Below are 112,801 nucleotides of genomic sequence, written 5' to 3'. Positions count from 1 at the left end.
GGCACTCATCACTGAAAGCTGGAAATGTCAACATCAACTTGTGTCCCGTCTATGTGGCCTGAAAAGACAGCTGCCCAGTGGTAGGTTAACAAGCGGCTCCGGTGACAGCGAGAAGAGAGAGCAGGCCCCCCCTTGCAAACTGCTTTCTTTCAGCCTATGGGGACAATGTTTCCCCTTCAGAATCAGAGTCTGCCCCTCGCCTCCAGCAGTGGGTCAGTAACACCTGCCAAGAACACACCCTGGGTTGTATGGTTCCCTTGCCATTCACATCAGTCAGGAATCCAGTGTGCCCTTGCTGAAATTCCTTCACACACCTCCTCTCTGACTCTAACTGATCCACGCTACAGAGATTTGCAGGGGCAGAAATGCCTTGGCATGCTGTAGTTGAGTCTAGATGCTGCACAGACAGTCCTGAAAGCTCCATCTTCATACATGAGAGCACAGGAGCAAGCAACCTAATCCTGGGGACTTCTCTGGGCCAGACCTAGTGCTGGAAGCTGGGGACAGAGAGTCTAGTCTAGCCAGAAAGACCTAGAAACCACTGCAGGCAATTCTGGAGAGAACTGTAAGACAGTTTCTGCGCAAAATGTCTGAGGGGCACAGAATGGGAAGGGAAACCTGCCGGGGGGAGGGGGGTAAAAAAACTATGAAAAGCCACCTGAAAAGCCAAAAATAGGGGATCCAAAAGGTGAGGGCAGTGTTTCCAAAATTTGAACTGAGTGCACACTCAGGAATGCTGCTATATGTCCACATCCCAGCTCTACCAGCATTTACTTAGTATTTTACTTTAAATTGACCAACTCAAAGATTAAATATGTTTCTCTGAAGGGAAGGTTTACACTGTGACATAAAGAGAAGGTAACTCTAAAAATAAACATAAGAAAAGCCAATAAGTGCCATTGAATCCCCACTAGGTCTAGTTAGTTACCTATTCAAAGTTCTGACATTGAGGCCTGGCCCTCTAGTTCTCCATCTCTCTCTCTCTCTCTCCCTGTTAAAAGGGAATCAGCACATATTGAGGAGGTGTTAAAGAAAAGCTAACACCAAGGTGAGATTTTTTACGTCATTAAAAGAATCGCGAGTACTGAAAATGGTAACAACTTGCAGACAGTAATTCAACATCATTTCATGCATATAAAAGTACCACTCCAAATTGCCTTTCCCACACTTTCAAATATACTGGATTAATTTCAATGTTTTTGTTAGGTTAGGTCTAGGGGGCACGGGACAGCTTAACCAGAACAGAAGACTAGACGTGGTGGGAAAAATGTGAAAGGGTAGCCACGGCACCGAGGAAGCTGGGGCAGCTGGGGAGCAGTGTGTACATTTTCCTAATTGCAAAGTGTAATTTGAACAGGACCACCCCCGTTTGATGACTCTCTTCTGGATCTAATAATGCTCAATGAGGTCCATGGTAGAAATAATTTCTATTTTAACTGAAAGTCTTTGATCCTCTCTTCATAGCACTACCGAAGTATAACAAGACTTTTTAAACCCCTTTATGTGGAAGGAAACGAAAGGGAGAATTCTTTGTGGAGAACGCTGCTGTAACACTTACCATATTGCACGGTAATCCGGTGTTTATGTCTGTCTCCCCCACCAGACTGGGATCCTTCCGGGCAGGGGTCTCCCGTTACTTTTCTGTCTCCTGAGTGTTTACTTGGCGGAAGCCTCGGCCGCCTGCAGCGCTCAGCCTCTGCTGTGTGAATCCGCGTCCCCCCCCCCCAGTGGGGGAGGGGAAGAGAAAACCCCAAATACTCTGGTGGTAGGCTTCCGACCAACGTTTCTTAGTGTGAGACATCGTAGCATGGTAATTAATTCGCTTAGACCTGAATTCCTGCCCGTTGAAGTTAATAACGGGGTTGGTGTAAGGATTAGATGAGCTAATAGACGCAAAGCGATTAGAAGAACAGCGCGGGAGCATAGTAAACAATGGACGGTAGCTCTCGTTGTTACTGTTGTAATTCATGAAATGACACCCGCGCACACACGTGAATTGTCACATGCTTGTATAGAGCGGACACTGTGACTTCTAGCTGCCCACAATCCATCTTCCTTTCTTCGAGCAGTACTCCCCTCGTCTTCCTTCGAGGAACCACTTTTCCCCTGCTCCCCGTCCACGTGATTTGGGGGGGCGGGCCTCCCGCCCTGGTGCCACGACTGAGCACGTGACCCACCCACATCTGGCCAATCAGGAGAGCGCAGTCCCCTGGTTACAACCGGCTCTGTGACGGGCACGTGACCTCAACCGAGCCAATGAGATTGGATCTTTGCAGAGATTTTGACACCAGGAGCTCTTACCTGCTGGGCTTGCTAAACTGGCAAAATTTAGCCTCCAGGTGCTGGTGACCGGCCTTTCACCTCAAGTGCAGAGCTTACCTGAGAATGAAGTCCAAAGCGAGGAAAAGCAGAGAGCCAAAAGGTGTAGAGAGAGTCTGAGACTCTGGATCTAGCTGTGCCTGGAGGTGAAGGGATGATTGGGTTTTAGGTTTTGCTTTTTTGCTCGGGTCGGTTTGAGTTGAGTTTCTGTCAGTGGCCACAGAAGAGTCCTAATAAACATAGCTAGTCAGAGAGTATGTGTATCTTCAATCACTTTTTTGCATCAGGCATGTTTAGAGATTGAGTCTCACCAAGTCAGTTCACCGAACAGGCACTGTGAGGTGTGTGGGAGAGCAGGGAACATAAACATTAATAAGATTGTCCCTGCTCTCAAGGTCCACATCTAGAAGGGAATGCAAACTTCACAGCCATACCATAATACATGTTGTAATTGAGAGGCTACATGTGTCATAGAGCAGGAGATAGAGGAAGACCAGTTCTGCCATAGGACCTTCTAGAAGAGAAGGGATGATGGGCCCTTTACCATAAAACAATTTGCAGGCATTTAAGAGTGTTCTCTTGCCTGGGTACTGGAAGCCATTCACAGGATGCCTATTTCAATTAAATTTTAATCACCCACAGCTAGTGTATGCCTTTGACGAGTGCCTGATATTACCATGCAGAATGAAGTGTGCTTTATGCCCACCCTAAATGTGTGCCCACCTGCCTCGACCTACCTAGAAGTCTCCATCTGAGAGCAGTCCAGGTAAGGTGAGGGGGAGGCGTTTGGTGAGGAACTACCAAACAGAAACCCGAACTCTCACATACCTATGGAGGGAGCATAACTCAGGGCTCTGTCCTCTTGTGGTCAGAGAGTATGTGATTTAGCTAGGGGGTAATGAGGTAATAGTATTGTGTTCCCCATTGCTTGCTTTTGAATGTAGCAAAGACATGAAACTCTACCCACCTAAAGCTCTGAAACGTAAAAGGCCTCATATCTTTGCTCCTTAGAGCCCTTCTGTTATTTCTCACCTGCCCAGAATAGTCTAGACCCTTTAAATTGGCATACAAGAAAGGTTCTCCACAAGTGTGACAGGGATTGTTCGAGGTTCTTGGGAGACAAAGATAAATAAAACCTGCTCCTCCTCTCAAGCAAGAGAAACCCCACTGAAACAGATTTACAGGGAATAAAATGTACAGGGGAATAAAATTAAGCTGTATTGACTTATGGAACTGAAAGTAAATTTAGGCATCACTGGATCCAGCTCAGATGATTTTCAGGATTTGGTGTTTTCTTCTCTTCTCAGCTGTATTTCCCTCTATGTTGGCTTCCCTCTTGGGTAGGTTCTCCCGCATTGGAAAGTGGTCTCGATTTTCCCCTGAATGGGGAATCCAAGCAGCTCCAAGTTTACTTCATCCCAAATTAGCGTTCAGGAAAAAAGAGCTTCTTTCTTCTAAACAGTTGCTAAAAAAAAAAAAAAAAAAAAAGGTCCTGGATCTGCTTCTTACTGTCTCCCAAAGTGAATCCCTCCTAAACCAATCATGGATTTGCAATACACGGATTGGCTGAAGTTTGGGTGTCAGGACCACCCTGGAGTAGGGGATGGAATGGGCTCCATGAGAACCATATGCATTGAGTCATGAGTGGGAGAAATTGGGTCTTCAAAGGGAATTCAGAGCACTATTACCCAAGGAAGGATGAATGGATACCAGGCAAACACAAACTACACAAACTAAAATCGACCCTTCATTCAGCTGCTTCATTAAGTCCATTGTCTAGTCATAGTACAGTGCTCTGTATGGGGTCCAGAAAACTGTTGAAGGGCAAGACTTTGTGGGCAAAGACTTTCTTCAACACGGAGAGAATACTCTGATTTTCAGGGTTAGTGCAGCTATCTAGAGAAAAGAACATCTGCTTATCTGAAGACTAGAGAAAGAAAAGGCATAAGGTAACAAGCATTTCTAAGGAAGCTCCAACTCCATCTGCTCAAATTATTTGCTTAACAAGCAACTTTCTTAACTTGATCTCTTGAAAGTTCCCACCTGCCATACTAGGAGAGAGACTGGCACAAATAACCAATAGTTGTCTTTCCAGACATAGATGAATAGTGTGTCATTCCACTGTATGCATCTATTCCTTGTCATTTCCCTGCACTTTCTCCCTTGATGAAAAGATAAAAATCAGATACTTCTAGGGAAGGCTCCACAAGTGGAGATGATGTGTCAGTAATGCAGGCTGAGGCAATCAGCCTCTCTCTTTGCTACATGTTAGCTGCCTCATTGCCCTTTTCAAAGGCAAAATTATAGAAAAAAAAGCAATATTTTCATCCCTACCAATTAGCATCCTGACTTGCTCTAATTTAACAAGTTGGGTTTTTTTTAAGATTTTACTCATTCATTCATTCAAGACACAGAGAGAGAGAGAGAGAGAGGCAGAGACACAGGCAGAGGGAGAAGCAGGCTCCATGCATGGAGCCTGACATGGGACTCGATCCCAGAACTCCAGGATCATGTCCCGGGATGAAGGCAGGTGCCAAACTGCTTAGCCACCCGGGCTGCCCTAACAAGTATTTTTCTAAATAGTTACCACATATTCATGTTGGCTGCCTGTGAAAGGTTAAATTATTTTTGCTTCCAATTTTTCGCCCATCCCTGTATCCTCCTTTTGCCTGGGATTTTTCATTTTCTCTCACTAGGGACAGAATGGACTTCACCCCTTGACTTTGGGGTTGGCCATGTCACTTGCCTTGGCCAGGGGGATGTTGGCAGATGCACCACAGTAGAGATCTCAACCTATATTTGTGCAGTTGACAGTGTCTTCTTGTACAGCTGCCTTAGCCATGAGAAGAACATACTGTGTCTAACATATTGCCCCAAGGGCAATGAGATGCCTGAGGCTGGCCTTCATTCAATTTTATCAATTGAACCAATAATGTTCTCTATGGAATCATGTCTCCTTAGTCTTCTGTAATCTGGAACAGTTTCTTCGCTGTTCTTGGAGTTTAATAACATTGACATTTTAAAAAATACAACCTCGGGATCCCTGGGTGGCGCAGCGGTTTGGCGCCTGCCTTTGGCCCAGGGCACGATCCTGGAGACCCGGGATCGAGTCCCACGTCGGGCTCCCGGTGCATGGAGCCTGCTTCTCCCTCTGCCTGTGTCTCTGCCTCTCTCTCTCCTCTCTGTGTATTCTCATGAATAAATAAATAAAATCTTTAAAAAAAAAAAAAAAAAAAAATACAACCTCTCCCTTCTTTTTTTTATAGAATGTCTTCCTTTTGTGTTTAACTAGTATTTTCTCCTAATTCCTTTCAGGCTACACATCTCTAGTTAGAATACCACAGAAGTGACAGTGTCACAGAATCCTCAGAGGATCCTCAGAGAATCCCATTTGGAGGCATATGATGTCCATGTAATCATTTGGTCAAGGTATTGTGTACTTTTTAACTTCTGTATCATTACTGTTTTTCCACCTGGAATGAATAAGCAATCTGTGGGGAGATATTTTAAGACAATGCAAATATCCAGCTCTTTATCAAAATTTTCTTCAGATAGTTAGCATCCATTGATGGCTTTTGCCTGAACCGATCTTTGCTGTTGTCTTAGCTCAGGCTGCTATAACAGAATACCAGAAACATTTCTTTCTCGTAGTTCTGGAGGCTGGAAGTCTGAGATCAGGTTCTAGCATGGTTGGGTTCCAGTGAAGGCCTGCTTCCTTGTTTGCAGATGGCCATCTTTTCTTTGTATCCTCAGATGTCAGAAACAGAGAAAGAGCTACCTCTCTTCCTCTCTGATAAGGGCACCAACACCATCATAGGGACTCCACTCACATGACCTAATTACCTCCCTACAGTCCTACTTCCAAAGACCATCACATTAGAGCTCTGACATGAATTTGGGGGGAGGGACACATACATTTGGTCCACTGCAACTATTACACTTGAAAAATGATGACTTTCCAGCTCCAGCATTTCCTTCATATTCACCAGTCAGCACTCCACATTCTACTACATGCAAGAGCCGTCTCTGTGTCTCACCTATTTATCTAATTGTTATGTGTATATATATTAGTGGATTTCTATTATCTTCAATGATTTATAACTCATTACTGTCCTTAATTATTTTGGTGCTCAAATTGTCCTAGATTTGGCCAATGACAGCCCCTTCAAACTGGCTCTGGTGTCCTTGTGACACATCTCCATTATTCTTTTTTTGGCACTTTTAATTTTATGGCATAATAAGATGTTTTGAGCTCATTTTGTACTTTCTTCTGTCATGAAATATACCATTTCTACAAGTAGTCCTGCTTCCAGGTAGTGTGGAATGGTATTAGAGCCCAAGATCTGGGTAAGAGACATGCTAATAACTATTTTGCTTCTAGCTATACATGCATACATAATCATGTGCACACATATAAAATTTACTTATATGCATACATATATAAATACATATATGTAAACATATGTGACAGTTAATTTTATGTGTCAATTTGGTCACAGGGTGACCAGATTAAACATTATTTCTGGGGGTATCAGTGAGGGGTTTCTGGATGAGACTAGCATTTGAATCAGTGGACTCTGTAATGTAGATGACCCTCTCCAACATGGGTGGACATCACAAAAATATACTGAAGGCCTCAATAACGCAAAAGGGAGAAGAAGGAGGAATTTGCCCCCTTTACCTCACTGGGACATCTCATCTCATCTTCTCTGACCTACAGACAAGGATTTATACCATTAGCACCCCTATGTCCCAAGCCTTTGGACTTCAACTGAATAATACCACCAGCTTTCCTGAGTCCCCATCTTGCAGACAGTTGATCATGGGACTTCTCAGCCTCCATAATCACATGAGCCAATTCTTCAAAATAATTATATATAGATACAGATATAGACAGATAATCAGATATCAGATATACTGTTTATTTTACTAAAGATAAGCAGATGCCTGTCCTCTTATGTGTCCTCTTTCTATATATGCATTTTGCTTTTCATACTTAATAATGTATGTCAGAAAGCATTCTGTGTCAATTCATAAGATTGTTCTCATTCTTTTTTGTAACTGCAGAGAACCCACTGTATGTTTCACAGTTTTTTTCTACCTATCTCCTATGTGTAGACATTTAGGTCATTTTAAGTATTTTGCAGTTACAAATCATGTGGCAATGAAAAACTTTCTGTGTATGTGTATGTATTTAACTACTCCTGGGAAGACCACTGTGAGTGAGAGTGTTGGGTATAGAGGAAGGGCATACATGATCTTGTTAGACATTGCCATATTCTCTTCTACAGTGGTTGAACTGTTTTGCATTCCCGCCAACAATGTATGAAAGCGCCTGCTTCTATGAGGCCTCACCAACAGTGAATTATCAATATTTTAAATTTTGGTAGAGAAATGGTATCTCAATGTGGTTTTTTATTTTTTATTTTATTTTTTTAAGAAAGTAGATTTACTTTACTTTACTTTACTTTACTTTACTTTACTTTACTTTATTTATTCATAGAGACAGAGAGAGAGAGAGAGAGAGAGAGAGAGAGAGAGAGAGAGAGGCAGAGACACAGGCAGAAGGAGAAGCAGGCTCCATGCAGGGAGCCTGACGTGGGATTGGATCACACCCCTGGCCGCAGGCGGTGCTAAACCGCTGAGCCACTGGGGCTGCCCTCACTGTGGTTTTTTAAACACAGTTTTATCGAGGGTGGCTGGGGGGCTCAGATGGTTGAGTGTCCAGCTGTTTTGTGTGTGGTTGTTTGGTGGGGGGGGGTGTGGGTGTGTGGGGGTGGGGGGGGGGGGGGGGGGGGGGGGGGGGGGGGGTTGGTGGGGGGGGTGTGGTTGGGGGTGTGTTGGGGGGGGGGGGGGGGTTGGGGGGGGGGGGGGGAGGGGGGGGGGGTGGTGGGTGGTGGGGTGGTGGGGGGGGGGGGGGGGGGGTTGGGGGGGGTGTGGAGGAGTGTGTGTTGGTGTGATGGGGGGGGGGGGGGGGGGTGGGGGTGGGGGGGGGGGGGGGGGGGGGGGGGGGGGGGGGGGTGGGGGGGGGGGGGGGGGGGGGGGGAGGGTGGTGTGTGGATTTTTAGGTAGTGAGGTGATTTTGAAGGTTTGGTGAAGAAGGAGAAAGTGTAAAGGAGGAAGAGACGGGAAAAGGGAAGAAGAGAAAGGGAGATATTTGTTTGTAATTATTGGGTGGTTTTTTATGGGGTTGGTGTGTTAATTTATTAAGCTAAAAGGGTAATTCTATGGGTTGTTTTGATGGTAAATTTACTTATTTTTTTTTTTGTTTTTTTTTAAGAGTTTTATTTATTCATCGAGAGACTCAAACAAAAGAGGGAGAGAATAGAGAAGGTGAAGCTGAATAAAAGACTAATGGGTGAATAAGCAGTTTTAAGTATGCCTAAAAGGGAAGATAGCCTGAGTACCAGATAGTTACTATAAACTAAAAGATAATGAAGATAAGATTATAAGATGCGTGTGTAAGAGGATAGATAGATTTGTATATATTGAATTATAAATGTGATTTTATAGATATTGGTTAATTAGAGTAGTAGACTAAATGCAAGTGATCATATGAAGAATCTGAAATGAAAATGGATCAAATAATACCATAGGCAGACAACAATTCAACGAGCACATCCAGGAGCCTACATGCTAAATTTTTTTTACAGCAATATGTACCATAAATGTTTTCTCTTCCTTATAATTTTCTTTTTTTTTTTTAAGTAATTTCTATACCCAATGTGGAGCTCAAACCTACAATCCTGAGATTAAGAGTCACATATTCTACTGACTGAACCAGCCAGGTGCCCCTTCTTATGATTTTTTTAGTAACATTTTCTTTTCCTAATTTTATTGTATGAATACAGTGTGTTATACATATAACATAAAAAATGTGTTAATAGACTGCTTATGTTATCAGTAAAGCTTGTCATTAGTAGGCTATTAGTAGTTAAGGTTTTGGAGAGTCAAGAGTTATAAGTGAATTTTTGACCACACAGGGATCAGTACCTTTAACCCCCATGTTGTTCAAGGGATCAACTGTATATCATAATATTCACTCATGTAAAGTATAGAATTCAATGTTTAATAGTAGCTTTACAGAGTTGTATAATCATCATTATAATCTGACTTCAGAATGTTTTCATCACCCCCCAAAAAGAAAACTCATGTCCATTAGAAGCCAAATCTCTCTTCCCCCAAGCCCTAGGCAACTGCTAATCCACTATCTTTCTCTAGAGATTTGCCTATTCCATACATTTCAAATAATGGAATCATGCATGGGTGGTCTTTTTGACTGACTTCTTTCACATAGGATATCTTAAAGGTTCATTCATGTTGTAGCATATAGCATGTATTTCTTTTTATTGCTGAGTATTGTTCTATTGATATATGGATATATCATATTTTATTTATCCTTTCATCAATTGATGGGCATTTAGATTCTTTCAACTTTAGGTTATTATGAATAAGGCTGCTATGAACATTCATGTACAAGTTTTCATGTAGATTCATGTTCTCAGTTGTCTTGGATATATACCTAGGAGATGAATCGCTGGGTCATATGATAGGTATATATTCAACTTTTTGAGGAACTACCAGAATTTTCCAAAGACATGTACCATTTTGCATTGCCACAACAATGTATGAGGGTTCCAGATTCTCCAGATTCTTTTTTTTTTATTTTTATTTATTTATGATAGGCACACAGTGAGAGAGAGAGAGGCAGAGACACAGGCAGAGGTAGAAGCAGGCTCCATGTACCAGGAGCCCGACGTGGGATTTGATCCCGGGTCTCCAGTATCGCGCCCTGGGCCAAAGGCAGGCACTAAACCGCTGCGCCACCCAGGGATCCCATTCTCCAGATTCTTACCAACACTTGTTCATTGTCTATCTATTTCATTTTAGCCAGTCTAGTAGATGTGAAATGGTGTCTCATTGTGGTTTTGATTTGTATTTCTCTAATAACTAATGATACTGAGTCATTTTGCCTGTGCTATTGTTTACCCATATGTCTTCTTTGGAGAAATTTCTATTCAAATCCTTTGACATTTTAATTGTGTTGTCTTTTTGTTATTGAGTTATAGGATTTATGTATTATTGATATTAAACCTTATCACATACATATTTGCAAATATTTTCTCCCATCTGTGTGTTGTCCTTTCACTTTCTTGAGTGTTGTTTTCAACACAAAGGTTTAAAATTTTGATGAAATCCAATGTATCTATTTTTTTCTTTTATTGTTTGTGCTTTTGCCATTATACTTTAGAAATCACTGTCTAACCCTGGATCATAAAGATTTACCGCTATATTTTCTTCTAAGAGTTTTTGTTGTTGTTGTTTTAGAGATTTTATTTATTTAATCATGAGAGACACAGAGAGAGAGGCAGAGACATTTGCAGAGGGAAAAACAGATTCCCCTCAGAGAACCCAATTCGGGACTCGATCCCAGGACCCCAGGATCATGCCCTGAGCCGAAGGCAGATACTCAACCCCTGAGCCACCCAGGTATCCCTCTTCTAAGAATTTTGTGGTTTTAGCTCTTACATTTAGGTCTGATTCATTTTGAGTTAATTTTTATATATATTGTGAGGCAAGAGTCTGACTTCATTCTTTTGCATGTGGATATTCATTTGTCCTAGAACCACTCATTGAAAAGACTGTTCTTTCCCCATTAAATTATTTTGGTATTTTGGTACCTTTGTGGAAAATCAATTGACCATAAATAAAATGGTTTATTTCTGTTTTTTTTTAAGATTTTATTTATTTATTCATGAGAGCCTCAGAGAGAAAGAGAGGCAGAGACACAGGCAGAGGGAGAAGCAGGCTCCATGCAGGGAGCTCGACGTGGGACTCGATCCCAGGTTTCCAGGATCACACCTCAGGCTGTAGGCAGCGCTAAGCCGCTGTGCTACCGGGGCCGCCCTAAAATGGTTTATTTCTTAACACAGAATTCTTAAGATCATTTTATTTTTTTTTTACTATGAGTTGTTAAACATATTTTCACATGTTTAATGACCATTTTGATATCTTGTGTGTGAGTTGTATAGTCCCGTCTTTTCCAAATTTTCTATAGGGTATCTTTTTGTCTTTTTTCTTCAGATTTTTAGAAGTTTTTTGTGTATTAGAGATATTCATCCTTTATCTGTGATATAAATTACAATATTTTTTCCTTGTTGGTCATTTGTCTTTTAACTTTGCTTATGGTGTTTTTGGTCAAGTAAAGGTTTTTAGGGATCCCTGGGTGGCACAGCAGTTTAGCGCCTGCCTTTGGCCTGAGGCGCGATCCTGGAGACCCGGGATCAAGTCCCACGTCGGGCTCCCGGTGCATGGAGCCTGCTTCTCCCTCTGCCTGTGTCTCCCTCTGCCTCTCTCTCTCTCTCTCTCTCTCTCTCTCTCTGTGTGTGACTATCATAAATAAATAAAAATTTAAAAAAAGTAAAGGTTTTTATTTTTATGTAGTCAGACTAAATGAATTAGTTTTTAAATATTGGATCTTGATTTTAAGACACAGTTTTAAAGCTTTCCCTATATCCAGATTATAGACAAATTCACCCATGTTTTCCTCTAATCCTTATCTGGTCATCTGGTTTCATCTTTTATGTATAGAACTCGGATCCATTTGGAATTTCATCTAATCAGTGGGATTTAAGTATGAATCTAATTTAGGGGCACTTTAGGTGGCTCAGTCAGTAGAGTGTCTGACTTTTTTAAAAAAAATATTTTATTTATTTATTCATGAGAGACACACAGAGAGAGAGAGAGGCAGAGACATAGGCAGAGGGATAAGCAGGCTCCAGGATCAGGCCCTGGACCAAAGGTGGGGCTAAACCGCTGAGCCACCTGGGCTGCCCCTGAGTGTCTGACTCTTGATTTTGACTCAGGTCATGCATGATCTTGGGGTCATGAGATCAAGCTCCACTTGGGGCTCCATGCTGGGTGTGGAACCTGCTTAAGATTTTCTCTCTCCGGGCAGCCCTGATGGTGCAGCGGTTTGGCACTGCCTGCAGCCTGGGGTGTGATCCTGGGGACCCGGGATCGAGTCCCACATCAGGCTCCCTGCATGGAGCCTGCTTCTCCCTCTGCCTGTGTCTCTGCCTCTCTCTCTCCCTGTGTTTATGAATAAATAAATAAAAATCTTTAAAAAAAAAAAAAGATTTTCTCTCTCCTCCCTTTCCCTCTTCTCCCCTACCCCACTCCAAGAAAGAAAGAAAGAAAGAAAGAAAGAAAGAAAGAAAGAAAGAAAAGAAAAGAAAAGAAAAGAAAAAGAAATTTCATTTTATCACTTTTCCCCAACAGTTTTCTGCTTAGCCCAACACTACTTATTTAAAATGCCATCTTTTCAGGGCAAGGGCACCTGGATGCTTGAGTAGGTTAAGCATCCAACTCTTAATCTCAGCTCAGGTCTTTTTTTTTTAAGATTTTATTTATTTATTCATGAGAGACAGAGAGAGAGAGGCAGAAACACAGGCAGAGAGAGAAGCAGGCTCCATGAAGGGAGCCTGATGTGGGACTCGATCCTGGGACTCCAGGATCACGCCCTGGACCGAAGGCAGGCGCTTAACCGCTGAGCTGCCCAGGGATCCCCTCAGCTCAGGTCTTGATCTCAGGGTCATGAGTTCAAGCCTCATGTTGAGCTCCACACAGGTTGTGGCACCTACTTAAGAAAAATTCCATCTTTTCCATATGAAGTATGATGTCAATTTGTCCAGCTCATTACAAAAAAAGTTTGTTTGTATTTGTTGGTGTTTTTACAGGGGACTAGATTAAAGTTATAAATTAATTTGGAGAGAAAGTTGAATCACTCTAATAAAGAATAAGGGATGTTTTTTTGCATTTGCTCAAGTCTACTTTTGTATTCTTCAAGAGTGTTTCAGTTTTCCTCATACGGATTTTGCACTATTCACAAATGTTTTATCTTCTTTGTTATTGTAAATGGTTCTTTTTACTACAATATCCTCTAATTGATTATTGTGTATAGTATAGCTATTAAAGGGCACCTAAGTGGCTCAGTTGGTTAAGTGTCCAACTCTTGGTTATAGCTCAGGTCATGATCTCAGGGTCATGAGATGGACCCCACATCAGGGCTCCTGCTCAGCTTGGAGTCTGCCTAAGATTCTCTTTCCATTTCCCTCTGCCCCAGTCATGCTCACGCTCTCTCCTTCTCTCTCTAAAATAAGTAAATAAACCATAAGTAAAATATTTTAAAAAAAGAAAACTATTAATTTTTTGTGTTAATTTTATATACTATACCTTACAGAATTCTCATATTGTTTGAGATAGTATTATAATTGATTCTCTAGGTTTATTGGGTATACTATCATGTCTTTGGGAAAGAGAAAGTTATATATTTTTTTCCAGTTATGTTGCCTATCTTTACTTCCCTTGTCTAATTGCATTGGCTTACACTCCTAGTACAATCTTAAACAATAGTAGGGTTAGTTGTTATTCTTGCCTTATTCCTGATCTTTAGTATTTTCTCCTCAAATAAGATACTGTCTTTAGGACTAAGGTAATATATTTCATCATGTTAAGGAAGTATTCATCGATTCCTGTTTCCACAGGAGTTTTTGTTTTCAGTTAGTTTATATTTGTTCATTTTTTGGAATGGATGTTGAATTTTGTCAATGTTTTTAAAGCACATATGAGAATAATCACATAATTTTTCTTCTTGGATCTATAAATTTGTTAAATTATATTAATGGATATCCTAATATTGAACCATCCTTGCATTTCTGTTATAAGCCCCATTTAATCATGATTTATTATTTTATTAATGTGGTGTTTGAGTTTGGCAGTATAAATATTTTTTATTTTTTATTTTATAATATATAAATATTTTTTAATTTTTTAATTTTTAATTTATAAAAATAAATATTTTTATTTATCTTTTAAAGATTTTATTTATTCATTCATGAGCAATACAGAGAGAGAGAGAGAGAGAAAGAGAGAGAGAGGCAGAGACACAGGCAGAGGTAGAAGCAGGCTCCATGCAGGGAGCCTAACGTGAAACTCGATCCCAGTTCTCCAGGATCAGGCCCTGGGCTGAAGCCGGCGCTAAACCGCTGAGCCACCCAGGCTGCCCTATTTCAGATTTTTAAAAAGAATATTTGTAAATGATATTGGTCTATAATTTTATCATTTGTAGGGTATCTTTATTAGCTTGAAACATCAGTGCTAAACTACTTCATATAAAGAATTTAGAAGTTTACCTTTTTTTTCTCTACTCTGAACAATTTATGTAGTAACAGGACTATTTTCTAAGATTTCATAGAATTCTTTTGTGAAACTATCTGAGCTTGTATTTTGATGTGGGATAGTTCTTTGATAACATTCTATATTTCAAAAAAAACATTCTATATTTCTTCTTTGAGATTGATTTAACTTTTCATCTTGGGAAGGTCAATTTTGATCAACTATATTTTCCTAAGGTATTACCATTTCATTAGGTTTAAAATTTTTTTTGTATAGGGCTATGTGTATAAAGGACACTTTATGACTTTCTGGCTTCCTCTGTATTAATAATTACTTTCCTCTTGTCATTTCTTATTCTGCACATTTCTGCTTTATCCTCTGCATACACTTCTAAGTAAAATTAGCTAGTGGTTTATCTATTTTATGACCTTATTCAAAGAACCAGAATTTTTATTTATTTTCATCTACTGTTTTCTAGTTCTTTATTCCTGCTTTTTTAATGTATTATGTTCTTTCTTGTGGTTTCTTGCCTTTTTCTAAAGATGTATTTTTTTAAAGATTTTATTTATTTATTTGAGAGAGACAGAGACAGAGAGAGACAACACAAAGCGGGTAGAGGCAGAGGGAGAAGCAGACTCCCTACTGAGCAGGGAGCCTGACTCAGGCCTCAATTCCAGGACTCCAAAATCATGAACTTAACTGGCTAAGCCACCCAGGTATCCCTATTTATTTATTTTGGAGGAGGGTGGGCAGAAGGTGAGGGAGAAAAAAAACTCAAGCATGTTCTGTGCTGAGTGTGGAGCCTGACTCAGGGCTTGATCTCACAGCTGTGAGACCATGACCTGAGCCAAAACCAAGAGTCAGATATTCAACTGATTGTGCTTTAGTAGATGCCCCTTCCTTGTGGTTTCTTTTGTTCTTTCTCTAACTTAAATTGGAAATTTAGTGAATTTTAATTTAATTAAATTTATTGTTTAATTTCATCAACAGGCTTTAGGGATATTAATTTTTCTTGAATTTTTCCTTGAGATATATGTTTTACATATATCTCATAGATTCTTTTTTTTTTAAGATTTTATTTATTTATTCATGAGAGACACACACAGAGAGAGAGAGGCAGAGACACAGGCAGAGGGAGAAGCAGGTGCCATGCAGGGAGCCCGATGCAGGACTCAATCCCGGGTCTCCAGGATCACGCCCTGGGCCAAAGTCGGCACTAAACCACTAAGCAACCTGGGCTGCCCCATAGATTCTGATATGCAGCAATTCTGTAACTTCAGTAATTCCCTTATACCTAATCATTGCTAAATATAAAAGTTTTAAATTTTCAGGTAGGAAATTATGCCAGTTATCACATTATTGTTTCTCAGATCCAAATTCACTCTTCATTGCCTGCTCTGTGAAAATGGATATGGGCCCTTTAAACATTGTACCTTTGTCATTTGGCACATGTTTAAGCTTTGACAGTAGAGGGCACTGGAGAGACATTGCAGGAAGAATTATTCACTTACTCCATAAACTCAGCATGGGGTGGCTTCTCCAGAGCCAGGCCTCTGAGGAATGTGAACCTGTCCCTTATCTAGATCCTGCAGTAAAAAGAGCTTCTCTAATGCACCTCCTTCAGGATACACGGCTGCCCCAATGCCATGCCCCTGAAACTACAGCAGTTTCCCTAAGTCCCCTTGCTCCCATGGTATACAGGAGCTAACAATACCTAGCAAGTAGCAGCCTCCACAGGCACAGACTGTCAGGTAGTTTCATGGCTATAGTGAGATACATCCTATGAACAAACATTCCCAGCACCCTACAGAACAAACTTCTAGCCATTCCTGGAGAGTAGTTTCCAGCAACTTCACTGGTATGGCACAACAATAACCTCTCTACCATTCATAGATCCAGGTCCATGTGCTCCCTAAGAAAGTCTGGCTGTTAACCTTAGAGGGGCCTCTTCCTTAAATACATGATCTCAGCTCTGGGGTGGGAGGGGCATGGCTGCTTCTTAGTTGGCCATTCCTGTGTTCTTTAGAGTTCCTTTCTTCCTTCCATAAAATTAAAATATCTAATACCAAAATTTCATGTGATATATATGTTGCCACATTGTTTTAAAATAAGCCTATAGGGATTCCCGGGTGGCGCAGTGGTTTAGCACCTGCCTTTGGCCCGGGGCGCGATCCTGGAGACCCGGGATTGAATCCCATGTCGGGCTCCCGGTGCATGGAGCTTGCTTCTCCCTCTGCCTATGTCTCTGCCTCTCTCTCTCTCTCTCACTGTGTGACTATCATAAATAAATTTTAAAAAATTAAAATAAAAAAATAAAATAAGCCTATAGCTAGCATCATACTTAATGATGAAGAATGAATGCTTTTTCCCTAAGATAAAGAACAAGTAAGAATGCTTACTCTCACTATTTCCATTGAATATTGTAATTCTACTAACTAGTTAAATTAGGCAAAGAAAAAAATTGGAAAAGAAAAAGCAAAATTATCTTTATTCATAGACAATATAATAATCTATTTAGAAAATCCAATTGAATTTCCAAAAGTACTAGAGCTGACAAATAACTTAGCAAGTCTGTAGGATATAATACCAACATACAAAAATCAATTGTATATCTATGTACTAATAAGCAGTAACTGGAATTATAAAACCAATACTATTTTCAGGGTGTCTGGGTGGCTCAGTTGGTTAAGCGTCTGACTCTTGGTTTCAGCTTGGGTCATGATCTCAAAGGTTGTGAGATCAAGCCCTACATCAGGCTCCACACTCAGCAAGGAGTCAGCTTGAAGATTCTCTTCGTCTGCCCCTCCCTATTCTCTCAAATAAATAAATAAATATTTTAAAAATACTGTTTTCAATACTATCAAAAACTGAATTCCTTAGGGATATATCTGACAAGAGGTATGCCAGACCTGTGCAATTAAAAGTATAAATCAGGGGATCCCTGGGTGGCGCAGCGGTTTGGCGCCTGCCTTTGGCCCAGGGCGCGATCCTGGAGACCCGGGATCGAATCCCACATCGGGCTCCCGGTGCATGGAGCCTCCTTCTCCCTCTGCCTATGTCTCTGCCTCTCTCTCTCTCTCTCTGTGACTATCATAAATAAATAAAAATTAAAAAAATAAAAGTATAAATCATTGCTGAGAGAAATTAAAGATGTATATAAAGAGAGATATACCATGTTCATGGGTTGGAAGATTCAATATTGTTAATATGTCAATCCTCCCCATATTTATCTATATATTCTATGTTAGCTCCATCAAAGTCCCAACAGGTTTTCTTTTTGGTAGAAATTAAAAGGACAATTCTAAGATTCATATGGAAATGCAAAGAGCCTAAAGTAGTCAAAATTACTTTGAAAAGAGAGAATAGGGCAGCCCTAGTGGCTCAGCGGTTTAGTGCCACCTTCAACCCAGGGCATGATCCTGGAGACCCGGGATCAAAGTCCCACGCTGGGCTCCCTGCATGGAGCCTGCTTCTCCCTCTGCCTGTGTCCCTGCCTTTCTCTCTCTGTATCTCTCATGACTAAATAAATAAAATCTTAAAAAAAAATAAAAAAGAAAAGAAAAGAGAGAACAACTTTGGAGGATTAATACAACCTGATAACAAGACTTATTATAGGGGATCACTGTGTGGCTCAGCAGTTTAGCACCGGCCTTTGGCCCAGGGCATGATCCTGGAGTCCCAGGATTGAGTCCCATGTCAGGCTCCTGGCATGGAGCCTCCTTCTCCCTTTGCCTGTGTCTCTGCCTCTCTCTCCCTCTCTCTCTCTCTGTATCATGAATAAATAAATAAGATCTTTAAAAAAAAAGACTTATTATAAAGTTACAGTAATCAAGACAATATGGTATTACCATCAAGAGAGACAAAAAATCAATGAAGCAGGGTAGAAAGTTCAGAAATAGATGTCCACGTGTATATGGACAACTCTCTTTTTTACAAAGATGCAAAAGCAGCTGAGTGGAGAAAGGACATCACTTAACAAATGCTGAAAAGAGGTGCTTAGATGGCTTAGTTGGTTAAGTCTTTGACTCTTGATTTCAGTGCAGGCCATGATCTCAGGGTTGTGAGATGGAGTGCCCCCCCATCAAACTCCACGCTGGGCTTGGGGCCTGCTTAAGATTCTCTCCTTCTGCCCCTCCACCCCACTCTCTTTCTCTAAAACAAAAACAAAAACAAAAACAAAACAAAAAACCTCAGATACACATGAAAACAAATGTTGCTGATTTAATGGAAATCTATATTAAAAAACAAAAAACAAGTTTTGATCCATACCTCACACCATATACAAAAATTAACCAAATGTGGATAATAGACCTAAATGTAAACCTCCAAACCCTAAGTCTTCAGGAAGAAAACCTAGGAGAAGCCTTTCTGACTTTGGTTTAGGCAAAGATTACTTCTATATGATAGCTAAAACAGGATACATAAAAGAACACACTGACAAATTGGACTTTATCAAAAATTTAAAATTCTGCTTTTTCACAAGACACTTTTGAGAGAATAAAAAGATAAGACAATGACTGGGAGTCAGTATCTGCAAGTCATATATCAGATAAAAGAGTTACATCCAGAAAATATAAAGAACTATCAGAACCAATAATAAGAAAACAAATAACCCAATTTACAAATGGGCAAAATATTTGAATTTATATTTTACCAAAGAATATATGCAAATGGCAAATAAGCACATGAAAAAAAAATGTCCCAAATCATCAATCATTAGGGAAATGGAAATTAAAATTACAATGAGAGGGATGCCTGGGTGGCTCAGTGGTTGCCTCTGCCTTTGGCTCAGGGCGTTATCCCAGGGTCCTAGGATTGAGTCCTACATTGGGTTTCCTGCATGGAACCTGCTTCTCCCTCTGCCTATATCTCTGCCTCTTTCTCTGTGTGTCTCTCATGAATAAATAAATACTTTTTTAAAAATAAAAATAAATAAAAATAAAATTACAATGAGATATTCTCTACACATCTATCAGAATGGTTACTATTAAAAACTAACCTAAAACAAGTGTTAGGGGATCCCTGGGTGGCTCGGCGGTTTAGCGCCTGCCTTTGGCCCAGGGCGCGATCCTGGAGTCCCGGGATCGAGTCCCACATCGGGCTCCCGGCATGGAGCCTGCTTCTCCCTCTGCCTATGTCTCTGCGTCTCTCTCTCTCTATCATGAATGAATAAATAAATAAATCTTAAAAAAATAAAAATAAAAAAATAAAACAAGTGTTAGTGAGGATGTGAAGGAGGTAGAGTTTTCGTGTAATACTGGTAGGAATGTAATGTTAAGACCCTTGGAAAATGGTTTGGCATTTTCTTAAAAAAAAAAAAAACAAACGACTACAACAAACTACCATATGTTCCATCCATTCTTCTACTAGGCATTTACCCAGGAGAAAGGAAAATATGTGCCCATATATAGACATGTATATGAATGCTCATAGCAACTTTAAAAAAAAAAAGATTGAATTTATTTATTCATGAGAGACACAGAGACACAGGCAGAAGGAGAAGCAGGCTCCATGCAGGGAGCCGGATTTGGGACTCAATCCCAGGACCCCAGGATCACACCCTGAGCCAAAGGGAGGCATTCAGTCGCTGAGCCACCCAGGCATCCTGTTCATCACAACTTTACCTGTGATTGTGAAAACATTATATATCCACACAAATGACAAACTGGTATATCCATACAATGGAAAACTATTCATTAACTGAAAATAATAAACCTTACAATATGGATGAATCTCAAAATTATTATGCTGAGTGGAAGAAGCCATATTAGGGCACCTGGGTGGCTCAGTTGGTCAAGAGTCTGCCTTTGGCTTAGGTCTTAATCCCAGGATCATTGGAATTGAGTCCCATATTGGGCTCCCTGCTCAGCAGGGAGTCTGCTTCTTCCTCTCCCTCTCCCCCTCATCCCTGCTCCTGCTCTCTGTCTCTGTCTCTCTCTCAAATAAACAAAACCTTTAAAACATAAAAAAATTGGGATGCCTGGGTGGCTCAGTGGTTGAGCACCTCCCTTTGGCCCAGAACATGATCCTGGAGTCCCAGGATCGAGTCCCGCATCGGGCTCCCTGCATGGAGCCTGCTTCTCCTCCCTCTGCCTGTGTCTCTCTGCCTCTCTCTCTGTCTCTCATGAATAAATACATAAAATCTTTAAAAAAAAAACAAACATTAAAGGCATCCCAGGTAGCTCAGCGGTTTAGCGCTGCCTTCAGCCCAGGGCCTGATCCTGGAGACCCACAATCGAGTCCCATGTCAGGCTCCTTGCAAGGAGCCCAATTCTCCTTCTGTCTATGTCTCTGCCTCTCTCTCTCTGTGTGTCTCTCATGAATAAATAGATAAAATCTTAAAAAAAACATTAAAAATTAAAAAAAGAAATTAGCCATACCAAAAGAGTACATACTGTATATATTCATTTACAGAAATTTTTAGAAAATGCAGAATAACCTATAGTGACATAAAGCAGATCAGTGGTTACCTGGGGATAGGTGACTGGGGAGATGCAATAGAGAGGGATTACCAAAGGGCATAAGGAAATTTTTGGAGGAATGGACATATTGATTATGGTAATGGTTTCACAGGTGTATACACATGTCAAACTTATAAAAAGGTACACGTATTAAATATGTGCTGTGTAGTGTATTAAATTTTTAAAAAATCATGCTGACTAGAGAATGTATTGTAAGATGAGGCAGGAAAGGACACAGAAAGACCAGTAGCCAAGGTGAGAGTTGGTGATGGCAATAGAGACAGAAAAAAATTGAGATATATATATAATAATATACATATATATTATTATATATTTTAAGATTTTATTTATTTGAGAAAGAGCATGAACAGTGGGGAGGGGCAGAGGGAGAGGGAAAAGCAGACTCCCTGCTGAGCAGGGAGCCCAACATGGAGCTTGATCCCAGCACAATGGCATCATGAACTGAGTAGAAGGCAGACATGTAACTGACTGAGCCTAGAGACTCAGAGTATATTTAATGGATAGAATGAAAAGGACTTGGTAATGGATAAGGTGTGAGAGATAAAGAAGATGAAGGAATCATCAATAACTCTTAGGTCTGGGACTTGAGCAATTGGATGGATTATGGTGCCATTTGTGGAGGATGAAAAAGACTAAAGAACAGTTTGGCTGAGTGGGGAGAATTGAGTTTTTCAAGTCCATGTGTTCTTTAAAATCCCATCTGTGTTCTAAACTGCATCAGAAAATGCCTGATATGTGAGTTAAAAATGCTGGTTGCCGGACTCCACCCCAGACCAAATCAGAATCTCTGTGAGATCATGATTTAAAAAATCTCCCGAGGTCACTGAAATCCATACTAAAGTTTGACAGCTATTGGACTTCATTTCCCCCCTTTTCTTTTCCCTTCTTTCACACTTCTCCTTTTTCTTTCTCTCTTGCCAATTCCCCTTGAAGAATTAGCTAAGTAAAGAAGGCTCTGGAGGTCTAATAATTATAAACACGTAACACCAAACAACAAAGACCCAAAATACATGAAGGGAAAACTATTAGGACTAAAAAATGAGCTCAGCAAGGTTGTATATTTTGATCAATATACAAAAATCAATTGTACTTCTATACACTTGTAATGAACAACCTGAAAAGGAAGTTAAGACAATAAATCCATTTGTAAATAGCAAATCACAGAATTTACAATAGTATGAAACAATAAAATATTATGAATAAATTTAAGAAGTGCAAGTCTTGTACACTGAAAACTACAAAATGTCACTGAAATGAATTTGAGACATAAATAAGTGGAAAGAGGGGATCCCTGGGTGGCTCAGTGGTTTAGCGTCTGCCTTCGGCCCAGGTTGTGATCCTGGAGTCCCAGGATCAAGTCCCACCCCAAGCTCCCCACAGGGAGTCTGCTTCTCCATCTGTCTGTGTCTCTGCCTCTCTCTCTTTCTCTGTCTTTCATGAATAAATAAATAAAATCTCTAAAAAATAAAAATAAAAAAGATAGATTGACCAAATTGATCTATAGATTCAACACATTTCCCATCAAAATTCCAGCTCCTTTTTTTTTCCAGAAATGGACAAACTGATGAAATTCATATGGAAGTATAAGGGACCCAGAATAGCCAAAACAAACTTAAAAGGGAGAACAAAATCAGGGGACTCATATTTCCTCACTTCAGTGCTTACTATGAAGCTACAATAATCAAGACTATGTGGTACTGGCCTGAGGATAGATATAAAGACCAATGGAATAGGAGCACCAGGCTGGGTCAGTCAGTAGAGCATGTGACTCTTGATCTTAGGGTGGTGAGTTCAAGCCCCAGATTGGCCATAGGACTTACTTAAAAACAAACAAACAAACCTGACTTAAAAAAAAAAAAGACTAAATGGAATAGAATTAAGTCTAGAAATAAACTGATACATTTATGGTTAATTGATTTTTTTTTTGGTTAATTGATTTTCAGTAGGAATGCCAAGACAATTAAAAGGGGGGAAAGAATGGTCTTTTCAACAAATGGTGGAACACTGGAAATCCATATGCAAAAGGATGGAGTTGGACCCCTACCTCACACCATACTAAGATATTAACTCAAAGTGGGTTAAAGACCTAAATGTCAGAGCTAAAATTATAAAACTCTTAGAGAAAAATAGGTGTAGATCTTCATGACTTTAGACAGTGTTTTCTTAGATATGAGTCCCAAAGCATAAGTAACCAGAGAAAAAATCAGAAAAATGAACTTTATGAAAATTGAACTTTCATGCTTCAAAGGACACTATCAAGAAAATTATGGAACTATCAGAGAAAATATTTGCAAATCATGTATCTGCTAAGGGATTTGTAGTCAGAATATAGAAAGAACCCTTACAACCCAATATAAAAAGAGAAATAATACTATTTCAAAACGTGCAAAGTGTCTGAGTAAACATTTTTCCAAAAACTGATCTACAAATGGTCAGTAAGTACATAAAAAGACATTCAACATCATTAGTCATTTGGGAAGTGCAAGTAAAACTACAATGAGATACCCTACGTATCCAAAACAGCTGTACTATTTCACATTTCCTTATAAATTGCTGGTGGGAATATAAATGGTGCAGACATTTTGGAAAATACTTTGCCAGTTCCTCAGAAAGTTAAGCATAGAGTTACCAGAGGCTCAAGCAATTCTACCCTTAGTATATACCCAGAACAATTGAAAACATATGTCCACACAAAAACTTGTGCATAACAGCTTTATTCATAATACCCCCAAAATGGAAACAACCCGAATGCTCATCAACTGATGAATAAACACAACGTGCTATGTCCACACAATAGAAACTTAGTCAGTTATAAATATGAATGAAGTACTGATACATTATACAATATGGATGAACCTTGAAAACATTATACTATATGAAAGAAATCAACCACAAGAGACCAAATATGATTCCATTTATAGGAAATGTCCAGAATAGACAAATATACAGAGACAAAAAAATTCATGAGTGTTGCCTGGGCAGGGTCTGTGAATTGGGAGCAAATGGGGAGTGACTGCTAATAGCTATGGGGTTTCTTTTTGAGGTGATGACAATATTCTAAAATTGATTGTAAATAGACTAAAAACCATTGAATTGTGCACTTTATTTTTTATTATTTTAATCAAGGTATAATTGTCATATAACATTAGTTTCAACATAATGATTCAATATTTGTATATATTGCAAAATAATCACATTACTGTGATTACGTCTAATTAATATCCATCACCATATATGGATGTTAAAATTTTTTTTGTGGTGAGAACTTTCAAGATTCACTCCGTTAGCAACTTTCAAATATGCAATACAGTATTTACTTTAGACATCATGCTTGTATAGACATATATTACATTCCCATGACTTATTTATTTTACTTTATTTTTTAAAGATTTTATTTATTCATGAGAGACAGAAAAGCAGAGATCTAGGCAGAGGGAGACAGGGAGCCTGAAGCAGGACTTGATCCCCAGGACACCAGGATCACAACCTGAGCCAAAAACAGATGCTCAACCACTGAGTCACCCAGGCATCCCAACTTACTTATTTTATAACTGAAAGTTTATTCATTTTGACCCTTTCACTCATTCTTCTGTCACCGCCCCCACCCCTGCTGGCAACCACTAATCTGTCTCTATCTTTGAGCTTGGAGTGGTTTTGTTTTTGTTGTTTTAAATTCCACATATAAGTGAGATCAAAAGGTATTTCTCTTTCTCTGTTTCAATTCCTTCACTTAGCATAACGCCCAGAGTCCACCCTTGCTGTCACAGATGGCAAGATTTCAATCTTTTTCATGGCCAAATAATATTCCTTTGTGTGGATGTTTGTGTGTGTGTGTGTGTGTGTGTATCTCATATTTTCTTTAGCCATTCATCTATTGATGGGCACAAACAAATTAAGTTTGTTTCCATGTCTCGGCTATTGTACATAATGCTGCAATAAACATGGGGGTGTAGACGGCTTTTTGAGTTAGTGTTTTCATTTTCTTCAGATATAAATCCCCAGATCTATAAAAATAGATCAATGCTCTATTTTTAACTTTTTGAGGAACCTCCATACTGTTGTCCATAGTGGCTACACCAATTTGAATCATACACTTTAAACTGGTGAAATATAGGGTATATGAATTATATCTCAATAAACACATTACTAAAAAATAAAGAAGCACATACACACACATATACACAGGATCACAAAGAAGGCACAGTTTCTATACAAGGTCTTAAGTGGATTGAACCGTGCAGTAAGTAGGTGATGCTAGACATGAAGTAGAGGAGAGTTAATAAAGAGCCCCCACAGAGTTTAGAGCATTGTTATTGGCCCAGTTTTACAGGTTAAGGAAATTGAGCTGTATAGAAATTTAAGGTTCTGCAGCTAGCACTGAATGGAAGCCAGATTCCAACCCAGGAAGTTGATAGCGGAGCTGGGGCCCTTAACTGCCACTTTATTCTGTCTCCTGGGAACTTGTGATTCTGCTCTAAGATAAAGGCAAGGTGGAGAACACCCATAACTGAAAATCTCCCAGTGTCATGGCTCTCTTCCTAGGGCAACCCCTCAGTGCTCATCAGAGTCATCTGATCATCTGTTTTAACAGACATTGTGGAAGTCTTGGTTTCTGTAATTTCTAGAGCAAATTTCAGGAGAAAGCAATCTCTTTGAAGATATTCAACATGCAGCTTCTCTCCTTCAGGGAAGTGATGAAGTGATGTCTATCTGCCAATGTGAATACTCAGCTGAGAATGATCAAATAGAAGAGGGCTTTGTGACGCAGTACCTGAATGTCAGAGCAACCTCTGAAAACTCATAAATACGTGGTCACACATAAGCTTTTTTGAATTTTCATGACTACCCAGGACAACAATAATTTGTCAGTATAAATTTAATGTAGCAGATTTCTATTTCTCACAAGACATTTCTGTGCTTTTATAGAAGTATAGGATTTTGTTTGTCAAACCCTCATTATTATATGACTACCAAATAAATACAAGGACGGAAACCTTTCTCTGCATTTTGGACTATTTCTGTTAGATACCCATGTGTGGGATAATCCCAAGTCAAAGGTTACCAACATTTTTAAGGTTCTTGATCCTTGTTTCCAAGTTACTTTGCAAAAAGACTGAACCAATTTACACTCCCACCAGCAGTGTATGAAAATATATTTAAATGCAAATTCCAAGCTGCAGAGAGTCTCTTTCTTAGGTATCTCACTTAAAAAAAAAAAAATTTTTTTTTTTTTAATGCTAAGCAAAAGCCGACCCAGGATGTTAAAAAAAGAAAGTCTGACATAAAAATGGAGTGGATAGTTAAAACAGCTTGGGCAGAAAGAAGCTTTATAAAGGCCCAAGCAGGGTGATAAAAATTTTAAGGCATCCTAGCAGAACACAATTCTGAAGGGACCATTAAGGATTTGGCTTAGGTTAAGATAGCGACCGCCAAGAATGTCGGGCGTGGTCCATGTACCAAATTCCAGTTTAGAAAAAGCAGGGTATTTAATTTTCTTATACTTCATTTTGTTCTAAAGGCGGTTTAAGATGCCTAAAGGGAGGTTCTTGAGAAGTAGCGTTGTGTCTGAATAATCAATCTCGCGAAGATGCAATGAACCCACGCCCTCGGAACTAGGGTCAGCGCTTATCTCTGCTACACCGAATGCCCCGCCTCCGTAATCGGAGTCCAGCTGGCAACCACAATGACCGCCTCTACGTCTAATAATGGGGCACAGTGATTTGGGGGGGGGGCTTGGGAGCGGGGCAAACACGGCGAGCGCAGTCCACCGAATTCTAGAACCCCAAAGGCGCTCTACCGTCAGGCAGGACGCCCCGCCCGCCCCCGCCCCCGCCCGCCGTTCGGGGTGCAGCCCCGTCCTCGTCGGCGACGCTTCTGTTACTACTTCTCTGCGCCCCCTCCGGCCCGCTTCCACTAGAAGGAGAAAGGCTGACGCCCGAGGAGGAGCCAGAAACTCGATCTCACCCCCTCCACTTCTCCTTTCCCACTTTGGTCCCTCCTTTCTGCCTCCTCCCCCTTCCCCCCTTCCTTCTCTTCTCCTCGCCGCCTCTCCCGGCCTCGGCCCCCGGACGGATCCCCGCTTCGCCTCCGCGCCCCCGCCGCCCCAGCCCTGCGCTCGCGGCCCCAGCCCGCAGCCAATCAGCGCGCGGCCTCCCGCGGCCCCGCCCCCCGGTCGTTCCGGGCGGGCCCGCGGAGCCCAGGCCGCGGGTGCGGAGGGCGGCGCCGCGGGGCGGGGGCCGATGGGGCCTGGCGGACGGGCGGCGCCGGCGCGGGGCTCGCCTGGGCGCGGGAGTGCGGGGCCGTGAGCGGGCGAGGCGAGGCGGGCGCTGCGGCCCGCCCGGGATGGGCCAGCCCCGGCCTGGCGGGGCCGAGCCGGAGGCCAGGGCGGCGCGCGGGCCCGGCCTGCCGGGCGGGCGGCCCGGGGGCTGAGGTAGAAGTGGGCGCGGAGGAAGGGGCCGAGCCAAGGCGGTGGGTGGAGCGGCGAGGGGGCGGAGGCTGGGCCGCGGCGGGCGAGCGGAGCGGCGCGCCTGTCCGGGGCTCGGCGGCGGCGGCGGCGGCGGCGGCTGAGGCGGCTGAGGCGGCGGCGGCGGCTGAGGCGGCGGCGGCCGGCCGGACGGGCGCCCGGAGGTGGCGGACGAGGCGCCGGGGGCCCCCATGGGCGGGTGTGTGGGCGCCCAGCACGACTCCTCGGGCAGCCTCAACGAGAACTCGGAGGGCACCGGAGGTAGGTGAGCGCCAGGGGGCAGCCTCGGCCCCCCATTGTTCCCGGCCAGGCCCGGCCACCTGTCCCGGCCCCCGCGGGCCGCGCGGCCGGGGCCCCCGCGCCCCTTTGTCATCCCGCCCTGCGCGTCACGCCCCGCGCTCCGCTTCCGGCCGGCCCGGCGGCCTCGGGGTCGCCCCCTGCCCTCCCGGCCCCTGAGGAAAGTCCTTCGCTCGCCGGGGACGTAGCCCTCGGCCTCTCGACCGCTCCGCCTCGGCTCGGGAAACTCGGGCTGGAAACTGCCTTTCTCGGCCACCCCACTCCCTCTCCACCCCGTTTAATTATTCAGGAGCAGGATGGCGGCGCTGGGGTTGCAGAAAAGCGCACGGGTGGGGGGTGGGGGTGGGGGGCGGGGAGGGGAGGGGAGGGGAGGGGAGGGGGCGGGAGGGGAGCCCTGGGCATTCCCTCCGACGGGCCCCGCCACATCCCTGGTTCGGCGGAGCTGGCTGGTCTCAGCTTTCCTGAGTTTCAGATGACAGCTGCCCTGGTTGGTTCCAGTTTGGCCATTTAAACCCGCAAGTTTCTGGAGCCTGGCTGGGGAAGTCTCGAGTGGCCGCACGCTTTATTTTAGGGAGCGGCGGGGAAACGGTCCGCCCGAGGAAGACGTGGCTGCCCGCTGGGGCGTGCGGGCGTGCGGCCCGGCGGCCGTCGGTGGCTCGTGCGGCTCCCCCCTGCCCTGCCGACGGCAGGATGGGTCGGGCCGAAGTAGGACTAGGGGAGCGCGACCCGGCCCAGGAGGATCGGGGCTCTCAAAGTTTCCTCTAGCGCGGAACGCGCTGGAACGCGCTTCGCCGCGGGGAGCCGCGGAGCCCAGGCGGCCTTGCGGCGCGGCGCGGCGCGGCGGTGTGGTCCCAAAGCTGGCTCTGCCGGCCTCGAGCGGTCTTTGGCCGAGCCCACGCCAGCTTGTGTAGAGGGCAGAACGTTACAATGAACGGAGAAACAGCCAGGAATAGCGAAGATGACGGTGTTGGCTCTGTGCCAGCCTTCTGTTAGATGTCCCAGAATGTGGAGCGTATTTATAACTTCCTAAACTAAGTTGTTTGCGGATGAAAGGGTTTACAGCCTTTTCTTAAACTCGCTTTCGACCAGTTGCTTTCCCTCTCACTTGGGTTCCATCTGTAAACTGAATACACCTAACATTTGGCTGATGGATGTCGTGAGTTACGTGGTGCTGTGGCATGCCACTTCGTTAAAATCCGTGGGTTTCCTGCAGGATTAAATCCTGGGCACACGGTGGGAGAGTTCAGGGCAGTGTGTCTTGAAACCAGCTTGTCCCCGAAAACGCTATTTAGTACTGCATTTACTTGGTGGCACGTTAGCAGTGAGCTCCTCAGTGACCGCAAAGCAGGAGATAGGAAGGGGCATGATTTTCAACCGGCTCTGGGGTAAGGTTAAATTGGGCGTCACCGTGAGTGATTCTTCCTGCAGCGGAGGTGATCACTGATGATACCAAAATGTATTGATGCTAGCTGTAGGCTAGCTGTAGGTAGTGTTTAGTTTCAATTAAAAAAAATTTTTTTGCACTCATTTAAAAATTATAGTAAACATTTTTCTCTTCTTGGTAATGAACTTGAACCAATTTATTTAAGCCTTTTGGTGATGTGACCTATGACCAGCCCTGCATTAGTAGCATGGGCCTTTCAAAGCATGAAGTGTCTTAGCTTTTGGTAATTTATTACTAGTGGTGTCTGGTTAGATAGCCATAGTATCAGTTTCCTTGAGAACTGAGTTCTCCGGACTTTAAACTTCGCTATCTTTCCAAGGTAAAGTTTAGAAAAAAGAACACCAACTACCAAACCTCTTTATTTTCTCCTGAAGAGAAAGTATGGGCCTCTTGTAACTGGGGTCGAGGAAGGAGTTGCATAGGATAAAATGATTATTTCTGGAATTTAATTATGGAGGCCTTTATTCATCATTATTGTCACGATAGTTAAGAGTTGATTGTGGTTTAAAGGAATTAGCTCAGGTGAGTGGTTAACACGTTAAATAGTTTTTGTTTTTTATGGTAGGTTTTTGTTGTGAAGAGAAAAACTAATTTTCCTAAGGGTTTTGACACAGATCATTTGCTTTTCAAACATAATGGTTTATAGTTCCACACTGGACGTTTGGGTTATGAAAAATTCTTTTATCAACGTGAAGTAAAAAGTCTTCTGATGCTTTTCATGACAGTTTTGATTACATTCACAGTGTAATGTTGAAAATCACCATTTTAGATGAGTTTGTTTCGAGTATCAGCTGGCCTTAGTAAAAAATGACTTTTAAAAAAACCTTTTTGGCCATTTGAGATACTGTAGTTTCTCTTTCCCCCTGGATCTAAGCCTTTTGCGTATGAATGCAAGTTAATTTTGCACATGAGAAAAACTTCCTTACTTGTTTGAAGGAATTTGGGAAATTTTTGCAAAAGACGGTAGAATACAGATATTGCTTAATTCACATGATAAGATTTGTGTTCTATGTTATTTTGGAATCATTTGTAGTATCTTCCTTTGGCACACCTTGCCTAGAACTGTTTTTGAGTTTCAGCTAGTTTGACCATTTTTTAAACACTTAATATTACTCATCAAGACAAATATATACATTATAGGAGATTATTTATCCATTCACTCCAAGCTTCCATGATGCTAGAACATTTTTTAGACAACATATTCTGTATGGTTCTCTGCCTTATATTATGATGACATTGTGATGCTGGGGTTGGAACTCAGGACCTCTAGACAAGGCTTTATTTAGTCCATGGCATTAGCTAAGGAATTAAATCTCATGATTTTTAAAAATAAGTACATAGGGAAAAAACAATAAAAGGAAGTTAGTTGAAGACAGCCAACCAGCTTTTCTTATTTTGTTCACCTTTTTAATGAATGTAATGATATAGAAAGTAGGTTCTCACTTTCTGGGTGTATCATTTATTTGAGCCACCCGGGCTGCCCAGAACAGTGGTTTTTAAATTATAACTACCATTTATCCAGTATTTATTATGTAACAAGTGTTTGTGCTAAGTTTTCTCATTTAGTCTTCAACTCTGAGAGGTGAGTAATATGTCTCTAGTTTATGGATAGAGTGAAGCTGGGTGAAATTAACTTGTTTTAACAATCCCATAGCTGGGTAGCCCTGGTGGTGCAGCGGTTTAGCGCCGCCTGCAGCCCCGGGGTGTGATCCTGGAGACCTGGGATCGAGTACCACATCAGGCTTCCTGCATGGAGCCTGCTTCTCCCTCTGCCTGTGTCTCTGCCTCTTTCTCGCTCTCTCTGAATGAATAAATAAATAAATCTTTAAAAAAAAAAAACCCAAAAAACCCATAGCTTACAACTGGCAGTCAGAACTTGAACTCAGGGCCATAATAAAAAAAAGTTAGTTTCTCTTTTTTTCTAGTTTCATTTTTTTAACTTGTGGTAAAATACATATAAAATTTGTGCCATTTTAACCATTTTTATGTGTACAATTCAGTGGCATTAATTACACTCACAGTATGCAACCATCACCACTATGTATTTCCAAAATTTTTCATCTCTCCAGACAAACCCTGGATCCATGAAACAATATCTCTGCTCCTTCTTTCCCAATCCCCGGTAACTTCTAAGTTTACGTTTTGTCTCTATGAATTTATGAAGTCTAGATATTTCATATAAGTGGAATCATACAATGTTTATCCTTTTGTTTATGCTGTATTTCACGTAGCATAACGTCTTCAGGTTAATCCTGTGGTAGCAAGTATCAGTACCTCATTTTTATAGCTGAATACTATTCCATTCTATGTATATACTACATTTTGTTTATTCTTCTACTGATGGACATTTGGGTTCTCACTTTTGGTTATTGTGATTCAGTGGCTAGGAACTTTGGTGTACAAAGAGTTGTTTGAATGTCTATTTTTTATTCTTTTGGATATAACATACCAGGAGTGGAATTGCTAGGTTAATATGGTAATTCTTTTTTTTTTTTTTTTTGGTAATTCTTACTGGGTTATATGGTTTACCTTTTTGAGGAACGTATAAGTGTTTATAAACCATAATATCTTCATTGTTTTACATTCCTGCCAGCAACAAAGGTTTCAGTTTCTCCGTATCTTCACCAACACTTGTTCTCTCCCATTTTAAAAGTTGTAGTCATTGTAGTTGACCTGAAGTGGTATTTCACTGTGGTTTGGGTTTGCATTTCCCTAATGACTGGTAATGTTGAGCATCTTTTAATTAAAGTGCTTTTGAACATTTGTTTATCTTTGGAGAAATGTCTATTTAAGTCCTTTGCCTATTTTTTTTTTATATTTATTTATGATAGTCACAGAGAGAGAGAGAGAGGCGCAGAGACATAGGCAGAGGGAGAAGCAGGCTCCAGGCACCGGGAGCCCGACGTGGGATTCGATCCCGGGTCTCCAGGATTGCGCCCTGGGCCAAAGGCAGGCGCCAAACCGCTGAGCCACCCAGGGATCCCCTTTGCCTATTTTTTAATTGAGTTTTGGGTTTTTGTTGTTCTCCTGTGGGAGGTCTTTATATATTATGTATATTAAACCCTTATCAGATGGATGATTTGCAAATATTTTCTCCCATTTTGGGGTTGTCTTTAAATTTTTTTTCTTTTTAAAGATTTTTTTTTTTTCAGGGACACCTGGGTGACTTAGTTAAGCATCTGACCCTTGATTTCGGCTCAAGTCACGATCTCACGGTTATAAGATCGAGTCCTGCATCAGGCTCAATGCTTGGCACAGAGTCTGCTTATCCCTCCACCTCTTTCTCTTCCCTCTGTGTGCTCGCTCTCTCTCTCTAATAAATAAATAAATAAAATCTTAAAAAAAAAGATTTTAATTTTTTTAGCAATCTCTACACCTAATGTGGGTCTTGAACTTAGCACCCTGAGAGCAAGAGTCATTTTAATGAAGTCCAGTTTATTTTTTCGTTTGCTGTCTGGGCTTCTAGTTTTTGTTTTAAATGTATATGTAATCCTTCACTGATGGAGAAAGAATAAAATCTACAACCAATAATTCACAAGCTTAACTTAACATTTGCTTTCTTAACTATGAATAGAAAGCTGTTTTATTGTCTGTCTTACGTGATGAAAAGGTTGATTAGCAGTGAATGGTTTCTCTAAAGTTGACAAAAGTAATCTATAAACCTGCTTCAGCTCTTAAGAGATGATTGTTATGTTTTCTGCAGAAGCATTTTACAATCAACAGGCATTGAGTACCCACAATATGCCCAACATTGGGTTGGTTACTGTTGTTCCAAAAAAGGAATCATGATCTTATTTCTTGAGTATGTCAAAATCCTTTTTAAGGAAAGGATACTAAAATATGCACACATGAAAAAATTATAAAACATTATGTAAACAGATAAATATACCACAGGATAAACTGTGCAGGCACCGAGGGAATAAAAGAAAGCCGTGATCTGAGCTGCTCAAAGCTTTGCAGTAACCTGGGCTTGCGTGCCTGCGTTAGAAGTACAGAAAATCAGGCCCCACCCGTGACCTAGTAAATCAGAATCTGCATTTTAATAAGAATTTCAAATGGTTCCTATGCATGTTAAAGCTTGAGAAGCACTGGTACAGGATTAATTACAGCAGAGAAGAGACTAAAGGGAGGAACCCATTAGGAAAAAAAATGGCATGAGTTGGTAATTTATTGGATATAGGGATACATAAAAGAAAGTAAAACACATAGTTCCTGACTTATGGCTCAACTTATGATTTCTCGATCTTATAATTTTATGATGGTGCAAAGTGATACATACACATTTAGTAGAAACCGTACTTCAAAGTTTAAATTTAGATGTTTTCTGTAGCTGGTGATAGGTAGTAGGCTACTCTCTTGTGATGCCAAGCTGCAGCTCCCAGTCAGCCATGCAGTCAGGGCATGTGAGGGTAAGCAACAGATACGCTTATCATTCTGTTTAAAATTTATTTTATCCAATAAATTTTATGATATTTGACACTTGATTATAAAATAGGCTTTATGTTAGATGATTTTGACCAACTGTAAGCTAACGTTAAATGTTCTGAGCACATTGAAGGTAGGCTAGGCTAAGCTATGATGTTCTGTAGGGTAGTTGTATTATGCATTTTCAACTTATTCATAGTTTTCAATTTATGATGGGTTTATTGGGATGTAACTCCATCATAAATTGAGGAAAATCTGTAATCCCATATTTGTGAATCTGAGTGACCAGAAATATTGATATGACTTGGTAGGTTTTGGTGACTAAGAACTATCTGGGGCAAGCTCTAGTTTGCCTTTCAGTATGTTAAGGATTAACTGACAGAATTTTTAAGTTGGGACATCACGTAGGTTGGTGCAGAAATTCAGATATAGAACTCCTAGATGTTCATATTATGAATGTGGATTTTGGAGTCAGCTGGGGGAGGTTGACTGAAGGAATAAAAATAAATGATTGCTGTAAGTTAGTGAAAAGGGGAGGAAGGTATTAAGAACTGAGTCATGAAAATTCCAGATGGTGGAGAAATGAGGTGATCACCTCTAATCAGGACCTGACCATAGTAGGTGCTGAGTATACTGAATTTTGTTAAATTACTGGGAAACATGGGAAATCAAGTCTGCCTCTGAAACACAGACCATTCCTAAAATTTCAGAAAATAATTTGGTTTGTTAACTACTCATTCTAGTGTTGTGTTGGAGAAATTCTACCTGTAGTTCGTTACATCCAAACTCAAAGATAGACTTCGGAGCATTCAGCCCTAGAATATACCAATAGCCCTTTTGAGATTGGTGTATGTTAGAACAAACACATTTCTCTCTAGAAACTTTTTCTTTCTTCACCAAGAATATCGTTCATATTTCTTTCTTACATATTTTCAGTGTCCCCTATATTCTTTTTTTTTTTAAGATTTTATTTATTTATTTATTCATAGAGAGAGAGGCAGAGACACAGGCAGAGGGAGAAGCAGGCTCCATGCAGAGAGCCCGACGTGGGACTCGATCCAGGGTCTCCAAGATCACGCCCTGGGCTGCAGAAGGCGCTAAACCGCTGTGCCACCGGGGCTGCCCTGTCCCATATATTTTATACACCATCTGACTAGGTTGTTTTCTGAATTTTCTTATGCTTCGACTCTTAGGGCTGGGTCTGTAATTAAAAATGAAGCAGAATTGAGCATGAGGAGGACTGAAGATTTAGTCTGGGCTTATCCCAAGGGTGACAGTAGAAGTAAAAATTTTTCATATTTCCTGGGTTGGTAGCTCTGAGGCTTTGAAAGTAGGATGTATATAAAATTTTATACCTATTGGAGAGACACATACTGTGAAATAAGAGGCATTTACCTTTAAAAAAAAAAAGATTTATTTGAGAGAGAGAATGGGGAGATCAGTCAGAGGGGGATAGTATCTCCAGCAGACTCCCTTCTAAGCAAGGATCCTGATGCAGAGCTAGATCCCACCACTCTGAGATCATGACCTGAGCTGAAATCAAGAGTCTGATTTTCGACCCACTGAGCCACTCAGGTGCCCCAGGAGGCATTTACTTGATGTAAAGTAGAGGGTGCTTGATTTTAGCAGGAGGAATATAGTTGTGGTGAGAGACCAAAAAGACAATAGGCGGCAAGAAAGTCTAAGTTGGAAATCCAGTGGAACTTTGGATACGTAGGTTATGAGAAATGAATTTAGGTAAAGGATGCTCCAGTAGGAAAATACTGAGATATGGAGACTCCTCTTTGGGAAGAGATTTAAGCACTTGAGTTTATATTAAAAATTGACATGGGATGTTGTAGCCCCTACCTAATAAGCTACCTTCCACTGGGCTAGTCCCATTTTGTTTTCAATTTTCTAGCAAATAAAGGATTGACATTTTTCCCCAGTCAAGATTATCTTGGAATGTATGTTGGAACAGCATTTTAAAATTTCTTTTTAATTTTTTTTTCATTTTTAAAGATTTTTGCTGGCAGCCTGGGTGGCTTAGCGGTTTAGCACTGCCTTCAGCCCAGGGCGTGATCCTTGAGACCTGGGATCGAGTCCCTCGTCAGGCTCCCTGCATGGAGCCTGCTTCTCCCTCTACCTGTGTCTCTGCCTCTCTCTGTCTCTCATGAATAAATAAATAATAGCTTTAAAAAAAAAGATTCTTGCTATGTAGAGTGCCTGGGTGGCTCAGTCGTTTAAGCGTCTACTTTCAGCTCAAGTCATGATCCCAGTGTCCTGGGGTCAAGCCCTGCATTGGGCTCCCTGTCCAGCAGGGAGCAGGCAGGCAGGGATGGGGTCTGCTTCTCTCTCCCTCTGCCCTGCTTGTGTTCTCGATCTCTCTCGCAAATAAATAAATACAATCTTTAAAAAAAAAAAAAAAGATTCTCGCAAAAAAAATAAAAAAATAAAGATTCTTGTTATGGATATAAAATGGGCTGTTTTATTTTTTTTTTTATTTTTATTTATTTATGATAGTCACACAGAGAGAAAGAGGCAGAGACACAGGCAGAGGGAGAAGCAGGCTCCATGCACCGGGAGCCCGACGTGGGATTCGATCCCAGGTCTCCAGGATCACGCCCTGGGCCAAAGGCAGGCGCTAAACCGCTGCGCCACCCAGGGATCACGGGCTGTTTTATTCATCTCATTTTATTTAGGAATCAGTTGCAAGTACTATATACTATGAATAGAATCTATAAGACATTAGAAGTGGGGACGCCTGTGTGCCTCAGTGGTTGAGTGCCTGCCTGAGAATCTTCATTCTTCTGATTTTTGATAGCCCTAGTCTATAACGCCGATGTTTCTTATGTAAAAATTTTAATAGATGGATTTTGTTTTTAAATTTATCTGATTTTTTTTTTTTACTGTAAATGCAAAGCTTTGACAGCACCTTGCTAGTAGTACTATACCCAGGTGAGTCTTCTGATAATAATTATTGAGTGTTAATCACTTGTAATAAGGAACTTTTGCCATTATATTAATAGTTATCTCTCTTGTGTCTCTGGACCAAAACAACATTCTTCTCTTATTGCAAGAAAGCAATAGGTTTATTTCATTAAGCAACATTATCATATTAATTGGGCATAGTGATCAATTTGCTGATTTAGTGATTCTCTCATTTTTCCTTACTGCAGATCAGCTGAATGGTTTATCTTCATTTGGTGGACCATTGCACCTGATTCTTCCCGCCGCCCCTCACCATCCCTACCCAGCTTTCTGCTTCTGCTTATCGGGCATACTAGGCTACCAGCAAGCTCCTCATGATTCACTGGTAGTTCAAGGACCATAGGTTGAGACTTTACTAACACGTATGTACTTAAAGATGGCATGTGTGTTGGTCAAGAACAATCAGCATGTATTCACCTTGCATCGGCTACTTTGACTTGCAGTCAGCAAAAATCAAGTTTGTTTTTGAATATATTCCATATATTGAGTGGAGAGGTTGAATATTGCTGAATATACATTGGATGTTGTAAATGCCATTTTTTGCATGTTTGCAATAAAACTTTTAGGTATTTCCATTATAGCTCTCTTTTCAGAAATGGAATTTCTGTTGAAATTTAGATGTCTAAAGAAAAAGATATTTATATATTAAAACATTTTTTTATTTGATAGGACCAGAGAGCACAAGCCAGGAGGTGGGGGGAGGGCAGAAGGAGAGGGAGAAGCAGGCTCCCCACTAAGCAGGGATCCTGATGTGGAACTCAATCCCAGGACCCCGGGATCATGACCTGAGTCGAAGGCAGACGTTTAACCAACTGAGCCACTCAAGCACCCAGAAAAAAAGAAATCCTAATGTGTAAAAGTCAATTTAAGTGAATTTTACTTGAGTGTGAGGTCTTTTTTTTTTTTTTTAAGATTTTATTTTATTTATTCATGAGAGACAGAGAGAGAAAGAGGCAGAGACACAGGCAGAGGGAGAAGCAGGCTCCATGCCGGGAGCCTGATGTGGGACTCGATCCCGGGTTTCCAGGATCACACCCCGGGATGAAGGTGGCACTAAACTGCTGAGCCACCAGGGCTGCCTGTGAGTGAGGTCTTAATACACATTTCTCTAAGACTTCACTAAGTAAGGAGTCAGTGACTTTTGGACTCTTCTGATTAAGTCCTCACAGGAAACCCTTCAGATAATTTTTTTGTGTTTGAAATTGGCTCCTAGGCATAATAAGCAGGAGCATACTTTGTATCAGTTCAGACGGTTTCCATGCTTGTCGACTATGTGACAAGAGTATCAAAGGGGCACAGTAGCAGTCCAGATCGCTTAGTTTTGCTTTATGATAAACTATCAGTTTTAACTCAGGGCAATACTATTTTTTAGATGGGTTGATGATTGTTCCTGAACTTTTAAAAATAGACAACCTCCATTGTTTCTAACTGCCAGCACTCTAAGCTAAATCATAAGTAGAGATATAAATAAGGCCTCCTTTGTGATATCAAGTAGATTATGATTCTTCCTCTTAGGGAGAAACCATATATTTAATTAGGAAAAGTTTTAAAGGCTTCTATAACATGAAAAAAGTATTATGGAAGTTCAGGGAGTAGTGAGGAGCAGGGTCAGAAAACTTTACTGAAGAGGTGGCATAAGTAGTTGGTCTTGAAAGAGGAGTAGATGGAGAAAAAGCAAAAGGTCATTCTGTATGCAAATTACTTGTATAGAAATATGAAAAAAAACCTGGCATTTTGGGGGGACTGGCAAGAAGTTTGTGACGGGGATAGGTGAAATACGAGGTTATTAAGTGGTGGTGTCAGATTTTTGGAAGGCTTAATTGCCACAATTAATAGACCAAATTGGGAGATAATACATAGGTGATACTATTTAAGTGGGTTTTTTTGTTTTTTGTTTTTTGTGTGTACCTAGCAAACTCGTTCCCATTTAATGTTGCATCTGAGGTTATTTTCTATAAAATTCTGATGTACTAAGTTGTTACGATCTTTAACAGATTTTCATTTGTAATTTTAAAAAGTCATATTGTCACATATTAAGCATAAGAAATGTCTTTAGCTTTTTACATGCACATAGGGCACCTGGCTGGCTCAGTCAGAAGAACATGTAGCTCTTATTCTTGGGGTCGCGAGTTCAAGCCCCACATTGGATATAAAGATTACTTTTTTTTATGAAGATTACTTTTTAAAAAAAAGTCTTTTTTACATGCACATGTATGTATGTGTTTGTCCCAGATCAGTTTTTGTCTCTTGGGTCCTAGTTTTCTGGCGCATGGAAAGAGTTTGTACTAAGATTTTGCAGACCTGCCTGAGTTTTAGTCTCTTCAGAAAAGTCCTGCATTACTTTTTTTTTTTTTTAAGATTTAGTTATTTATTCATGAGAGACACAGAGAGAGAGAGAGGCAGAGACACAGGCAGAGGGAGAAGCAGGCTCCCATGGTGGAGCCCAATGCGGGGCTTGATCCAATGTCTCCAGGATCACACCCCAGGCCGAAGGCACCGCTAAACCACTGGGCCACTGGGGCTGCCCTAGCTCTGGTACTTTGGGCTCAGTTTCTTTCTTTCTTTTTTTTTTTTAAAGATTTTGTTTGTTTATTCATGAGAGACACAGAGAGAGGGAGAAACAGGCCCCTGCGGGGAGCCTGTTGTGGGACTTGAATCCAGGACCCCAGGATCACAACCTGAGCCAAAGACATGCTTAACCACTAAGCCAGCCAGGTGCCCCTAAGGCTCAGTTTCTTACATTGTTGGAAGAAGAGCATGGATTAGATCATCTTTGTCAAGATTATATCTAATTCTTTTTTAAAACATTTTTTAATGACAATTTTCAAGCATATTGAAAATGGAAAGACTAACACAACAGATACTTGAATACACATTAGATTGAACAATGTGTGTATATGTGTGTGCGCGCTTAGCAGAGTACAGATCTGACACTTCAGTATGCAAATACCATTATTACTCCTAAGAATAAGAACTATTCCCTAAGATCTAGTCCATAATCAGAATCCACCAGTTGTCCCAAAAATGTCATTTATAGCTGTTTTTAGGGATCCCTGGGTGGCGCAGCGGTTTGGTGCCTGCCTTTGGCCCAGGGCGCGATCCTGGAGACCCGGGATCGAATCCCACGTCGGGCTCCCGGTGCATGGAGCCTGCTTCTCCCTCTGCCTGTGTCTCTGCCTCTCTCTCTCATTCTGTGTGACTATCATAAATAAATTAAAAAAATTTATAGCTGTTTTTAAATTACTTATTATTTATTTGAGAGAGAGCACAAGGGGGCAGAGGGAGAATGAGAAGCAGGGCTTAGGGCAGCCCGGGTGGCTCAGCGTTTTAGTGCTGCTTTCAGCTCAGGGCCTGATCCTGGAGACCCCAGATCGAGTCCTGCATCGGGCTTCTGCATGGAGCCTGCTTCTCCCTCTGCCTGTGTCTCTGCTTCTCTCTCTCTCTCTCTCTCTCATGAATAAATAAAATCTTAAAAAAAAAAAGAGAAGCAGGGCTTGATCCCAGGACTCTGAGATCATGACCTAAGCAAAAGGCGGATGTTTAACAAACTGAGCCACCCAGGTGCCCCTTTTGTAGCTAATTTTTTCAAATTGGGATCTATTCAGCTCTTAGACATTACATTTTTTGGTGTCTTTTTTAAGTCTAGATAGCTCCTCCTCTTTTCTTCCCTATAACATTGGTACTTTGAAGCGTATTGTGGAATGTACCACATTCTGGATTTGTCTCGATTGTTTCCCTGTGGTGTCATTTAGTATATTTCTCTGGCCTCTTTATTTTCTTTAACCTATTAATTAGGGGGTACCTGGGTGGCTAAGTGGTTGAGCATCTGCCTTTGGCTCAGGTTGTGATCCTGGGTCTAGGCATTGAGCCCCGCATCAGGCTCCCTGTGAGGAGCCTACTTCTCCCTCTGCCTATGTCTCTGCCTCTCTCTCTGTGTCTCTCGTGAATAACTAAATAAAATCTTAAAAAGAAAAAACTGATAATTAGGTAGAAGTCATACTAACAATGTGATTCTTTATTTCCTAGGCTATACTGGATCCAAAATCCAAACTTATCCCAGTTCTTTTCTGATAACTTCTAACAATGGAATAATCTTTCATTACTTAATAAATCTGAACCATTTTTTCATTCCCAACCAGAAATAATCTTGCCATCCTCTGAATTTCCACAGTACTATTCTTACAGTACTTAACTCTCCTTCTGTTTTGGGGGAGGTTTAGTCTCTCTCCCCTCACCCCTTCCCCTGTCATTTTTCCTCTAACTTTATTGGAGAATGAATAATTGACAAATATAATTGTATATATTTATTTCCCCCCATTTATTTATTTCACATATAGTGTATTACTCATTTCAGAGGTAGAGTTCAGTGATTTATCACTTGTATAATGCCCATCACCTGGTTATCCCATCCTCCTACCCTCCTCTCCTCCAGCAACCCTCAGTTTGTTTCCTCTGATAAGAGTCTCTTATGGTTTGTCTCCCTCTCTGATTTCATCTTGTTTTATTATTCCCTCCCTTCCCCAGTGCTCCTCTGTTTTGTTTCTTAAATCCCACATGAGTGAAATCATGTGATAATTTTCTTTCTCTGATTGACTTATTTTGCTTAGCATAACCCCTCTAATTCCATCCATGTCCTTGCAAATGGCAAGGTTTCATTTTTTTATGGCTGAGTAATATTCTGTGTATATATACATATACATGTATATGTGTATATGTATATACCACATCTTCTTTATTCATCATCTGTTGATGGACATCTGAGCTCTTTGTGTAGTTTGACTATTGTGGGTGTTGCTGCTATAAACATTGGGGTGCAGGTTCCCCTTCGGATCACTACATTTGTATCTTTGGGGTAAATACCTAGTAGTGCAATTGCTGGGTCATAGGGTAGCTCTATTTTCTTCTTTGAGGAACCTCCGTACTGATTTCCTGAGTGGTTGTACAGCTTGCATTCCCACCTACAATGTAAGAGGGTTCCCCTTTCTCATCCTTGCTAACATCTGTCGTTTCCTGATTTGTTAATTTTAGCCATTCTGACTGGTGTGATGTATCTCACTGTGGATTTTTTTTTTTTTTAAGATTTTATTTATTCATTCATGGAAACACAGAGAAAGGGAGGCAGAGACACAGGCAGAGGGAGAAGCAAGCTTCCTGCAAGGAGCCCAATGTGGGACTCAATCCCAGATCCCCAGATCATGCTCTGATCCGAAGGCAGACGCTCAACCACTGAGCCACCCAGGCGTCCCTCATTGTGGTTTTGATTTGTATTTCTCTAATGCTGAATGGTTGCGTTTTTTTCATGTATTTGTTGGCCATATGTGTGTCTTCTTTGGAGAAATATTTTTTCATGTCTTCTGCCCATTTCTTTTTGGATTATTTGTTCTTTCGGTGTTGAATTTGATTAGTTCTTTATAGATTTTGGATACTAGTCCTTTATCTGATGTGTCATTTGCAATTATCTTCTCCCGTTTTGAAGGTCATCTTTTAGTTTTGTCAACTGTTTGCTTTGCTCGGCAAAAACTTTTTATCTTGATGTCCTAATAGTTCATTTTTACCTTTGTTTCCCTTACCTTTGGAAATGTGCCTAGTAAGAAGTTGCTGCAGCTGAGGTCAAAGAGGTTGCTGCCTGTGTTCTTCGATAGGATTTTGAGGGATACCTGTCTCACATATAGGTCTTTCATCCATTTTGAGTCTATTTGCAAGAAAATGGTCTAGTTTCATTCTTCTGTACATGGCTGTCTAATTTTCCCAACTCCATTTATTTTTTCATTCACTTCACTTTTTTCCATTGGGTATTCTTTCCTGCTTTGTTCGAAGATTAGTTGATCATAGAGTTTTGAGGGTCCATTTCTGAGTTTTCTATAGTTGTATATGTTTAAACTGTACAAGTGTCATGATTTAATATACATTACGGAACTATTACAAGATCGAGATAGATAATTGACACAGCTATTATCTCACATAGTTAACTTTTGTGGGGAGAGGAGTAAGAAAGCTAAAAGATCTACTCTCAGCAACTTTTTTTTTTTTTTTTTACTCTCAGCAACTTTCAAGTCTATAATGCTCTATTGTTAACTATAGTCACCATGCTGTACATTATTAGATCCTCAGAGCTTATTCTTCTTATAACAAAGTTTGTACCCTTTGTATCTATATCCCTTTCTCCCATTTATACAAAAATCATCTATCATAGTAATTTTTCAACTTTACTTACCTTCTTGGAATGTTAGCTGCATTGTACCTGGTACAGACTTCATAATACTTAAGGCTTCATAATACGTTAGGCTCAATTAACTGTGTAAAATACATCTTTGAGTTTCTAACGGTGTTAGGGACAAAGTAAAACTCCTCTAATTAGAAGCCTTACTTAATTCTAGGACAAGAACTTTGTTAAATAGGACCATACAGTGTAATAAAAATTCTAGTTCCACCTCTGAATCTTTATATCTATAACCTTAAGTAAGTAATTTGACCTGCCCATTTCTTAGTTTTTTTCTTATCTGTAAAATGAGCATGTTGGATGAGATCAGTATACTCAAACTTTTTTTAACAGGTAGATCCTTTTTTAGTTATATCTTACTTTGAACACTAATGTATCAGCCTCAGCATTTCATTTTCTTTTATTTTGATTGTACAGTCACTAAGAAATAAGTAAATTAGAATCTCATAAAGTTCTGTAGGAGATTTTTTTGAAGTTTGAGTCACTATCAACTATACTCAAAACTTAAACACTAAATTATGTCATGCAATATTATAACTTGTATTTTTACTAAGCACTATTGAGTTACTTTTTGTAATGAGACAATATACTGAGCAGGTTCACCTGAGCTTGCCGTGATATTTAATGGAGCCAGACACGTAAGGTACTTTTATTAGTGTGTTCACTGGTAGAGTGTTAAATGAGTGGACATTTATGTGCCTGTATTAACAAAAGGCACTGTGCAGAGCTCTGGTTTTCCCAATAAGTGACATTTTTCAAGAAGTGCCCTAAGTTTCCTATGTGCATAGAGATGGTAAGAGAAGCTTCATTTCAGTGTCTCCATGATCCATTTCATGATGAACATGTTTCATGATGGCTTCTATGTTTGAAATTTAATATTTGATGTGTGGTGCTTATTATTATGGCTCTTAAAAATAACAAATATAGGGTATCTGGGTGGCTCAGTCAGTTAAAACGTCTGATTTCTTGGTTTCAGATCAGGTCATGATCTCAGAGGCCTGCAGTAGAGCTCTGCATCAGGCTCCCCACCCAGTGGGGAATCGGTTTCTCCTCCCTCCGCCCCTCCTGACCTTAGGCTCACAGGCGCGTGTTCTCTCTCTCTCTCTCTCAAATAAATAAACTCTTTAAAAAAATAAAAAAAAATAACAAGTATACATATAATTTGAATTATGTTTGTAGAACTCTGAAGCAGCAGATGTTTTGGTCCCTTGAGTTCTTTTGGACCAGTTTTAAAAATTAGGTGACTAGAGGATCCCTGGGTGGCTCAGCGGTTTGGCCCCTGGCTTCAGCCTAGGGCATGATCCTGGAGTCCTGGGATCAAGTCCCACATCGGGCTCCTTGGAGCCTGCTTCTCCCTCTGCCTGTGTCTCTGCTTCTCTCTCTCTCTCTCTGTGTGTGTCTCTCATGAATAGATAAATAAAATCTTTTTTAAAAATTTTAAAAAATAAAATAAAAAATAAAAATTAGGTGAGTAGGGGCACCTGGGTACCTCAGTGGTTGTCTGCCTTTGGCTCAGGTCATGATCCTGGGGTCCTGGGATCCAGTCCTGCATTGGGCTCCCCACAGCGAGTCTGCTTCTCATTCTGCATAGGTCTCTGCCTCTCTCTGTGTGTCTCTTATGGATAAATAAATAAAATCTTAAAAATAAATAAATTAAAATTAGATAACTAGATCCTAGAAAAAAATCTTTAGCACGTAATTTCAATCAGTTTTTCTCTACTTTCAGAATAGGTATACTGTTGCAGGCATTGTATTAGATTTGTAGTTTCAGGGACACCTGGGTGGCTCAGGGGTTTGGTGCCTGGCTTTGGCCCAGGGCGTGATCCTGGAGACCCAGGATCGAGTCCCACATCAGGCTCCCTACATAGAGCCTGCTTCTCTCTCTCTGCCTGTGTCTCTGCCTCTCTCTGTATCTCTCATGAATAAATAAAAATTAAAAAAATATATTTGTAGTTTCATAAAATTATTGAAAAAATAGAACTATATTAAGAAGTTTACGCAATTTAGAGAAGTAAAATTCTACCCAAATTCATTTTATTTTTATTTTTTTTCTTTATTATTTTTTTTAAGATTTTATTTATTTATTCATGATAGTCACACAGAGAGAGACAGAGAGGCAGAGACACAGGCAGAGGGAGAAGCAGGCTCCATGCAGGGAGCCTGACGTGGGATTCGACCCCCGGTCTCCAGGATCGAGCCCCGGGCCAAAGGCAGGCGCCAAACCGCTGCGCCACCCAGGGATCCCCCCAAATTCATTTTAATGCTAGGAAAAAATTTTTTTAAAGGTTTTAAAATTTATTTATTCATGGCAGAGGGAGGAGCAGGCTCCATGCTGGGAGCCTGATGTGGGACTCATCCCATCCCGGGCCTCCAGGATCACACCCTGGGCTGAAGGGGGTGCTAAACCGCTGAGCCACTGCCCACAGGTGGTCTTTTTGGCTTCATTATGCACTCTGTAAGCGAAGCTGTTTCATTATTTAAGATGCGAACTTTACCTCTCAGCCCATTTGAAGCTGGAAATTCACCTTGGCACTGTTAGGCCTACACCTCTGACACAGCTTCACTTTCCTCCTTTCTCTCTTGGGCATGAAATATTTCAATTTTTTTTTAAAGATTCTATTTATTTATTCATGACAGACACAGAGTGAGAGCGGGTGGGGGGCAGAGACACACAGGCAGAGAGAGAAGCAGGCTCCATGCATGGAGCCCAATGTGGGACTCAATCCCAGGTCTCCAGGATCAGGCCCTGGGCTGAAGCCGGCGCTAAACTGCTGAGCCCCCTGGGCTGCCCAAAATATTTCAGTTTTTTGCCTGCAGTTGGGGCACACTTGTGTTAGGTTTAAACTTTGGAAGTTCAGACAGGAATTGCTTAACGGAAAAGAGATGTTGTGTTTGAAAGATTTGACCATGACTTATGAAGGAAGAACCAGAATCAGATGAGATGCTAGTAGGTGAGGTCTGGTTGTCGGTCTTATTTAGTCTGACTTTTTTGGGCTAGATTGAGATGAAACATAAATGTCAATGAAAGATCTTTGCATCTAGTGAGCAGGGCTTGGCTTCTTTCCTTTTCAAAACTTTTGACCTATTTACTTGGAATGTAAATAAATATTTGCTGTGAAGTGCTTTTTCATAATAGTTCTTAAAAATAGTGTGGCCCCTCCCCATTTTTTTAAATTGCTTTTTGAAATTATTTACTTGTTTATTTCCTGTCTTATCTCACAACATTGTAAGCTATGTGAAGTGGGGCCTTGTCTGATTTCTTCTTCATTGTATCCTTAGAATCTAGTATAATTCATGATATGTGTGTATTAAATAGTTCCTGATTGAACAAATATGTGAGATAATGGGATAGTTGCGGCTGTTTTATCACTTAGAGAATGAAAAGTTTACTACTTGGCTTTAATTATTTAATTTGATTTTTGGATGAAATTATTTTACTAGTTCCTTAGTTACAACTAAAGCCCATTATCTTTAGGGATTCCTCATGATAATTAACCCTGAGAATAGATTCTTATTTGCCCATTTGATGAAAGGAGGCAGTAATCTAATTTGCTTATTAAGGTCTCCCTCCTCATTTTGTGTTTATTTGTGTGTTACTTCTGTCATCCATAGTAAACCTGCTCGTGATTTGAATTGCTTTGCATTTGAAAAGAGTAGTTAATTATATTTATTGCCCAGCCAGCCCAGTAGAATTGTTAGGCTGCTCTTGAGCTGAATCTCTGCTTACATTGAATGCTGCAGAAATCCAGTTTTCACATACAGGTTATAAAGTATTAATAGTAATGAAGAGACAGTTTATGAGTTCTCTGAATTTAGGGGGTTTTGTTTTTTTGTTATGTTGAGTTTTTTTCAGCAGACGTTTTAGCAAATGTTGGAGGAGGGCAAAATCTAGGGACAAGTTGTAGGATGAAACTGATCTTTGAAAATTTTTTTTAAAGATTTTATTATTTATGAGAGACAGAGGCAGAGATATAGGCAGAGGGAGAAGTTGGTGCCCCACGGGGAGCCCAATGCATACTTCAATCCAGGACTCTGGGATCACTACCTGAGCGGAAGGCAGATGCTCAACGACCGAGCCACCCAGCCATCCCGATTTTTGAAGTATTTTACTAAAAACTAATTTCACTTTGGGGATTTAAATTACACTCCCATATAAAAAGTATAAGGAGCTTTGTTTTGGTGGAAATTTATTTAACTGTGCAAGTACAGTGTTATAATGTTTAACTTTTTAACACATGCCTGTGTAACATTTAGTAATGCAGATTTCACACTTTTCATCCTGTTTTTACTTATCAAAATCTCCCTTCCTCACTATGTTATTTGCACAACAAACACATTGAGTATACCTGTGTAACATATTTGAACCTATATGTAAACAGTGGCTTGTAAGTAACAGTTACATAAGAAATACTTGTTGGAAAGCCTGGATAGCTCAGCAGTTGAGCATCTGCCTTCAGCTCAGGGCATGATGCCGGGTCTGGGGATCAAGTCCCACATCCGGCTCCCTGCCGGGAGCCTGCTTCTCCCTCTGTCTATGTCTCTGCTTCTCTCTCTGTCTCTCATGAATAAATAAATAAAATCTTTAAAAAAATACTTGTTGAACAAGAGCTTGAAGTCATTAAAGTAATGGCTTTTCAATCGTTTAAGGTTCACAAATATAATTAACAAATATTTGAGAAGAGCTATAATTATAATACATAATCTTTGTCTTGTAATTTTTTATTTAAAAAAATCTTCACATTTTCTTGATTCTTACAAGGACTCTGACTTTAAGGGAAGATGGTGTTAATGTGTTCACAGGGGAGGAAACTGAGGCACAGAGAAATTTTCATATGAATAAGGAATAAAAAGAGTATCCCAGACTGTAAGCTGTCTTCTGTTTTCTAATTCAGTATTCTTTCCACAGATGATGAGGGGTTTTGGTTGACTTTTCTTTCCTTGCAGAAGTGTGTGTATTTTTCCTTTGTGGCAGTAAACCTAGTTGAGTTGTAGTTAATGGGATGTGTTTCTTAAGAATTCTTGTGTTCACTCTTGTGTCCAAAATGGAGATGGCAGCAGTAAAAAATGAGATGGGTAATTGTCTTTTATCTTAGTCAATAAATTATATTGCTTTTCACAAGATAAAAATTTTGAACTAAGATCTTAATCATCTAAAATTGGATTAAATTTAGGGGAAAAATGTTAATCTTGTTCATCTTTTGTGCCTCTTTATTTTGTGATTTCACTTTTACCTCTACCTTCTAATCCAGAATGAATTTTTTAGCTTAAAACTCAGTTTATTCAAACTTCAGTTGAACTTTGTGGGGAAACAAGTTTCCTTAAAATATAGGAAAAGAAGGATTTGTCTAATCTGAAGAAAGTTTAATAAAGCTTTTCTAGGCCTGTGCTCTGAAATCACCTATAGTATATAGAATATTGGAAAATCTGTCTCAGCTCACTCACCCGAAGGGGTGAGTTGACAGATTGCCTGCACTTTCTTTCTGATTGGTATATCCAGCATTTAAAGGATGGGGATTGGAACCCAGAAGTGAATGAGCATTTGTATTTAAAATGTCAGTATATGAACATTTGGTGTACCACCTTCTGGTTTTATAGTTGGTAAAAGGAACAGAGACCCCCATCTCCTGAATGTGTCTTGCTCAGAAGGGGGAAGGGAAACCTATATTGGTCTCCTAATACAGTTTCATTCTGGTAGCTTATGTTTTTTCTGGCAGTCACCAATATATATCTGCCATGAACTTTCGTTATCCTGGAAATAATTTTAACTTGATTAAAAAGCTTTTAGGCTACCTGGGTGGCTCAGTCCATTAGGTGTCTCTGCCTTCTGCTCAGGGTCATGATCCCAGGGTCCTGGGATGGAGCCCTGCATCCTGCATCAGGCTCCCTGCTCATTAGGGAGTCTGCTTCTCACTCTCCCTCTGTGCTTGCGCTCTCTCTCTCTCTCTCTCTCAATAAATACATACAGACTTACATAAAATCTTAAAAAAAAAAAAAAACAATTGGGCCTATAATCACTGTTGTATTGCCAAAAATTAACACACATGGACCTATTGAACACACCCTTCTGTGAATTTAGATTTTGCTGCTCTGAGTTTGTGATGTTTGCATCATGTTGTTGATACCTCTCTCTTATTAAATGACTCAAAGTAGTTTATACATCCTTTAAAGTCTCATAATTGGGCAGCCCGGGTGGCTCAGCAGTTTAGCCCCTGCCTTCAGCCCAGGGCGTGATCCTGGAATCCCGGGATTGAGTCCCACATCGGGCTCCCTGCATGGAGCCTGCTTCTCTCTCTGCCTGTGTCTGTCTCTCTCTCTCGGTCTCTCATGAATAAATAAAATCTTTTAAAAAATAAAATAAAGTCTCATAATTTTGAAGTGAAAAATTGAATGTGTTTACTACATATATGTAGGATATAATGAAAAGGAACTTGAGAAACAATGAAATGATACCCAGTACTTCTGGAATGAACAGTGAATAAGACACTTCAGCTGTAATGAGCTCTCAGAATGGGCAAAATTATTTATCTGTTGTTGAATGAAATGTAATACCCTTGGAAGCAAGAAGACTGTTTTTTTGTGTGGGATGTGTCATGGGATAGAAAATAGGTTCTTGTGTTTGCATTTTTGTTCTCTATTTACCTATACTAAGTATACTGACTAGAAATTACAATGTAACTACATAGGGCACACAAATGACTGAAAAGCATTTAACTTTTTCTTTTTTTTCTGTAACAATTGATCCTTAAGCATTTTAAGCCAAGAATAATAAACAGGGACAGAACAACACTTCAGTGGTAAAGATAGGTTTTTCAGTTTGGAGTAAGGATGAATACTAAAAGTCTAAGTACTAATAAAAGAATGAGAAATTCCACCATTATTAAAAAAGGAGGAAAAAGGAGTTTTCAGATGAAACATTGAAGGAGATTAGAGAAAATTAAGATGTAGAATATTTTAGTATATATGCTACTGAAGTGAGCACTAAGATTTAGAATAAAATTCAGGGATCCCTGGGTGGCTCAGCGGTTTAGCGCCTGCCTTTGGCCCAGGGCGCGATCCTGGAGTCCCCGGATCGAATCCCACATTGGGCTCCCTGCATGGAGCCTGCTTCTCCCTCCTCCTGTGTCTCTGCCTCTCTCTCTCTCTGTCTATCATAAATGAATAAATAAATCTTTTTAAAAAAAAGATTTAGAATAAAATTCAGCTTCCATTGAGAAATAATTCTGCTTTAATAATAGTATAAAACATTGGCAGGTTATTTTGTCCTGAAGTCTTGGGGGAAAATGCCATACAATTTAATGAGTAGGAAAGTATTGACTAATAATATCTTTACATTTATTCCTGATACAGTCTAAAAGCTACTTACAACATTGCTAAACTAAATCACCCTGGTCAGAAGTTCAGACTGGAGCATTTTTTTTTGTTGTTGTTTGCTTGTTTTGTTTTTTTAGACTGGAGCATTTGTAAGATTACTTTGCCTTCTACATGAGAAAGGAGAATAATTGAAGCTTTTGATTCTTATGTGTGTGTGGATACAAATGTGTTCATTATATATAATTTATATATAAATATATACATAAAACATATTATTTTTGTATATTCATTTTTATACAGTCTCTTGTTTTATATGAGAATTGTAGGTCTAATCTTTTCTTACTGTATATGTTTGTGGTCATTTAACAAACTTTAACTTTATTAAACATTTTTAAAAGTTAAAAAGCATGTATAAGAAAAGTAAATCACATTTATGCTACCACATAACAAACATTCTTGTGTACATTCTTTCATGCTCAGGTTGCATGCTGTATGTATAAAAGAAACAGCAAAAATTATGTTCAGAGTGGGGCACCTGGGTGGCTCAGTGTTTGAGCGTCTGTCTGCCTTTGGCTCAGGTCACCATCCCAGCATCCTGGGATCAAGTCCTGCATCAGGCTCCCCATAGGGAGCATGGTTTCCCTATGCCTGTGTCTCGCCTCTTTCTCTCTCATGCATAAATCTTTTTTAAAAAATTATATGTTCAGGGGATGCCTGGGTGGCTCAGCGGTTAAGCATCTGCCTTCTGCTCAGGGCGTGATCCTGGGGTTCTGGGATCAAGTCCCACATCAGGCTCCCTGCATGGAGCCTGCTTCTCCCTCTGCCTGTGTCTCTACCTCTCTCTCTGTGTCTCGCATGAATAAATAAAAAATCTAAAAAAAAAAAATTGTATGTTCAGAGAAATGTGAAGTGCTTTTTGGAGTCATTGTAGCTATACTTCTAGAGCAGTTATGGCTTATAGAGTTTGACTTTACTGATGTTCTGGGATATGATGGAAATATCATAGTTAGCTTTTCATTTTGGGAGGGGTTATCATATTTTTTTTGAAATTGACCTGGCTGTGTGTTTTGAAATTTAAGAATTAGTAGAGTCACCACAGTGAAGTGAGAAACACACATTCCAGGACTTAATCTGAGGAAATGCAATGTAAACCAGAGCTAAAGGAGATACCCTGGTATAATTGGGCAAGTTTCCCACCGTATTTATGTGAGCAGTTTGTAAGAATGTAGTATTCCTTATGATCTTGTTCTTCTGCATTGTGCAGTTAAATAAGCCAAAAGTAAATCTTGGAGTTTTATAATGGTAATAGCCATAGATGGAATTTTAAAAATTTATTTATTTATTTATTTTGGAATTTTAAAAATTTAAATGACATCCAAGATCTGTCCCTTGGGACACCTGGGTGGCTCAATGGTTGAGCGTCTGCCTTCGGCTTGGGTTGTGGTCCCAGGGTCCTGGGAACGAGTCCTGCATCAGGTTTTCCACAGTTATACTTTTGTATAAGTTGGTGGAGCGAGAGAATTTGATGACTGAGTCCTAGTTCTGCCTTACAGATTTTGTGGCAAAATCTTGAACAAGCCAAAATACCATTGTGTTCTATAGTTCCAACGAACATACTCTTTGATTCTGACCTGTTCTTTTTTTCTTTTTCTGACCTGTTCTTAAAGGTAAGAGGGCTGTGATTGCATTTAGAAACCCATTAAAAGAAAAGGACTTGGCAAATGAGTATAATTCAAGTAACCATATTTACCCACATTTTTGCCAATTTTTCAAGCAAAGGAAACTTCAGGTTGAAAATGGAGACCCTCCTTGAATAGAGTCTTATGGATCACTGATGTCTTAGGAAACTGTATTTTTCTTGACAGTGCCTTGGTACAGGCATCAGCATGCTTTTGGTAACTGGTGTATGCTGTCTGGAAAATAGCAGGTAGTTGGGCATTTAAGATCCATGCCAACTTGCTGTGCCATCCTAAGTACTTGTTCACACCTTTAACCTTATAGATCCCTGCGACCTAACAGATAGATTATCATGTAGGTTCCCTTTGAGAGGGTAGGTGAAAGTTGAACATTTAACCCAGTATGTCTTTTTTTTTTTTTTAAGATTTATTTATTTATTCAGAGAGAGAGAGGCAGAGACACAGACAAAGGGAGAAGCAGGCTCCATGCAGGAAGCCTGACGTGGGACGGTCTCCAGGATCACACCCTAGGCTGCGTGTGGCGCTAAACCGCTGCGCCACCGCCACCGGGGCTGTCCTAACCCAGTAAGTCTTAAAGCCGTGATGCAGGGCAGCCTGGGTGGCTCAGCGGTTTAGCGCCACCTTCAGCCCAGGGCATGATCCTGGAGACCCGGGATTGAGTCCCATGTTGAGCTCCCTGCATGGAGCCTGCTTCTCCCTCTGCCTGTGTTTCTGCCTCTCTCTCTGTGTCTCTCATGAATAAATAAATAAAATCTTTAATTAAAAAAAAACAACAACCATGATTCAGTATAGGCTTAGTGGCTAAGAATATGAAACTTGGAGTCCATCAATCTGGGTTTGAATCTCAGCTGTATCAGCTAGCTTTATGATCTTTGGGAGGTTTTTTATTTTTATTAATTTAACAAACATTTAAGTATTTTTTTGTATGCTAGAAAATGGTCTAAATTTGTGAGGAATATTGCCTCATTAAATCTTTGTAACAATCCAATTAGACTTATTATTGTCATTTCCCTTATTGTCTTCCCTACCTAAGTATTGTACCTTTTGTTTCCTCATTTTAAGATGGAGATTATACTGGAGTTGAGCATTCTGTAGGACAGTATATAGATAGATAGCACTCTACACAGTAGCTGGGCTGTAGTTATTCTCTGTTGATTTACTGTTTCCGAGAAAAGCAACATTTTGTGACAAACTGTTAACTTCTATACCCATGATGGTATAATTAGAGTGACAGAGTTCATTCCCTGAAGGTCTTCTAAATGCTTACAGGAACATTCCTGCAAATTCCTGAAGAATTTTGAGTTGGTTGAGGAAAGTCTCAAAAAAAAAAAAAAATCTCACTCCATCTAGACACAGTCCACACCTTTACAGTGTTCTGCGTCTTTGGGCTTAGTGAGATCTAGGTTAATGTCATTGTTGCTCTCTGAAATCCAAATCTGTATCCAAGGAATTATCAAAGGGCCACAGGTCTTTTTTGTTTGTTTTACTTTATTTTAAAATAATATCAGACCTAAAGGTGCAAAAATGGTAGGAAGAAGTTTTGTATACCCTTCATTCAGGTTTCCTCAAATGTTACATTTTATCACATCTGCTTTATAATCCTAATTTATATATTTACATACGTGTAAATACTTATATCTTGAACCATCTGGTAAGTTGCAGAAAGGAAACCTATTTACCCCAAATGCTTAAGTGTGTATTTCCTTTTTTCTTTTTTTTAAGATTTTTTATTTATTCATTTGAGAGAGACAGAACAAGAGCACAAGCAGTGGGGAGAACCAGAAGGAGAGGGAGAAGCAGACTCTCTGCTAAGTAGGGAGCCTGACACGGGGCACAGTCCCAGGAACTGGGAATCCTGACCTGAGCCGAAGGCAGATGCTTAACCAACTGAGCCACTCAGGCGCGCCCCCCTTAAGTGTATTTCGGAAGAGCAAGGACATTCTTTTATATAACCACGATACAGTTACCAAAATCAGGGCATTAATATTGAGATAATGCTAATACTTGCTCTGTTGATTTTATTTAGTTTCATCATTGTCTTCACTGATATTCAAAGAAAATCTCCCAGGATCGTGCATTTAGTTGTCATATCTCTTTAGTCCATTTTAATCTGGAGCAATTCTGGAGATTTTTTAATGACCTTGTTATTTTGAAATGTACAGGCCAGCTATTTTGCAGAGAGTTTATTATTTGAATTTGTCTGATGTTCCATTATGCTTGAATTCCTCATGATTGTATAGTTCAGGCTAGAATACCGCAGAGATTGTGTCCTTCCCAGTGCATAATGTCAGGAGTCACATAATGTCTGTTTTTCCATTATTGGTGATGTTAATTTTGATCACTTACGGTGCCAGCCATGTTTTTTCATGTAACTTTTTCCCTGTGCAAATAAGTATCTAGTAAGAGGATTGAGTTTATGTAAATATTTTGTTTCTTATCAAACAGGTACTAGCTTTATCCATTGATAATCCCTTTTTTAAGGTTTTATTTATTTATTCATGAGAGAGAGAGAGAGAGAGAGAGAGAGAGAGAGAGGCAGAGACACAGGCAGAGGAGAAGCAGGCTCCATGCAGGGAGCCTGACGTGGGACTCGATCCTGGCTCTCCAGGATCATGCCCTGGGCCAAAGGTGGTGCTAAACTGCTGAGCACCCAAGCTGCCCTATCCATTGATAATTCTTGCCTCAAATAATTTTTGGTGTTTGTCACATGGTGATTTTTTAAAATTTCATGACTTTTATGATTATTAATAATTATGTGTATTTTTAAAGATATTATTTATTTGAGCAGGGGCAGAAGGAGAAGCAGACTCCACTGGTGAGCAGAGAGCCTGATGGGGGCTCAATCCCAGGACCCTGGGATCATCACCTGAGGTGAAGGCAGGCGCTTAACAAAATGAGCCACCCAGCTGCCCCAATAATTTCATAATTATTAAATTTAATGTAAGAAAACCCTTTTGTCTTCCTCATTCATTTACTTAGAGTTAGTATGGACTTCACTTTTCTGTTTTATTCCGAGCTATATTCTTTTACTGTTGTTATTTATTTTGATGCTTAAATTGTGCCATATTGGCCAGTGGGAGCTCCTCCAAGCTGGCCACTGTGTTCTTTTGACATGCCTTCATTAGTTGTTGAGCACTTCTTTGTTTTTTGGCATAACAAGATATTTCAGGCTCATCTTGTATTTTTACTTGTCAGAGCCCTGAAATCAGCCAGGGATCCCTGGTTCCTTTCAGTGGAGAATGATATTTGGAAGCCAGGATCTATATTCCAGGTGTATTTGGTGCTATTGGAGTGTCACTGCCTCTAGGTTGTCTCAGTGAAAAGAGCTAGGATAGATACAGATACATAGATGTATAGTTAAAGATACAGATACATAGATATATAGTTAAAGATACAGATAAATCTCTAGCATGTATAGGATATATATACAATGTATAGGGCATATGCATATCCTATGTATATATTAAGGGGGAAATATAGATAGATATAGACATGTGTCTATCTCTTTATGTATAAAACATATATCTCTTTATGTATTAAAAACAATGAGTTCTGGACACCTGGGTGGCTCCTTGGTGAGCATCTGACGCCTTTGGCTCAGGTCATGATCCCAGGGTCCTGGGATCAAGTCCTCTAAATCTGGCTCCTGACATGGAGCCTGCTTCTCCCTCTACATATGTCTCTGCCTCTCTCTCTCTGTGTCTCTTATGAATGAATAAATAAAATCTTTAACAACAACAACAATAGTGAGTTCATAGTGATATCTGGCATTCCCTTGCCTATATTTATAATTGTCTCTCTGTGAAAAAACTTGACTCTCAGTTTCCACAATATATTTACTTATTTACTCAGTCTGAGAATACACATGATATAGTTCTGGAATTGTTAATTCATTTTATTGTGAAAAGCAAAGCTACCAACTGGAGTTGTTTACAATTTTTTGTCTTTAGCTTAAGGGTAAAATCACTAACAAAATTCTGAAGTTTAGATTAGGTATACATCCTTTAATATAATTAAGCTAATTACTTGAAATACAGTTAGATTCATTTGTTTCTTTTTGTGTTCCATTTGTAGTTTTCTTCCTTCCTTGTTGATTTTATTTAGAGTATGTGTAATATTAACAGTTTTAAAAGTTAGATTGGACAAAAAGATATACTCAGGGAAGCATTACCTTTCCCATTTTTACCTCTTATCCATCCTCCCCGCCCCCCCTTTAATATTTATTTATTCATTCATGAGACACACAGAGGGAGGCAGAGACATATGGAGAAGCAGGCTCCCCGAGGAGCAGGGAGCCTGATGTGGAAATTAATCCCAAGACCCCAGGATCATGACCCAAGCAGAAGGCAGACACTTAACTGACTGAGCCACTCAGGTGCTGCCCCCTCCCCCCCTTATTTCTTTTCTTGTTTCCACCCACCCTGGTAAGTAACCAGTATTATTGGTTTCTGGTTTATCCTTCTGTTTCTTTTTGTATAAATGAACTATTACATATTTGGTTTCTTTCTTCCTTTTCTTTCCTTTTTCTTTCTTTTTCTTTTTTCATTATAGGACTTCTTTTGAATAGTGAATATTTGGTTCTCCCAACAGAGGTATTATACCTACCCTTCTGGTCTTTTTTTTTTCCCCCCAATATTTCTTGTCCTTAAGATGACTCATCAACTTCACCTGCTCAGTATAGAGCTATGTAAATACATAGTGATTAAATGTAACTAGTTTTACATTTGACATTTTGTATACAGTATTACTACTTTATAAATTATACCAGCATGCATACTGGTATATATGCTCTGAGATTTGGAATATCTCATAAAACTCGTTTGAAGTGAGGTTAGTTTCTTTCCATTGCATGTAGTGCCTTTCTACATCAATGCAGATATTGCATAAATACAGATATTTAATGTTTTTATATATTCTTTTATGTAGTTCAAACATGTCTGAACTAAAAAGTTTTGAGTTCCCAAAGAGTAGATACTGTGTGTGTGTGTGTGTGTGTGTGTGTGAGAGAGAGAGAGAGAGAGAGAGAGAGAGAGATTGCAGCTCACAGGTACTTAGAATGTACATTTTTGTTATTGAATACTTTTTAAAAAAATATTTTTATAATTTATTTATTTGACAGAGTGAGAAAGCAAGCACAAGCAGGGGGAGCAGCAAAGGAGAGGGAGAAGCTGGCTTCCCACGGAGTAGGGAGCCTGACCTGGGGCTTAATCCTAGGATGCTAGAATCACAACCTGAGGACCTGAGTCGAAAGCAGACTCAACTGACTGAGCCACACAGGAGCCGCTAGTTATTGCATGTTACTGCTATAGGATCTCTCTCCCTCCCTGCTCTGTTTAAACAAGAATAAGAGTTTAATTCTTTCTTTGTCATTTTCTTGATCTTAGAGGGAAAGCTTTCAGTGTTTCTTCATTGAGTGTGATATTAACTGTGGGTTTTTTATTTTTACTTTTTAAGATTTTATTTATTTATTCATGAGAGACACAGAGAGAGAGAGAGAGGCAGAGACACAGGCGGAGGGAGAAGCAGGCTCCATGTGGGGAGCCTGACGTGGGACTCAATCCCGGGTCTCCAGGATCATGCCCTGGGCTGCAGGCAGCGCTAAACCGCTGAGCCACCCGGGCTGCCCTGTGAGGGTTTTTATGAAGACCCTTTACCGTTTTGTGGAAGTATCATTTTGTGGAAGTGCCCTAATCTTCCTAGCTTTATGAGGGCTTTTATCATGAAAGAATATTAAGTTTTATCTAGTGCTTTTTTTTTTTTGCATTCATAGAGGTGATCGCATGTTTTTTTCTTCCTTAATTCTATTAACATGGCATATTAATTCCATTGATTTTCTTATATTGAACCAGTCTTGCATTACTGGGACAAAGTCTACTTGGTCATGGTATTATATTCTGTTTATTATGCTGTTGAATTTGGTTTGCTAGTATTATGTTGAGAATTTTTGTATTTACCTTCTTATAGGATCTTGGTCTAATGTTTTCTTTCGGTGGGGTGGGGGGGTTGTTTGTAGTCCTCTTTGTCTGGCTTTGGTTAGGGTAATGCTAGCCTCATAGAATGAGTTAGGAAGTATTCTCTACTCTTCTATTTTTTTGGAAGCATTTGAAAATGATTGCTGTTAATTCCTTAAATGTTTAGTAGAATTCACCAGCGAAGTCATCCTGTTCTGGGCTTTTCTTCTTGGGGAGGTCTTTGATTATTGATTCAATCTCTTGTTATAGGTCTGTTGTTGTTCTTCCTCTTCCTTCTTCTCCTTCAATTTTTTTTCAGTAATCTCTACACCCAGCGTGGAACTCAGACTCCTAACCCTAAGATCAAGAGTTGTATACTCCACTGATTGAGCCAGCCAGGCGCCCCTCTTTCTTCTTAAGTCAATTTTGATCATTTGTTTCTCGGAACTTGTCCATTTCATCTAGATCATTTAATTTGCTGGTGTACAACTAATTGTTCACAGTATTCTAGTTTTATAATCCTTTTTTATTTCTGTAAGGTCAGTAATATAATAATTGCACTTTTCTGATTTTAGTTATTTATGGCTTCTCTTATTCTTAATTGAGCTAAAAGTTTGACAATTTTGTTTTTTTTTAAAATATTTTATTTATTTATTCATAGAGACAGACAGAGAGGCAGAGACACAGGCAGAGGGAGAAGCAGGCATCATACAGAGAGCCTGACATGGGACTTGATCCAGGGTCTCCAGGATCACGCCCCGGGCTGCAGGCGGCGCTAAACCGCTGCGCCACTGGGGCTGCCTGAGTTTGACAATTTTGTTGATCTTTTCAAAGCACTAACTTTTGGCTTTATTGACTGTTTATCTCAGCTCTAATCTTTATTATTACCTTCCTTCTGCTAGCTTTGGATTTACTTTGCTCATTTTTTTAGTTCCTTAAGGTGTATAGTTAGGTTATTGAGTTCTTTCCCTCTGAGCATTGCTTTTCTATATCCCATAAGTTTTTGTATTTTGTGTTTCTGTTTTCATTTGTCTTTTCTCATTTCCTTGTGATTTTTTTATTTGATCCATTGGATATGAAGGTATTGTTTAATTTCCATATATTTGTGACTTTTCCAGTTTTCCTTCTTCATTCCGTTATGGTCAGAGAATATACGTTGTATGATTTGAGTCTTAATTTCATTGAGACTTGTTTTGTTACCTAACTTACTAGTCTATCCTGGAGAATTTCAATGTGCACTTAAGAAGACTATGTATTTTGCTCTTGTTGGGTGGAATGTTCTATATATCTGTTAGATTTAGTTGAATTATAGTATTTTTTTTAATTTTTATTTATTTATGATAGTCACACACACAGAGAGAGAGAGAGGCAGAGACACAGGCAGAGGGAGAAGCAGGCTCCATGCACTGGGAACCCGATGTGGGATTCGATCCCGGGTCTCCAGGATCGCGCCCTGGGCCAAAGGCAGGCGCCAAACTGCTGCGCCACCCAGGGATCCCTGAATTATAGTATTATTCAAGTCGTCTGTTTCTTTATTTATGTTTTGTCTAGATAGTCTATCCATCATTGAAAATGGAGATCCTGATTTCTAACTATGGTAGAATTTTCTCTCCAGTTCTGTCAGTATTTCCTTCATATGTTCTGGGACTCTGTTAAGGGCATATATGTTTATAAGTGCTATATCTAATTAATTGATCTATTATAAAATATCCTTCTGTGTCTCTAATAAAATGTGTTATATAGTCTATTTTCTCTAACCACTCCAGCTCTCTTTTGGTGACTACTTGCCCAGTATATCTTTTTCCATTTTTTGCTTTCAACTTAAGTATGTTTTTCAATCTAAAGTGTCTCTTATGGGGTGCTTGGGTGACTCAGTGGTTGAGCATTTGCCTTTGCCTTAGGTCATGATCCTGGGGTCCTCAGATGAATCCCGTATCAGGCTCCCTGCAGGCAGTCTGCTTGCTTCTCCCTCTGCCTGTGTCTCTGCCTCTGTCTCTCATGAATAAGTAAATAAAATCTTAAAAAAAATAAAACTAAAATATTCCTTATAGACAGCATATAGTTCGATGATGGTTTTTTTGTCCGTTCTGTAAATTTCAACATTATTTTTAAGATTCAAAAAAACTTATTTTAAGTAATCTCTGTACCCAATGTGGGGCAAACCTATACCCCCAAGATCAAGAGTTGCATACTCTATTGACTGAGCCAACCAGGTGCCCCTATAAATTTCAACATTTTGTTAAAATGCTTAATATTTATGTTTCATGTAATTACTAGTAAGATAGTATTTATACCTGCCATTTTGCTGGTTTTTTTGCTACATATCTTATTCCTTTTTTTCTTCTATCCCTCTATTCATGCTTTATTTTTATTAGATATTTTCTAGCGTATCATTTTAATTCCCTTGTAATTTCTTTTACTATATATTTGTGAGTCATTTTCCTAGTGGTTGCTCTGGAGATTATAATCAACGTCTTAATTTATAACAGTCTAGTTAAAATTGAAACCAGTCTAATGTCAATAACATATCAAAACTTTTATATAGTCTCTTACACTTCCTCTTCATGTTGTTATTGACATATAAATAACATCTTTATACATTGTATGTACATAAAAACAGATTTATAATTATTGTTTTATACAATTTTTTAAAGATTTTATTCATTCATGACGGACAGAGAGAGGCAAAGGGAAAAGTAGGCTCTCCACAGGGAGCCCAATGTGGTACTGGAGCCCAATGTGGGACTCTGTGGGACTCGATCCCGATCCCGGGATCACACCCTAAGTCAAAGGCAGACACTCAACTGCCTCAATGGCCAGAGCCACCCAGGCATCCCTCCGATTGTCTTTTAAATCAAAAGACGGGAAGGGCGCCTGGCTGGCTCAGTTGGTTAAGCATCTGACTCTTGATCTTAGCTCAGATCTTGACCTCAGGACTGTGAGTTCAAGCCACATATTGGGCTCCATGCAGGGTGTGGGGCCTACGTTAAAAAAAAAAAAATCAAGTAGGAAACGATTTACATATTTGCTGGCTTTTTTTTTTTTAAGATTTTATTTATTTATTCATGAGAGACATGTCTGTGGAGAGAGAGAGAGAGAGAGAGAGAGAGAGAGGCAGAGAAGCAGGTTCCATGCAGAGAGCCCGATGCAGGACTTGATCCTGGGTCTCCAGGATCAGACCCTGGGCTGAAGGCGGCGCTAAACTGCTGAGCCACCTGGGCTGCCCTATTTGCTGGCTTTTATTTTATTTTTTTTAATTTTTATTTATTTACGAGAGTCACAGAGAGAGAGAGAGAGAGGCAGAAACACAGGCAGAGGGATCCCTGGGTGGCGCAGCGGTTTGGCGCCTGCCTTTGGCCCAGGGCGCGATCCTGGAGACCCAGGATCGAATCCCACATCGGGCTCCCGGTGCATGGAGCCTGCTTCTCCCTCTGCCTATGTCTCTGCGCCTCTCTCTCTCTCTCTCTGTGACTATCATAAATAAATAAAAATTAAAAAAAAAAAAAAAAAACACAGGCAGAGGGAGAAGCAGGCTCCATGCACCGGGAGCCTGACGTGGGATTCGATCCTGGGTGTCCAGGATCGCGCCCTGGGCCAAAGGCAGGCGCTAAACCGCTGTGCCACCCAGGGATCCCCTGCTGGCTTTTATATTGACCTGTGTGCATTTATATATGTAAGTACATAAATGCAAATTACATATTTACACATATAAATTTGCCTTTGCTGATGTTTTTCATTTCTTCGTGTATATTCAGGTTACTGGTGAGTATCCTTTTATTTCAGCCTGAAGGACTTCCTATAGTAGTTTTTGCAGAGCTAGTCTGCTAGCAAAAAATCCTCTTAGCTTTTGTTTATCTGGGAATGTTTTACTTGTTCCTTAATTTTCAAAATACACTTTTTCCTGGATATAGAATTCTTAATCGACTTTTCATTATTTTGAATTTGCCATCTCATTGCCTTCTGTCCTCCATGCCTTCTGATGAGAAATCAGTTGTTGAACTTCTGATGATGTCTTATGTGTGATGAGTCCCTTTATTGTTCTTTCAAGATCTCTATGTTTGGCTTTTGACAGTTTAAGGATGTCTGATGTGTCTAGGTAGGGATTTCAGAATTTGTTACTGTACTTGCTATGTAGTTCGACATTTTGCGTTATGTATAAGAAGTTTTGCACCACCTTTATTTCCAGTACTCCTTCCACCTTTTTCTCTCCCTTCTAGGACTCACATTATGTGTACATATATTGGTAATCTTAATAGTCACACCATTTGTCAAGGTCTCTTGAGGCTTTGTTCATTTTCCTTCGTTTTTTTAATGTTCCTCAGACTAGATCATCTCAACGGGCCTATCTTCATGTTCACTGACTGCTGCCTACTCAGATCTGCTGCTGAGGCTCTCTGGTGAATTTCTTATTTGTTATTGCACTTTTCAACTCCATGATTGATTGATTGATAACAGACAGAGAGAGAAGCAGGCTCCATGCAGGGAGCCCGATGTGGGACTCGATTCCGGGTCTTTGGGATCACACCCTGGGCTGAAGGCGGAACTAACCGCTGGACCACTGGGGTTGCCCAACTCTGTGATTTATACATAGTTTCTATCTCTGTCTTGTGAGTGGTGAAGGGAACAAAATGGGTAATGAGAAGGAAGTAGGAGATACAGGCTTCCAGTTATGGAATGAGTAAGTCATGGAATAAAAGGCACAGCATAGGGAATATGGTCAATGATATTATAATCAGGTTGTGTGGTGACAGATAGCAGCTACACTTGGGGTGAGCAGAGCATAACAAATAGAGATGTTGAAATCACTGTGTTGTACACCTGAAAATAATGTAACATTGTGTGTCACTTATGCTTATATTTAAAAAATAATACTTTCTATCTCTTTATTAAGACTTAGTTCTCAGGGGTGCCAAACTGACTCAGTAGAGCATATGACCCTTGATCTTGGGGTTGTGAGTTCAAGCCTCACATTGAGTATGAAGCCTAATTTTATAAAAACAACAACAAAGACTTAGTTCTCATTTGTTTAGTTCTTTACACATGGTTTCCTTTAGTTCTTTGAACATATTTAAGATAGCTAGCTGACTTAAATTCTAGTAAGTTCAATGTCTGGATTTTCTCAGTGACAGTTTCTATTATCTGCTTTTTTTTCTCCTTGTGTGTGGGCCATACTTCCTTTGCATATCTCATAATTATTTGGTTAAAAACTGAATATTTAAGATAATGACCCCTTCAAGTCAGATTCTTCTCCTTCAGTGTTTGTTTTTGTTGTTGCTTTTTGGTTTTGTTTTTTCACTGACTATATTGAACTAATTCTATGACGTTTGTATTCTTTATTAGATGTGGCTTTTTTTTTTTTTAAGATTTCACTTATTTATTCATGAGAGACACAGACGCAGTGGGAGAAGCAATCTCCCTGTGGGGAGCCTGATGTGGGACTCAATCCCAGGATCCCAGGATCAGCAACCTGAGCCAAAGGCAGACAGACACTCAACCCCTGAGCCACTCAGGTGCCCCCAGATGTGGCTTCTGAAGTCTCTGCTTAGTTAACTTAGTGGTGAGCTAATGATTGGATATATTTCTTTAAAAATGCAAAACCAGTAACTCTCCTAATTCTTTAGTGCAAGACTGTGTTCATATTTGGAGGTCGCCTTTAAAACTGACGTAGTTTATTGCTGTGCCTTAGCTCTTACTTCCTGCTTATACAGTCGCAGTATCAGTTAGAAGTGAGACTTTAGTACATTCTTGGTCTTTCCTGGACGTATACACAGTCCTGTATATCCACAGTCCTATGCATGTGCAGCCTTTTAGTTTTCCAGAAGTATGTCAGTTTTTCTGGACATCTCATTCCCAGGCTTTGATTAGCCTTTCTTGCTTACCCCAAATGTTTCACTACTTCTTGCAGGTGCAGTGTTAAACAATTTCTGCTTATTGTTTTTGACAAATGCCCCCAGGAAAAGGCTGTTCATTATGGGAAAGCTGTAAGTTAGGTCAAATAAAGACAAGCTCCATGAGTAGTATTTCCCAGAGAACTTCTACATAGGCCAAAAAATGACAGTTTATTTTGCGAATGAGGCTTTTAAAGAGCTTCCACCCTGTTCTGATCCCTCCTGTGGCTGTGGTGCTGGTGACTTCTTTTCTTCTTCTTCTTCTTCTTCTTCTTCTTCTTCTTCTTCTTCTTCTTCTTCCTTCTTCCTTCTTCCTTCTTCCTTCTTCCTTCTTCTTCCTTCTTCTTCTTTCTTCTTCTTTCTTCTTCTTCTTCTTTCTTCTTTCTTCTTCTTTCTTCTTCTTTCTTCTTTCTTCTTCTTTCTTCTTCTTTCTTCTTCTTCTTCTTGTAAGATTTTGTTTATCCATGAGAGACACAGAGAGAGAGGCGGAGACATAGAGCGAGGAAGAAACAGGCTCCCTGTGGGGAGCCTGATGCGAGGGACTCCATCCCAGGACCACACCCTGAGCCAAAGGTAGCTACTCAACCCCCGAACCACCTAGGCCTCCCTGTTATCAATTTCTAATTTAATTCCATTTTGATTATAGAGTATATTTTGTGTCATTTCCATTCTCTTAAGTTTTATATTGTCTATCTTGGTGTGAATGGTATATATACCCTCGATATGAATATATATTATTTTTTTAAGATTTTATTTATTCACAAGAGATACACACACACACACACAGAGGCAGAGAACATAGGCAGAGGGAGGAGAAGCAGCCTCCATGCAGGGAGCCTGATGTGGGACTTGATCCCAGGACCCCAGGATCATGCCCTGAGCCAAAGGCAGATGCTCAACCATTGAGCCACCCAGGCGTCCCTGAATATATATTCTTTCCTTGTTGTGTGGAATGTCCTATCAGTGTCATTTATGTCAGGTTGATTGATAATGTTCTTGCTGTCTTCTGTATTCTTGCTGACTTTCTGTCTTCTTATTCTTTCAGTTGCTGATTTTTTTTTTTAAGATTTTATTCATTCATGAGAGACACACAGAGAGGCAGAGACTTAGGCAGAGGGAGATGCAAGCTTCATGTAGGGAGCCTGATGCGGGACTTGATCTCAGGACTCCGGGATTACGCCCTGGGGTGAAGGCAGGTGCTAAACCGCTGAGCCACCCAGGGATCTACCCTCTTTCAGTTGCTGATTAGAGAATGTTGAGGTAGCCAAGTATAATTGTGGAATGGTCTTTAGTTAATCAGTTTTTGCTTCATATACTTTGAAGTCCTATTGTTAGTTGCATACACATTTATGATTATTATATCTTCTTGGTGAATGGATTGTTTTTCATTATTTAGTGTTCTTTTTATTTTATTTTTTTTATTTTTAAAAGTTTTATTTATTTATTCATGAGAGACGGAGAGAGGCAGAGCCACAGGCAGCGGGGGAAGCAGGCTCCATGCAGGGAGCCTAGTGTGGGACTCAATCCCAAGACTCCAGGATCACACGCTGGGCTGAAGGCAGAAGCTTAACCACTGAGCCACCCAGGCGTCCCTATTTAGTGTTCTTTTTAGATACTGTTGCTTATTTATTAACTCCTTTTTTAAAATTTTTATTTATTTATGATAGTCACAGAGAGAGAGAGAGAGAGAGGCAGAGACACAGGCAGAGGGAGAAGCAGGCTCCATGCACCGGGAACCCGATGTGGGATTCGATCCCGGGTCTCCAGGATCGTGCCCTGGGCCAAAGGCAGGCGCCGAACCACTGCGCCTATTTATTAACTCCTTGTTCAAAATAATCTCTAGCCCATGCATGGCTAAGTAATTTAATAATGTTAGATGCTTTGTTGCTTTTGCTTTGACCTTTTGAGTTTTCTAGCTTTCCCTTCAATTGTTGTATTTTGTGTTGTAGATGGTCCAGGCTGTCTTCAGTGCTCAAGGATAGGCACTAGAATCTGAGCATGAGAATATATGAGAGGATTAGGCAAAAAAAAAAAAAAAAAAAGAGAGAGAGAGGATTAGGCATGTGCCATACATTTATAAATAGAACTCTGAAACTGGGAGTTTGAGTAGCACAGATTTAGCTTCTGAATTATGTGCTTGGTATCGTAAGCTTACGGTTCTCTGATTCTTTATTATAATCAAACATGGGTGACTTCAACAATTTTATAAACATAATGTTGAGCATCTAGAAGTGATGAGATAGCAAGGTCAGAACTGAAGTGCCTTATTATATTCAGATCTTTTTAAAAATATTTATTTAAAAAAAATAAAAATAAAATGTATTTATTTGAGAGAGAGAGTGACTGCACAAGTGGAGGGAGGGGGAAGGACAGGAGGAAATAGACTCCCCCACTGAGTGTGGAGCCCTGTGCGGGGCTAGATCCCAGAACCCTGAGATCATGACCTGAGGCAAAGTCAGACTCTTAACCCACTGAGGCACCCAGGTGTCCCTATTGTATTCAAATCTTAACTGCTTCTCAGTGTTTGGGTTTTTTTCCCCAAAAAAAATTATTGTAAAAATGTTCAGACGCAAAATAGTATAATAAACACTTCATCATGTACTCCCCTTGTAGATTTAGTTAGCATTTTTCTATATTTACATGTTTGTCTTAAGTATGTATGTATGTATGTATTTATTTATTTATTTTAGAGATAGAGAAAACGTGTGCACAAGCAGGAGAGGGGCAGAAGGCGAGGGAGAGAATCTCAAGCCGACTCCACGCTGAGGGCCAAGCCCCACTCAGGGCTCAGTCTCACAACCCTAAGGCCATGACCTGAGCCAAAACCAAGAGTCAGATGCTTAAGCCTCTGAGCCACCCAGGTGCCCCAACACACTTTCCCTTTTAACATCTGAACTATTTGAAAGTTGTAAACATCATGACACTTCTAAAAACTTCAGTATGCCTTTCCTTCATTAATAAGACCATTTTCCTACATCTCTATGGTGCTATTATATACCTAAGAATATTAAAAGTAGTTTCTTAATGATATCTGTTATTTAGTCTTTTTCAGATTTATCCAGCTATTCCAAAATGTCTTCTGTAACTTTTTTCAAATCAGGTTCCGATCACAGTTCACGTTTTGTCTCGTTTGTTGTAGACTACTAGTTCTCAACTGGGAAGTCTTGCCTTCTAGTGGGTAATTGGCCATGTCTAAAGCCACTTTAATTTTTCCTTTATCCTTTGTATATTTTCTATAAATAAGTTCAGATTTGAAGTTAAACTAGATTCAGTTAAACATTCTGGATAAGAATACTGTGTCTTTGTTTTTTATACTTCATATTGCAGTGCATCAAGAGCTTGAATCTGGCTATTTCATTCAAGTAATGAGTGTTAGATACCTACAATGTAATTTTTCCTTAGTAATTAGCAGTATACATGGTGATTCTCTGACAGCTTGTATTGTATGTCCTGTTACCCATGATGTTTTAGTATATCTATTGCTGATCCTTTCCCTAATCAATTATGGGGTTGTAAACAATGATTGTTTTATTTTATTTATTTATTTTTAAAGATTTTATTTATTTATTCATGAGAGGCACACACACACACACACAGAGAGAGAGAGAGAGAGAGGCGCACAGACACAGGCAGAGGGAGAAGCAGGCTCCATGTAGGGAGCCCGACATGAGACTCGATCCCAGGTCTCCAGGATCACACCTGGGCTGAAAGCAGTGCTAAATCGCTGAGCCACCCGGGCTGCCCAAGAATGATTGTTTTAGGGATCCCTGGGTGGCGCAGCGGTTTGGCGCCTGCCTTTGGCCCAGGGCGCAATCCTGGAGACCCGGGATCGAATCCCACATCGGGCTCCCGGTGCATGGAGCCTGCTTCTCCCTCTGCCTGTGTCTCTGCCTCTCTCTCTCTCTCTCTGTGACTATCATAAATTTAAAAAAAAAAAAAAAGAATGATTGTTTTAAACATGTCATTCTTCATCACTGGCATTCTTCAGTAAGAAAGAGCCTTTCTTTTCCATACCCCCCTTTTAGAAGTATTAAGATTCGTGAATTTTTATTTATTCAATACATTAAAGTCAATTCTAGTCATTATTTTTTATGCTCCAAAATTGATGGAGCAGTTGTCTCCTTCATACTGTCGCCTTTGTGTCTTTGAGGTGATCTCATTAGTTAATGAGCACTTGTTCTCTCAGCCCAACCACATGTCCCAGGCTTGCTTTTAATTTTTCCAACCCTCTTCATAAAACTAGCCATTTCTCCAAATGCCCTAGGAGCTTTTAGTCAGATGTGGTATTTAGAACTAAAATCTGGAACTAGCTATGCTTATTACTGCTGGGTTGTCATTATTTCTAAGCCCTTTTAGTCAACAGAACTGTAAAAGACTTTTTAAATTATGAGTTCATATTGATGTGTACAATTCAAAATTAACCTAAGGTTTTTGGTTTATTTGATACATTTTTCATTCTTATTAAAAATTTCAGTTCCTGGGGCACCTGGGTGGCTCAGTGGGTTAAGCATTTACCTTTGGCTCAGGTCATGATCTCAGAGTCTTGGGATGGAGCCCACATCAGGCTCCCTCCTCAACAGAGAGTCTGCTTCTCCTCCCTCTTCCTTCTCCTCCTCATGCTCTTTCTCAAATAAATACTTTTTTTTTTTTTAAATTTTTTTTTAATTTTTTTTATTTATTTATGATAGTCACACACACAGAGAGAGAGAGAGAGAGAGAGGCAGAGACACAGGCAGAGGGAGAAGCAGGCTCCATGCACCAGGAGCCCGACGTGGGATTCGATCCTGGGTCTCCAGGATCGCGCCCTGGGCCAAAGGCAGGCGCCAAACCGCTGCGCCACTCAGGGATCCCTCAAATAAATACTTTTTTAAAAGTTCAGTTCCTATTGATTTTAATAGCTTTTTATTTGCTTTATCCCACAGTAAATATCCAGTGTTATAGAATTATAGTAATTAGTATTCTACATGAATTCTTAGTACTTTAACCTGCTAAGTGAAGTTAAAGATATTTTTTTGTAGTTTGTTTTTTGTTCCTTAAAACTTACCCCACTAGGGCAGCCCTGGTGGCCCAGCAGTTTAGTGCCACCTTCAGCCCAGGGCATAATCCTGGAGACCTGGGATGGAGTCCCACATCAGGCTCACTGCATGGAGCCTGCTTCTCCCTCTGCCTGTCTCTCTCTCTCTCTCTCTCTCTCTCTCTGACTATCATAAATAAATAAATAAATAAAATTTAAAAAAAATCAACTCATCTAGCTTCAAAGTTTTTTAAGAATTATTTTCAGGAAGCCTGGGTGGCCCAGCAGTTTAGCGCTGCCTTCAGCCCGGGGCATGATCCTGGAGACCTGGGATCGAGTCCCACGTCGGGCTCTCTGCATGGAGCCTGCTTCTCCCTCTGCCTGTGTCTCTCTCTCTCTCTCTCTCTCTCTCTCTCTCTCTCTGTGTGTCTCTCGTGAGTGAATAAATAAAATTTTTTTAAAAATTATTTTCATTGGAAACATGTTAAATGTAGATATTCACTTGGAAAGAATTAACATCTTTATAATGTTAATGTCCAAGTACAAGAGTTATCTTAATCTTGTTAAAGTCTTGTCTACTTGTGGGACTTTTAGGAGTTTAAAAAATATATCCTAATAATAGGTGTTGCATTCCACGTATTGTATATTTTCTGTTACTGTTATACATGGGATCTTTTCTATTATATCTTCTAGCTGGATATTTTATGTATATAAGGCTTACATTTTATATCTTCTTTTTTTTTTAAGATTTTATTTATTCATGAGAGATACAGAGAGAGGCAGAGGGAGAAGCAGGCTCCATGCAGGGAGCCGACGTGGGACTTGATCCCAGGATCAGGCCCTGGACTGAAGGCACCAAACTGCTCAGCCACCCAGGCTGCCCTTATATTTTATGTCTTATTACCATATTGATTTTTATGCAATTTGAGGACTGATTTTCTTGTATTTTCAGTCACACTATCATATCATCTGCAATTAGAGATGGTTTTACTTCTTCCTTTCTGGTTCTTAACACTTCTGATTGTTTTGTTCTGTCTGATTATGCTGGCTAACACTTTCAAAACAAGGTTAAATAGTTGGGAGGATGGGCATCCTTGACTTGTATGTACTTCTATCCCTTGAACTACCCATAAATTAATAGAAGTAAAGGTTCTTGCATTGCAAAGAATGTAATTCAAGATAAAACCATTCCCCCAACTCAGTAGAATGAACCATCTGAAAATTTCATATATTTCTTAGAAGGTACAGTGGGCTCCTGTTACGTGACAATATTCTTAGTTCCAATTGTAATTTCAGCCTTCCAAGCAAAGTTGGGGCTTACTTTCTGTGCATTTGTGGGGTTTAACTGTATGTTTCTGTAACTTTTTTTTTAATATGGAATGCTTCGTGAATTTGCATGTCATCCCTTTGTGAGGGCCATGCTAATCTCTGTATCGATCCAACTTTAGTAAGTATGCTGCCAAAGTGAGCACATTTGTGTAACATTTTATTTTTTTATTTTTATTTTTTTTAAGATTTTATTTATTCATAGAGACACAGCTAGAGAGAGAGAGGCAGAGACACAGGCAGAGGGAGAAGCAGGCACCATGCAGGGAGCCCGATGTGGGACTCGATCCCGGGTCTCCAGGATCACGCCCTGGGCTGCAGGCGGCGCTAAACTGCTGCGCCACCCGGGCTGCCCCATTTGTGTAACATTTTATTTTTTTTTTAATTTTTTATTTATTTATGATAGGCACACAGTGAGAGAGAGAGAGGCAGAGACACAGGCAGAGGGGAGAAGCAGGCTCCACGCACCGAGAGCCCGACGTGGGACTCGATCCTGGGTCTCCAGGATCGCGCCCTGGGCCAAAGGCAGGCGCTAAACCGCTGCGCCACCCAGGGATCCCTTGTGTAACATTTTAAAAGAGACTCGCCCATTAAGAAAAGTCCTTGGCATGGCCAACAAGCACATGAGAAAATGCTCTGCATCACTTGCCATCAGGGAAATACAAATCAAAACCACAATGAGATACCACCTCACACCAGTGGGAATGGGGAAAATTAACAAGGCAGGAAACCACAAATGTTGGAGAGGATGCGGAGAAAAGGGAACCCTCTTACACTGTTGGTGGGAATGTGAACTAGTGCAGCCACTCTGGAAAACTGTGTGGAGGTTCCTCAAAGAGTTAAAAATAGATCTGCCATACGACCCAGCAGTTGCACTGCTGGGGATTTACCCCAAAGATACAGATGGAGTGAAACACCAGGACACCTGCACCCCGATGTGTATAGCAGCAATGTCCACGATAGCCAAACTGTGGAAGGAGCCTCGGTGTCCATCGAAAGATGAATGGATAAAAAAGATGTGGTTTATGCATACAATGGAATATTACTCAGCCATTAGAATCGACAAATACCCGCCATTTGCTTAAATGTGGATGGAACTGGAGGGTATTAATGCTGAGTGAAATAAGTCAGTCGGAGAAGGACAAACATTATATGGTCTCATTCATTTGGGGAATATAAATAATAGTGAAAGGGAATGAAGGAGAAAGGAGAAAAAATAAGTGGGAAATATCAGAAAGGGAGACAGAACACGAGAGACTCCTACCTCTGGGAAACGAACTAGGGGTAGTGGAAGGGGAGGAGAGTGGGGGGTGGGGGTGATTGGGTGTCGGGCACTGAGGTGGGCACTTGACGGGATGAGCACTGGGTGTTACTCTGTATGTTGGCAAATTGAACACCAATAAAAAATAAATTTATTAAAAGAAAAAGAAAAGTCCTTGGACATACTATGTTGTAGGTTGGCTTTCCTCTTGCCTATTGGTATGTTCAGGCCATTGGTAAGTGGATTTATACTTTAAAAAAACAGGGCCAGGGCAGCCCCTGTAGCGCAGCGGTTTGGCGCCGCCTGCAGACTGGGGTGTGATCCTGGAGACTCAGGATCGAGTCCCACATCGGGCTCCCTGCACGGAGCCTGCTTCTCCCTCTGCCCGTGTCTCTGCCTCTCTCACTCTGTGTCTATGAATAAATAAATAAAATCTTAAAAAAAAAAAAAAACAGGGCCAGGAGACCATATGTTTGTTTATCCGCCCCCCCCAATAAAACTAGTTCAGACAACATTAGAAATTATATATATGCCTTTAAAATTATGTTTTTACTTTTTATAAGATAGCATTAAAATGGTGTATTTACTTACTTAGATATGCATACATAGGATGTTTGGTGCCTAATCTGTTAACAGGTGTTGAGGACTTACAAGTTGAAACTGACAAACTAGAAAACTGCATTACCTCTTCCCTTATTACAGGATTTCTCTTTAGTAAGCATGATCTCTCCAAAGAAATTAATTAGGTGGTAGATGAGATAGGTTGGGGATCTGGTACTGCTCAATTAGCTTTTCCTTTGTCCAATCGGAGACATTCCATTGGTCCTAACAAAGCCTATGAAAGATCAATGCTGCTAGAAAAACAACACATGCTTTATTTTGAATGACGCTTATAATTGATTTGGTATGTAAAGAAAACCACATTTCTCAACCTTGGTTAGACATGGAGTGCTATGATGCAGAGAGAACTCTGGACTTTGAATCTAGTCATCTGGGTTCTAGTTTTGGCTCTTTTTGATCTTGAGCAAGTCATTTATCCTTGTTAGGTCTTCCTTACCTTCCCGTCAAATAATAAAGTTGGCTGGTACTATCTAATATCTCTTCCACATCTAAATTCTCAGATATTAGAGAAGTTATGGGAAATGGTTTTGACTGTTGGTATGTTGGTACTGTTAGTTTAAGCATTTATCTCCCTATCTTTATTTTGATAGTTGCTTTAGGTAAAGGGAATATATGTAGTATGTGTGTGTTTGTTAGTGCATTCTAAATTTACATGAGAATAAAATATGAGTATCGTTTTAGGCCAGCACCATCTGTTACGGAAGAGTTCTGTGGGATCTATTCTTAATTCTTGGGAGTGACAAAAATTTCCCTTTCGTTTTCATGATCTTCAGACTCTAATCAATCTAATTATAGGGACATTATACCAATCCTATTCCTTGTTACTTTCAAGCTTTCAGAATTCTTTGAAACAACATTTTGTCCTTTGATGGTGAGCTCTTTAAATATTCAGTCTTTTCCCTTAGGATGTTGTGTTAGCGAAATGGAATGCTCTGTTTTTTAATCTGTTAAAGCTATTAGTACATGAGTCATATCATGATATTTATATGCTATGGCTTCTCCTTTATTCATTTGAAGAGTCCCAATATTATTACTATTTTATGCATTCATTCATTCATTTATGTGTTTATGTATGCATTCATCCATTCATGAGACATGCACACACACACACACACACACAGAGGCAGAGACAAAGGCAGAGGGAGAAGCAGGCTCCATGCAGGGAGCTCCACGTGGGACTCGATCCTGAGACTCCGGGATCACGCCCTGGGCCAAAGGGGAAGCGCTAAACCGCTGGGCCACCTGGGCGCCCTGAAGAGTCTCTAATACACTCTTTAATAAAAGCAAGGAACCAAAAGAAGGAAAATAACTATAAACATACTTTATTTTAGAGATCATTGTTTTTTGTTTTGTTTTGTTTTTAAAGATTTTACTTATTCATGAGAGACACAGAGAGAGGGCAGAGATGTAGGCAGAGGTAGAAGCAGGCTCCATGCAGGGAGCATGATGTGGGACTCAATCCCAGGACAGTGGGATCACACCCTGAGCCACCCAATTGCTCTGAGATCATTGTTTTTTATCAATAGAATGCCAAAGTGAATTTTTTTGCCAAATGCATTCAATTGTCGAGTAAAAGTAAATACTTAAGATAATAGATCCCGAAAAGTAAACTGCATGTTAGATCCATCTATTTATCAGAGTGGGAAGAAGTGCTGACCAGTTATAAGGAAAGATAATATGAGTAGATGAATGTGATTAAGAGGCTTCTGAGAAGGTGAGTTTTTGGCAAAGTTTTAGAAAATAACTGGCTTGGGGAGCCTGGGTGGCTCAGTGGTTGAGCATCTGCCTTCGGCTCAGGGCGTGATCCTGGAGTCCCAGGATCTCCTGCATGTAGCCTGCTTCTCCTCCCGCTGCCTGTGTGTCTTGCCTCTCGCTCTGTCTCTCATGAATAAATGAATAAAATCTTTTAATAAAAAAGAAAGTAACTGGATTGATGGGGAAAAGAAGGGTATTTTCTGAATAAAATAATTAGGTTTCTTTATTAATCTTTTATTATATGTTAAACCATGGAATTAAAAAACAATGTGGTGGGCTTCCTGCATGGGGCTGCCTTCTCCTTCTGCCTGTGTCTCTGCCTCTCTCTCTCTCTCTCTCTATCTCTCTACCTATCTCTGTCTCTCATGCATAAATAAATAAAATATTTTTAAAGAGATAAATAAAAAATAAAAAACAATGTGGTTGGTTGCCTGCAGTTTAAAGATTTAAAACAGAAATTTGGGGAATAAGAACTGTTTCCTGTTTAAATCTGTTGTTAGAGCATAATACTATACTTAGTCCCAGATATATGAATGGTACTGAGCATCTGTCTTGGTGTCAGGAGTCAGATGATGTATGAGAGATAAACCTGAAAGTATCAGAGCATGAGATATAATCTAATTGAATATACATAGTTTACTTAGTTTTCTTCATAATTGAGAATGACTGACTTGGTGCAAAAAAAAAAAAACATAGCTTCTTCGCTGCTAGGTTGATTTCTATGTCTAGGTATTTTCAGAAATTCAAGTTTGTGATGTCAGCTAAAATCGAAGCGCAACATTTGGTGACCAATTTCTAGAAAATATACTCATAAATGCACAGGATGTGCATGACAATCATAGAACAGTTCTTTTTAAAACTGAGGAAGGCACTTTGTTAAATTCTTAGAATGTCAAGTTCTATTCAGAAGTTATGAGAAAAGACTTAGCCTGTATATTTTTGAAAAACATGTCAAGGCTTTTGATTTCATATATATAGTATTCCCAAATTTATTTTTACTTAGCAAACACATATTTGCAGTTTTATTATATACCAATCCTTTTTTGGTGCTTTACAAATATTAAATCCCTATAAAACCCTAAATGTTTTCACAAGAACATAGTTTAAATGCTTTTGCTAAATATCCATTTTTCCCCAGTTCATTTAACAAAGATAAGTTAGGCAATAAATTGCATTTAGTTTAAAATGAAGCTTTTTATTTTATTTGTATATTTATTTAAGTAGGCTCCATGCTCAGTGTGGAGCCCAGTGCAGGGCTTGAACTCAGAACCCTGAGATCAAGACCTGAGCTGAGATCAAGAGACAGACACTTAACCAACTGAGCCACCCAGACACCCCTTAATGAAGCTTTTAGGGATGCTGGGTGGCTCAGCGGTTAGGTGTCTGCCTTCAGCCCAGAGTGTGATCCTGGAGTCCCAGGATTGAGTCCCACATCGGGCTCCCTGGATTGAGCCTGCTTCTATCTCTGTATCTTTCATGAATAAATAAAATCTTAAAAAAAAAAAAAAAGAAACTTTAACTTCATATTTTGTAATGAAAATTCTGCCCTGCTCAGCAGTTTCACTAAAATAGTTTATGTTGTAAAGACATAAGTATTTTAATAATAGACATTCTTTATTACATGTTTGTGATACAGAGAAAAGTAGAGACCAAGACAGAGAAAAGGAAGCTTATTTGATGCTACAAGTATTTATTTTGTCTTTCTTACTCTTACATAAAGTAATTACTTTGGAACTTTACAGCATATAGATTTGAAACGGATTTGGAGTGATTAAGTATAATGTGTCATTTGTCCTCTTTTGGGGACTTTGTTCTCACGCCTTCATTAGGTAAGGAGAGGTAAAATAAAGCTACCTCATATTCATTAAGGAAGAGAGCTTGCTTTTTCCAAAGTATTTTCTACCTTAACTTTTTTTTTTAAGATTTTATGCATTTATATGAGAGAGACAATGAGCAGGGGGAGGGGCAAAAGGAGAGGGAGAAGCAGACTCCCCCACTGAATGCATAGCCTGACATAGGGCTTGATCCCAGAATCCCAGATCATCACCTGAGTCAAAGTCAGACACTTAACCCAGTGAGCTACCCAGGCCCCAGGCACCCCTGTTTTTTACCTTTAAAATTAGATTGTTTTTCTGGTGGATCCCTCTGAGAAACCTCTTTCGGTTTCTTAGGTTTAAGTACTGAGATTGTTGAGGTTTTGTTGTTTTTGCTTTTTGACAGAATTTTTTTTTTTTTTTTTTACAATGACAGTGTTGTAACAGATTTTTTTTTTTCTCTGGTACATTTAATATATGGGAGGCTAAACAGTTCTCTGGAACTATTCGGAAAGACCCGAAACTTTATTCAAATTGGTGTCTTATTTGAATATTGAATAGATAACTTTGACTAATGTATAATCATTTGAATATTGAATACTTAATTCAAATAGGTATTTACCTATTGTATCCTGTCTTCTACTCTCTATTCAGTAAACTGAGTGTTGTCCCTAAACTATTACTTACTTATCTAAAGGTTAATGTAGCAGAAAATAAATTTGCCTTTCATTTTATCTTGTTGGTAGAATCACTAGGGGATTGTGATTACCTGATGTATTCTGAACACCTTTTAGAGAATAATGCTCTGTATACATTTATTTGTTATTTGGAAAATGCAGGGGAAAATCGTTAGTATAAATTGTGTTTCTCATGTTTGAATTAAACCTGATACACACATCTATACTGTTACCCTGAATGTTCGGTAAATACTTCTTAAAGGGGATACTTGGGTTGTCTTTCCAGCCCTGCTACTACATAGACTGTTTTCCTACTTTACTTTCTTTTTTTTTTTTTAATTTTTATTTATTTATGATAGTCACAGAGAGAGAGAGAGGCAGAGACACAGGCAGAGGGAGAAGCAGGCTCCATGCACCGGAAGCCCGATGTGGGATTCGATCCTGGGTCTCCAGGATTGCGCCCTGGGCCAAAGGCAGGTGCCAAACCGCTGCGCCACCCAGGGATCCCCTCCTACTTTACTTTCCATACCTTTTTAGAACTCAACTGGTTGGCTTTTTTTTTTTTTTAAAGATTTTATTTATTCATGATAGAGAGAGGCAGAGACACAGGCAGAGGGAGAAGCAGGCTCCACGCAGAGAGCCCGACGTGGGACCCGATCCCTGGTCTCCAGGATCGTGTCCTGGGCCAAAGGCAGGCGCCAAACTGCTGCACCACCCAGGGATCCCCCAACTGGTTGGCATTTTATTAGGATGGATAAGCTACAGGGCCAAAAATTACAGGGAGTCAAACACTGAATGTTTTAAGAGAAAAATAGCTGACAGTGGCATGGCCTGCTGTCTTTTTTTCCTTGAGATAAAATAGCCAGATTATGTGGAAAAAGCATGGTTTAATCCAAGCATCAAACCAAACACACTTTGTTGCATTAGTTCTGTAATCAGGAACATATCCTGGTGTACAGTATAGAGATTGCCCAAGGACTGGTGTAATTTTATTTGTTATGAATAGCCCAAATTTCATTTGGCTATAGGCCAGTAAGGGAGTGGTTAATTTCGTAGCTTCTTTAGAACCATTTTGAGAGTAATTTCTTTTAAATTAGTATTCTTTCTGCAATTAAATATAGAACAGTGAATTTTGATGCATACCCTCTCCTTCCTACCACTCTGTCATTTACTTCCCACCTACTCTTACCCTAGATTCCATCAAGCCTCAATTTTCTTTTTCTTTTTACTTATTTTTCCGTCTGTCAAACTATTTCTTATCTATGGCACTGCGTAAGATTAAGAATGGCTCTCTGTATTGGTATGAGATTGGTGATCATAAGCCAGGTAAGTATCTAGGTAAAAGAAGCTACAACAGACTTGTTCTAGCATTATTAATTACTATGTAACATTCCCTAAGGAGCTATGCTGCCTTTTACAGCAAAAGAGGAGTAGACTCTTGCTCTCTTTTTTCTTCTCTAGGTTTGAAACTAGAGTGGGGTAATGTAGTTCTGCTAGTTGGAGTCCTCCTGTGGTCCGGGAACAGGATCACCTGTTCAATCCTATTTTCTCCAAAAAGTGAAGCGCTGATTTCTAACCATCTCTCTCATCCTTTCCAAATTAGCTCGTATATGGGTTTCAAAGAGAGGCATTTACAGTTCCTTGACTGAAGTCCAGAGTGGAGTGCTCCTGTGGTCAGGTTTCCTCATGGAACTAGTGGTTTTGACTGTTCCTTTGGACACCACAAAGCAGTCTTTCCCCTCCTAAGAATTTCTCAGGTCCTACTTTTTTGGCGTTCACATGTCCAGAGTCCTGAGATTCAAGCTAATTTGCAACTTGATTTTTCCTAGTATCTTACCTCTTTTATGGCATCCTTTGACTTTTTAAAATCTTGCCATTATTGTCTGATGAAACACTTATTGCTGTTTTTCTAAGTAATTTTTAAAACCATCCTTTGGAGAAGGCATACTGAGTTGAAGAGAGTTCTTAACTTGTCACTGGACATTTTGGATAGAGCCATCTAATGTCTCCATTTGCTCTTGTAATTCTAAAATGGGAAATTTCAGAATGCAAGAATTAATTAGTAGGCAAACTTCTAGCTATAATTTTGATGAATGAATCAAAGAGGAATGAACAGATAACTTTTTTTTTTTTTTAAGATTTATTTACTCATGAGAGACACACAGAGAGAGAAGCAGAGACACAGGCAGAGGGAAAAGCAGGCTCCCAGTGGGGAGCCCAGTGTGGAATCAAGTCCCGGGCTCACGCCCTGAGCTGAAGGCAGATGCTCAACCACTAAGCCACCCAGGCTTCCCATGACCAGATAACTTTTAATACATCAGTTATAAGTTTTGGTTTTGACGACAGCTTTTTTTCTTTCTTCTCAGTCGCTTTAGGTCGTAACCAGCCTTTGAAAAAGGAGAAACCCAAATGGAAAAGTGATTATCCCATGACAGATGGACAACTACGCAGCAAGAGGGACGAATTTTGGGATACTGCACCAGCTTTTGAAGGCCGTAAAGAGATTTGGGATGCCTTGAAGGCTGCAGCACATGCTTTTGAGAGCAATGATCATGAACTGGCACAAGCAATCATTGATGGTGCAAACATAACATTACCACATGGTAGGTTTGGTGGTCCTCAAGGACACAAGAAACCTAATGAGCTCCATTCTAATAGCAAGAAACCAAATGGAAAATATTTGTTTATTTTTCTTGCTGTGCATTTTCTTTTTCTTTTTGCAAAGAACATTTCTCTTTGTTTCTTTGTGTGTCTTTCAGCTTGAGAAAGATTTACATTGTGCGTTTATTTTATTTATTTGTTTATTTTTTTACTTGTTTATTTATTTTAAAGTTTTTATTTATTTATTCATGAGAATACACGGAGAAGAGAGAGAGAGAGAGAGGCAGAGACACAGGCAGAGGGAGAAGCAGGCTCCATGCAGGGAGCCCGATGTGGGACTCGATCCCGGGTCTCCAGGATCATGCCCTGGACTGAAGGTGGCGCACGGAGCCCCCCAGCCTGCCCTATTTATTTATTTTTTTAAGTAAGCACTGCACCCAGTGTGAGGCTTGAACTCATGACCCCAAGATCAAGAGTTGCATGCTCCACCAACTGAGCCAGCCAGGTGCCCCAGTATATTCTGTTTTTAAAACCGTTTTAATCTCGGGGATCCCTGGGTGGCGCAGCGGATTGGTGCCTGCCTTTGGCCCGGGGCACGATCCTGGAGACCCGGGATCGAATCCCACATCGGGCTCCCGATGCATGGAGCCTGCTTCTCCCTCTGCCTATGTCTCTGCCTCTCTCCCTCTCTCTGTGACTATCATAAATAAATAAAAAAAAAAAAAAAAAAAAAAACGTTTTAATCTCAAGAAAGAGAACAGTTGATAACTGCCAGCTTTCCAGCTTCCATACTCAGAAACTTCCTAGTTCTTCATCATGAGGCCTCCACCACCTGTCCTTTTTTTTTTTTAATTTTTTTTTATTTATTTATGATAGTCACACAGAGAGAGAGAGAGAGAGAGAGAGAGAGAGAGAGAGGCAGAGACACAGGCAGAGGGAGAAGCAGGCCCCATGCACCGGGAGCCCGACGTGGGATTCGATCCCAGGTCTCCAGGATTGTGCCCTGGGCCAAAGGCAGGCGCCAAGCCACTGCGCCACCCAGGGATCCCTCCACCACCTGTCCTAATGTAGAGGTTCTACTTCATTTCCTATGAGCACTAGAGAAGTCTCAAATTTAGATTTCAGAAACCGTGGAGACTCAGTGGATGCTCCTTTAGTCATTATACTTTCTCATCAAGCCTATTTTTAGTGTAATGAGCAAACCTAAACTTAGAAGTCACATGTTCTTAAGGACAGTTTTCTATGATTGCAGCCCTGAGCATTATTAAGAATCTCTCTCTCTTTTCTTAGGAATGGGACTCTAAGGACTACCATTAGCTTTGAGTATTTCCAGGGACACATATCTGCTGGACCCATGCACATCCCTCTTGTTTGGTCTCCTTGATTAGGGACATTTCAAAAATTTTTCATGGTATACTGAGATTAAAGTGTTAATTTCATATTACAACCTTAGCTCTTCTGATAACTGTTACTTATAAATTTTTCTCTTTAGTTTTTCAAATTAATATTTTTTCAAGTTGTCTCTTTAACCCCCCTATATAATCACCTGCATTCCTTTGCAGTTTTCTATTCCTTTATACCTTCATTGTTTCTATTTCAGTATCTCTATTGGTCTTCATTTTCAGAACACTGCTTTTCACTGTTTAACCATCTGCTTTATGTCCTTTCCTTTTATTTTTTTTAAGTTTTATTTATTTTAAGTAACTCCACAGCCAACATGTGGCTCAAACTCACGACCCAGAGATCAAGAATCGCATGTTTGTTCCAACTGAGCCAGCCAGACTCCCCTGACACCTTTTCAAATAATATTTAACTTAGTATCCTTCCCAGTTTTCAAAATCTCTGTTAATTTTCTGAATTAACTATGCTTCCGAAAAACTTTTAAAAATACATACTCCATAGCTGTTCTATTCTTTATTATGAAAGCTTATTAGTGTAGGCTTGGGTTAATAGCATTTATTTAGCATATTTAGCATTTAGTATATAGATGACCTTCTGCACAGGTGTAAAAATGATCCCTCCTACATTTGAAAAAATGTGTAGTTGAATGTCATTTCAGTATGACTCTTTAGTCCTGATTTTCATGGATAGTCTCTGAATTCTTTGCCTCTTGTATGATTGGGGGTGGACATCATCTTGCTCCATTACCTCTTTTAGTTCTATGTTTTGTCTTCAAATACTACCTTTATATAATATAAAGACCCTTCCTTTACAATTATTTTTACCATCCTTCTCTTTTTAATGCTTATATCACATATTTTTAAAGCAGTATTTATTTGTGTTTGTACAGGTTTGCAAGGTGGGAGTAGGGATGGAGAGTGGGAAAGAATTATTCATCTGTGATTGTCTTAATTTGGAATCCTAAGATTCAGAACCTTAGAACTTTGACTTCCTTATTTTGTGCCTATCATAGTTACCTATGGGAATATCTTGATATTCTATAAATTATGGCCTTGTTTACAAGTTCATGGAGGCAAAGTAGCTCTACTTTATGTAAGGCAGGGGCCTATGTATATTTTATTAGATACGGGCTCAGGTCTCTAAATACTTATCTCTCATTTTTGCTTATCTATGTGAACTGCCAAGAAAAGTAATGTTGCTGGCAGTCTCACCAACCAACAGGTTAGGGAGAATTATTCTTGGAAATTTGATAGGATTAGCTTCTACTTCCCTTCTGTGTTTAAGGAGTGTTTTCTGCTTTAGCACGAAGGAATCAAACTAATGTCCAGTCTTTTCTTGTTCAAAGCTCTATTTCTTGTTTAAAGTCTCTTTCTGGGTATTACTATCATTGCTACCCTTGATTGAATTCCCTTGTTTGTATCTGAAACTTAACTGTGTTTCTTTAGTGGATTTGTGAATTGTGTCCACTCATGTACCTCTAACTCATCGTCAGTTTATAACTTAGCTATTTAGCTGCATGCTTTTACCTAGACATATTCAGCGGTGTTACTGAAATTTCTTCCATTTTCTTGATGTAGTTATATATTTGAAATAAGTTAAATATTTGGACACATTTTGTGGTTTTAGACCCTAAACATCCTATACTTCATAGTTTAAGTTTAAAATATTTCATAGGCTTTAGCTCTTTAGCTCAGGCTTTGTTTGGTATCAGACCTAGCTTTACTTCCTGCCTCTACTGTATTACTGCTCATGGCTATGCAACTTTGGGCATTTCTGTAACTTTCAGTGCTACCATTTGTAAAATACGGATTATAACTATCTACCTTATAGGGTGGTTGTACTGGTTAAATGTGATAATAGCACATGTGGATTACTTACCATAGTCCAAAAAGCACTTGATAATAGTGGTGCTAATGATTGTTTTTCTTGAACTCTGGCATTAACAAGTAAATTCCTTGTACCAAATTCTTTAATTATAATTTGATAATTATACTGATAACATCTTTCTCTGGCTTTTGGAGAACTCCTACCTATGTCGCCTAATCAAATTTTGAGATTATGTTGATTTCAAGCAACAGTAATAACAGATTTATTAATGCTTGGACACCAAAGTATTGAAGACATAGTTTAGCATCATCCCATCCCTATTCTTTTCATCTATATCTGTATTACCCATAAGGGTATTGAACTGATCTTAGATTGACAATCTGAAGAGATCTTAGGGCATACACTCCTTTCTAAGCTTCCTTCAGTCAAGTCTCTCTTGTTTTCATCTAATTTTTTTGTTTTCTCTTCCCATAATCTCAACCTATTCATATTATCTTTGCAATATAAATATGATTAAAAATTCTTTAAAGTGGGATCCCTGGGTGGCGCAAGGGTTTGGCGCCTGCCTTTGGCCCAGGGCACGATCCTGGAGACCCGGGATCGAATCCCACGTCGGGCTCCTGGTGCATGGAGCCTGCTTCTCCCTCTGCCTATGTCTCTGCCTCTCTCTCTCTCTCTGTGTGACTATCGTAAATAAATAAAAATTAAAAAAAAAATTCTTTAAAGTTTGAGAACTATATGGAAAGATCTTTGTAAATGTTATTTTATACGTCTTATTATCTTGTCTGTTATTTTAGATCTTACTTGTAAAATAAGCAAGGATTATATACCCTTTTTGGTTTAAATTGTATTTGGTATCAATGTTATATGCACAAAAATTATGTATTTGTCAATGGCTTTTTTTCCTGTGTAATGATAATTATCTTATTTCCTGAGTTAGTTTTCTTTTTTTTTTTTTCTGAGTTAGTTTTCAAAGAAACAACCAAAACACCTCCTATCACCCCATGCCCCTGCCCCTGCCCCATGTTTCCTCCTTTGTTTCTTTTTCATATAGTGGGTTCCATGAATAATTCTGTTCTTGTCTCAATTCCAGTCTTTAGGTCGTATTCATTATATTTCTGTCTTGTCTAAGCATAAAATAATTCTGTGCTTTTCAGTTATCTTCCTTTATTAATATCAGTGATGTCTCTAGTTCATTATTCTCAAATGGCAATAGGGAGAGTTAGAAGATGGTGTCATGACTACCTGGAAATTTTATATGTGCGTATATATTTTCATTCTGGAAATTGTGACTCAGATTGAGGATGTTATGGACATGTGTATTGTGGAAAAATCTCTCTGGATGATTCTGGTATTTGATACCTCTTTTCTATAGCCTCCCATCCTATAAGAATTTTATTTTTCATGATTTATACATTTTTTTCATGGTCCTAAATTTCTTAAAGAGTGTCTCCTTTTTCTAATTGATTGCTATTTGACCATTACCTAAAAATCCTAAAAACACTCCTAATAGAGTATTTTGCCATGAAACTAGGTTACAGATTAAGTGGTATATCCAAATTAGCATAAACAGGGTTTGTTTTTTTTTTTTTTAAAGGAGGGGCAACTGGCTGGCTCAGTAGGTAGAGCTATGATTTTTTTTTTTGAGCCATATAATTCTTGATCTCACAGGGTAGTGAGTTAGAGCCCCATTTTGTGTGTAGAGATTACTTAAATTTTTTTTAAGGTGGTTATTATTTTCATTTTTCAGAGTCTGGCGCATAGTGACTATTCACTAATTTTCAGTTAAAGCTTGTTCAGAAACAATACCTGTTTCATAAGATGAGCATTTAATGCTCTTTAGAATTATTATATAGAAGATTAAAGAGGATTTTTAAAATTGGCTACTCCTCCCTACTTTCAAATTTTCTAGAAAGGTGGTTGTTTATTTATTTAGCATCTCAATTCAAATGTAAAAGCTCCCCTCTTAACCTTTCTTGTTTAGAAGAAGTAGCTAGCTGCTTACTATTATTCAAATACTTTTCTCTTTCTTACAGACTTAACTCCAACTTTACTCTTCCTACTTCTTGTGGCTAAACATTGCCAGGTGTTCAGTTAGGCTTTTGAAGGTCCATTTATTTTGTCCTTTTTTCATGCTTAGGGATAGAGGAGGTAGGAAAGGGTAATTCTTTAAAAACTTTTTAAAATCACCTTCAAGGGATCCCTGGGTGGCGCAGCGGTGTTTAGCGCCTGCCTTTGGCCCCGGGCTCGATCCTGGAGACTTGGGATCAAATCCCACGTCCGGCTCCCCGTGCAGGAGCCTGCTTCTCCCTCTGCCTATGTCTCTGCCTCTCTCTCTCTCTCTCTCTCTCTCTCTCTATCATAAATAAATAAAAATTAAAAAAAAACTTTAAAAAATAAAATAAAATAAAATCACCTTCAAAAAAATAAATAAAATAAAATCATTTTCAAAATAAAGGAGGGAAAAGAGTTGCCCAGAATTTTGTTTTCTTTTTTCCTGGTTTTATCTCAAAATACATCAAATGTGAATAAATTAAACTATTATAATACAGTATAAGTTTTTAAAAATCAAGGCACTTATGGGTGCCTGGTGGCTCAGTTGGTTGAGTGTACAACTCTTAACTTCAGCTCAGGTTGTGGTCTCAGCATTGTAGAATCAAGCCCTACATCAGGCTCTGTGTCTGCTTGGGGTTTTCATTCCCTCTGTACCTCCCGCTTCTTGTACACACACTCTCTATCCCCCCCCACCCCAAAAAATAAATAGATAAAAACTTTAAAAACTTTTTTAAAAAATAAAGGCAGTTATAAATAGAGTATTTCTACGTATAGGGAGCTAACATGGTGAACACCTGGACTGAGAATCAGGGGTAATAAAATACTCATAACTCATGTTTTTAGCTGATGTTATATAATCCACATGCCTATAATAATCACCTACAATAGTCTCCATTTTTGACACGAGAAGGGGGTGCATTCAGTTAAGCATCTGACTCTCTTGGTTTCAGTTCAGGTCATGATCCCCAGGGTCCTGGGATTGAGCCCCAAATTGGGCTTCATGATTAATCTGTAGTCTGCTTGAGATTCTCTGTCCCTCTCCTTCTGCCCTTCCTGTTTGTGCTATCTCTCTATTTCAAATAAATTTTTTAAATAAATAAAAATAAAGAGATAAGAAAACTGAAATACAGAATGGCTATATCCTTTTTCCAAGTTAGAAGTCATGGAATTAGAATTGGGATTTGAACTCAAGTCTTGGATTTAACAGTAACAAAGCAATTGAATGACGTTGTCAAATCATTTCATTCCTTTTTTTAATAAAGTGATGCACAAGTAATCTTTAGTGTTAATTCCATTTTTAGCCCCTCCCTTACTAATAGAATACTTTAAAACTGTATACCTCTGGGGCGCCTGGCTGGCTCAGTCATTGGAGCCTAAGACTCTTGATTGGGGTTGTGGATTAGAGCCCTACATTGGGTCTAGAAATTACTTAAAAATGAAATCTTTAGGGGTACCTGGCTGGCTCAGTGGTTGAGTGTCTGCCTTTGGCTCAGGTCATGATCCCGGGGTCTCAGGATCAAGTCCTGCATCAGGCTCTCCACAGGGAAGCCTCCCTCTGCCTATATCTCTGCCTCTCTCTCTGTGTCTCTCATGAATACATAAATACATAAAATCGTAAAAAAAAAAAAATACTAAAGAGAAACAAATGGATTCTCTAAAACCTGGATAGGCAGGAAATGCATATATGTAGGCCTTGTTTCTATTTCCCGTAAATGTGATAGAGGCCCATTAAGAAGCAGGCCATGAATTCTGGCTCCTTTAAAGATCTCTATAAAAATTTGCCATTTAATAAACTTAATTGATAAATTTGTTATGAACATAAAGTTTAGGAATGAAAGCATGAAGACATTACATGTACATGGGAGACAAAGGATTTTATCCAGACTTTTGTGTTTAGAAATGAAACAAGGTGGGATGCCTGGGTGGCTCAGTGGTTTAGCGCTGCCTTCGGCCCAGGGCTTGATCCTGGAGTTCCGGGATCGAGTCTCACATCAGACTTCCTGCATGAAGCCTGCTTCTCCCTCTGCCTGTGTCTCTGCTTCTCCCTCTCTGTCTCTCATGAATAAATAATTTTTTAAAAAAAAAAATGAAAAAAGGGCTTAAAGGATCTAATGAATGACTAACCATAAATTAATCAATAGTACATTAATATATTAATGAATAATCTCCACTCTATCAAAGAAACAAAAATGATTTAGAGTTATAAAATGTAAATTTATCCACTCTTCTGTTGCGGTCACCCACTCCTTTCTTTTCCAATTAGAGCAACAAAAGCCCTGAAATAACTGAGGTGGGAGATTGTTCTTGAGTCAGTAGGCTTCTCTGAAGATCATTGTCCCCTTAGAAATGTGACAAAATGTTACACGAGCTCTGTTTTTAAAAATTTATTTATTTGAGAGTGTGTGAGTGAGTCGGGAGGGTGGGGCACAGAGACTCCTTGCTAAGCAGGGAGCCCACCATGGGGCTAGATCTCATGACCCACGAGATCATGACCTGAGCCAAAACCAAGAGTTGGATGCTTAACCAAACAAATGCGTCAACCAGGTACCCCTACACAGCTCTTTGTTTTGTTTTGTTTTGTTTTTTTGAGGTTCCATTTATTTGAGAGAGAGGGAATGTGAATATGAGTAGGGGGAAGGAAAGATAAAGAAGCAGACACTACTGAACATGGAGCCCAATGCGGGGCTGATCCCAGGACCCCAAGATCATGACCTGAGCTGAAATCAGACATTTAACCAACTGAGCCACCCAGGTGGCTCCTATACAAGCACTTAATCACTAACCATCATATGGCTTGAACAATATATACAAACTAAGCTTGATGCTTCTGAATGCTACAGTCTTAATAGCTAACTTGGTAGATGGGAGCTAAAACTGCTCTTAAAGCCCAACGGTCAGATATAAGCTTAATATAATTTCCAGCAGAGTGTTTACATGAGAGAGACATTTACTAGTTAGTCCTAAAAGACTGCTCATTGGGGATCCCTGGGTGGCGCAGCGGTTTGGCGCCTGCCTTTGGCCCAGGGCGCGATCCTGGAGACCCGGGATCGAATCCCACGTCAGGCTCCCGGTGCATGGAGCCTGCTTCTCCCTCTGCCTGTGTCTCTGCCTCTCTCTCTCTCGCTCTCTCTCTATCATAAGTAAAAAAATAAAAAGACTGCTCATTGGAATGAAAAGTAATTGTGACGGCCCTTTTGACATTACTATGATTCAAATTGTAGAGAATCCCAGGAATCCTAAAGCAGTGAACTCAAACTTTAAGAAAGTTTCATCCTTGGGGTGCCTGGGTGGCTCAGTCAGTTAAGCATCTGCCTTTGGCTCAGGTCATGATCCCTGGGTCCTGGATCAAGCCCCATGACAGGCTCCCTGCTCAGTAGGACTCTGCTTTTCCCTCTCTCTGCACACTCGCTCCTCTCAAATAAATAAATAAAATCTTTTAAAAAAGAAGTTTGATCTTTTTTATATTACTATTAGTGAGCTCTTCCCTATAAGTCTGATTCTGATATTTAAAACCTGTGTGAGAGGGGAACCAATATTACTCTTTTCAATAGGTATATGTATTAGGCAATTTGGCATTTGCTTTATTATTTAATCTTTCAACAACTTTCTGAGGCAGATACTATAGTCCTGAAGAAACAGACTAAATATGTCCAAAATTAGGGTCTAAATTAAAATGAGTGTGATCACGCCAAAGCTGCTATTCCTTGCATCAGATTCACTCCTTTCTTCCAGTCTTCTGTTTCCCCATCAGGCTCAACAGTGGGCTTCCCAAATAATAGACTAACCTTCTGTTTTGTTCCTTTATAGTCTTTTTGTTGTATCAGTACTCTTGTACAACTCAATTATGTGCTTAGGCTTTCCTTTGCCATAGAAAGTCACATTTATTGAAAAAGTCAGAGTTTGTGCCTCTGGGTCAGTTAGAAAAGTCTGAAAAAAAGGACAAAAAAAGTCAGGAATAAAGATTATTTCCACAGGTTTTGGAAAAGACCCCCAGTGTGACAAAAGTCTTGAAGTTCCAGGACATGGCCCACTTTTGGGAGGGCAATTTTCTGTATCAGATTGCCAGTGTATTTTAAATATTAAATTTTTCGACTCTATTGAGGTATATTGAAGTGTGCCAAGAGCACATATTTAAAGTGTACAATTTGATCAGCTTTGACTTGTAAACACCCGTGAAACCATCATTACAAGATAACATCTCCTATCTCCAGAAGTTTCCTAATGTAAAAATTGATTTTTACATTACAATTTGTAATTTTAATTTACAAATTAAACGTAAATTTAATTTTAATTTACAAATTAAACGTAGCTATGCAAGTCTCAAATGGCAAAGACATTAAAATTACTGTCGTCTTATAGGAATGAGCATGGAGGAATAAGCAGTGAGACCTTTGAATGCTTAAAAAGACATCTTTTTTTAACCTGAAAGATTATTTGAGAAAGAATTCCTGGCATTTAGTAAAGATACTCTTATTTTTTGGCATATAATCTAATTTTATCTTTATAATTTTCTTGTGAAATATTTTGATCCCTAGTTTAAAAATAGCCACAGAAAACCGTTGACCAAGGAAGAGAGAATATCTGAGCCAGTCATCTAGATAGAAGGTAAATAAAAACTTCAGAAAATTATGTATGAAATTAGAACAGAAGGTGGAGTCTTGGCAGCTTTCTTACTATCATGGGGAGATATCAGGGCTTCCTGACGTGGGGAGGCAATGCCCTGGCAGTTGTATATCTTGGTGCCCATCTGTTTCTGCTAGGACTTGAAGCCTATGGTGGGTTTGTGAGAAGGGGAAAAAGACAATTCCTTCCACAGAGGCCACTTGGTGAGAAGTGTGAGCAAGCCTGACTGGAGCTTCTTTAGAGCTGGTAAGGAATTACTAAATGAAGTACACTCTGAGTGACCAGGGGGTAGTGAGTAAAAAGCCTTCTAGAGGGGTGTGGGTGGTGCAGTCAGTTAAGTGTCAGACTTTGATTTCAGCTTAGGTCAGGATCTCAGGGTCATGAGATGGAGCCCGTGTCTGCTTTGCACTGAGCATGGTGTCTGCTTGAGATTCTCTTTCCCTCCCTCCCTCCCTTCCCTGCCTCTTCCCTTGCACATGCATTCATGTACACACGTGCACACTCTCTCCTTCTCTCTGTCTCTCAAATCTTTTTTTAAAACTCCTTTTAGGGATCCCTGGGTGGCGCAGCGGTTTGGCGCCTGCCTTTGGCCCAGGGCGCGATCCTGGAGACCCGGGATCGAATCCCACATCGGGCTTCCGGTGCATGGAGCCTGCTTCTCCCTCTGCCTGTGTCTCTGCCTCTCTCTCTCTCTGTGACTATCATAAATAAATAAAAATTTAAAAAAAATTGTTTTAAAAAAAAAATAAAACTCCTTTTAGGGACACCTGGCTGACTCAGTGGTTGAGCTCAGGGCATGATTCTGGGTTACCAGAATCTAGTCCCACATCAGGTTCACTGTGAGGAGTCTGCTTCTCCCTCTGCCTGCGTTTCTTCCTTTCTCTGTGTGTCTCTCATGAATAAATAAATAAAATCTTAAAAAAAATAGAAAAATGTCTACGTTACCAACTTTTTTTTTTTTTTTAATAGAAAGGGGGATACATAAGAGACAGGTCAAAGGGCGGGAAGGGCAGAGGGGGAGAGAGAATGTTAAGCAGGCTCCACGCCCAGTGCAGCCCTACGTGGTACTCCATCTCATGACCCTGAGATTATGACCTGAACCAAGATCAAGAGTCGAAGGCTTTAACCAACTGAGCCACCCAAGAGCCCTTAGGTTATCAGCTTTTATTTCTTAAAAATTTTAAATAAATTTTATTTGTCAGAGCACAAGGGTGAGTGACAGGCAGAGGGAGAGGGAGAAGCAGGCCCCCGCTGAACAGAAAGCTAGATGTGGGGCTAAAGCCCAGGACCCCATGATCATGACCTGAGCTGAAGGCAACACACTTAACGTAGCCATCCAGGCGCCCCCATTATCAACCTTTAAAGTGGTTCTTCCCCTCTTGTGTTTGAACACACAAGCGGTTTTTTTTTTTTTTTTAAAGATTTATTCATGAGAGACACAGAAAGCAAGGCAGAGATATAGGCAGATTGAGGAGCAGGCTCCATGCAGGGTGCCCAATGTGGGACTCGATCCCCAGGACTCCAGGATCATGCCCTCGGCCAAAGGCTGGCACTAAACCGCTGAGCCACCCAGGCTTCCCACAGGCTTTCTTTAAGGAAAACCCTCCCACCTAAAAACTGTGCCCTGTTCACTCATACTTCTCAAATACAGCAGATGAGACCGTAACAGTACTATGTCTACTTTGTCGGTACATTTAGTAGCCTCACAGCACTGAAACTTAGTCGCCATTCTCTTTTGTCTCATCTTCCAGTTCCTTCTTTGACCTTATGTTGTTGGTGGACTGCATTTAGACTAGTGGATTCGTTCCTTGTGATTCATGTTTGGCTTTTCATCCCTCTAATACTTGTCCTCTGCCTTTCTCCCCGCCATGTCCATTTCCTTCTTCCCATTAAGTATATCACTAACCCAGGAACCAGCCCCTATGGTTTTATCCCTGTGCAATACGTTTACTTCTTCAAGAATCCAATTATTTCACTCTCACTTATTGTGTCTGATCCTGGACAAGTTACTTCTCTCTGCTTCAGTTTTCTCGTTTGCAAAATGAGATAGATTGACCATAGAGGGCCATTGTGAGAAATGTTAATGTATGCCAAGTGCTCAGAGCCAGAACTAGTAAACACACTTAAACATTTGCTTTTATGTTCAGACTTGTACATTTGAGATTATTACTCTACTGCTTTTTAACCTTTTCCTGATAGCTTTTTTTTGCCTTTTTTTTAAAAAAATCGATTCATTCATTCATTCATGAGAGACACAGGGAGAGGCAGAGACACAGGCAGAGGGAGAAGCAGGCTCCCTCTGGGGAGCCCAGTGAGGGGACTCGATCCCGAAACTCTGGAATTACCTAGAGCCACCCAGGTGTCCCCTGATGTACTTTTTCATATACTTGCACGTAATTCAGTTGAAGTATCTCACCAAACCTGAAGCAGTTAAAAGCTAAGCAAAAAATCTTGTAACCCTAAATTCTGTGTCGCTCTCATTTCCTTTTTAGGTGATTCTTCTTTACTTTTTGTTTTCCATTATACATAACCTATCATTAGGTCTGGCCAGTGACCACTGATGCTCTCAAATCCATTTCTTTCTGTTATAGTAGTCAGGCAATCATTTTAGCAGGTCCCCTCGGTTCCAGTCACTCTCCATTTAGGCTTTGTCTTGTTCACCTGAAACATTGTTTGGCATGTAACAGGCACTCAGTATTTGTTCGGTGAATGACTCATGTACTATATCAGCCACCTGTAATAATTTCCTGTAGTATGAAATCTAAACACCTGAACCCTTCTATCATGTTTTTACTACTATCTAGTAATTACACATCATCGATTCTCTCTATTCACTTCAGCAAAACCACTTGCTATTGTTTTCCTACTTACTTTGTACTAATTCTTGTTCCCTTATCATTCTTACTTCTTGAGATGCCCTTTATTTCTATTCTGCGTTTTGCCCAGAACACACTATTTCTATAGATTTTCTCCTCCTTTGCTCTACCAACTTTAGTCACTCTTCTGTTGTATGATGTCTCAGTTGTTGTTTTTTTCCGGTGTATTAATTCTTAAAATCTGGTGGGTATGCTATCTCCGCTTGCCTCAATTAGAAGTTTCTGAGGATCAAGAACAATGTTTTCTCTCTTGTAACCTTTTCTCCTCAGAGCTAGTGGTATACCTTACACTCTTCCAGGTGTTTAGTAAATGTTCATGCAGCAATTCCATGGAATATGAAGATTCTTTTCTAGTGGTTTTAATGAAGGTCTAAAGAGGTTATGTATTAGAGGTCCCTATTAGCAGAGCAGTTTTATCTTTACTGAAGAGATATGGGGGTAGTAATTTGTGGAGAATTGGAGGTATACCGTTCAAAAGGGTCTGGACCTACAGAGGAGTCGCTCTGCTCTGAGTAGGTAATTCTAATGTAATATTCAACTGTGGGCTGTATTGTAAGCAAAGATTGTTTTTACTGATAATTTATAATCCCAGATATTTAATTTGGGGAGAGAATAACCCATAAAACTATAGCTTAAAATGTAACTAAGTCATATCTGCATCTGGTCTGGACTTTTCCCCTATTTAATTATTTGGACCATTTTTATAAGAGATTATAATTTGACAGAAGTGAGGAAAAGAGTAAATAGGCCAGAAAACTTCATGTTAAATAAAATGCAAGTTACCTCTTCCCAAAATATTAAAGTATGGGAGTTAAGCAATATGAAGTCTGGGTAGCTTATTTCCAGCTCATAGATATGAGCACTGCCTGAGCTAGACTACGAAGATAGGCCATCTACTGGCGCATAGTCTGTGGAATTTTCATTCTCACCCATTTGAGATCTGAAAACTGAATTCCTAGCTTGCTGGGCTGAAGGGCAGAATTAAAAGATTGTTTTCCAGGGAGCCCTGGCTGGCTGAGTCGGTAGAGGATGAGCTTCTTGATCTTGGGATCATGAATTTGAGCCTCACGTTGGTAGTAGAGTGTACTTAAATAAAATATCTTCCTTTACGGTATTATCTTTAAAAGGGGCAGGGGGAATGAATGAGTGAACTGGCAGATGATGCCTAAAATTAGTTTTATGAAAAAGAACTGCCTTCTGTTGTGATGAGGAAGTGGGTATTCATATCTAGGAAGAGCCAAAGTGCCTATTTGGTTATACACTTGTTTTGAAATTGGCATGCACTCATGTTGTATGTAGCACTGTATAAAAGCTGCTTGGACATCTCTAGTCCTTTTCTAGAGAGACTAACAATGTAAGCTGTCTTTTAGTGCAGACATCATTCTGCTTTTGGTTTGATTGCTTTTGTCTATAGTCCTATTTTATATCGTATTGAAGATGAAGCATATGCACACCTGGAAATCCCTTTAGAGGTTTTCTTCTGTCTCATTTTGCTAATTGAGAAGGATATTACAGGTTAAAGAATATTGTTCAAAGTTGCACAGCTAGTTAATAGCAAGGCTGGGAGTTTCATCTTGGTCTACAAATTTCAAAGGCAGTAATTTGGAATGGTAATTGTCTACAAGAATGCTTTTCCAGCAGAACATTGCTTTTATACTTATCAGGCTGACCATACTATCAGTGAATCTGTGGGACATGTATCTGAGGTGTTTCCTCAATGGAGGTGTGATGAGTCTTTCATGAACTCTCCGCATTCTCTTTCCTAGTTCTTCTGGTGGCCAGCCCATCTGGAAGACACTGTAGATTTCTTTGCCTCAGGACTAGGCTGTATAAATAGTAAAGGTAGGACAACTGACTATACCTGTATTTATAAATAGCGCTGGTACAGAGGTATGATGGTTGCTAGTTAGGGAACTGCTGGTGCTCACAACAGTGCTTTAAGTATATCCATTTCTGCAGTGTCCTAGGATTCACATTATTTAGTGAACAGGGAGATTCATGTATGTTATACTTGGTGACTGAATTCTTACTCCAGGCCATCTTATGTAATATAGAAGACAGACTGATTGAAGCTATGCTGCACTAGTGACTATTACAGTCTCATTTTGGGTGCATTGTATTTTCAGCCTATTGATAGTGACCACAGAGAGATCATCAGTTCATTAACTTATTTGTTCATTGATAACTGTTTCTCAGTGTCCCTACCGCCCATACTCATTAGCCTATATGTGAGTGTTTTGAATATGGTAGATGTTTTTGTCTTTTATCAACCAGCTGACATTAATTTTCAATTTTGAGTAAAGGACATATGAGTAACCTTGTAAGAAAGCATTCATTAGGTATGCTTTCAAGCTTCCTGAGGGAAGTCCTGGTAATTATAATGGAGTTTATGCTTTATTTAAAAAAATCAGCCATTAATACCTTATTTTAAACCACAAATGCTTTTTTTTCTCTCCCCTAAGCTATCTGATTATAAACTTCATACCCCTTTTATTCTTCCTTTTTTTTATTTTTATTTTTTATTTTATTTTATTTATTTATGATAGTCACAGAGAGAGAGAGAGAGAGAGAGAGAGAGAGAGGCCAGAGACATAGGCAGAGGGAGAAGCAGGCTCCATGCACCGGGAGCCCGATGTGGGATTCGATCCCGGGTCTCCAGGATCGCGCCCTGGGCCAAAGGCAGGCGCCGAACCGCTGCGCCACCCAGGGATCCCTATTCTTCCTTTTTAACCCATAGCTTCTCTGTAACAGACTGACTGATTGGGGTTAAATAAACCCCTCAGTCATTTCTGTGGTGATTATGCTAATGAGACTCATCTATATACTAGGAGCCAGAGCAGCTAGTAGACTTGTCACCTCCAGTTTGTGGTCTCTGACAAAAGATAAAAGACTTTTGACCAAGTATTTAAGAAGTCAAGGCAGTAAGGAAACTGCTCAGGAACACGTTATGGTGAACTGAACTTAGGGATCCATTTTTTTTTTGCTTTTTGTGGTTGTTAAAGTCACTGATCCATTTCTTTAAAAAGGTATCCCAATGCAATTTGAATATCTCCTTAATTTGGTCCAGGCATCAATATTAGTAATTTTGAATTTTGTGTGCTTTCTTTTCCTTTATCATTTAACAAAAGTGTGAATGAGGTATGAAATGACTTTGAAAAGGTGAGGATAAGGAGCTAGGGTCCTGGCTATGGTAAAATTAGGTAAACACTCCAATGTACTGGTTACGGGCCTTAATGAGGATCATTGCAAAGCAGCTGGCAATGATTGGCCTTACATTTTTTTCACGACAGTGGCAAGGTAGCAAGAGGTTTGAGCATTTTACAAAGTGTGAATAAAACTGTGTTCATGTAGATGAAGCTCTTGTTCCTCCTATCTTCTCTTTCTGAAGGTGCACTCACAGAGTGCTATGATGAACTGGGCAACAGATACCAGCTTCCAGTCTACTGCTTGGCACCACCAATCAACATGATAGAGGAAAAGAGCGACATAGAGACTCTGGATATTCCTGAGCCACCACCCAATTCTGGATATGAATGTCAGCTCCGTTTACGCCTTTCCACAGGCAAAGACCTCAAACTTGTGGTCCGCAGCACAGACACAGTATACCACATGAAGAGGAGGCTACATGCAGCAGAAGGAGTGGAACCGAGTAGCCAGCGATGGTTCTTTTCTGGCAGACCTCTCACTGACAAAATGAAGTTGGAAGAGCTGAAGATCCCAAAGGACTATGTTGTACAAGTTATCATGAGCCAGCCTTTGCAAAACCCAACACCAGTTGAGAACTGATTGGTCCTGTTGGCTGGTCCCAAGATCCCTCCCACTCCTTTTTATTGTTATCGTTGTCATTTCCTACTCTATGGCGTGAAATTTATTTTCACTGCTCTGAATTCCATATGAATGGATTTAGTTCTGAGGAATTACCAGTGAAAAATTCCATCTGTGATGGAGACCAACAAAAATAATTAATAAAACACAAAGAGCCAGCCTTTGAGACTCATGTAATTACAGTTTCTAATTTGAAAGGCAGTTAAAAAATAGATAACCATTTATTTTAAAACACCCAGCAACAATGTAATGACTATATTTAAATGATTTGGACTGTAAATATAATGTTATGTCCATGAAGAACAGCACCAAGCACCTTGTAAATACAGAATTAAATATATATTTAATTCTGTCATATATATATGTGTATATATATATATATATACATATATATATCAGAAATCATCAATAACAGTAACAAAATGGGTTTTTTAAAATGGAAACTGAAAAGAGCAGTATTTGAGGGTCACTTCTATTCTGGTCTTAATTCTTTGCTCAATTAATATTTAGCCATAAAGGAGTAGAGACTGGCAAATTGTGTTTCAGTATTGCTTTCTCCGTCCCCATATCGTCAGCTCCTTATTTACACTCACACTAAATTTTGGTGCCTTCCAGCACATTGGTGGCAGGTACCCTTCTGGAACACTAGGCAATAATTTAGTGCAGTCAGATCTCTGATTTTCAGCTGATACTCAGTTGAAAAGTCTTTCGTCCTTTTGCTGCATAGTTATTTTGAACTGTCTATAACAAAGTTGTTGTTATATCCAGGCTTAGAGCGCCACTACTATATAATACCTTTATTGGTCTACCCTCCTTGGGAGTTCTCAGCGCATGCCCCCAAAGGCACTGGGCCAGGGAATGCAAGGAGTCAAGGGCAGATGTTCCCAATACAATATTAATAAAGTGAATTCTCTCTTCTCCCCCAGTTTGCAGGAAGGGTGTAAGGAAAACCCACTATCTCTGCCTGGGAGAACTGCCTATTTTCAGTCTTGTAGAGAAAATTTCAACTCCTGATTTACTGGTATGTTTACGGACGTCACTTAAAAATCAGCGGTGAGACCAAATGATGAAACGTTGCTTTATACATTAGTGCTTTCCAGTTCACCGTTACCTCTACTTGTGGTGGATGATAGTTTTCGTCTCTTGTCTCTCCTAGCAAAGAGTCAAAATAAGAGCCATCTGCATAATAGATGAGAGGACTGAAAAATCTCGTGAGGGCACCTGATTATCTCATACTGTGACTGGAATAAAGCTGCCAAGGGTTATATTTAATTTGGGGCCTTTGAAAAGTTAGTTCCGGAAAGGAGAGGGGGGCTGTCACATAATCCTTGTGGCCCCGAGACTCTGTGAGTTGGCAAAGTAGAGGCAAGAAGGTACTCTCCCACTGCTCTCAGTTGGGAAATAATCAGACCTCCACACTAATTTAGATGTGAAGCACTATTATTAATTTTAATGGCAAAATGAAACTGCTAATTAGTTTAAGTGTAAAGTTTAAAATGGTATTACATTTCCTATAGCCTGATTAAACATAATATCTATCATTGTAACTTTGTTTCTGAGAGCTTTAACTACTTCCCTTTCTTTATGCAATCATTTTAAAGATTGTGGCTACATTCAATTGAGGGTTGCTGATAATTGAATCTAAATTCAAGAGACAACAGCAATGTTAATTCCAAAAGAGTATTTTTATATTTGGAGGTGGAAGTTTTGAGGGTGTTTGAATATAATGGCCCTGTTATCAAAGAGTATTTGTATGCCACGTTGAAGAGCAACAGCTCTCAAAGTTTGACAACTGGAAAAGTGTTCAAACCTATTTTTCTTCAGTTAAATTGGGTGATTACCATCAATAATCTAGGATTGCTAAGAAGTTTTTTGGTTTGTGTAGAATTTGAGCTCTCTTAAGAATTTATTTTGTTTTAAAGGTACATATTACTTTGCATAACTATTTTCTGGGCATGTTTAACTAACCTGGGTGAGAAAACCATGGTGCTGTTTAATGTAAATAGATTGATATAAGATTGGACCAATACTTGATGTGTACAATTTTAGTATGTAGGGTTTTTGTGCTTTTTAAAAAAATGTTCAATTTTTCTCTTTGTCTTGGCCTTTATTCTGGGTTTTTAATTGTTACTCTCTACATAAGGATAATCTGCCTCATTCTAATAAACCTCTAAAAAGGTTTTTCTTCTTTTTAAAAACTTCAATAAACAACCAGTTCATCATCACCAGACTTAGGTTCTGCTGTGCCAAACCCATACATGGTTATTCAAAGGTATGCTTTTTTTTTTTTTCTTCAAAGGTATGCTTTATCTTCCATATTGACATCTTGGTCTAACGTAGGCTGGTTTTTGTTTTTGTTTTTGTTGTGTTTTTTGAGAGTCATGCCATAAATCAGGACTCCTAATTCAGTTTTCTAGAAGCACTGAGCTCATTTTTTATCCACTTTGGATCAAAGTGGCAGGGTTTGATCATTTTTTATTTAAAATAGGTGGTACATATGCATGGTGAGCAAATCCAAACATACCAAAGTGAAAAGTCTCTCTCCAATCCCCAGATATAACAACTGTTAGTACTTTTCTGGGTGGTAAAAAGATACTCCAGCTTGAGCATGAATCAGAATTACCTAGAAGGCATCTGAAAACAAAGATTGCTAGACTTTTCTCCCAGGGGTACCACATCAATAGGTTTGAATGGGCCCTTGTATTTTGAATTTCTAAGCAGTCCCAGTTATTGCTGCAACTGGTCTGTAGATTCACATGGCGAGAGCCACTGTACAGGTGTACATTGAATATATTCACCCACCCTACCCTGTTTTTTCCATAAATACATAGACAATTCACCTTGATTTCTCTTGGAATGATGAATCTTGGAATGGCATCATTCCTCTTATGTCTGCACCAGTCTTGCATTGTCTGGAGTACCCCTTATTTCAGACTTAATTTTGGTCAGTTTGGCTACTTGGAATCTTGCTACTGTAAACCATGCTGCCATGAAATGCCCTTTTCTACAGCTACATCATTGTGTCAATGTACATCTATAGAATGTACTTCTGAAGAGAGAATTGTTTGATAAAAAAAATATACATTTAGACCGTAGATACACAATTGCCCTCCAAATAGATTTTACCAATTTAATACTATAACAATATGATTGCTCTTATTTTCTTACATATCTTAACCAACATATTGATCTTTGACAGTCTAAGTAAAAATCTGTGTCCTGTGGTCTTTTTATATTTTCTTTGAAGTGCAGCATTTTATTGTATATTTTAGACCTTTTTTTTTTCCTGTGAATTGTCTGTGTTTGCTCATATTTCTGGTGCACTTTGGTCTTTATTCTCTTGATTTGTGAACACTCTCTTTTTTAAGGAAATTAGTCCTTTTCTATCATGTGTTACCATTTGTTTTTGGTTTTGTATAATTTACCATGTGCAAATTTTAAGTTTAGCTTAGTTGGATCTATCAGACTTGCATTTTTTGGCTTTGGGGTTTTCTTCTTTACTTCAAAAGGTCTTACCCACTCAGATTATAACTTTTTTTTTTCTCATGTTTTTAGTATTTCTTTTATGGCTTCATTATCTGGAGTTATTTTGGCACAAGGAATAGAGTAGCAGCCCAGATTTGTTTGTTTATTCGTTTGTTTTTGTAGGTGGCTAGCTAATCCCACTTTTCCTGATACTATTTACTAAATCAATTTTCATTGGTCTTTTTCCCCACTGAGGTGGGAAAAATCACTCTTATTTTATGACAGCTTTTAAGAATAATTTCTTATTAATTGAACAAATTAGCAAATGTAACTGTCTCAACCTCAATTTCTCAAATACTATGATTTAGTATTTTGACTTAACAGAAAAGAGAAAAAAGAGGAGTGTAGCTGATAACCTCCCTTGCAGTAACTGGTCTCCTGTGATATCTGTTCTCTGGCTCTGTGAGGGCTATTCATGTTGGGTACTGCCCATTTTGGCAGATGTCAGCAGAATTCATTTGGCCTTTTCTGGTCTTGGTTTTTGGCATGAGGCAAGGGATGATATAATATAGGAGAGCTAGGGACTAGTGGAAGATAAATGATTTCATTTTGCTTAGCTTCCTCTAAAATTCTTTCTTCTTTATAGTTGATATAGATTGTGGAGGGACCAGTCCTGTAGTGCTGCCTTCAGCCCAGCCTGCTCTTCACCTGCTCCTCTGCCCATTGCTTAGGCCCCTGAACAAGGGGTGTGCTTTGCTAAGGCATTCTAATGTAACTGTGACATAGTAATACTATGGCATGTTAAAAACACACCTAAATATACTTGGTCTAACTGATCTCTACCTTAAGAACACAGTGGAATAACTCACTGTGGAAAAATGAAACTTAATTGAAACATCTGCAGGCATACCTCACAACAATTTTTTAAAACCTTAAGTCACTAATGTAATAGAGGAAAAAAGTCCAGAAGTGTAGATATTGAGATTGTTTTCTTTGTTGTACTTATAGTCCCAAAGAGAGTCACTTTACCAATGCTATTGAATTTTAGTTTTTACACAGTTTCAGTTGGGACCCATCCAAACTAAATACTCCGTTTCCTGATTCCATTCTAGAACTGCACAGTTGATGAAAATTAAAAAACAAATCTGTCCACTTGTTTTAGAGAGAAGGGAAGGTAGCACAGGAGGGGGAGGGAGGGAATAAGAATCCTCAAGATGATTCAGCACTGAGTGCAGAGCCCAATGCAACAAGGGGCTCAGTCTCAGGACCTGGAGCTCAGGATTCCTGCCAAAATCAAAGAGTCGGATGCTCAACCAACTGAGCCAAGCCAGTTGCCCCTGAAAATACTATTAAAAGGATTTTTTTTAATCTGATAATTGGATCATGATACCTTTTTTTTTTAGCATCTAAAATTTTTTTAAGATTTTATTTATTTATTCATGACAGACACAGAGAGAGAGAGAGAGGCAGAGACACAGGCAGAGGGAGAAGCAGGCTCCATGCAGGGAGCCCAATGCGGGACTCAGTCCCAAGTCTCCAGGATCACACCTCGGGCTGAAGGTGGCACTAAACCAGTGGCCCACCAGGGCTGCCCCATGATACGTTTTTTTAAAAGATTTTATTTATTGGAGGGGCAGAGGGAGAGGGAGAAGCAGGTTCCTTGCTGAGCAGAGAGCACAACGTGGGGCTTGATTCCAGGGCCCCAGGATCATGACCTGAGCAGAAGGCAGCCGCTTAATCGACTGAGCCCAGGTATCCCCCATGATACCTGTTATAGTCACCCTGGTGATTTCCAGGGAGGAGGGGGGACTCATTCCTGGGACTTTAGTCATTTGATTGTTCATTGTAAATTAAGTTGAAATAATTGAATACATTTTTTTTAAGATTTTATTTACTTATTCATGATAGACACACACACACAGAGAGAGAGAGAGAGAGAGAGAGAGGCAGAGACACAGGCAGAGGGAGAAGCGGGCTCCATGCTGGGAGCCCAACACAGGACCCGATCCCGGGACTCCAGGATGGTGCCCTGGGCCAAAGGTAGGCGCCAAACTGCTGAGCCACCCAGGGATCCCCAAATTTTGACTAAATTCTAAACTAAAATTTAAAGTAAATTTTAAACTAAAATTTAAAGTAATGTATTCAGGGGATCCCTGGGTGGCTCAGCGGTTTGGCGCCTGCCTTCGGCCCAGGGCATGATCCTGGAGTCCTGGGATTGAGTCCTGCATCGGGCTCCTTAAATGGAGCCTTCTCCCTCTGCCTGTGTCTCTGCGCCTCTCTCTCTCTCTCTCTCTCTCTCTCTCTCTCTCTCCTTGTGTCTCTCATTAATAAATAAATAATATCTTTTTTAAAAATTTAGTCAAAATTATAACCTAAAAGACATTATCTTCGACTTTCCCCTCTCCCTCCTTACTCCCATTCTGACACAGTAAAAGGTATAGTATCTTCATTGCTTTAGAGATGGTGTCTGTAAAAAACATATATGCCATGGTTACTTTTATATATCTCAGGAATGTTACTCTTGGAAAATGGGAAAGAAGCCTTTTTTTTTTTTTTTTTTAAGAAGCCTTTTTAAGACCTCGTTATAGGTTCTCCTCCTAGAACTATGTGTAGATCTTAGGCTTGTCTGCCAGCAAAAACCATCTAGGATTCCAGAAAAGAGACAGAAATCTATCCCAAGATAAGATTAATGGCAAGGCCCTTTGAAGGATGACAGATTTCCAACTGCCATTTTCCAGGCAAATAATACTAGTCTCTCAGTTCAATACTGTCTGTAGGTGTAGTAGTGTTCATGCTTGTTTTCCAGAAGGTATTCTCCTTAGAGAACTACTGCAAACTTTTCTCCAAATCAGAGGAAGAGAGGAGCACTGTTCTGAGCTACTTTGCATCTTAAATATAAAGTGTTCATAGTAATGAACATGATTTCTGTTCTTACAAGTTTTACTTACCAATGACAATTTTAGATAAGCAGTATTCTTTTCTATTGCACATTGACAGTGATTTTTGATGGCTATTAGGTAACTCTGGAACTCTGAATGCCTTATGGTCAGTTATATTACATAACCAACCCTTAAGAAATTCTCTGTTTATGGTAAATGAGCTGTACCTCTTTAATTGCCAAACTTGTTCCCCAGAAGTTTGTGGTAGAAGGAAATATGGTAATTAGCATTATGCAGAAAGGATTTCTGAGCCAGTAAAATGCTGACTTGAAACCTTTTTTTACTTTTATTATTTTTTTAAAGATTTTATTTATTTATTAGAAACACAGAGAGAAAGGCAGCGACAAAGGCAGAGGGAGAAGCAGGCTCCATGCATGGAGCCCGATGTAGGATTCTATCCCGGAACCGTGGGATCACACCCTGAGCCAAAGGCAGATGCTCAAAACCTCTGAGCCACCCAGGCATCACAAAATCTTTTCTTGAATAAAGATTTTATGTATTTATTTGAGAGAGCGAGCACATGCATGAGTGGAGGGAGAGGGAGAGAGAGAAACAGATTCTCCACTGAGCAGGGAACCCGATGCAGGTCTCTATCTCAGGATGTCTGGATCATGACCTGAGCCACCCATGTGCCCTGCTGGCTTGAAACTTAGACTGCTAAAATTGAAGTAAGTTACTCAGATCCCTTGATCTGAGCACAGGCATCTAATTGACTTTGAATCTGAACCATAGTCCTACCACTAGTATGCCATATTTTGGGGAAAGGCTCTTTATTTCTCTAGGCCTTAATTTCCTCACCTGTAAATTCTGGATAACATCTGATTCACAGGGTTATGAATATTATAAATGACTTCATGCATCTAAAGCACCTGCCTAACACATAGCAAGCATTTACTAAATGATAGTTATCACCATTAATATCACACTACATTCAGGTTGGGAGGACTCATGAGTCCCATGCTAAAAACAATTGAAAATTATTCAAGGCATTAATTACACAAAATTAAAATTATACAAGGGCATATAATAATTATTCTACCCTAGTAGATTTGTACAGTTCCTTAAGCATCTAACTTTGTAATTTAGGTCCTAGGAAGAACATAGCTCCATATCCCTAAAATCTGTTTCCCTGACAGGTAGAGGCACATCGCTGTTTACCAATTTACAGTGTCTTGCATACAAGTGGTTTTAGCTTAATTGAGAGAATGAATAGAAAGGATTCTGAGCATATTGAACCGCTGCTAACAAACAGTAGGAAACCATCACTGTCTTTCAGCTGTTTAGCTCCAGACAGTGTTTGTAATTATTTGGATATACCTTATGAATAGTGTTGATCTGAAAACCAGCAGCAGAATTAAGACATGTCCGGGGGGGGGGGGGCATGTCCACAGAGAAAGTGGTTTCTTCACATTACATTATTATGAAGTCAATTAGTTATTCAAGGGGCACCTGGTGGCTCAGTGGTTGAGCATCTACCTTTGGCTTAGGTGGTGATCCCAGAGTCCTGGGATCGAGTCCTGAATCTGGCTCCTCCCCCCAGGGAACCTGCTTCTCCCTCTGTCTATGTCTCTGCCTCTGTGTCTCTCATGAATAAATAAAATCTAAAGAAAAAAAAAAGTTATTCAAGTTAAGAACCTGCTGATGGAAGAGCACTCATTTGAACCTTTTGTGTATAAAAGCCAATGTAAAAATACCCACTTAGATTTTCTAAATTTATTTTTAGACATGTTAACAGTTGTGATTATTTATATTCTACTTTCAGATATATTTATTCCTAAAAAAGTTTTGAGCTCAAAATAAAGCGATGTGGCCTTTTCTTTTTGAGTGGAGCCGTTTTCCCTTGCTCTTTCTCTGCTTTCTGCTTCTCCTGGTATTTGTCCATGGTGAAGATAGTAAACAGCTTAAATTCCTTGTAATTAAGACGCTTTTGTTGGGGAAAAGAAAGAAAAATTATTTCAGGAAGGATTTGATACTTTGTTTCAGATGACAGCAGGATTGTAATCATTTCTCATTGAAAAACTTGGAAATTTGAAGAGCCTGGGTAATTAGGACATAATTATAGACTGATGGTAGTCTAGGAGCTGGAAACAGAGGGTCTATTGTACATTCTAAAGAAACCATGGGTCACTTTTATTTGTACTGTGTCCAGGCCAGATGCTTCACCCTGGCACCTGAGAGGTTCTACAGCGTATGATCCATCTGTTTCAACCTTAGCTCCCACTTGCTTCCCCAACATAGACGTCTTCTTTTGTCTTTTTAATTAAAAGATACTTTATTTTATTTTATTTTATTAAGTAAAGGCTCTATGCCCAATGTGAGGCTTGAATTCACAACCCTGAGATTGTCATGTGCTCCACCAACTGAGCCAGCCAGGGCCCCAGAGACTTCCTCTTTACATAGATAGGCAGAATCCAGGGTCTACACCATAGTTATTTTCTCTTAGGATTCTCTTAGGCTCATGTGTTCCCATCATAGACTTTCTGTCTTTCTACTTACTTATATCTATAAACCCTTCCTCCAATGTCAACGCCTGCCATATTAATATATTTCCTTCTCTAAACTTCTAAACAAAATTTTCTTCTCTAAGCTTCTGTAATTCTGCATCCATTTTATATGACACTTAGTCCTCTCTCTTCATGGGCCTATAAATCTCTTTGAGTGTTTTCTGATCCCAGTGCCAGGACACACTCAAGCCAGTTTTAATCCACCCTTCTCCCCACCCAGGTCTATTGTGGAGAGTAGGACATTATCTCTGCCTTTGGACAGAAAGGCTGCCAGGTCACACTTAAGGAATCTGCACTTACACGGTCACCTGTGATGTCAAAGTCATGGTAGAGCTCTCTGAGTTCCTGTTTTTTAATATTGAAGAGAAAGTTGTACATGTGGAAGTTGTCTGCACCAATTCTCAGCTCCCCATCCAGGTCAAGCAGCTCAAAAACAGGCCGGAATGACGGAAGATAAATTGCTCTTCCAAGTGGTTCTATTGAGAGAAATACATAATACAAGGAACCTTGTTGTAGGTGCTGCTTTCTAAACTTGGGCTGCATCAAGACTATATCATCACTTATCCATTTCCTAGAGAGCTAAAAGCAAAAGGCAAAATTCTAGAAGCACAGGGTTGAAAGCTTTCTATGGTCAATGTGTCATGTCCTGCTTAAGCACCTGCATTCAAGGGGAACTTAGGCCACCTGTTGTGATCTTCTAGACAGAACCCTTGTCACTAAAATGCATTTCCTTATACTCAGTGAAAGTGTACTTGTGAGGGGTGTCTGCGTGGCTCAGTTGGTTAAGTGTCTGCCTTCAACTCCGGTGATAATCCTGGGGTCCTGGAATCAAGCCCAGGTCAAGCTCCCTGCTGAGGCAGGCAGTCTGATTCTCTCTCTCCCTGCCCCTGCCTTAAATAAATAAAATCTTTAAAAAAAAATCTACTCCTAGGGGCACCTGGGTGGCTCGTCAGTTAAACATCTGCCTTCGGCTCAGGTCATGATCCGGGGATCCTAGGATTGAGCCCCGATGTCAGGCTCCCTGTTCCATGGGGAACCTGCTTCTCCCTCTAATCTCTGACCCTCCCCCACCACTTCTCTCTTCTCTCTCTCTCTCTCTCTCTCTCTCTCTCTCAAATAAATTAATAAAATCTTTTTTAAAAAATATACTTGTGAAACATCATGGCAAGGTGATAAGATAATGAAGACAAGTTTCCTTTCCAAGTGGTAAGGAGATGAATACATACACACTGCAAGTGTGTATAAGGTAAGGTAGGAACCCAAAGACAAACATTTTTCATCTCCATCATCTATCCCCTGCAGAAAATTCTCTGAGAAAAGCAATCCTTGAGAGAGTGAGGCACTTGGGATTCCTGGTGACTCTTTGAGAAGGACGAGGAAGGGGGCGCCTGGGTGTCTCACGTTGAGCCTGTGCCTTTGGCTCAGGTCATGATCCCGGGGTCCTGGGATTGAGTCCTGCATGGGGCTCCCTGCAGCGAGCCTGCTTCTATCATGAATAAATAAAATCTTAAAAAAAAAAAAAAGGACAAGGAAGGGCTGAAGATGGGTAGGGGCAGCAGGGAGAGTGAGGCTATGTAGCCTGCAAATTTCTAGGTTAGAGATGGACCGTTTAGGAACCAACAGTAGTTCCTTCTCCGCTGTTTCCTTCCTGTTTTGAGTGAAAGGAAGACAACTCTGGTGCAGTCTTAATTCAGTACCACCTTTAGCAAGATGCTGTTGGCAGCCAAGCTCTGCCTTCTCTCTGCGCAGATCCTGACTTGTTATTCACCTGTTGTGCCAGCAGGATGCAGACCAACATGTAGAACTGGTCAAAACCAATCTCGCCCATAGCATTCCAGTCCAGCATGTTAAACACAATCATGATCTGTGTCCGTTTCCAGCTAGTCACATGACGAAGGAAGTGATAGAACAGCACATCTGTTAAAGTAGGGAGGTGAAGAAGTGGATCGTTTTGAGACCATTCCAGATGCCAAACAAGCGGGAGCCCCATAAATGGCAGCAATGCTGGAAGCTTGCTGACCCGGGAATAGTAATGATCACACTGTCTCTTGCTTTGTCACTACACCTTCCACCATTCCTTGGACCTTAATCGCCCTGGGCTGTGTGACATGCCCTGTGCCCAGATCCATGGAGAATGAGACAGTGGATTGGGCTCAGATCTTCATCCCAACTCATGTGCTTAACTGAGCCAACAGATATGTATCTATAACCAAACAAGGTCTGGAGTACTGCTTATACATGAGAGACCTTCGTTTTCACTGGGGACCTAGGACACTTTTCTTGGAGAAGCTGAATTTCACCTGGGTCTTTCACTTGAAATCATGAAAACGAGAAATTTAAAAATAATTTCTATAAAAGTATTGGTATTCCTAATGCTTATGTAAAGCAAATGCATTTGGTTATGGGGCAAATGAGAATCTGGGAACACCTTAGGTGCCAGGTACTTTAAATGTCATGTTTCATTGAACCCTGACACCCCTACAGGGGAAGTGGTATCACACCCTTTTATAATAAGCCTAGATAGTAACTGGTCTATTTCAGTGCTTCTCTAATTGTAATGGGCCTACCATTCACTTGAGAATCTTATAAAAATACAGATTCTGATTCATGAAATCTGGTATTGGACTGAGTCTCTATTTCCAACAAGCCCTCGGTGACATCACTGCCGATGGCCAGTGGACCACACTTAGAGTGGCAGAGCTGGGATTCAAATGTCCGTCTGAGGGACGCCTGCGTGGCTTAGCGGTTGGGTGCCTGCCATTGGTTCAGGCTGTGATTCCTGGGGTTCTTGGATCAAGTCCTGCATCAGGCTCCTTGCACGGAGCCTGCTTCTCCCTCTGTCTCTGTCTCTGCCTCTCTCTGTGTCTCTCATGAAAAAATACAATTTTTTAAAAAAACAAATGTCCGTCTGACTCTACAACCTTGGTCTTTCCACAGTGAAGCTGTGTCTTTTGCAGGTTAATACATATATATTCAATCATATACACAGAAAAATATACATAATTTAAAAACCAGGGAGGGTTTTTGCCAGAAATTCCACTCACTGATCATCTGTTTCGAGGAGGACAAGATGGAAGAAACCAACACAGTGACACATTTATGTAAGAGTACGTGGCTTACAGATTGTATATGCAAATCACCCATGCTAACTTCAGGGATATTGAAATGTAACTTTGTGTACATGTGATATCCCTTTGCCCATTGATTACAGAAACTATCGCCTATATAAAATACAGCTCCAAAAAATATATACAACATCTATGTAGTTTGGCGCCCCGACTGAGTCTAGCTAAGAGCATAGTGAACCGATCATCACAATGTCATGATCTGAGGGGCATCTGATGTTCCTTCCCTATGGCGCACCAGGTATGAGCACATTATATATATCCACAATGACCTTTGTGCAGTTGCTCCTTCAGAAAAGTTTCAGTGTGGGACTTAGTAGCTACATAGCAAATACTGTTTCTAAAGCAGCTGCCTCTGACTCACTCAAGCCTCTAAAGCCCAAGTCAACTGCCTTCTCAGAAGGCTGTGCGTTCACTGTCTCACCACACTAACCAGTCCCTTGGTGACCAGAGGACAGGAGCATGACTTTGCCTCTTGGGCTTTGCATCATCAGGGAGTGATTTTGTTACTAAGGAGACCAGACTTCTCAGCAAACGTTCCAGTGAGACTATGAGTGTAGGCTTTGGAGTCAAGAAGGCCTGGGTTGCAGTCCCAGCTTCTCTGTTTACAGCCGGGTGCCTTACAGTTGCCTTATCTAGGTCCCGGCAGTTGCAAAGATTTGGTGACATTACTGTGTGTATGTAAATCTATATGTAAAGAGAAAAACAGGCATGAAGTTATGAGAAAATGAAGGTGTCTTTTTATCATTTGTAAAGACTGCATAGGCTCTTAAAAATCTTTATGGAGAGGGTACTTGGATGGTATAGTCAGTGGAGCTCAGCAGGGAGTCTAGATTCTCTCTCCCTCTCCCTCTGTCTCTCCCTCACTCATTCTCTCTCCCTCAAATAAATCTTTAAAAAAAATCTTTATGGAAGAAATACTTTATTCACAAATGACATTTATTTTCTTCAGATCACAATGAACGGGTAGGATACTATCCTGTATCCCTAAGGATATTATCCAGTCCTTCAAAACAAAACAAACAAGCCTAAAGTATTTTAATCAGTCTTCTGTTAGTTTCTGCATTCGAAGACAGAGTGGAGATCATCAACACTTTCTGGTCACTCTCAAGTACCACAAATTAGAAGGGATCCTGATTGATTCAAAACTCCCGCTTGACAGATGAGAAATCTTGTTAAGGGGGTCTTAAGGGTTAATGTGCAGATGGGGCTCAGCCCCCAGGAATAACTATACTAACAACAAACACTAAGTTCTTACTGTGTGCCAGGCACTGTGCTAACCATTTTCCACACATTATTTTATTTCATTATCTATTTTTTCCCAACCAGGACTTGGGCTTTATGCTTAGAAGCCTCATCTGTGGCTGAGGACAATGACACCTAAAGAGGATGATGACACGTTCTCCAAATCACTAAGAGCCAAGGCTTCATGCCAGAGCCTGCAACCTTCCCCTCCTCCCTCAACTGCTCCTGGTCTCAGGTCTCTGTTGGCCATTCTCCCCACCCCACACCTCATTTAGAAGATAAAATACATATTTGTCACCAAGGGAGTTTCTGGTTCTGCGAGTTTTCCTGCGAGTTAGTGAAAAGCCAGGTGACCACTCAGAGGAAGCCCTGCTGAAAGCACCGACCATTCAAGGTGTTGTTGTGGTGCACATCGAGAAGGTGAAAATACTCCAGCAAGGCCTTCACATTCCTCACAGACAACAGGCAATACAGCTTGTCCAGATAGAGGTACCACAGAAACGATCCTTGCTTCAGTTTCATCGTGGCACTTGCTGGGCTGAAGGCTCTAGCCACCCAGAACAGAACAGAATTCTGCCTTGGAACCAGAATGTTAGACAAAGGGAGCCCTCCCTCGGCAGTAACATCATAGGAAGTGGCCTACGGGGACACCCGGGTGGCACAGTGGTTTAGTCTACCTTCGGCCCAGGGTGTGATCCGGAGTTCTGGGATCGAGTCCCACCTTGGGCTCCCTGCAGGGAACCTGCTTTTCCCTCTGCCTGTGTCTCTGCCTCTCTCTCGTCTCTCATAAATAAATAAATATAAATAAATAAATAAATAAATAAATAAATAAATAAATAAATAAATAAGTAAAATCTTAAAAAAAAAAAAAAAAAGGAAGTGGCCTATGGTAAGAAACTGAAATTGTTCCCTCTCAGTCCTCTGGCCTTGCTGTCAGTATTATCTTTTTTTTTTTTTTAATATTTTATTTATTGGGATGCATGGGTGGCTCAGTGGTTGAACGTCTGCCTTCGGCTCAGGGTGTGATCCTGGGGTTCCAGGATCAAGTCCCACATCAGGCTTCCTGTGAGGAGCCTGCATTCTCCCTCTGCCTGTGTCTCTGCCTCTCTCTGTGTGTCTATCATGAATAAATAAATAAAATCTTAAAAAAAAATTATTGAAAGAGAGCACACACATGCAGGTGGGGGGCAGAGGGAGAGGGAGAGAGAGAATCTCAAGCAGATACCCTGCTGAGCTGCACTGACTATGCCATCCAGGTGCACCATCAGTATTTATTGTCTTCAATCTCTGTTCAGGGCAGCCCCGGTGGCGCAGCGGTTTAGCGCCGCCTGCAGCCCGGGGTCTGATCCTGGAAACCCAGGATCGAGTCCCGCATCAGGCTCCCTGCATGGGGCCTGCTTCTCCCTCTGCCTGTGTCTCTGCCTCTCAGTCTCTCTCTCTCTGAATAAATAAATTAAAAAAAAAATCTCTGTTCACTCGATTATTCTCCTGCCACTAAAATATAACCAGCTCTAAACTGAAATCACACTGTTTTGAAATGAATGAGAACACTCTCTCCTTAGACATGGAAATCTGTGCTTTGCCAAAGTGCTTCTCAGAGGAGTATTTATAGCCTAAATCCACTTATTAGGAAAGGAGAAAAATTGAAAAATATATGAAAAAGTAATAAACTAGCCTAGGATAAATACAGTAAAACAAAACCAAAAAGAGAAGGAATTTTTTTAAAGACCAAAGCTCAAATCAGTGAACTAGAAAACAAAGCAATAAACTTGATTATTATAATTAGGACCTGTTTTTTCCTTCTTTTACTTTTAATTTTAAGACTTTATTATTTATTTATTTAAAAAAATATTTTACGGGATCCCTGGGTGGCGCAGCGGTTTGGCGCCTGCCTTTGGCCCAGGGCGTGATCCTGGAGACCCGGGATCGAATCCCACATCGGGCTCCCGGTGCCTGGAGCCTGCTTCTCCCTCTGCCTATGTCTCTGCCTCTCTCTCTCTCACTGTGTGCCTATCATAAATAAATAAAAAAAAATCTAAAAAAAAAAAAGGGAAGTCTTCCCTTAAAAAAAAAAATATTTTACATATTTATTTGGCAGAGAGAGAGAGGGCATGAGTAGGGAGAGAGGCAGATAGAGAAGGAGAAGCAGACTCCCCACTGAGCAGGGAGCCCAACATAGGGCTCTATCCCAGGACCCTGGGAACATGACCCAAACCAAGGGCAGACACTTAACAAATTGAGCCCCTAAGATTTTATTTTTAAGTAATCTCCACACCCAAAGTGGGGCTTGAACTCACAACCTTGAGATCAAGAGTCACCTGCTCTGACTGAACCAGCCAGGTGCCCCTGGTCCTGTTTTTTCTTTATGTGATTTATAATGGAAAAATTTCAAACATATCCCAAAGTAAAGAGATTAGTATAATAAACCTGCATATAATCATCATCCAGCCTCAACAATGATCAACTCAGGGCCAATCTTATTTCATCTATGTTCTCTCACCCACCACCACCACCACCAAGCAAATCCCAGACAGAACTTCTCATCTGTAAATATGTGAATATGTATTTCAAAAAGAGAATGACTCTTTTTTTTTTAACATAACCACCTACCACTACTATACCTAGAACTAAACATCATGCCTTAATTTCATCAAATATTCACTCAGCATTCAAATTTCCCTAATTGTTTCTTTAAAAAAATTTTTTTGGTGGGCAGCCTGGGTGGCTCAGTGGTTTAGCACCACCTTCGGCCCAGGGCCTGATCCTGGAGACCCAGGATCAAGTCCCACATTGGGCTCCCTGCATGGAGCCTGCTTCTCCCTCTGCCTATGTCTTTGCCTCTCTCTGTCTCTCTGTGTCTCTCATAAATAAATAAATAAATAAATAAATAAATAAATAAATAAATAAATAAATAAAATCTTTAAAAAATAATAAAGATTTTTAAAAATTTTTAAAGATTATTTATTCATGAGAGACACAGAGAGAGAGAGAGGCAGAGACACAGGCAGAGGGAGAAGCAGGCTCCATGCAGGGAGCCCAATGTGGGACTCCATCCCAGGACCCTGGGATCATGACCTGAGCTGAAGGCAGACAGCTCAACCACTGAACCACCCAGGTACGCTTGTTTCCTTAAATTTTTAATAGATTATTTAAGTCAGGAAACCAAATAGATCTAAGTGTTACATTTAGACTGTTTCTTAATATCTTCAGTTTCCTCCTTTCTATCTTTATTTTTCTTGCAATTTATTTGTTGAATAATCCAAGTTGTCATGTAGAGGAAAACATTCTGGTTTTTGCAGATTTTATCTCCAATGTGTTAACATGTCCCTCTGTCTCCTGTATTTTCTATAAACTCATAGTTAGATCTAGCATGAAAGCTGGTTTTAGGAAAAGACCAATAAAAAAAAAAAACCATAAACTTTTGGCAAGTGTGATAAGGAGATTTTTAAAAAAGATTTTAAAAATTTATTTATTAATGAGAGAGAGAGAGAGAGAGCGGCAGAGACACAGGCAGAGGGAGAAGCAGGCTCCATGCAGGGAGCCCGACTTGGGACTTGATCCCGGGACCCAATCCGGGGACCCCAGGATCAGGCCCTGGGCTGAAAGCGGCGCTAAACCGCTGAGCTACCCAGGCTGCCCAAGAGGAGAAAGATTTTTAAAATTGAAAATGAGGAAGGAAACATTTATTGATATGGAAGAAATTAAAATACATATACTATACACAGCTCTTGGGATGGCTGGCTGGCTCAGCCAGCAGAGCACAAGACTCTTGATCTCGGGGTTGTGGGTTTGGTCCCATGTTGGGGGTAGATACTACTTTAAAAAATCTTGGGATCCCTGGGTGGCTCAGCGGTTGAGTGCCTGCCTTTGGCTCAGGGTGTGATCCTGGAGTCCCTGGATTGAGTCCCACATCGGGCCCCCTGCATGGAGTCTGCTTCTCCCTCTGCCTGTGTCTCTGCCTCTCTCTCTGTGTTTCTCATGGATAAATAAATAAAATATTAAAAATAAAAATAAAATATAAAATCTTAATAAAAGGCTAAATTAGCTGTCCAGTAAATATACTGTGAGCCACAGATATAAATCACATATGTAATTTGAAATATTCTAGTAGCCACAATAAAAAAGGGGACTCCACAGCATGGGGTCTACAAAAAAAAAGTGAAATTCTTATTTTTTAGGATTTTGTTTGTTTAGAGAGCATAC

General features: G+C 40.0%; 2 protein-coding genes and 1 non-coding gene across 3 annotated transcripts; 1 reads left to right on the top strand and 2 right to left on the bottom strand.

Annotated features, from left to right (window-relative positions):
* Positions 1-27,535: 27,535 nt before the first annotated feature.
* Positions 27,536-97,410, top strand: UBTD2 (ubiquitin domain containing 2). The gene is made up of 3 exons (XM_055325207.1): positions 27,536-27,702; positions 78,479-78,715; positions 94,884-97,410. Exons 1-3 carry the CDS (start codon positions 27,633-27,635, stop codon positions 95,279-95,281), a joined length of 705 nt encoding a protein of 234 aa, XP_055181182.1. The 5' UTR covers positions 27,536-27,632; the 3' UTR covers positions 95,282-97,410.
* LOC129510006 (U6 spliceosomal RNA) lies at positions 70,027-70,130 on the bottom strand. The gene has a single exon (XR_008664467.1). It is a non-coding gene; the product is annotated as a U6 spliceosomal RNA (small nuclear RNA).
* Positions 97,411-103,498: 6,088 nt separating the features above from the next.
* Positions 103,499-109,169, bottom strand: EFCAB9 (EF-hand calcium binding domain 9). The gene is given in 5 exon segments (XM_055324849.1): positions 103,499-103,648; positions 104,529-104,671; positions 104,674-104,704; positions 105,997-106,145; positions 108,985-109,169. Coding segments are annotated over 5 exon segments (609 nt in total). The 5' UTR covers positions 109,121-109,169.
* Between the last annotated feature and the right edge of the window lie 3,632 nt (positions 109,170-112,801).

Source organism: Nyctereutes procyonoides, unplaced genomic scaffold, assembly GCF_905146905.1.
Source record: "Nyctereutes procyonoides isolate TBG_1078 unplaced genomic scaffold, NYPRO_anot_genome, whole genome shotgun sequence".
Lineage (NCBI taxonomy): Eukaryota > Metazoa > Chordata > Mammalia > Carnivora > Canidae > Nyctereutes > Nyctereutes procyonoides.
Note: the sequence above shows the minus strand (reverse complement) of the source record. Positions and strands in the feature narration are given on the sequence as shown.

Bases quoted from the DNA above. Each gene is read 5' to 3' on its own strand.
- UBTD2 (XM_055325207.1), top strand. From the start codon at position 27,633: ATGGGCGGGTGTGTGGGCGCCCAGCACGACTCCTCGGGCAGCCTCAAC. The intron at 27,703-78,478 runs GTAGGTGAGCGC...CTTTCTTCTCAG, and splicing joins GAACTCGGAGGGCACCGGAG to TCGCTTTAGGTCGTAACCAG. The intron at 78,716-94,883 runs GTAGGTTTGGTG...CTCTTTCTGAAG, and splicing joins AAACATAACATTACCACATG to GTGCACTCACAGAGTGCTAT.